The sequence below is a fragment of the Mobula birostris genome, chromosome 11, assembly GCF_030028105.1.
Source record: "Mobula birostris isolate sMobBir1 chromosome 11, sMobBir1.hap1, whole genome shotgun sequence".
Classification (NCBI taxonomy): domain Eukaryota; kingdom Metazoa; phylum Chordata; class Chondrichthyes; order Myliobatiformes; family Myliobatidae; genus Mobula; species Mobula birostris.
Genome location: NC_092380.1, coordinates 57,904,932 through 58,045,382, shown reverse-complemented (window position 1 = coordinate 58,045,382; position 140,451 = coordinate 57,904,932). Strand labels below are relative to the sequence as shown.

The window sequence follows — 140,451 nt, the reverse complement described above, 5'->3', positions numbered from 1 at the left end:
CTCCATTGGATCTGAATCTGGAGTAACTATCATTCTGTTCTTCTTTACATTCATGTACTGAAGGGTGACAATAAACAGCCTTGAGAAATATTTGCCTAAATTTAAATATGTAGCATTAAAGATAAAATAAACTCTGTTTAAACTACTTTGTTAGCTAGAAGTATCTCTTCCTTGCTAAGGGGTACCCACCACTCAAATATTGGGTATTGGCAGCTAGACCTCACCACACAGATTAGGTAGTCTTTGAAGAGTTGGTTAATAACCTTCCTATAGTGAGGGTACCCATAGATACCTGTATTAAAGTTTAGGGCTTTGCAGACAGTGAACCCAATGCCATCACGATCCCATTTATCCACATTTGGCCTATATCACTTCAAACCTTTCCTTTCCATATACTTGTCTAACTGTCTTTTAAAAGTTGTTATGGAACCTGCCTCAGCCTCTTTCTCTGGCAGCTTAATCATTTACATATCAAAAGTTGTCCTCAAGTTCCTGATAACTCTTGCCCCTCTCAGCATAAAGCTGTGCCTTGATTCCTCAGACCTTGGGGGAGAAGGGCGTCAGAAATACAAGACAATCTGCAGATGCTGGAGATCCAAGCAACACACACAAAACGCTGCAGGAACTCAGCAGGTCAGGCAGCATCTATGGAAATGAGTGAACAGTCAATACTTCAGGCCAAGACCCTTCATCAGGACTGGAAAGAAAGTGGAAAAGTCAGAGAAAAAAACTGGGGGCAGGAGAGGAAGAAGTACAAGATGGTAGGTGATAGGTAAACCCAAGAGAGGGGGAGGGAGTGAAGTAAAGAGCTGAGAAATTGATTGGTGAAAGGAATAAAGGGCTGCAGAAGGAGTGATCTGATAGGAGAGAATAGAAGACAATAGACAATAGGTGCAGGAGTAGGCCATTCAGCCCTTCAAGCCAGCACCACCATTCACTGTGACCATGGCTGATCATCCACAATCAGTACCCTTTTCCTGCCTTCTCCCCATATCCCTTCACTCCACTATCTTTAAGAGCTCTATCCAACTCTTTTTTGAAAGAATCCAGAGAATTGGCCTCCACTGCCTTCTGAGGCAGAACATTCCACAGAACCACAACCCTCTGTGTGAAAAAGTTTTTCCTCAACTCCGTTCTATATGGTCTACCCCTTATTCTTAAGCTGTGGGCTCTGATTCTGGACTCCCCCAGAAGAATGGGAAAGAGGAGTAGCACCAGAGGGAGGTGATTGGCAGGTAAGGTGAGAGAGAGAGAAACTGGAACGGAGGATACTGGTGGGGGAGGGTGGGGAATTACCAAGTTCAAGAAATCGATGTTCATGCCATCAGGTTGGAGGCTACCCAGACGGAATATAAAAGGTTGCTTCTGCAACCTGAGTGTGGCCTCATCACAGCAGTAGAGGAACCCATGGACTGACGTGTCAGAATGAGAATGGGAAGTGGAATTGAAATGTGTGGCTACTGGGAGATCCCGCATTTTCTGGCAGGTGGGGCGCAGGTGCTCGGTGAAGCGGTCTCCCAGTCTGCATTGGGTCTCACTGACATACAGGGGACCACATCACCGGCACCCAATACAGTACTCAAAAATAACGTGGTGCATTCGTCCTACCCGTGATTTTTTTTACAGATCAAAAAGGTCATCTTTTTGTTTCTAACACTCCAAGAAAAAGAGTTCAGCTCCTACCCATTACTCACTCCTCATAACACTGTCTCTGGCATCCTGGCAACATCTTTGTTCATCTTTTCAGCACATCTCATTAATGCAATCTTTAATTACTTCTATGAAAAGATCTAACATTCAAGGTCAGATACCCACAGTCTGTTGCTCCGTGTCAGCTTACCAAAATAGGAGTAAGCTGTTGCACTTGGTCTGGGCTGAAGAAGAGGCCCTACTCTCTGAGAGAGTGACTTCCATTGCAGTGAAGCTGATGGCATTGGCATTGACATTGCTGAGGGGAAACCAGCCTCCTTTTATGGTCTACTCCACCTATGTTCGTCTTCTAAGCTGGTGCGTCTGATCTCTTGGGAGTTTTGTGTTCAGTGCTACACTGCTCCTTGTCTCCCAGAGTCGTGCTGCACTGAACGCTGCCTTGCTCCCAGTCCCCTAGAGATGGGGAGTATTTGGTTCTTTCCCTTCGGGGCTACACTTCTTTCCTTCCCTTTCACCTTGATGTCAACACCATCAGCCAACCTGTAAGGCTTCATCCTCGGATGAGGAGGAGCTGGAGTGATGGTGCTGAGGATGGGGTAGTTGATTTACAAACAGAAGCAGTGTATAGCGAGACTGCTAGCAAGAAGAGGCTGATGATAGAAACATAGAAACTTAGAAAACCTACAGCACAATGCAGGCCCTTCTGCCCACAAAGCTGTGCCGAACATGTCCTTACCTTAGAACTACCTAGGCTTACCCATAGCCCTGTATCTTTCTAAGCTCCATGTACCTATCCAGGAGTCTCTTAAAAGACCCTATCGTTTCTGCCTCCACCACCACCGCTGGAAGTCCATTCCACACACTCACCAGTCTCTGCGTAAAAAAAACTTACCCCTGACATCTCCTCTGTACCTACTTCCAAGCACCCTAAAACTATGCCCTCTCATGCTAGTCATTTCAGCCCTGGGGAAAAAGCCTCTGACTATCCACACGATCAATGCCTCTCATTATTTTGTACACCTCTATCAGGTCACCTCTCATCCTCCGTCGCTCCAAGGAGAAAAGGCCAAATTCACTCAACCTATTCTCATTAAGGCATGCTCCCCAATCCAGGCAACATGCTTGTAAATCTCCTCTGCACCCTTTCTATAGTTTCCGTCTTCTTCCTGTAGTGAGAACCAGAACTGAGCACAGTACTCCAAGTTTCCACGTTCTTCCTGTAGTGAGGCGAGCAAAACTGAGCACAGTTTTTTTTAAAATCTACGGCTCTACCTTCATTAATGCGTTCAGTCACATCCTCAAAAAAATTCAGTCAGGCTCGTAAGGCACAACCTGCCATGCTGACTATTCCTAATCATATTATGCCTCTCCAAATGTTCATAAATCCTGCCTCTCAAGATCTTCTCCATCAACTTACCAACCACTGAAGTAACTTACTAACCACTGAAATATGGTATGGCAAAATTGCAGTCAAGAGGAAGAATTGCAATGTAAAAGCTGAACAGAATAGAAAAGGGTGAATAGAGGACTGAAGACATTATATTTCAATGCACACAGTATACAGAATAGGGTATGTGAACTTGCAGCACAGTTACAGATCTCCAGCTAAATGTTTGAAACATTCCAACAGTCACACACTGCCAAATTAAATTAATTTCCATGATATTTATCATCTGTCTCCGACCTTCCTTCAAATCAAATAGGTTGTCTAGGAGGTGCATATGATTAACCTGAATACCTTAAGTATCCGTATGCCCTACATTGTTTGCCTAAAATCTATAAAATTGATTTTGATTCCATTCCATTGCTTACATACTCAGTCATTCACCACAATTATATGTGGATACAACTGTAAGAAGTGTATGTAATATTTTCATGTCTTCTGCCACATAAAGAAATGTATCAGTGACATGTGAATGGAGCACATTCCCCACATTAAACAGGAAAGGCAAAGAAATCTTTCATAATTACTAATGTACACTTAAACTAGACATAAAAACCTTGGTTGCTGATACTGAAAAATTTGCATCCAAATGCAGTACATTTGAAGCTCAGGAGGTGCACATTAACTTTTCAAAGACAGACATTGTCTATTTAAATTAGGCTTATAAGACCAGCAATCAATGATACGTAATTATGCCATCATTTTACATGTGTATTTATGGAAGCTGTTATGTCATTAAAGTTGACTACTATGTATGATTGACTCTGTTTTACAAAGCAAATAAACATCTGAGTCATATCTTTATTTATTGGACACAGTGTGATTTATTGTCACAATTAGACACATTCAAGTAACAAAACATTGTATGATGTCACAGAATACAAGTTAAAATTATTTTTAATTTCAGAAATCCCTGTACGATATGTTTAAGATGATTTTTTAAAAGAAGCCTTTAAGGGATACTATTCTCCGGTAAAAGTATACACTGCGAAATACGAACAAGGCCAGACCTTGGAGTATACAACACACAAATCGTGTCCTTTGTGCATTTTATGTAAAAAAAATCATGTTTGTAGGAAACTTGTTTATTCTATTGTTACATATATTGCTATATTTAAGAGAAATTTGGATAGATGCATGAAAGAGAGACGTCTGGAGGGCTATGGTCTGAGTGCAGTTCATTGGGACTAGGCAGATTATGATTTGTCACAGACAAGATGCACCCAACAGTCTGTGATTCTATATTCTACCAAGAGAATCATCCTTCACTTGTCATTCCTCCACCCTTCCTCCAGTTCACATCTGCCCCTCACCAATGTCGTCAGCCTGCTATCATCAGTGATGACATTCACTGTGCATAAGTATCACCTGTGCTTAAGTTGATAGTATCCTTGGTTGTGGACCTGTCAATGACACATACAAGTCCCATGTTAGTAATGTTATACTGTCAAATAACAGTACCAGGTCGAATGACAATTAACTTAATAGGTTGTTAAAAGTAGACACATTCAAGTAATTTTGAATCTTATGTCGAGTGTAGCGCTGAAGATTTCCTGTATGCACCAAGTTTTGAAAGAGATAATAAACTGCCTTTTTCATGGTTGTAAAAGTTCATTTGGCACTCTTCATAACAAAACAAGGTAATTATCCTTGGTAAACTAAACAATATATAGTGTACTATCAACTTCATTAAAAGCAGCTCTAGTCTTCAGCTTGAGGGTACTTCTGTGCAAAGAGAGAAGCCCAGGGAGCTTACAAAGATTATGGGACAGAGAAATTTGGGGAGAACAACAGAAAGCGGTCCCTGTTAACTTAAAAGAAATAAACAAAGTCCTGAAGTTTGAATGATCATCACTACTGGATACAGACAGTGATGAGTGTGATGTACGTTCTACTGCAGGATGAATCATCGCGCACACACACCTGCCCCCATAACTCATACATACATGTTATATTCTGTGGAGTATCTTCTCCTGGTCCATACTGGCAAGAAATGTATCTACCATCTCCATCCTCTCCCTCACCCCTGTCCCATCTATAAGTAATACCATCCCTGACCAGTGCAAGTTGTCAGAGGTTTTCCTGCTGGGCACACTGCATGTCTGGTCTCCACAGTTCACTTGCTCCAGGGTATACTTGACGTAACTAGCAATGACCTGATGTCCTCCCTCTTCCTTCTTCTGCTCAGGGGTTATAATTCAGTTCCCCATGGATTCTGACATGCTGTCAACCGGAAACAAAGCACTGCATATTTCCTGGAAATCTGGGCTCCTTCAGTCCTTCTCAGCTAAATTCAACCTTGCCGGTAAGTCATCAGGATACTCCCTTTCCTCCAAGCAGTGGATGCAGCTTGTCAGCTTCTCCAGGGTCAGTGGGTGGCTCAGACTTCCACACTTGCTGGATTATCCAGAATAGAGACCAAGGCAGAGAGTTTTTGGAGCATCCGCATTAGAGAACAGGGAACAGGGAGGCTGTTCTGTCTCTAGCCTTTCCAGTGTAGAAACTGATTTAGAAGGATTTGCAGATCTACAACCTGTTTAACTGCAAGGACACTATTGAGATGCCTACTTGCTTCAGGTTGAGGATCACAAATCTCTCTTTGTGAACTTTTTGACAGCTGTAAATATTAACCTAGAAAGTTATTTAGTATAGTATCAAGGAAGAATGATGAAGGCAATGAAGCTGATGCTAATATGATCTTCTCAGGGGCATTTTCTAAATTAACACAAAATATAATGGCTCAGAAAATGAAACTTCTGATACAAAGATGATGATGGTAATTGAACATGTCACCAGTTATGACCCAGGAGGAAGAGAACAGTAGTATACCACAGGTGTTCTTCAGACTAGAGAGAAGTATGCAGAGGATTATTCCAGGGTTTGCTATTAGAACTATTGATTACTAAATATATCAGATCGGTGTCATGGTCCGGTCCGTGAAGACCGTATTCCAGTTCACGGTCTGGTCCATGGACCCTTGCTCCAGGTTTTCCTGTCTACCTTGTTTCGGTTCTTGTTGAGCTCTAATTGAGGCAGCTGATGCTTGTTGGGGCTGGCTGCATAAATACCTTCAAAGAACAGGGCGTGGAGGCTGGATTGTTCTTATCCTTACGCCTTGTATCCCTTCCTCTGCCTTCTGTTTCCTCGCCTGAAGCCTTGCCTTGTCTTGCCGGTAACTCTCGCCTCGCCTGAAGTTCTCCTTTCGCCTTGCATTGCCTGAAGCCTTGCTGATAACTGTCGCCTCGTCTTGCCTTTAGTCTTGTCCTGAAGCCACCCTATACCTAGCTCCATTCCTGTCCCTTGCCTCCGCCGGGTAAGTCAGGCTGTCTTGCCATTACCCTGCGGCTGGTTCTGTCCCTTCCTGTCCCTTGCCCCCGTTGGGTAAGCCAGGCCATCTTGTCGTTACCTGTGGTTGGTTCTGTCCCTTTCTGTCCCTTGCCACTGTCAGGTAAGCCAGGCTGCCTTGCCGTTACCTGAGGTTGGTTCTGCCCCTTCCTGTCCCTTGCCTCCGTTGGGTAAGCCAGGCCATCTTGCCGTTACCTGCGTTTGGTTCTGTCCCTTCCTGTCCCATGCCTCCATTGGGTGATGATCCACGCCCTGCCCAGGAGGAGCCTCTCTAGCCTCAAGCCTGAAGACTCCAGCCTCCTGCCTCCTGCCAAGCCTCGCCTCTGGTCTCTAGCCTCAAGCTTGAAGACTCCAGCCTCCTGCCTCCTATAAAGCCTCGCCTCTGGTCTCTGGCCTCTAGCCTCAAGCCTGAAGACTGAAGTCTTCTGCCTCCTGCAAAGCCTCGCCTCAAGTCTCTAAGACTCCAGCCTCATCCTGCCTGCCAGCGAGGTCAGGTACTGGGTCCTTGTCCAGTCTCTGGCTCGGAGTCCAAGCCCAGGCTCCTAGCTCTCTTGTCCAGTCCTGTTCCAGGTTCCTGGTTTTCATGTCCATGTCCTTGCCATCGCCCTGTATCCTAGTCCTGTCCCTTGTACTTCAGTGTCTGTGTCTTGCACTTGGGTCCATTCGCAGCCACTGCCCTATGACAATCAGGACAGGTTTAAGGAGCATAATTCAAAGTTTGCTGATGATTCAAAAACAATAAATACAAAATTAATAGAGTATAAGAACACCAGATAGACTGCAGTAAAGGTGCAACAGGTGATTGCCCAAATCATAATGGTAATTAAATTTTCACAGAAAATAGTCTGTAGTAGTTTCTCGACATATAATAGTCCTTAATTACCATACTCCAATGTTTTTAAATGGAAACATCCACCATTCCTAAACCAAAGAAGCTGTCAAAGATCTCAGTGCTGAATATGTCAACTGACCTTATCATAATCATCATCATAATCAGGTGCCGTGCCCAGTTTGAGTTTGACTGCCATAGTCCACACACTCCTGTTTCAGGTCAACTGGATCATAATAGATACTCCAAAGAGTGAATTCCCAATTTGTGCTTTCTTTTTTTTGTTGCAGGAGAACTGCTTTCAGCTTCAATCTTAAACCTGTCAGGTCTACTATTAAGATAATGATCTCTTATTATTATACTCACCACCACATGGAAATATGTTCTTTAAATCTATCCTCTTGAATGACTTTATTAGTTATACATTCAGTAGTCTTAAAAAAAAAGGAATTCAGAGCTTTTCTGAGATCAAAGGGAAAAGGGAAAAATGCTCAGTGGATCAAATTCTTTGTTGACAATCTTCAGTACAAAAATGTACAGGAGAATGAAATAAGCATTGCCCTGGATCCAATACAGCATATAAAAATAAGCATAAGGATACAATAAAACAATAAACATAAATGCATAAGGTTAGCTTACATACATAGGCTGGTTATGTGTACAAAAAGGAAAAGAGTATCCGTACATAAGGTGACTGGCACGAAGTGATGAAGTCATGGTAAGGTGGATTAGTGGGTGGAGGTGCTGATCACCTTATACTGTAGCTTGCTCACGTTACTGTTTTTTACACTGGTGGTCATGCATAGATGCTGCAAGGCCTCTTCCCTATTGGGAGTTCATGAGCAGCGTGGGTCAGATCCTTTGTGATATTACTGGCCTTTTTCCAGCACCTTTCTGCATATAGATTATGTCGTTGATGGTGGGTAGGTTGAAACCAGTGATGCATTAAGCAGACTTAAGTCCTCCTGTCTACCACAGTTTAGGCACCACACCGTGATAAATCCCTTATGGAGAGAGAAACAGAGTCAACATGTGCAGCTTTCATAGCAACTGTGAGACATTAGGGATAAAGCAAGATTTAAGACACAGAGAAGTAGGAAGAGGTGGAAAGAGTGAAAAAGGTGAGCGTTAGGGCAGTGAGATTGTATAACAAAGATAGAGCAGAATGGGCAAGGATAGGAAAAACATTAAAATGTGCGGTGGGATTTGGGAAATGTCTGAAATTCTTGGAAGATAAAGGAAACAGAGTAAGAAATCTTTCTAGTCTCGTGATGTGCAGAGCTGGCTGCTGGATCTCACATTGGCTCTTCCCACAGATGCTGCCTGACCTGATGAGTGTTTTCAACATTTTCTATCATTTTTATTGTTAGAAAATATACAATATTTCGAATAAAGTCAACATTGCCGCTTAGTTCTCGGAAAGCAGCACTGGAGGTTTAAGGTTTGATTCTGTGGTTTTCGTTTCATCAGACTGGCCATAAACGTACACACGAATTTGTGCTCACGTTAGTGGGGAAAAAAATACACCAGCGCTTCTGATCGCTGGAACGTCTGTCAAAATACAGCTGTTTTCTCTTTGATGTTGAACTCACAGAGCGAGTGCGTAATAGGTCCAAATCGTGCTGCATTGTTTGTACTACACATGTAATTTGTCAAAAATGACAAATTGCAAAGGGTGCTTAGGGGTGATCTGTGTGCAAATACTTGTTATCTTTTTGTGTGTGGACTTTCTGACTCATTCGGGGTGGTCGGTTCCTCGCCAATCTAAACGCCCTTTGTCTCCCCATTTTTCTTAGTTTTAATAGTGCTATTAAACACTACTGTTTCGAAAGCATTCTTTATGGAGAGAAAATTACACTTAAATACGGCTGCATCGATCGGGACAGGAAGTTTTTATGGAGTATTGTTTGTTCGCTGTATGTCAGCGCTTACCATCAATATGACATTTGTACTGGCTCCGAATGCAAAGCATTTTAAAGCTGAATCTTCTTCGTGGTATCTTCTCGACAGACTTGCCTTGCTGAGAGCTATATTGTTTCATCGTCCCCAAGATAGAGCAATTCTGCTGTCGTTCCAGTTTCAATAAACGCTGGCATTTGTTTGAAGTTTATGTAATTGTCGGCACTTCTCAGTTTTCGGAGTGATAATACCAAAATGACAATTCGGTATTGCTATACAGATCACGCAACTATATTTTAATACTTCACGTGAGCTCCTGAAACCAAACTTGGAAAGGTGCGGCTGAAATTATACAGGTTAATAAAACAGTGTTGTGTTAATATATCATTATCTAACATCTACGGGTAAAACTAACATAACATGTATAGTAATTGCAGGTTCAATGTACTATAAACTTTACCGTTTAATACTATGTATAAATATCGCCGTGGCAATTAATGCGATACAATATGCATTAACTGAGCTCTTGGATAGATATAACAGCCCGTTCAGTCTCTCATTGATATGCTTCTGCGGAAATGTCAATGAAAGACAGAGCTACTGTCCGCGAATTAGGTCGGATAAGTACTCTACAGACACACATCTGACATTTCCCTGCCTTGGCATACCAAGGATCTTGCTGATGCTGATATAGTGAACACAGATAGACCTTCATTTACTTACAATCTGATGAAGTGCTTGCGCTACAGAAACACCTATAACTCCTCCCGTAAAGAAACAGATTTGTTTTCCACATGTAGCCCCGACAGCAGCACTACTGATACTAAAGGTGTGTAAGGAGTTCAGCTCCAGTCGCAGGTGAAACTTGGATCGAAAAGGCGATAATGCTAGACACACACACACATATCCGACCCTGAACATTGAATACGACTGATAATAAACTGATCCGATTTTTAAAAGAGAAAATGTGAATGGATTTAAAAGTAAAACGTTATCTGGTCATTAGGGTTGGCTAGAGCTTTGGAGCTATTCTCCGTGCTAAAGCCAGGTTTGAGGGGATTGTACAACTAGGGGATAAATTCCGAGAGGCGGCCAAACTTTCTTTTCTGGAGGGAGAGAACCACAAATGTGTGAAGTCGCGGAAATTTCGGAAACATCTACGCACTGAGAGATCCTAGGTGGAGCAAGACGATAGTGGTCAGTGATGTTGGTTGAAAGGGGAATATTGCCAATTCATTTTACATCCACAGAAGATGTCGTCGAGGTGTAGTGACTTAATCCGTAAATAAGCGCTATAAATCACTGGAATAGGACTTGAAAAGCTGAGCACTAAATTAACCATGGGGATCTGATGAATAGTTTGCTGTATGCAGAAGAAAGTGTAAATCGAATTAAACGCATCCGTTTGTGTTCCAAGTGTCAAATCAGATTCTCTCTGCCGAGAGAATGTTCAATGCCCACCATGTAACTTGGAAAGCATTGAAGGCAGGGCGGAGGCGAACCTCTGAAGTTAAGTTACCTGTTTAATATGATCGGAAGACCCCATCAATTAATGTTTGTGTGCGTTGCTGCGGGAATGGATAGCAGCAGTTAGAAATGTTGGTGCATCACGGTGTATAATTATCTACTATTAAAATAATATTTATGAGTATTTATGATAGTTTCTTTTAGGAGGGGAATATTCAGCTGCGAAATAAACACTGATTTAATTGCAAAATGTGACACATAATAATTAGTGAAGTTGAAATCAAGTAATTACAGCTCAAAAAAATTGGCATTCCAAACAAGACAATTGAGGGACTTAGTTCTACCAAGACGCTCCAGAAACGAATGGTTTATTGTTTGTCTACTTGTGTACTTTCAGCCACAACATCTCATAAGAGAAAACAATTAGATAATGTGCAAATAAAAGTCAATTTGTTCATTTTAGGTTACTATCGAAGCAACGCATGTTTACCCCGAGGCAAATATCTATATCTGGATGAGGAGTATAAAAAAAAGGTCAGAAGTAATTCGGAGAGCGAATTCTTAAATATCCGTGGGGGTTTAACAAGAGGAAAATATCCTTGTCACATCATCTGCAGAACAGTATGAATTACTTCGCATCCGACCACAGACTATCAATGGGGAGAATCGCTCATCATCATAACACCATGCCTAAGTACATCCCTCTGTAGAAACAGGGAATTAATTCACTCTCAGAATGGCGTTGGTGTTTGCTTAGTATACAACGAGTTGTATGTTGTCTGGTGTCTCACTCTGTCGGTTACCTCTCTTTCTAAACTATAGTTGTCTTGACAGAACGGAGTCAAAATAGCAACGAATTAAAGCTGCATTCGGTTAACTGTTTTCCTGGTTTCTGTGTGTGCAAAAGCACTCCATAACCAATGAGTGCTGTAAAAGTGCTATAATGTTTATAAAGTAGAAAGTAATGAAATAATAATTAAATGGACATGTTAGTTAGTTGAATGGTGTAACCTGAGAGACCTTGGTTAAGATCTTGGGAGAACTTTTTACTTTTTGGAAGAATGTCAAGGAAAGTGAAATGGAACCTCAGTTCAATGCCTCATCCAAAATATTGCATTGCCTCAGAACTGCATCAGCTTACAATGACCATGGTCAATATGGCCACCTACTCTATCAATGGAAGATGCTAATTGTCTCTGAGTGACCCTGACTTCAAACCGTGAGACACACTTTAAAAAAATATATAAATTTGAGTTCCTGATGAAAGAGGTGCCCCATTTGAGCGAGGACTTTGAGCAGATGAACAGTCTGGAAATTTGAATAAGAATTTTGTATCATTAGAAAAGAACAAATGCACTGAATAATCAGATATTGGTAAAATAAAACTTGAAATTGACTGATAGAAAATATAGAATAATGTAACTTTGGGATCAAAAATTATATGCAAAGGACAAATATAGATTTGAGTTTATCCACAAATCTAATAGGGAAAACACAGGACTCAAATCAAACAATGTAGACAAGGAAGAAAGGAAATCAGAGAATAATTAGCAGAAGTAATGTAAATGTGGATATTTTGAGCCATCAGACGAGGTGAAAAGGGAAGATAATTCTGAGAATAGTAAGTGCAAGAGTGGGGACAGAAACATTACAGATTGAAAGGTTGAAAGAAAAAATAACATTTTGAGATTGATCATCATATCATCATTTGTAGTTTTTAATTCAGTTATCATTCATTAGGAAAGTACCAGTTTAAAATCAATCAGTACATGTGTTAATGAAAGGGATCTATCAATGTCCATGGGAACCATTAGGCTTAGTTCAGTCCCTGGTAAATGGTGAGGAAGGTTCAGTGTGTAATGGGGAAATATAGATGTTAACAAGTGGGAGATAGCAGAGAAGGTAGAATTTCAATTCAAACAGGGGTGCCAGTCAGGACAGATGAACTTTACATTGGTCAGTATAAACAATGGGAGAAAAATGTGCCTGAACTGTATTGCTACAGAGGTTAGAAAGTGAATTCACCTGCTACTCATTCCCAACTCATTGCCTGCAGCCTATTTAAACCCTGCACTCGGCCACAATTTTTGTTCACTCATATGAACAAGCCAGCCTCAACCAGTTGTTTCTAGCCTTCAGTTACCTGGTTGCTTTGTTGTGTTAAGTATCTGATCTCTCTGGTTTTGTGGCCCTTCATGGCTTGTTATTTTTGCAATTTATTATTAAAGTTACCACTCACCGCTAAATTGTCTCCACTACTGTTCAATTGGGTCAAGCCTCCTCTACATTTCCTGATAAGATGAATGAAAGAGCAAATGACCCAGCAGAGTTTGCATGCCTAAAGGAAGCCATTTGTTCTCAGGATGCAGAAGCAGCAGGAAACCATTAACCATCTATTCACCTCCCTCAACCAACACTTTATCCCACTGCAGCAACCTGGTGCCAGTCAACCTCCTCCCTCTGAGCCTTATATTTCAGCTCCCAAATGTCTCAACGGATCCCCAACACAATGCCACACCTTACTGTCCCAGTACATCTTACACTTCTTGCTCCAGCCATCTCTGTAAGTTACGGACCGAGCCAAGACGGCCTTCTTCACTTCTCTCTTCTCTGGCTGAGCTCTGACCTGGGCTGCCAATACCTGGGATAATAAAGCCTTCATTTGCAACCAATATGAAGATTCTACCACTGGGATGTGCTGAGTTTTCAACCATCCAGGAAGTGGAAGGGAAACAGTGAATCAGGTACTTCACTTATGTCAAGACTCATGCTCTGTGCTGGATTACACTGTGGAATTCAGGACACTCATGCTGGATTGTGATTGAAATGCAGAAAGATTCTCTAGATCATCCACCAGAACCCCAGATCCATTCCCAGAAACATTTCAGGCTGCAGAGCTTTATCATCAATGCTTCCGGAACCCATGCAGTTAGGAAGAGGTCCCTTAACTCCCAAAAGCGTGTAAGTGTGAGAAGAAAGAACTTGTGCTCTTACTGTGGAGCAGCCGATCATCCACACATCAAACATCCACAGCGCCTGGGATGGCACCTCCAGGTAGGGATGAGCAGTCTCCTATCTGGCAGGCTCATCCTTGTCCCTCATTCTAGCACCATAGTGCAACTCACTCTGTCTGTCTTCCTCCAGGCCCCGTTGGCGCTATATGCACAGGAAACTCTGGACCTGCAAAAAGTCCATGCTGTCATTGAATGGTCCTAGCCACGCTCCCTCAAACAGCGATAGGACTTCTTGGGATTCTCCATTTTCTACTGATGGTTCATTAGAAATTACAGCCAAATCACTGCTCCTCCCCCCTCCCTCACTGAGTCACCTACCTCATGGATAACCTGGCCTGCTGCCAAGCACCATGCTTTCAAGTAGCTCAGGTGATACTTCACCACTCCCATTCTCCACCATCTGAACCTCTCTGGCCTTTTTTGGTCCAGGTGGATGCATCTGATGTGTGCACCAGGGCCATCCACTCGCAGTGAGAAACAGATGGGAAGACACACCCTTGTACCTTCTTCTCACACAAGTTCAAGTCTACATGGCATTGTTGTGGAGTAGCAGACAGGGAGCTACTCACCATTAAATGGTGACATTTGCTGATAGGGATCACCGAACCTTTTTTGATCTGGACTGACCACCAGAGCCTCATACCAATTCCGCAGACCCGCCAACTTAACCTATGCCTGATGCTGGTCCCTCTTCATTGAGCAAATCAACTTCACCATCTCCTACCAAAAGGCTCTAAGAACACTAAGGTGGACATCCTGTCATAAGAGACCAACACAGATGATACAGAGATTGACCCTCAGGGCATCATTCCATCCTCGCAGATTCTCACCTTGCTTATGTGTGATCTTGGGAACCAGATTCACCAGGACCTACACCTGCTCCAGCCAACATATTTGACGGCTGTATATATGTGCCAGCAGGCCTAAACTCTGAGGCACCCCAGTGGCCTGCTCCTCATCTCTCTCCAGCTATCCAGGCACATGGCAGACCCTGAATTTTCTGCAATGCTGGTCCTGGTGGTCCACCATGATCGCAGATGTATGTCAGTTCAATGCCACCGGTCCTCAATATGCCCAGACCAATTCATCCAACTAGTGGCACTCTGGGCTGTTTACTAGTCCCTTGACACCTAAAGCCCCACAATGCCATGGATTTCATCATGGGTTAGCCACCTTGCGATGGGGCCGCAGTAATCATAACAGTGGTGGACCATTTCTCCAAGGCTGCCCACTTCATTGCTAACTTCTGTCAGCCTCTGAGACAGCAGACCTGGTTCTCCAATATGTAGTTTGCCTCCACAGCTTCCACTAGGGCAATGTGTCAAAGCAGAGTCCACAATTCATCGTCCACTTCTGGTGATTCTTCTGCTCCTTCCTCTGCCCCTCAGGGAGCTTGTCCTCTCGCTATCATCTGCAGACCAATGGACAGTCAGAAAGATTCAATCAGCAAGTGATATTTTGCCACCTCTAACCCTTCCACATGGAAGAAGTATCTGTTCTGGGCCGAGCTACACACAACCTACACACCTCCTCTGCCACAGATGTCTGCACCCTTTGAAGTGCTTCAAGGCTACTAACCCTCTGTTGTTCTCAGCAGAGCAGCCCATCCACCAGGATCCTGGTTTGCCGCTGCAAGTATGCTTGGAAGAATGCATGGAGAGCTATTGTAGCTGTCAATTGCAAATACTGTCACCAGGCTAACTGCCCTCAGTGCCCACACAGACTACTCCAACCTGTGGACCATGTATGGCTGTCCACCCAATATCTGCCTCTGTGTATAGGCTCCTGCAAGCTCTTGTCCTGGCTCATAGGTCCCTTCAAGATCACCCATCACATCATTCTAGTTAGTTGTCATCTCTGGCTGCCACTGTCACTCAGGATCACACCTATCTTCCACGTGTCTTGCCTCAAGCCCAATTGTCCATGGTCCACTCGACCCACCTGAGCCTGCACTTCCAGAAACCAGGATGGTGGAAGGTGGTCTGGTGTACATGGTTTACTGGTTTATGGATTTATCTTGTCATGGACTGACTGTGCAGTACCTTGTCAACTGGAAGAGTACAGCTTGGAAGAGAGGTACTTGTTGCCATCCAATTTCATCTTGAATCCATATCTCACTGAGTAGTCCTATCAGATCCATCCATATCATCCTGAGCCATCATGTTCTGGCAGTGTGAGGGGTGGGCGGGGTGGTGTTTCCCCTTAGGCCTGCACCAAGCAAGCACCTCCACTCAGGGGTCGCCTGCCACTCATTTCCAACTCATCACCTGCAGTCTATTTAAACTCAGCTCACATCTGTAATTCTTGTTTACCCCTACGAACCAGCCAACCACAAACAGTTAGTCCGAGTTCTCAGTTACCTGGTTGCCTTATCTGATCTCTTTTGTTTTGCAGGCCTCCTCATGGCTTGTTAATTTGCAGTTTATTATTGAAGATATCACTCACCATCAAATTGTCTCTACTGCTCTGCATTTGCAACAAGATCAAGGAGCTGACTATTAACTTCATGGGCAGGTCCATGAGCCTGTCCTCATCAGAGGTCAGAGGTGGACAGGCTCAGCAACTTTAAATTCCTCCATGTTATCATTTTGAAGGTCCTGGCCTGAACAAAGCATCTAAGTGCAATTACGAAGAAAGCACAGAAGCACCTCTACTTCTTTAGGAGTTTGTGAAGATTTGGCATTACACCTAAAACTTTGACAAACTTCTCTAGATGTGTGGTGGAGAGTATATTGAATGGCTACATCACAGCCTAGTATGGAAACACCAATGTCACTGAATGAAAAGTCCCATAGAAAGCCCATCCCACCATTGAGCACATCTACCTGGAGCACTATTGCAGGAAAACAACATCTATCATCAGGGACATCAACTAGCCAGGTCATGCTCTCATCTTGCTGCTGCCGTCAGGAAGAAGGTACAGAAGCCTCTGATCTCACACCACCAGAGTCAGGAACTGTTATTACCCCTCAGCCATCAGGTTCTTGAACCAAAGAGAATAATTTCACTCAACTTCACTTGCCCCATCACTGAGATGTTCCAACAACCTGGATTTATTGAGTATGCCCACAAGAAAATGAATCTCAGGACTGTATATAGTGACATATATAATAAATTTACTTTGAAATTTTTAAACTTTGAAGTTTCCTCTCCATTTCCTGACATCATGGACTAACTCTCCTAGCCTTTTCTCTGTCATGTGTTCGAAGTTTAACCTTTACCGATCTTTACCATCTCTAGATAAAGACATCCTCATTGGGCAGCAGCTACAATCATCGCCCAAGGCAAATTCAGCATTCGATTTTCTGTTGTTGCCAGTTCTCCCTCTCTTATCGCCCTTCCACGAATCTCACGTCTACTGAACTGAAGTAAAGACTGAAAAAAAACACACACACACATTTTAGCCAATTAACTTGACTTCAGCATGACTTGACCTGCCCCGACAGAACCCTAACAAATGTTATACTTTCATTAAGGAATACAACTGAGATTGAGCGATTTATTTCCATTCACAGAATGCCGGAGGAACTCAGCAGGCCAGCAACACCTATGGATTTATTTATATTGTTTTGTAAGGGTTCAGTATAAATGCTAAACATATAAATCGGAGCTTCAACTGTTGTATAACCATGTGGAGAAAGGCCATCCCGCCCCATCTTTACAATCTGCTGTAAATTTACCCTCGATTGATCAAGCCAATTAAGGAAAACTAAACCGGACAAATAATGTCGGCTTTTACTCGTTACCCAACTCTTTGTCATGTTCTCCTTAGTTATTGCTATTTACTTATATTTGCATTTGCACAGCTTGTTGTCTTCTGGGCTCTGGTTGATCTTTCATTGATCCTGTTATAGTTACTATTCTCAGAATTAGAATCAGAATCAGGTTTATTATCACCGGTATATATCTTCAAATTTGTTAACTCATACAGACTTGCTGAGTCACAGGAAAATGAATCTCAGAATTGTATATGGTGACATATTTGTACTTTGATAATAAATTTACTTTGAATTTTGACATAAAGAACATTTTTTTAAAATTCTGAATCAAGATAATCCTGTCACATTCGGACTTATGGGCCTAGAATTCTTGTCAGTATTAAAACTACCTGTATGTCGTTTTCGGATGAACTACCTATCGTTTTAACATCGTTCCCGACAATTTGGCCCGTAAGGTTTCATGGCGCATAATTGGGTGCCAAGGTGGCGTAGCTGTTAGCGCAAAGTTATTACAGCTTGGAGTTACGAGCTCAGTTCCAATGTCTTTTGCACGTCCTCCTCATGGCGTGAATGGCCAAGTGCTGTAGATTGCTTCGTGGGGAAACACGGCTTTAATAAAGGAGAGGTTGGAACCCGCGCAGAAAAAAAAGTTTAGTGCAGAAAGAAGTCATGAGAAGAAATTACTTCGCCCAGTTGGTGGGAAACGTTAGGATTCACGACCCCATAAGTGTAGTATATACAGTAGTAGAACTACTAGGACTTGATGTTAAGTTGGCACTCTCGATGTTGGCAGTGCGCTTGGAGTGGTGACAAGGAGGGAGGGTAGGTACGTCATCGGGGTCATCAGGTGGGCACCCTCCTTCTTTGACGTTTAGTTGATAAGCCCACGACGTCTCCAGAGGGCTCAATGGTGCTACCTGGCGTCCCAGATACACCCCCCTCCGTTCCATACTCTCCTGTCTTCATCTTGCAGCCCAGTTGTTGTCTTTCATTTTAATCCAAATCCAATTGCTGCTTTCTTCTGCTGCATTTGACAAGGACTTGGTTGCTTGTGGAGGGAATAACCCCTCACCCCCATCTTCTTCAATAGACTGGTCGTAGATGTAGCAACGAATCCCCTGCATCCCACTTCCACATGGAAAATCTTGATCTTCCAGCCATTCTGGGCAACTTCAGTTGCCAGTTCAGAGTACTTGGTCTTTTTCCTCCCATAAGCTTCTTCGATACCATCTTCCCATGGTACTGTCAATTCCACAACATATTGCCAGCTTGGCTGTTGTAGATCAGAGGACCATGTCTGGCCGGAGTGTTGTAGCTGCAATGTCTTTTTTTTTTCAAACTTTTTTTCCAAGTCCACGTCCATTTTCCAATCCCCAGCAACCTGCAGAATGCTTACATCTTTTGATGTTATATGGTGCTCTGGAGGTTGGCCTGCTGGTACAAATCGTGTAATGTGGACATTTCCTAGATAGATAACGTTTTAAATATTATGCTAATTAAATAATGTCGGGTTAGTTCAGAGAATAGGCTATTGAGATGAAATATCAATAGCGAGGGGCCAAAAAGTCTACCTTCTTAATGTGGTAGTCCCGTAGAAAGGGTCTCGGTCCGAAACGTCGACTCTATTCTTACTCATAGATACTGCCTGACTTGCTGAGTTCCTCCAGCATTGTGTGTGAGTGTGTGTGAGTGAGTGTGTGTGTGTGCGCGCGCGTGTGTGTGTGTGTGTGTGTGTGTGTGTGTGTGTGTGTGTGTGTGTTACTCTTGCTTCTGTATGTAGTTGATAACTGTACAGAGTAAGGAGAAACGATTTCCAGTGGGGCGGAGAACACCCATTCATACTAAACTACGGTAAACACTTCCTCAGTGCTAGGAAGGATTGTGGGAGCAGAATGAACGGCCACGTTCAGAAATTAAATTGTGTAAGGAAAGATTAACCAGAGAAAGAGTGTGAATAAATTGGGTAAACCCGCATGGGCACGATGGGGTGGACAACGTTCTTTACAGTTTATAATTCAATGATTCTATGAACTAATATATAGGACGAAAAAGAACAGAGTAATTTGCTTATATGGTTGAATACGTGATATAGGGTCATGCAAAGTAGAAGATCTGTAAAATCCCATGTAATTCACAGCGAGGAAATAAAACAACAAAATTCTTTCCTATTTTATTCATTATAAGAGGGCTATCTCTGATTTGTTATTTGCTTGACGTTCAGGAAGTCCAATAAATGGGCTCGATGGGGTGTCAGATAAGTAAATTAGAACACTTGACGCATGGGGGAAGATGCGTCTTGCTTATAAATAGGAGCGGCGGGAAGACAGACTCGGTCGCAAGTTGCACGAACTTGCACGAAGGCTCAATGATGCCCACGTCGAGTTCCTCGTCAGCCAAGGGGTTCCGCAGGACTGTCTCGGAGCTGGACTCCAAGCAAGCTGAGGCAGTAACGGTAAGATCTCAGTTTCTTTCCTACACTCTCCGTTAGAACAATCTGTCCGCTACTTTTATCTCAGCTGAGATTAACCTGTGCATACATTGGTTTTGCAGAAGCGAAATATTTTTGTCGGCAGATTATTTATACGTCCGTACTATTAATGCGTTCAATTAAAGCCCTTTACCAGTCGCTCCAATTGGTTAAGAACATCCGAAAATATAAAAACATGTAAATCGGCTATGAGACCTGCAGTCTAATTCAAGTTGGCTGTCATAATTATTGAGAAGAGATTTTAAAAAACACTTTTCCGGAAAGGAGAGTGAGGGTGAGGTGTAATGCTTATAACTGGGAGTGACGAAGAGTAAAGATGAATTGATTTATCCCGACTGTGTTTCAGAATGTCTCGGGGTAGTTAGCTGTCCGACAACTGCGCGCTCAGTCAAATCACAGGAAGTGCAAACTGAATAGGGATTTGGCTCCATTCGTCATGTAAAGATTTTGAGTTCTGATTTTTAAACGTCAATAGTATATTTAAAACCTGCACAGCTTAATCAATTCCCTAATGAGTAGTGGGAGAAAATATTTGAGAGCGATGCAGTCAAGTTAGTAAATGCACGGTAATCGGGAGATACGTTTGCGTTTTAGTCAGGGTCGCTTTCGGCACAATGCAATATTCACCTGAAAGTTGGACGTTTTGGATTGTAATTTTATTTTCTCCCCCTAACCCTGTATTTCAAGCTCCTAACCTCTGCTTAGAATAAACGTGCCAGCGATATTTGTCACTGAAAGCTAACACTAGTCCTGTGCCCGAGCCCTTACTTAGCTAGAAAACCGAATGAGATTTCCCTTTTGAGGAGGCATTTCCTGCCTTTTGTACTTTTCCTAGCGGTTTGGTAGCTGATCAAGTGGGGGCTGCCTTGATCCTGGTAACATACCACCTGACTCTCGCTCCCACCACCATCATCACAGCCCCTGACAGAAAGCCTCCCTGTTAGCAAAAAGTCCATCGCAGCGCCTGAAATACATAAACGCATTCCAAAACAAATAGTGAAGCAACAGATTTATTTCAAATGGAGACTTCAGCTCCTTCGCTGCTGCGAGTGTTTTCACATTTGTTTAGATGTATTTGCTGTTTTTTCCTTACCACGTGTGCTGTAGCCTTGTGTGTGTGTGTGTGTGTGTGTGTGATGTATATATTACTATTCCTCCAGAATATGAAACGAAAAGAAAGCAGTCTTCTTAGGCAGTCCCACCAGATGTAATGACTTGCTTTTGCTAGAATGCTCAGGGCTCTGGAGTAAATCATGAGTGCAATTGTGATCAGCCTGGCGTTGGGCAAAAGGAACTGGGACAAGGGGAGTCACCATCAGACAGGTGGGTAGTTTGAGAGGAAGTCCATTGTTGACCAATTTTGAATTAAAAGGATTCTCATTATTTCACTTTTGGCCATAAATCTGATGGGAAATTAAGCCGATCCATTCTCTCTGTGCAAAAGCTTCTCTCTAACCAAGACCAATTATGTTCCCTTTACTTAGTGTGACTGTCAGCAGTCTAAAACAAAGGCAGAAAATGCTAGAACAACTGTATGAGTCAGAGGCTGTGGGTACATTTGTAGATAAGCTGTGGTTTAATCTGTTGATTCAGTCATCATAACTATTCATTTCCCACTTCGTCCTAACATTTGCTCTGTCTAGCCTGATTTCTTTTTATGACTTCTTAGGTGGAATTACCTACCTGACCTTTACCTTACTCTACACCTCCCTTCTTTTTCAAGAATTCTTTGATTCTCTCTTTCTCATCTTTCTAATTTACTCTGATTTATCAACTTTACTTTTGCATACTTTCCTTTCCTTCTGTCGCTTTTTGACCTTTCTGAATGTACACTCTTTGATTCCCACCTTTCTAACTACCCACCATCCCTCCAGTTCCTCCCCCACCCTCTTTGATACTTTCCTCTTCAATCCGTGGCACTTCCCCTTCCGCCTTGTTTCAGTCACTTTTTGGTTATCCACCTTGGATTCTTTTTCTTTTTAATCCCTCTTCGGATCTAATATTTCTCACTTCAATTACTTACACCTTCTTTCGTACTGTTTCTCCTTTCTCTTTAATTTTTTTTTAAAAGATTTTCAGTCATGAATCTTGGGACCCGAGTCACATTCCCACCTCTTGGTTAGGCTGGAGGTTTAAGCTTTGGTCCAAGGATTTGTGCACACATTAGTGCATTACTGGAAGTACCACAGTATGGGAAGTTTTTCCTTCCAGGTGATTTCCCACTCAGATAGTATCATTTCCATCAAATGGCCATTGAAAGTTTCAAGTCAATAAGCATAGATGTTCTCGCCAACAATTAACACACAATTAATAATGCCAAAATGGTTTGTCTCATCTTAATTTTTTCCCCCAAACATTGTTCTCTTGCCAAAACCTCTTATCTCATCCCAGGCATCTGTAAAACTGAACAAACTTGTACATAATCAGATTTGAGATGGAGATTAGGCTCCACCACACCCACAGTATTACCAGTCTATTGTCATCTCATAGTTGCCTATTTCTGCCCCAGCATTTGTCATCCACTGCTAAAATTCTCTAAGTTGTTGCCACCCATTCAGCTTTTCTGGATGACATACCCCATTCTACCATCTGGAAGTTTGAGGTCATATTAAGCTCCTTGCTCTATTTCTTAACTTGCACCAAGTTCTGTTCACCATCAATCCTGATGTTTTTTCACCCCCTCTTCAGCTGTATGGTGCTTTGATTTCAAGAATCTCACCTTTTTTTTAGCATCCTTGATGTCCCTCTAACCGTTACTATCCCTAAATATATCTGGTCTTCTCCACGTTTCAATTCTTAATTATCTCTAAATATAAATTCTCATTAATAATTGTTATGTCTTCAATTGCCACAGCAAACAATGATTCAAAGATTCAAAGCACTTTTATCATCAAAGTATGTATAAATTATATAACCTTGAGATTTATCTGCTTACAGGCAGCGACCAAGCAAAAACCCGAAAGAATCCAATTTTTTAAAAAGGACAAACACCCAATGTGCAGTGAAAGAAAACACACACACACACACACACACACACACACACACACACACAAATCATGCAAAACATAGAAGCAAGTTAGTTCCCTCCATAAAAAATTCTTCCCCTTTCCTTTCCTTCCTTTCTTTAAACATTCCTTAATTCCACTTTGGCACTCTTTACAAATACCTCTTCTAATCATCTTCATTTGTGGCTCAACCTGGCTGGTAAGAATGTTATGAAGCCGACTGTGACATTTAAATATATTAACAAGATTATATAACTGCATTTTCCTTATGACAAGGGTTATTTAAAATGATGTTCTTCAGTGTGCTAATGTGTAAATGTACTGGCACATCTGCTGAGATTGTGCTAATCACATGCCAAAAGCAATCCATTAGGATTTGCACTTTGGGATGTGAGTGGTGCTATATAAATGTAAATTCCTTCCATCTCTGCAATTCTGCCTTGGATTGTTTGGTGCCTTTTTTTATCTTCACTTTTTCTCTGATTTTGACTTTCTTGCTACCTCTTTTAGTTCTGAGGTTTCATTCCTATCTCTGATCCTTTATTTCATTGCTGTCTTTCTCACTGTTGCTAATTCCTCTCTTTTATAACATTATGTTCTCTGATTTGTATTTAAACATTCCATTTCACTTTTGTCTTTTGTGTGTTTATCATTGGATCTGTTTTTTTTTATATACACTGTTTTCTTGCTTTGTCTGAACATTGTGTTTTTCTCTTGGAACATTTATGACACAGACCATGTAATTTTTTTTTTGTCTGAGCTGGTCAAAAAAAGTTGGTCAGTCCAGTCATTCCCCAGCATCGGTTCTATATGTCATGGCTTTTCAAGTAAATATGAATGGGCTGCTTAAATGTGATGAGGATATCTGCCCCAACCCACATTTCAGACATCAAAGTCCACCGTCAGCGTGAATCTTTATCGTATCCCCTCTGACCTTTGTGCCAATTATTTTAAACCCTGTGCTTTCTGAATCGCCTTTCAAAGGGAACAGATTCCCTTCATACTTAATCTAAACCCTTCACTATTTTATATATGTATAGTACTTAAATTAAGTCTCCCTTCTGTCGGCTCTGTTCCACAGAAAACAATCCTAGCCTATTCAATCTTACCTCCTAGTTAATTTTTCTTTCCAGTCAAAATTTTCCTCTGCACCTTGCCAGTGCAATCACATCATTCTTGCATTGCAGGGATCTGGGCCATGTACAATACCCAACTGTTTTGCATGCAATTGTACCATATCCTTTCTGCTCTTATATTCTATCTCCTGGCCAATCCATTATGCCTTTATCACTATTTTATTGATATCTCTTCTACCTTTACGAATACAGTATATGGATAACCTCCCTTTATGACGTGTTGATTTAGTTTATTGCATTTTTAAATAATTTACCTTATACTGGATTAAAAGCTATTTGCAATTTCTCTGTCCAAGACCATCAATAGCTTCCTGTGGTCCAAAAACCTTCTTCCTCGTCATCCACAAAATAGATGATTATTGTATAATCTGCAATTTCTTTACCATGAACACTGAACCTAAAAATAAATTAATTATTTATATAACACTATGTGCAAAATCCCATTTTCAATCCTTTCTGATCCTGTCTTTAACCTCTTCCTGTTCCTCATAAATTTTTCTTTATTCCCTCTCTTGATTCTCTGATATCACTGATCCTCTCCATTGTACTAAGTACTGTTGTTGTTAATTTGAATTTCACTATCCCCTTTTCAGCTTCTTATTGAACAATCCATCCTCTCCTATTTTCTGATCTCATTCATTTCTCTTTCCAATCTCACTGACCTGTTCATCAATCCTCTTTCACCTAATGCTCAGCTGTTCTCCTGTTCCAATCTTCATTGATTCTTCAATTCTTCTCCATGCAGTTTTATTTGAAAGATCCCTTTTCCTTCATGATTCCATATTTCTTTTTGATTCCATCTCTCTGATTTATTGGAGGTGTTTATGAAGGAAATTGCTGTGTGTGAGGAACACTGACAACAATATCCTTTCACTGTCTAATAATTGAATAGAGAAGGTTATACATTCAAAATCCTGAAAATGCCAACATATCTGTATTTGTTTTATAATTATTTTATTAGAATTCCTCTTTCATTGCAATTTCCAAGATGTTTGTTGTTTCCTCACACAAGTTTTGCCTTGATATCATTCTTTTCTTGATATCATTCTTTCCTTCTGAACTCTCATCCTACCTGCTTTGTTTTGCCCGTTAATCAATCATCAATTCTAATGTAATTCCACATATTCTCTTATATTATTTATCAACCTCTCTTCTGCTATATATGTTCTCCATTCCTTCTCAAATTACATCTTCAAATTTCTCTTCTTGTTGATTCTCTCAGTCCTTAATCTACCAACCATGTTTACCTTAAATCCTTTCTCTATAGGGTCTTCCTCCTTTTCATCTATGCGTTTGGCATTCCACTAATTGCTTCCAACTGACCTTTCTATTTCCTCTCTTCCTTATGCCTTCTTTCTCCAAAGCTCTGTTTTTCTCCTTTAAATTTTGGTGTTTCTCTATGATTTTCATATTCTATCTTTATATTAAAATTCATTCTTGTTCCCTTATTTTGCTTTATATCATTTGGTTCTATCCTTCATCTCTAAGGCTGATCTTCCCTCTTACTCTTCTAACTTTTCCTCCGTCTTTGGTAGATGCCAGTTTACCTTCTTCAGGCAGAACTTTACCTTCATGGCTTATTAGATGTCCTTTCTTGCATAACTCTGAATCTGACTGACATTTTTTTCTTTGTGATTTCAGTCCCCCCCTTTCATTGGACGGAGGCAGTCTCTGATTGAAGATGCTCGGAAGGAACGGGAAGCAGCTGCGGCTGCTGCAGAGTCTGGAGATTCTGGGGACCAGCTGGTATTTGAAGAAAAGGATGGCAGAGCTATGGTTAATCTGTTCTTCACTCTCCGCTACAGCAAGGGACCTGCGCTCTCCCGCACCCTTAAAGTGTTTGAGGTAATACCAAATATTCGCCATTGCAGAATAAATCATAATAGTTTGTCGATATGAGACATGGTTCAAGAGTTTAAAGTACCTGATTTGGAGGAATACAAGCTAATCCAATCCTTCAAGCAATTAGCCAGTAAACAGGATGAAAGTAATAACATTGGTCTGATTATAGCTTTGATTCCTGTATCTGCAGTTGAAGTGTAGCTAACCCTGAGATGCTTTGGTTTTCACATATCAAAGTTATACTGATAGCTGCTGCTATAGTGAATTCAGTGACTAAAAAGTATTCAAAGTCATACTGATGGCTGCTGCCATAGTGAATTCAGAGACTAAAGATGATTGCTCATTAATGCCTGGGTAAGTGACTTCAGACAGACCCAGAACTGAATGGTGCAGGAAAGGTATTGATTTGAAATCATTGTGTTGTGGTGACAGGAGTTTGTTGGTGTCAGTGTTCTGCTGAGATGCAGTTCCAAAATAGCTATGGATCTATATGAAATGCTAGAAAAACTCCAGTAAACTCTAGGAAGACCAAACACACTAGAAATGTATTTCATAAACATTTTCTGTATGTTCTTAATTGGGTGCCTTTAAAATGAATGCTTCTTGGCAAGGTATGTGGCCTGACATTTCAGTTCTTGAAATACACAGGTTGTTTGTGGTGATATGATAGCAGTTTGTGCACAGTGGTTTGGCGAGGCCTGAGGACTATATCTGACCCTCACAGGTGAACAGTGCACGGAGCCTGAGGCAAAAACAATGTCCCAAGTGATTTTTATCCTTTGGTTTATTCTGACTTTGCTTGGAGGGGACAAATAGCGCAAGCAACATATGTACTGTCAGTTTTTGCATTCAAAACAATTTGCTTTTTGGGACAATTCAGTAAAAATGTTTAGTTACAATGTATGTGTGAATGTATATGTATGTGTGTATGTATACATATATATGTGTGTGTGTATATATACACACACGCACACACCCACACACACACGTAAGTGTCAAGGAAGAAATGCAAAGCATCCATGAGTACATCAGGAAGATGGCCCCTGTAAGATGACCTTACGAGAAGGTAGTGGAGATTGACAGAGTTAAGATCCTGTGGGATTTCCAAATACAGACTGATAAGCAGATACCGGCCAACCAACCAGACATAGTAATATTGGACAACAAACAGAAGAAAGCCATAGTAATAGATGTGGCAATTCCAAATGACAGTGACATCAGGAAGAAAGAATATGAGAAGCTGGAGAAGTACCAAGGTTTGAAAGAGCAGACATAAGGGATGTGGAAGGTTAAAGCCAGAGTAACCCCAGTGGTGAAAGGAGCTCTTGGAGCTGTGACACTTGGACTGGGAGAGTGGATCCATCAAATCCCAGGATCATCGTCTGAGATCTCGGTCCAGAAGAACGCACCACTGGGCACAGCAAGGATACAGTCGAACCCTCAAGCTCCCAGGGCTCTGATAGAGGACCCAAGGTTGAGGGAAAAATATACATACACACCATCCATAAGAGGTGAGAAAATCAAATAAATTAAGTACTGCAAAAAGAGAGAAAAATAGTGCGTAAATAGTGGAGTGGAGTCATTGTTGAGAAATCTGATGGCAGAGGGGAAGAAGCTGTTCCTGAAATGTTGAGTGTGTGTTTTTAGGTGCCTTTATTTCCTCTTTAATGGTAACAATGTGGAGAGGCCATCTCCTGCATGTTGGGGGTCCTTGATGATCAATTTTGAGGCATCGCTTTTTGAAGATGTCCTCAGCACTCGGGAGGCGAGTGCCTTTGATAGATTTGGCTGAGTTAGCAACCCTCTGCAGCTTTTTCCAATCCGTACAGCAGCCCTTCCATAACAGATGGTGATGCAACTAGTTAGAATGTTTTCCACAGTATGTCTTGAGTGACATCCCAAATCTCCTCAAACTCTCAGTGAAATATCTTTTTGTAATTACATCAAAAGGTTGGGCCCAGGATAGATCCTCAGGGATGTTGACAACTAGGAACTTGAAACTGCTCACCCTTTCCACTGTTGATCCCTCAATGAGGACTGGTGATCGTTGCCTCGATTCCCCTTCCTGAAGTCCACAATCAATTCCTTGGTCTTACTGATATTGAGTACAAGGTTGTTGTTGTGATACCATTCAACCAGCTGATCTATCTCACTTCTGTATTCCTCCTGATCATCAGTTGAGAACAACAACAGTTGTTTCATCGGCATATTTATAGAGGGCAGTTGAGCTGTGCCTAGCCACACATTTCTGGGTGTAGAGAGAGTAGAACAGTGGGCTAAGCATGCATCCTTGAAGAGTGCCATGTTGATTGTCAGCGAGGAGATGTTATTTCCTATCCACACTGGCTATGGTCTCTCCTAATGTGGAATTCAAGGATCCAGTTGCAGAGGGAAGCCCAGAGCCCCATGTTTTGAAGTTTGTTGATTAGCACTGAGATTATGATGGTGTTGAACACTGAGCTGTAGCAGCCTGATATAGATATTGCTATTTTTCAGGTGATCCAAGGCTGCGTGGAGAGCCAGTGAGACTGCATCCACTGTAGACCTATTGTAGTGACAGAAAAATTGCAGCAGGTCCAGTTCCTTGCTTTGGCAGGAGTTAATTCTGACCATGACCAACCTCTTAAAGCACTTCATCACAGTCGATGTGAATGCAACTGGGTGATAGTTGTTGAGGAAACTCACCATGCTCTTCTTGGGCACTGGTATAATTAACACCATGTTCAAGCAGGTAGGAATGACTGACTGCTTCAGTGAGATATTGAAAATGTCCTTGAACTCTTCTGCCGAAGTTATCTGCAGAAGTTTTCAGTGCCCTGTTAGATACACCATCAGGGCCTGATACCGTGCAAGGGTTCACCTTCTTGAAAGATGTTCTTGCATCAACCTCTGAGACTGAGATCTCATGGTTGCCAGATGTTGCAGGGATTTGCACGGATGTAGTTTTATTCTCCCTTTCTAAAGGTGTAGAGTTCCTCTGGGAGTAAAGCATCATAGCCATTTGTAATGTTAGGTTTTGTATTGTAGGAAGTAATGCCTGTAAAGACTGCCAGAGCTGACATGCATCCGATCACATGAGACCATAAAACCATGAAACATGGGAACAGAGTTAGGCCATACGGTCCATCAAGTCAGCTCCATCATTTGATCGTGGCTGATCCATTTCCTTCTCAATTCCATTCTCCTACCTCTTCTCTGTAACATTTGACACCTGACTTATGAACCTATCAACTTCTGCTTTCAGTACACTGGCCTACACAGCTGCCTGTGCAATGAATTCCACAGACTCACCACCCCATGGCTAAAGAAATCCCTCCTCATCTTCATTGTAAATGGATGACCTTCTATTCTGAGGTTATTCTGTTTGGTCCTGGACTCCCCTACCATAAGAAACATCCTCTCCACATCTACTCTATCTAGGCCTTTTAATATTCAATAGGTTTTGATGAGATCCCTCCCCCAAACTCATTTTCTAAATTCCAGCAATAACAGTCGCAGAGCCATCAAAAGCTCCTCATACGATAAAGCCCCTCAATCCCTGACTCATTTCTGTGAACCTCCTTTGAACCTTTTCCAATGTCAGCACATATTTCCTTAGATTAGGGTCCAAAACTGCTCGCAATACTCCATGTGCAGTCTGACCAATGCCTTATAAAGCCTCAGCATTATATCCTTGCTTTATATTCTAGTCCCCTCACAAAGAATGCTAACATTGTATTTGCCACCCTCAACTTCAACTCAACCTGCAAGTTAACCTTTAGGGATCCTGTACGAGGACTCCCAAATCCCTTCGCACTTAGGATTTTTGAATTTTCTGCTCATTTAGAAAATAGACCGCACTTTTATCCTTCTACCAAAGTGCATGACCATATACTTCCTGAGACTCTATTCCAGCTGCCATTTCTTTGTCCTTTCTCCTAATCTGTCTCAGTCCTTCTGCAGCCTCCCTGCTTCCCAGCACCAGCGACCCCTCCACCTATCCTTCCCCAAATCTGGTCACACCGCCATCAATTCCATCATCCGAATCATTGACATACAACATAAAAACATAGAAACATAGAAACATAGAAAATAGGTGCAGGAGTAGGCCATTCGGCCCTTCGAGCCTGCACTGCCATTTATTATGATCATAGGCTGATCATCTAACTCAGAACCCCGCCCTAGCCTTCCCTCCATACCCCCTGATCCCCGTAGCCACAAGGGCCATATCTAACTCCCTCTTAAATATAGCCAATGAACTGGCCTCAACTGTTTTCTGTGGTAGAGAATTCCACAGATTCACCACTCTCTGTGTGAAGAAGTTTTTCCTAATCTCGGTCCTAAAAGGCTTCCCCTTTATCCTCAGACTGTGACCCTTCGTTCTGGACTTCCCCAACATCGGGAACAATCTTCCTGCATCTAGCCTGTCCAATCCCTTTAGGATTTTATACGTTTCAATCAGGTCCCCCCTCAATCTTCTAAATTCCAACGAGTACAAGCCCAGTTCATCCAGTCTTTCTTCATATGAAAGTCCTGCCATCCCAGGAATCAATCTGGTGAACCTTCTTTGTACTCCCTCTATGGCAAGGATGTCTTTCGTCAGATTAGGGGACCAAAACTGCACACAATACTCCAGGTGTGGTCTCACCAAGGCCTTGTACAACTGCTGTAGTACCTCCCTGCTCCTGTACTCGAATCCTCTCGCTATAAATGCCAGCATACCATTCGCCTTTTTCACCACCTGCTGTACCTGCATGCCCACTTTCAATGACTGGTGTATAATGACACCCAGGTCTCGTTGCACCTCCCCTTTTCCTAATCGGCCACCATTCAGATAATAATCTGTTTTCCTATTTTTGCCACCAAAGTGGATAACTTCACATTTATCCACATTAAATTGCATCTGCCATGAATTTGCCCACTCACCCAACCTATCCAAGTCACCCTGCATCCTCTTAGCATCCTCCTCACAGCTAACACTGCCACCCAGCTTCGTGTCATCCGCAAACTTGGAGATGCTGCATTTAATTCCCTCATCCAAGTCATTAATATATATTGTAAACAACTGGGGTCCCAGCACTGAGCCTTGCGGTACCCCACTAGTCACCGCCTGCCATTCTGAAAAGGTCCCGTTTATTCCCACTCTTTGCTTCCTGTCTGCTAACCAATTCTCCATCCACATCAATACCTTACCCCCAATGCTGTGTGCTTTAAATTTGCACACTAATATCCTGTGTGGGACCTTGTCGAAAGTCTTTTCAAAATCCAAATATACCACATCCACTGGTTCTCCCCTATCCACTCTACTAGTTACATCCTCAGAAAATTCTATGAGATTCGTCAGACATGATTTTCTTTTCACAAATCCATGCTGACTTTGTCCGATGATTTCACCGCTTTCCAAATGTGCTGTTATCACATCTTTGATAACTGACCCCAACAGTTTCCCCACCACCGATGTTAGGCTAACCGGTCTATAATTCCCCGGTTTCTCTCTCCCTCCTTTTTTGAAAAGTGGGGTTACATTAGCCACCCTCCAAGCCTCAGGAACTAGTCCAGAATCTAATGAGTTTTGAAAGATTATCACTAATGCATCCACTATTTCTTGGGCTACTTCCTTAAGCACTCTAGGATGCAGACCATCTGGTCCTGGGGATTTATCTGCCTTCCATCTCTTCAATTTACCTAACACCACTTCCCTACTAACATGTATTTCACTCAGTTCCTCCATCTCACTGGACCCTCTGTCCCCTACTATTTCTGGAAGATTATTTATGTCCTCCTTAGTGAAGGCAGAACCAAAGTAATTATTCAATTGGTCTGCCAATACCAATCTCTGCTGAACACCACTAGTCACCAGCAGCCAATCAGAAAAGACTCCCTTTATTCCCGATCTTTGCTCCCTGCTAATAAGGCAATGCTCTGTCTGTGGTAGTAGCCTTCCTGTAATACCATGGGCTCCTAACTTGTTAAGCAGCCCCATATTTGGCACCTTGTCAAAGGCCTTTTGAAAATCCAAATGCATAACATCCATCGATTCTCCTTTCTCAATCCTCCTTGTTAGTTCTTCAAAGATTTCCAACAGTTTTGTCATGCAAGATTTTCCCTTAAGGAAGGAAGGTATTAGGGAAAGTGAAGAGGTGATAGACAGGAGCGACAAGGAGGGAGTCATCCCTAGGCTACAGAGGACAGAAATCTGGGTGACTGTCAGGAGAGGGAAGGGAAATGCCCAGATAGTGGAGAGCACCCCTGTGTCTGCCCCCCTCAGCAACAAGTATCTCATTTTGGATGCTGTTGAGGGGGATGACCTGACAGGGGACACCCACTGTGACCGGGTCTCTGGCACTGAGCCTGGCGCTGTTGTACAGGAGGGAAGGAGGGAGAAGAAGAATGCGGGTCATAGGGGATTCCATAGTCAGCGGAACAGACAGGAGATTCTGTGAGCCTGATAGAGATACCCGCATGGTGTGTTGCCTCCCAGGTGCCAGGGTACGGGATGTCTCGGATCGGGTCCAAAATATTCTGAAGGGAGAGGGCGAGCAGTCAGTTGTCTTGGTACATGTTGGTAACAATGACATAGATAGGAGAAGGGAGGATGTCCTGAAGAGAGATTTCCGGGAGTTAGGAAAGAAGCTGAGAGGCAGGACTTCCCGGGTAGTAACCTCGGGATTGCTACCTGTGCCACATGCTAACACAGGCAAGAATAATAGGATCAGGCAGATGAATGCGTGGCTGAGAGACTGGTGCAGGGGGCAGGGCTTCAGATTCTTGGATAATTGGGATCTCTTCTGGGGGAAGTATGACCTGTTCAAAATGGACAGGTTACACCTGAACCCGAAGGGGACCAATATCCTGGCGGGAAGGTTTAATAGAGCTGTTAGGGAGAGTTTAAACTAATTTGGCAGGGGGATGGGAACCGGAATGATAGAGTGGAAGAAGGGGAAAACAGAAATAAATCTAAGATAGTGAGCAGTAACGATGTCAGGAAAGACAGGCAGGTGATGGGGCAAATTTGCAGCCATTGGGATGAGTTGCAGTGCAATCAAAGCAAAAAGTACCAAATATAGGTTTTCAGGTGTTATACTTAAATGCACGCAGCATAAGGAATAAGGTGGGTGATCTTGTCATACAGATACAGATTGGCAGGTTTATGATATTGTGACCATCACTGAGACGTGGCAAAAGGATGCATGTCTCTGGGAGCTGAATGTCCAAGGATACACGGTGTATTGGAAGGATAGGAAAGTAGGCAGAGGGGGTGGCGTGGCTTTATTGGTAAGAAATGATATTAAATCATTAGAAAGAGGTGATATAGGATCGGAAGGTGCAGAAACTTTATGGGTTGAACTAAGAAATCGCAGGGGTAAAAGGACCTTGACGGCAGATATATACAGGCCTCCAAATCATTGATGTGGACTACAAATTACAACAGGAAATAGAAAAGGCTTGTCAGAAGGGCAGTGTTATGATAATTGCAGGGGATTTTAACATGTGAGCGGATTGGGAAAATCAGGTCAGCACTGGATCTCAAGAGAGAGAATTTGTAGAATGTCTGCGAGATGGCTTTTTAGAACAGCTTGTTGTTGAGCCCACTAGGGGATCGGCTGTACTGGATTGGGTATTGTGTAATGAACCGGAGGTGATTAGAGAGATTGAGGTGAAGGAACCCTTAGGAGACAGTGATCATAACATGATTGAGCTCACTGTGAAATTTGAAAAAGAGAAGCTGAAATCTGATGTGTTGGTATTTCAGTGGAGTAAAGGAAATTACAGTGGCATGAGAGAGGAACTGGCCAAAGTTGACTGGAAAGGGACACTGGCAGGAAGGACAGCAGAGCAGCAGTGGCTGGAGTTTATGCGAGAAGTGAGGAAGATGCAAGACAGATATATTCCAAAAAAGAAGGAATTTTCAAATGGGAAAAGGATGCAACCGTGGCTGATGAGAAGTCAAAGCCAAAGTTAAAGCAAAGGAGAGGGCTGTGGAGATTGCGGAGGCATTAGCAATGATCTTTCAAAAGTCGAGAGATTCTGGCATGGTTCCGGAAGACTGGAAGATTGCAAATGTCACTCCGCTATTTAAGAAGGGGGCAAGGAAGCAAAAAGGAAATTATAGACCTGTTAGCTTGACATCGGTGGTTGGGAAGTTGTTGGAGTCGATTGTCAAGGATGAGGTTACGGTGTACCTGGAGGCATATGACAAGATAGGCAGAACTCAGCATGGTTTCCTTAAAGGAAAATCCTGTCTGACAAACCTATTACAATTCCTTAAGGAAATTACAAATAGGCTAGACAAGGGAGATACAGTGGATGTTGTATATTTGGATTTTCAGAAGGCCTTTGACAAGGTGCCACACATGAGGCTGCTTAACAAGATAAGAGCCCATGGAATTACGGGAAAGTTACATACGTGGATAGAGCGTTGGCTGATTGGCAGGAAACAGAGAGTGGAAATAAAGGGATCCTATTCTGGTCGGCTGCCGGTTACCAGTGGTGTTCCACAGGGATCAGTGTTGGGGCCGCTTCTTTTTACATTGTACATCAACGATTTGGATCATGGAATAGATGGATTTGTGGCTAAGTTTGCTGATGATACGAAGATAGGTGGAGGGGCCAGTAGTGCTGAAGAAACAGAGAGTCTACAGAGAGAATAGGATAGATTGGAAGAATGGGCAAAGAAGTGGCAAATGAAATACAATGTTGGAAAATGTATGGTTATGCACTTTGGCAGAAGAAATAAATGGGCAGACTATTATTTAAATGGGGAGAGAATTCAAAGTTCTGACATGCAACGGGACTTGGGGTCCTCATGCAAGATACCCTTAAGGTTAACCTCCAGGATGAGTCGGTGGTGAAGAAGGCAAATGCAATGTTGGTATTCATTTCTAGAAGAATAGAGAATAGGAACAGGGATGTGACGTTGAGGCTCTATAAGGCGCTGGTAAGACCTCACTTGAAATACTGTGGGCAGTTTTGGGCTCCTTATTTAAGAAAGGATGTGCTGACATTGGAGAGGGTACAGAGAAGATTCACTAGAATGATTCCGGGAATGAGCGGGTTAACATATGAGGAACGTTTGTCCACTCTTGGACTGTATTCCTTGGAGTTTAGAAGAATGAGGGGGGACCTCATAGAAACATTTCGAATGTTGAAAGGCATGGGCAGAGTGGATGTGGCAAAGTTGTTTCCCATGATGGGAGAGTCTAGTACAAGAGGGCATGAATTAAGGATTGAAGGGCGCCCATTCAGAACAGAGATGCGAAGAAATTTTTTTAGTCAGAGGGTGGTGAATCTATGGAATTTGTTGCCACGGACGGCAGTGGAGATCAAGTCATTGAGTGTATTTAAGGCAGAGATTGATAGGTATCTGAGTAGCCAGGGCATCAAGGGTTATGGTGAGAAGGCGGGGGAGTGGGACTAAATGGGAGAATGGATGAGCTCATGATAAAATGGCTGAGCAGACTCGATGGGCCGAATGGCCGACTTCTGCTGCTTTGTCTTATGGTATGCTCTCTTTGGCCCAAGAATCCCTTCTTGCAAAGTGCAATGACATTTGCAATTTTCCAGATTTCCGGAACCATGCCAGAATCTAGCGATTCTTGAAACCTCATTACTAATGTCTTGTCAATCTCTTTGGCTACCTCTTTCAGAACCCTCGGGTATAGTTCATCTGGTCTAGGTGACTTATCTACCTTCAGACTTTTCAGTTTCCCAAGCAACTTCTACGTAGTAATAGCAACTGCACTCCCTTCTGCTCCTAACTAGATTTCCATCTCTAACTTCCATCAGAATTTTTTTTTAGTCTTAAAATAACCTTCTACAGTTCATACCTGGACTTCTTGTGTTGTTATGGATCACTGGTGTAGGCCCCAGTAGACTGCAAATCACCCGATTCATCCACAGCTTCTGGTTTTGGTACATCTAAGATGTTCTCAAAGACACCTACTCTTCCACGCTGGCCCTGATGAAATTGGTGACAACTTGTGGCATAATCATTCAGATTCAAAGATGAACCCCTGAGTATTGTCCAGTTTATTGATTCACAGCAGACTTCTAATTGTACCTCGGCCTCCCTTGACCAAATCTTTGTGGTTCTCACCTCTGATGCTGTGGTCTTTAGTCTCTGGTTGTATCCTGGAGGTAGAAGTGCAGCCAGGTGATTGTACGTGCCAAAATGCAGGTGTGCGATAGCACGGCAAGCGTACTTGATGGTGGTGTAACAGGCATCAGGTGGTTGGTCTCCTCTCCTTCAATAGGTGATACGTTAGTGGTAGTTTGTCAAAGATTTCTTCAAACTTAACTTGCAGAATTGTAGTGAGAACAGCAAGTTGTGGAAACGTTTGTCAGACCAGGCAGCCTCTGTGGGGAGCTAATGTTTTAGATTGAAGACCCTTCATCCAGAAACTGAAATGTTAACTGTTTTCCACAGATGTTGTTTGACCCACTGAGTATTTCCAGCAGGTCCTGCTTTTAATTCAGAATTCCAGCATCTGCATATCTTTTTTATTTCCAGTGAAGAGACAGGTCATCTCACAGCACGGCTGGAAAGAATGGAAAAAGTTAAATTACAAACCACAAAAGGGGTTTTCAAATTCTGCAAAATATTGAAGGAATGACCGCAGAATGAAAGTAGCCTTCCATTTACACTGATGAAAACAGGATTTGCCACAGTTTGATACAGTGGGCACTCAAGGAAGAGAAAGGATATATTTGGTGCATTTAGCAGAATTAAATCTGAAAAAAAGTCGGATTTTTCTTTAGAGGCAGAGACACTAATGCACTATTTCAAATGGGAACTATTATCTTGAGGAAGGATTAGAGATCTGCAAACCACATGAGTGATATGTGAGATAACAACATTCATTTCTAGGTCCCTCCTGGCAAAACAAATAAATTGTTAAAACAGATTCACTTATAATAGTATTTGCATGCTAAGGAACAGCCTCTGGGCTGTGGCAAGAAACCAGCCATACATTATTATGGTCTCACAGAAGAGTAATTTAATATTCCATGTCTGTTTTTTTTTTGAGCATCCGAACTGATTGAACAAGTGGTTTTAGCAAGGGTGGCAGGCTGAATAATGATCAGACAGAAATTGAATTTACATTTAGCATTACTTTGTCTTTATTATATCAACCACATGAATTAACAACTCTTTTTCCTCATGCTGAAGTTAACCTGAGGGAATTGAAGGAATTGAAGTCACTTGCTCCAGTATTTTCTTTCCTGATTAGCGTATGTGCCCTATCAATTCAGTCAAGATAGGAATCAAGAAGGGGGTAACGCGATCAGCTGCTAGATTGAGAAGGAAAGCAATTCACTCACGCCTTGTCCTTCTGTGACTTTCTTTCTCCAATGGGCTTCTTCCCCAGCCCCTTACCTTTTCCACCTACTTGGCAAGTCCTCCTTCGCACCTCCCCCGTCTTTTATTCTGATGTCTTCGCCCTTCCTTTTCCGTCCTGAAGAAGGATCTTGGCTGAGACGTTGATAGCTGATTCATTTCCAGAGATGCTGCTGACTTGCTGAGTGCCTCCAGCATTTTGTGTGTGATGCTCTAGTGACTCCTATTGGCAAGTGAACAACTTCTGAGGACAAGGTTCACTTTATGGATCCCACCATCTGCATATTCAGGTCACGGATACCTGGTTCCCTCTAACTGAGGGTTATTTTGAATGGAGCCTGACCATTTGCATCTTCCAGCCCTGTTTACCTCTTTCAGGGCAGCATTCAAGTTTCCACCAGAGAATTGCACTGAAATTGCAGATAGACTTTAGGAAGACAAAAGGCAGGAAAAGCGCTGCAGTAGATACTGGGACATTACTTTACTGGTTTTATTTTGATGTGCATGTCATCTCACTGAGAATGTTCTCACAGATTCTGGATCCAAGTTCCTTAGCCCATGCAATAACACAGTTCTACAAGTCTGATCCCAGTGTAATTGACTGAGATTCGGAATTATATGCTTGCACTAATTTCAATGAGTATTTTCAGTCACCAGTTCCACCCAGCAAGAAGAGTGGATAAGGGAGGAGGGTGAACAGTGAAGTGAAGGATAGGTAGAGTGGCAATTGGGTGGTATGCCCATGACATAGATGAATCTATTTATACACATAAACAGAATATTTTGTGGGAGGATCAGAATGTTACTGGCATGAACATCCTATATGGCCCATCTCTATATTAGCCTTGTAATGAATGATTTGCTGAGCCATTTCATGGTCAACCACATTGGCCTGGAGTCACATGTAGACCAGACCTACTATACTGTACATAGCATATTTCCTGTCCTGAAACACATTTGTGAATTGGTTTGATTTTCATGAATATCCAAATATTTTGTGAGCATCATTACTAATACGTATTTACTTTGTAAAACAAATTCTGAATCTGTCATCTGAATTTAAATTCCACAAGTGCCATGGTAGAAATCTCTTTATTACTATTTCACTAACGTAATGATAGTCAGGCAGAGGGCAGCTTTGATTAAATGTACATATTGATAAGAAAATAATTGACCAGGATTATTCTGGCAGATTAATTTATAATTCTAATTTTGATTTATTTATTTACCACATGTACATTGAAGCATACAGTAAAATGTATCATTTGTGTTTAAAAACCAACACAATCTCAGGATAGAAACATAGACTAGAAAATAGGTGCGGGAGTAGGCCATTCGGCCCTTCAAGCCTGCATCGCCATTTATTATGATCATGGCTGATCATCCAACTCAGAACCCTGCACCAGCCTTCCCTCCATACCCCCTGATCCCCGTAGCCACAAGAGCCATATCTAACTCCCTCTTAAATATAGCCAATGAACTGGCCTCAACTGTTTCCTGTGGCAGAGAATTCCACAGATTCACCACTCTCTGTGTGAAGAAGTTTTTCCTAATCTCGGTCCTAAAAGGCTTCCCCTCTATCCTCAGACTGTGACCTCTTGTTCTGGACTTCCCCAACATCGGGAACAATCTTCCTGCATCTAGCCTGTCCAATCCCTTTAGGATTTTATACGTTTCAATCAGATTCCCCCTCAATCTTCTAAATTCCAACGAGTACAAGCTCAGTTCGTCCAGTCTTTCTTCATATGAAAGTCCTGCCACCCCAGGAATCAATCTAGTGAACCTTCTTTGTACTCCCTCTATGGCAAGGATGTCTTTCCTCAGATTAGGGGAACAAAACTGCACACAGTACTCCAGGTGTGGTCTCACCAAGGCCTTGTACAACTGCAGTAGTACTTCCCTGCTCCTGTACTCGAATCCTCTCGCTATAAATGCCAGCATACCATTCGCCTTTTTCACTGCCTGCTGTACCTGCATGCCCACTTTCAATGACTGGTGTATAATGACACCCAGGTCTCATTGCACCTCCCCTTTTCCTAATCGGCCACCATTCAGATAATAATCTGTTTTCCTATTTTTGCCACCAAAGTGGATAACTTCACATTTATCCACATTAAATTGCATCTGCCATGAATTTGCCCACTCACCCAACCTATCCAAGTCACCCTGCATCCTCTTAGCATCCTCCTCACAGCTAACACTGCCGCCCAGCTTCGTGTCATCCGCAAACTTGGAGATGCTGCATTTAATTCCCTCATCCAAGTCATTAATATATATTGTAAACAACTGGGGTCCCAGCACTGAGCCTTGCGCTACCCCACTAGTCACTGCCTGCCATTCTGAAAAGGTCCCGTTTATTCCCACTCTTGGCTTCCTGTCTGCTAACCAATTCTCTATCCACATCAATATCTTACCCCCAATACCGTGTGCTTTAAGTTTGCACACTAATCTCCTGTGTGGGACCTTGTCAAAAGCCTTTTGAAAATCCAAATATACCACATCCACTGGTTCTCCCCTATCCACTCTACTAGTTACATTCTCAAAAAATTCTATAAGATTCGTCAGACATGATTTTCCTTTCACAAATCCATGCTGACTTTGTCCGATAATTTCACCGCTTTCCAAATGTGCTGTTATCACATCTTTGATAACTGACTCCAGCAGTTTCCCCACCACCGACGTTAGGCTACCGGGTCTATAATTCCCCGGTTTCTCTCTCCCTCCTTTTTTAAAAAGTGGGGTTACATTAGCCACCCTCCAATCCTCAGGAACTAGTCCAGAATCTAACGAGTTTTGAAAAATTATCACTAATGCATCCACTATTTCTTGGGCTACTTCCTTAAACACTCTGGGATGCAGACCATCTGGCCCTGGGGATTTATCTGCCTTTAATCCCTTCAATTTACCCAACACCACTTCCCTACTAACATGTATTTCGCTCAGTTCCTCCATCTCACTGGACCCTCTGTCCCCTACTATTCCTGGAAGATTATTTATGTCCTCCTTAGTGAAGACAGAACCAAAGTAATTATTCAATTGGTCTGCCATGTCCTTGCTCCCCATAATCAATTCACCTGTTTCTGTCTGTAGGGGACCTACATTTGTCTTTACCAGTCTTTTCCTTTTTACATATCTATAAAAGCTTTTACAGTCAGTTTTTATGTTCCCTGCCAGTTTTCTCTCATAATCTTCTTTCCACTTCCTAATTAACCCTTTTGTCCTCCTCTGCTGAAATCTGAATTTCTCCCAGTCCTCAGGTGAGCCACTTTTTCTGGTTAATTTGTATGCTTCTTCTTTGGAATTGATACTATCCCTAATTTCTCTTGTCAGCCATGGGTGCACCACCTTCCTTGATTTATTCTTTTGCCAAACTGGGATGAACAATTGTTGTAGTTCATCCATGCAATCCTTCAGTGCTTGCCATTGCATATCCACCATCAATCCTTTAAGTATCATTTGCCAGTCTATCTTAGCTAATTCACGTCTCATACCTTCAAAGTTATCCCTCTTTAAGTTCAGAACCTTTGTTTCTGAATTAACTATGTCACTCTCCATCTTAATGAAGAATTCCACCATATTATGGTCGCTCTTACCCAAGGGGCCTCTCACGACAAGATTGCTAATTAACCCTTCCTCATTGCTCAAAACCCAGTCTAGAATAGCCTGCTCTCCAGTTGGTTCCTCGACATGTTGGTTCAAAAAACCATCCCGCATACATTCCAAGAAATCCTCTTCCTCAGCACCTTTACCAATTTGGTTCACCCAATCTACATGTAGATTGAAGTCACCCATTATAACTGCTGTTCCTTTATTGCACACATTTCTAATTTCCTGTTTAATACCATCTCCGTCCTCACTACTACTGTTAAGTGGCCTGTACACAACTCCCACCAGCGTTTTCTGCCCCTTAGTGTTATGCAGCTCTACCCATATCGATTCCACATCTTCCCAGCTTATGTCCTTCCTTTCTATTGCGTTAATCTCATCTTTAACCATTAATGCCACCCCACCTCCTTTTCTTTCATGTCTATCCCTCCTGAATATTGAATATCCCTGAACGTTGATCTCCCATCCTTGGTCACCCTGGAGCCATGTCTCTGTGATCCCAACTATATCATAATCATTAATAACAATCTGAACTTTCAATTCATCCACCTTGTTACAAATGCTCCTTGCATTGACGCACAAAGCCTTCAGGCGCTCTTTTACAACTTTCTTAGCCGTTATACAATTATGTTGAAAAGTGGCCCTTTTTGATGCTTGCCCTGGATTTGTCAGCCCGCCACTTTTACTTTTCTCCTTACTACTTTTTGCTTCTACCCTCACTTTACACCCCTCTGTCTCTCTGCACTGGTTCCCATCCCCCTGTTGTGAACTAACCTCCTCTCGCCTAGCCTCTTTAATTTGATTCCCACCCCCCAACCATTCTAGTTTAAAGTCACCTCAGTAGCCCTCGCTAATCTCCCTGCCAGGATATTGGTCCCCCTAGGATTCAAGTGTAACCCGTCCTTTTTGTACAGGTCACGCCTGCGCCAAAAGAGGTCCCAATGATCCAAAAACTTGAATCCCTGCCTCCTGCTCCAATCCCTCAGCCACGCATTCATCCTCCACCTCATCGCATTCCTACTCTCACTGTCACGTGGCACAGGCAGTAATCCCGAGATTACTACCTTTGCGGTCCTTTTTCTCAACTAAGGAACATGTGCTAAGGAAAGCCCACGAATGTCACCACGCATTCTGGTCCCAACATAGCATGCCCAACGTGTCCATCAGAATACCAACAACAAAACAAGCCCCTTTCCCACCCTTCCACACACCCACCCGCACAGACACATAGATGGGCCTCCAACTGCAGGACAGGCCTCCTCCTTGCTTCCATTCAATAGTCCTCGGCCCCAGACTCTCAGACTCACAGACATCATGCTTTCTGACCTCCAGACGGGGGCTTTGGTCTTCAAATTTCAGGATCTAGTCTGGATCCAGAGACATTGGGCCTTAACCATTCCCCTCCTCCCAGACTCATTGACTTCAGTCTTCAACCTTTAGTCTTCGAACTCTGTACTCACCAATCCCTGGGCTTTGACCTCCAGACCTTGCCAATCTCTGGGGAGCAACACCAGGACTCACTAATCATGGTACTTGACTTTGACCTCACGAGCCTCAACCTTCGAACTTGCATAGGCAGATGACTTGTCGACTTGAGAATGGGGGAGGGGTCATCACCAGCCCTCATTCCTGGGGCCCACCAACCTCAATCACTGACCACAGGGATTGCTGGCCTTTGTCCTTAGCACCTACCGACCCAACATCTGTCCACAGAAGTCACTGGCCTTTGACCGCAGAACACTCCCAACGATTTCTTCCTGCCCCTGATTCTTCATTTATTCCACCTAGCTTCTAACTTCCCCCTCATCCCCATCCCTAACCCCTAACCCGTCCCCTAACTCCCCATGCTGACCCCAAAACTATTCATGCGAACCTAAAAAAAATGAAGTCTGAACCACAAACTTTGAGTGGTGCCACTGTAATTTATATGAATGTATAAGCTTACTTAAGTCAATAACTGTAAACTTTAGACAGAACTTTTTGATTTTCACACCATAAATTCACAATTCAGCCTTAGAAGCAGCTACAAAGTCCTAGGATTAAGGCTATAGTCATCCACCCACTTCAAAATTTTTATTTGTACTTTGAATAACTTTATGAATAAAATTATAATTTCCTTTGTCTTGTATAGCAAAAATGGAGCCTGGTGATTATGTGAAGACAACATAAGAGAGAGTCTTGAAGAAGACTGTTATGCTTGCTCTCAAGTGCTGGAGTGATATAAGATTTCCAGTTGTAGTTTACTGGGTTGGCTGCTTAGTTGAACAGAATAAAAGGTGTCCTGTAATCCTTCACAAAACCTATATTTTTAAAGAACTCAAATGATTTTGCTGGTCACTAATATGTTTCATTATTGATATATTACTAGGACACAGAGAGTAAAATATTAACATTATTTGCTGAACTGAGTAGTCCTCTACTTGTAAGAACAGCTAAGCACTATAATTGTCCTTAGTGGCTCTGGGTTAGAGGAACGACTCAACCCCGTCATCGTTCCTGCTGGGAACTGGAGGAAAGCCAGTTGTTGTTTGGCAAAGGCAAGATGATGTTAGCCACAGTTCTCTTTGGAACCAAGCTATCTGCATGCCAAAGCCAACCATGTAAAGACATAAATACAAATTCTCTGCAGATAATTGAATATGGTGCTTAACCGAGACTCTCTTTTCTATGTAAGATGGTGGTAAATTATCCCTTTTTGAGACAAGCAGTCAAGCTCCTTGTGGGGACTTGGCCAGCATTCAACCTTCAGCCAACAACAATGAATAATATGGCCAAGACCTCATTGCTTTTTAATGGACCTCATTTTCTGCTTTGTAATAGTCCATATGCCCAATGATTCTAGACATCTATAACTTTCAAGGACAGGAATATCCATATACTTTTTGCCCACCACATTTCAGATTCTGCACATCATTCCATTTAAATTCATAAAAACATAAATAAAAGAGGAGGCTATTTGGCCCTCTCTGCCTGTTCTGACATTCAATGCAGTCATGGCAGATCCTGTGTTTTAGTTCAAAGATGAAGAAAGATACCATTGTTTTAAATTACAGAGGGAAAAAGAAAATCCTAAAAACAGAAATCAAAGAACTGTATTACTTCACCTATTCCCAGATGCAAAACCAAGTTTCTTGTCACCAATTTTAATAAAAATGGAAATTACTTATTCATTAGAACTTGCAGAATTAAAGAAGCACACATGTACTGTGCATGTGTATTGTTGTGCATAAGGAATTGACTATCAGCATTGTTACGTTCATTAACAGCTATTGGGAAACCATGGATACTTTGACTGTAGTGGGCCTTTGACAAGGTGCCAAACATGAGGCTCCTTTGCAAGATAAGAGCCCATGGAATTACAGGGAAGCTACTAGTATGGGTGAAGCATCGGCTGATTGGCAGAAAACGGAGTGGGAATAAAGAGATCCTATTCTGGCTGGCTGTCGGTTACCAGTGGAGTTCCACAGGGGTCGGTGTTGGGACCGCTGCTTTTTATGATGTATGTCAATGATTTGGACTAGGGAATTAATGGGTTTATGGCTAAATTTGCCAATGATACAAAGATAGGTGGAGGAGCGGGTTGTGTTGAGAAAACAGAGAGCCTGCAGAGAGACTTAGATAGTTTAGGGGAATGGGCAAAGAAGTGGTAAATGAAGTACAATGTTGGAAAGTGCATATATGGTCATGCACTTTGGTGGAAGAAATAAATAGGCAGACTATTATTTAGATGGGGAGAGAATTCAAAATACAGAGATGCAAAAGGACTTGGGAGTCCTTGTGCAGGATACCCTAAAGGTTAACCTTCAGGTTGAGTCAGTGGTAAAGAAGGTGAATGCAACGTTGGCATTCATTTCTAGAGGTATAGGATATAAAAGCAGGGATGTGATGTTGAGGCTCTATAAGGCACTTGTGAGACCACACTTGGAGTATTGTATGCAGTTTTGGGCTCCTTATTTTAGAAAGGATTTACTGACATTGGAGAGGATTCAGAGAAGATTCACAAGAATGATTCCAGGAATGACAGGTTTACCGTATGAGGAATGTCTGGCAGATCTTGGACTGTATTCCCTGGAATTCAGGAGAATGAGGGGGATCTCATAGAAACGTTCCAAATGTTAAAAGGCCTGAACAGATTAGATACGGCAAAGTTATTTCCCATGGTAGGGGAGTCTAGGACAAGAGGACACGACTTCAGGATTGATGGACTTCCATTTAGAACAGAGATGCGGAGAAATTACTTTAGTCAGAGAGTGGTAAATCTCTGGAATTTGTTGCCACGAGCAGCTGTGGAAGCCATGACATTGGGTGTATTTAAGGCAGTGATAGATAGGTTCTTGATTAGCCAGAGCATCAAGGAGTATGGGGAGAAGGCAGTGGAGTGGGGATGACTGGAAGAATTCGATCAAACCTTGATTGAATGGTGGAGCAGACTCAGTAGGCGAATGGCCTACTTCTGCTCCTGTAGCGTATGGTCTGATGGGTTACCATCAATGGGTTACTGAGGAGTGACAACCATATCCTTTCATAAGTCACTCTGTATTTAAAAAGCTCAAATTCAATTATGATTGCATCTTCATGACTAGCAATGACACAGGAGTGAAACCAATTGGAACAATTAAGATTTGTTGTGAAAAGTAGAGTAATGTAGTTTACAAACCAAACCAGAATTAATTTTGTATACTTTGATGAAAAGATGTCTGAATAATTTTGCTAGCATAATTCTAATAGAGAAAGGACTAGGTCTTCTATACATATAATTATCTGAATTACATATTTATGTATTTATACACATTTCTTTCCATGTATGTACTTTTAACTTTATTTAAAATAATTCTTTATTCTGTATAATTGTTGAATGTTGCTATTTTTTGTTGCATGTAGCACCATCATAATTTCCGAATACATGCAAATGTTTATGGTGAATAAAGTTGATCTCCCTTACCCAAGGCAATAAATAAGGCTCCTTACACAAAGCCTACAAACTTCAGACGAGATTAAACGTGTGTGAAAACAATAAATTCCTGGATATTGAATATGTTGAACTAGGACTTCCTTTAAAATAGAGCTGAACTGATTAAATGCCAAACTGACTGTGATGGATACATTACCTTTTATTCAGGGAAATATTGGAAAGGAGTACTAGGTAAGCTAGAGGAGAAAATAAATGTGTACCTGGATGTTATGACATTCCCTTGAAACTATAGAATTCTGCATTGTTTCAAAATGACATTTTTTTCTCACTTTGTTATAGACCTTTGAAACTAAGATACATCATATTGAAACAAGGCCACCTAAGAAATCTAAAGATAACCGAGATATATTAGAATTCTTCATCCGCTGTGAAACAAACAGCTCGGATATCAGCACCTTGGTCAGTTCCTTGAAAAGAGTTGCTGAAGAAGTGAAAACAACAAAAGAAGAGAAATGTAAGAGTGGAGTCCTATTGTTCTATCTGACCATCACATGTTTCTTGTTAGATCATGCAATCCCAAAGTGCTTAGTTTTCTGTGAATACCACTTATTTCTATCCAGTTTATTTATCTACATATACTGTATATAAATAATTACTGTATATATAAATAATACAAATATATATGTGTGTGTGTGTGTGTGTGTGTGTGTGTGTGTGTGTGTGTGTGTGTGTGTGTATGTGCCTGCCTATATTGTACATAATGGTAACCCAGACCACATGTTTCCATTTGTGCTGTTAATTGAAAGGAGATTCTATCTAAGCAACCAAGATTAAATAATGCCATTGGGTCTTTAATTTAATAAAGGCATGCTGGAGATCCATCTACAGATTGGAGCATTCATGTATTACATCAGAATGGTTAATGTTCTCAAATTCTGGTGCAGGCTTTGAGCTGATTCCCTTCTGACCCAGAAAGTATTATCAACTGAGACAAACTGCTTATATTTATTTCAGCTAGTTTTGTTTCTTTAACCTGTATGGAATATTCAGCTGAAGATTCTACTCATATACAATAAATAAAGTGCAGATGTCTTTAAGAATGTTATTTATATATGCATATATTCAATAAATATACTTATATAATACACGAGTTATAATCAGAGTATGCATTCACATAAATGATCCATATCCATAATTTCTGCTGAGTATTTGTGCAGATGATTGAAATGCCAGAAGATTGAGGCTTCAAGCAGTCTTTCACATCTTTCCTCAAGCCTTGCAGCAGAGTTCTGACTTGTAATGATTTTACAGTTGCAGCAAAGACTGATTAAATAACATAGAACAGCTGAACCTTGAACATCTCTGATGTTTACTTTCTTCTCGTGCTTTGTTTCATCTGCGTCCATCACACTCCTTGCAGGATTCACAGCCCTGCTGAGATATACTCAGCTGTTCTGCAGCGTTTCCTTCCTTCAATCAGGACTCCTATTTCTTACATTGATTTTTATTTGGAAACGCCACAGGGTTATTCTGTCCATCACGGCCCAGAACAAATGGATAATCATCAGTAGCTCTTTGGCTCATACATTTTGCACTTTGTCTTTATTTCTAGATCACTGGTTTCCAAAAAAGTTGTCAGATTTAGACAGATGCCATCAACTGGTTTCAAAATATGACCCTGACCTGGATTTTGATCATCCGGTAAGTTCTGAAAAATTTTACGACAAGGATTCTTGCTGATGAACTCAGGACAGACAAACACTTCCAATGTGAAGGGTAGAGTTAAAATGAAGTTGAAAGGAGAGGTTTTGCGAGAATCATTAACACCGACACAAAGTGGTTGGGTGTATCGTCTCTTCCTGTGTTGCAAAGAACATGTTACTTCCTTGCTATTTTAGACAAATTAGTGACGAATTACCAAACAGCTGCGACATTAATAAAAAGAAATTAATTTACCAGCTATTATTCATTCCATTCAACATATTCTAGATTTAATGATTACAAGTTGGGTTATACATTTTGTCTGCAATGTTTCTCAGCAGAACAAAGTTTGATTCAGCTCTGTCATTTCTGGTGAGTGATCTCTGCTCAGATACCTTTACCATTGTACCTTTAGAGCAGAACTAATGGGGAACCCTTCAATAAGAGCTGCACAGGACTGCAGAGGTGGTCCCACTCCCGAAGGATCATGAAAGTAGGGTGGGTTTCGAGGAGGTTATGTGTCATCAGCTGGCAAACTATAGGTAAAGATTGATAGTCACTTAAAACAGGTGTGGTGATAAGTATACTATTTTCAGGTTGACATGTTATAACCATTAAAGTTCGTCACGGATCACTTCTGGACCTCAGCTACTTACACCAATATTAATGACCTGAATGAAAGGACAAATTGTACCACAGCCATATTCGCTGATGGCTTAAAGATAGCTAGGAAACTAAGTTTTGTGGTAGAGGTAGGGGTAGGGGCAGAGGGCAGAAGGACATAATGAGTCTACAATGGGTGTACATAGGTTAAGTGAGAAGCAACGATTTGGTAGGTGGAGAATAGCCAATGTGAGGTTTTGGGGGAAAATAAAGCAAAAGCAGAATCCTGCTCAAATAGTGAATAATCCCTGCAAAGTGTTGCATAATATAACACAGAACAGTGCAGTAGTTGTGCCAGTCTTGGTACCAAGTTATCCTAAATGTCCTCCTGTTTATCATTCATATCTTTCCATTCATATCTTCACATTTATGTACCTACCTAAGAGCCTCTTAAAATTCACCAAATTACCTAATTCCACTACTACCCCCGGCAGCCTAATCCAGGCACCTGTCTCACTCGGCATAAAAAGGCTTGCCCTTCATTTTGCCTTTAAATTAACCCTCTCCCAAACTTCTCCACTTGTGTATCCACTTTCAGTGAACTATGCCTCAGGACGCCAGGTCCCTCTGAACCTCCATTAATGGGCCTTCCATCAACTGTATATACTCAGTGGCCACTTTATTAGGTAGCTCCATACCCAATAAAGTGGCCATTGTGTGCACGCTAATGGTCTTCTGCTGTTGTAACCCATCCACTTCAGGTTCAACATGTTGTGCACTCAGAGTTGCTCTTCTGCACACCACTGTTTAACACTGAGTTATTTGAGTTACTGTCAGTTTGAACCAGTCTGGGCATTCTCCTCTAACTTCTCCAATTAACAAGGAGTTTTGGTCACAGAACTGCCACTCATTGGACGTTTTTTTGTTTTTCATACCATTCTTTATCAACTCTAGAGATTATTATGTGTGAAAATCAATGAAGATCAGCCACTTCTGAGATAATCAAACCAGCCCTTCTGACACCAACAATCATTCCATGCTCAGTCACTTATATTACATTTCGTCCCCATTCTGATGTTTGGCTTGAACAACAACTGAAGCTCTTGACGATGTCTCCATGCTTTTATGCATTGAATTGCTGCCACGTGATTGGCTAATTGGATATTCGTATTCATAAGCAAGTGTACAGGTGTACCTAATAAAGTGGCCACTCAGTGTAGGTCCTTCTTCCATTTCACCTCCTAACTTGCAAGATCTCACAGTTGTTCAGATTAAATTCCATCTGCCACTTCTCTGTAACCAATTGACTGTCTATCCCACAGTATGTTCTGATAGTCCTTCACACTCTCTACAACTCTACCAGTCTTAGTTTCATCTGCAGAATTGCTAATTCTACCATCTACATTTTCATCCAAATGATTAATATGTATCACAAGCAAAGAGGTTCCAGCATTGATCCTTACAAAATACTGATCTCCATCATAATAATAGTCTCCCAACCCTAATCTGTGTTCATCGTGGAAAACAGTTCTGAATCCGAACTGCAATTTACCCTAGATCCCATGCATCTTTATGTTCTGAATCAAACTATGACGGATTTTATTAAGTGCCTTATTTAAATCCATGTGAGTTCTGTTCACTGCCTTACCCTCATCAATCAACCTTGTCACCTCCTGAAAAGACTCCATCAATAATGGCAAGTAATTAGGCAGGAATATGTAATGTTAGTATTTATTCCTCGGGAGATAGTCTTTTATTTATTCATTGAGATACAGCACACAGCAGGCCCTTCTGGCCCTCTGAGCAACACCACCCAGCAACCTTTGATTTAACTTCCCCCTAATTACAGGACAATTTACAATGACCAATTAACCTACCAACCAGGAGGAAACTGAAGCACCTGGAGGAAACCCAAACAGTCATGGGAAGAATGTACAAACTCCTTACAGACAGAAATCTTGTTACAAATGTACAAAACTCTCATGCTAGTGAGTCCACATTCTGAATACATAAGCAGTGTGGTTGCCTGACCCAAGGAGGGACAAATTTCTATTTAAACTTTACTTGGTTAATTCTTGAGATGAAAATAACTATTTCAAGAGGGAAGGTTGAACGGTCTGAGTCTGTAACCATTGGATGTACCCATCAGATATTTCCTTTCATGGAGCAATCTAGAACTGAGAACAAAAGAGTTCCATAATAATTGAAGACATCTATTTAAGATGGAGATGAGGAATTTCTTTTCTTGGAGGTTGTTAATTTAGGAGGTTGTTATTCACTGCTGTCCCAGAGAATTGTGGAGATTAATTATTGGATATCTTCAGGCCAGCTCCATTAAGCATCAAAGTGTCTGGGGCTGAGTCCATCTTTATTGAATAGACCCAACAGTCAGTCTACCCTACTCTAACTTAATGTTCTTAAAAATAAGATGTTAAATGTACTACCAGTTTTTCCAGTACCTGTACAGAAGATTCAAAATGTACAGATTTAAAAAATCAATAGATTACAAGTCAAAAGTAAATGAAACTAAAAAAGACTAAAGATGTGATGAAACCAACATGTTGATGGATGAAATAGTGATAGCGTAGATTACTACCAATGATGAGAAGGGTTTCTGTAAATAGTACTGTGGCCTAATTTCACAGAGCACAGCAGTGCAGACAGAGTCAACTCAAGGTGCACACCTGAACTCCTGAGAACATATGAAGATGATAATTTTATGAAAGATGAGAGTACTCAATAGTTTCCATTCATAAATGGTCCTATCATACATGCCACAATGTGTAACTTGTCTGTTCTCATTTACCACTAGCCCATGCTGAAGTCTCACAAGGCTTTTACATCTCTTTCAATCATTATCATGCATCCAGAAAAAGCACATTTTCAAGTTGCCACTTCCTGGTTAAACCTTGGAACCCAGGCACACTCAAAGAGCTGCAGCATCAAATCACAGTAATACAATTTACCTGCTTAATGGATGGACACACACCAACAACAGGATGAACCTCAAGCTACAACAGGTCTGCAGTCACGTGGGAAAGAGGAATTTTGCTATTATCTCTCTGATGTGATAAGTCAGCACATATTTTGTGAAAACATACCTAACCCTAGGAAGAACTTACACTCCGTCCTCCTGATTCTCCTGTAGAAAACTGCAGAGGACAGCATTATATAAAGGTAAACTATTGGATAAGAGGAAATTGAGGATTCAGACCTTCCTAGGTCCTCAGTGGATTCTATTCTGCTCTTCCTGTCCATCCTGATTTCCATCCATATGAATATATATCACATTTATTATATTAAAGTGAATACATGCAGTTAATTAAATATTCTAGCATTGATTCTTTAGCTGTCCCCGTGGCCTGGAGGGGAAGATCTGAGCCCTTGGACTACATGAAGAGAATATGTGAGGAAGAGGCCACATCAGTGCACATTGTTGAGAGGAAGCAAATGGCACTGGTGAGAGAGAAGGAGCAGAAGCCCACTGGGCAGTGGGCCATATGAGTGACATTATTATTATTCCCATGGCAACAGTGTGTTGGATAGTCTCATGATAACAAGACTGGCAATAGATTGAACTAAACATGAAACTTACTGAATTTGAGGATGAACTTTGGAATAGCAGGGGAAGAAAGAAAAACGTAGATTTACATTCCTATCATGACTTTCAGGACTTGCCATTGGACTTTACAACCGACGATGTATTTATGAATTGATGTAGGCACAGAATTCTCCCCAGAAGCAACAAAGCAGCATTTCCATTTGATTTTCAGTGGTGTTCATTGAGGGATGTCGGGGAGAGCACTCCGTTCAAATTAATGACCTGGATCTCATACACCTGCACGAGAAAGTAGATGTGCAAGAAACATTTCAACTGAAAGACAGGGTAGCACTCCCTCCATTCAGGACAACAGTAACATGGCATCCTTCAGTTTCTGCTCAAGTCTCTGGAGTAAGATTTAACCCAAGAACAAACGCAAAAGAGCTGCACCTAGGAGGGATGAATGAGTTCATTGCCACCACAGTCATGGTTGCTGATATTGTTTGCAGATTAAAGGCCAGCAGATGGCACCATTGTCTTTGCAAAACAGAGCCTGCAAAGGTAATTGTGCCTGGACATTCCCAAGACCTTGTATCCAGCTCAGTGCCCACTGCTACATCAATAGGGATAGGTGCAATCTGTCTGCCTCCAATGCATCAGACCTGTCTAGCGCTCACTCATCCTTTTTTTTTTGGTTTTAGGTTTCCAAAATGTGCACCATTTTTCCTGCTGTCTATTGGTGTAGTTCTTAACAGGGAGCATGGGATTATACATCCTTTGTCACCTGCTAATTCCTTCAACTGTGGTTGCACAGACCCCTGAATGAAAGCAAGCTTTATACCAATGATAGCCTACGGGTTCTTGACCTCCTCCCTCCACCCCCCAACCCCTCACCAGCTACTTCAGCTCCTTACCAGTTGTTGGGCTTTTCAAGTTAGAACTTAATGTTCAAGGCTGAAGGCATCCATTTGTCCGTGAGAGAATTAACACAACTTAAGGCTTATGCATCTTGAAGGGTTTTTTTTAGATTATGAGAACACTCAGTCCTCTTTTATTGTCATTTAGAAATGCATACATGCTACAATGCAGCAAACCCTCCTAACAGTCCCACCTTCAGTTCCACTAAAGGATAGTATGTTGTGATATGCCTAGCTTTATTGTTAATCAATGTGTCAATATTACTCAGGTACATTTCTTTGCATATTTTAGTAATGGCCAGGAGTGAAGTTATGGGATCTCTCTGTGCTGGCTCACCAGCATGGGATTGAGGTCATTCACCTGCAATTGTCCCCAGTCTCCCATAAAGCCAAAAGTAAACTTTGAGAGTTGCCTTTTCCTAGCAGCCATCTGCAGCAGTTCAAAAACATTTGGACCTGATGGGCTTGCCTGGATCGTGACCAGCAGATAATTCCCAGTCACGTGGAATTATGGAGAAAGAAAGAGAAAACAACATAGTGGAAGAGAAAGGAATATAAGGGAGTAGAGGAGGTTAAAGAATAGATAGATAGATAGATAGATATACTTTATTGATCCCGAGGGAAATTGGGTTTCATTACAGCCGCACCAACCCAGAATAGAGCATAAATATAGCAATACAAAAACCACAAACAATCAAACAACAAAATGCAAACTATGCCAGATGGAAAATAAGTCCAGGACCAGTCTATTGGCTCAGGGTGTCTGACCCTCCACGGGAGGAGCTGCAAGTTCGATAGCCACAGGCAGGAACAACCTCCCGTGCCGCCCAGTATTGTATCTCGGTGGAATATGGCCAAAGTCCAACAGTAAGAAGTTCAATATCTGGTCTACAAACACGTTCCTCGATCGTAATATGACCCGAAGTGAACTGTTGCCTAATTGCCCCTGTTAGACTGTATGGTATACACGCTGCTTTTTAACAACACTTTACTCTTGGTTTAATAGGCTACACTGCCTCATTCCATTGGCATAAATAAACATCTCAGACTAAGTGTGGATTAAATATTGACTCGTGTTATTAAGCAGATAATCAGGGGAAGGTTCTACAAATCTCTGCTCACTTTTACATTGGGTGCAGAAGACAAGTCACTGTGGTCCACAACAGATGACCTCCTCATGTAGTTACAGCTTCTGGCTTGTGCAAGGTTGCCTTCATTACAACCTGTTTATTTGATTTTATTGACCATTACACCACTGGCGTTTAGGGCAGTAATGAAGGGCCTCCACCTCTGGCCATGCTCAGGGCTTCCTTCGTCATGTTGGTAGCTTCCTCTTGGTTTTCAGTACTGTCAGTTATGCAAGTCCCAAGCGAGGACTCAGGAATACCACCATACTCAGATGTAGAAGGATTTTTCATTGTTGTTTCCATAACAATTTCGTTTTATCAGTCAGGTTTGTTAGCCCTGAGCTGAATCCCTAAACCTGTAGGACTGGTGAACCACTCTTAGTCTGGTCTCTACCCTTTGACCTGTTTGACGTGGGAGACCCTACCAAGAGCCAAAGCATAAAGCCCTGATTTCAGCCGACATAGATCTCCGGGTCGTTGAGGCACACAAGCCTCCAAACCCAACGACAAGGTTTTGGTCCTCTTGGAGGATTGCAACCTAACCTGACGTAAAATAATGCTTGATTTACACATATCTGACAGAAACAGAGCACAACCTTTAGCACTGTGAACATCTTCCTAATAACAATAGAGCTCAGCGTGATATAAACACCACTCAGAGCTTAAATGGTGGTTTATTTAAACTAAACGATGATTTGACAGTGTGCTGCAACTTACTCCAGATCCTTTTAGGTTCGTGGAATGTGCAGCCCAGCATCACTTGGTAGTTTATTTTATTTTGGTCACAGCTGGCCCCTATCGTATTTCTTGAATATAAGAACCCGCCAAAAAGATCAGTGTAACTTTTTATGATTTGTTTTCATTGAATAATAGACAGATTCTAAAATCTTATAAACTTTCAGCTACGTCCCAGCAGAGCTCAGGAAGTTTACAGAACTTAGCCCAGACTTAACATTCTACCAAAGCACATCGTGTACTTTACATCTGTTTCTGTGTAGCTTACCATGGCTACAGCCAACATCCCCATCCGCTTGTTTATTGTAAGTGTGCACATTGGCTTGTGGATTAGACTGCCATTTCTGGTTTTGTAACCACGTCTTGAATGCCCATAAAATCCTCAAATATATGCTGGGCTCCAAAGGGGATGAATTGTTACATGACAATTAGAAAGAAGGAAACTGCACATGCTTGGGGCATGGAAAATCCATTGGGTGCATTTAAATATTAAAAAGGAAGCACCACATAAGAGATTAGCAGTGAGTAACAAAGGTGGTACATAGAAATATAGAGAAGAGAAAATCTGCAGATGCTGCAAGTCCAAGAAACCCACATAAAATGCTGGAGGAACTCAGCAGGCCAGACAGCATCTATGGAAAAGAGTAAACAGCCAAAACCCTTCATGAGTCCTCCATCTCTGGCCGTGTTCAGGGCTTCCTTCATCATGTCAGTAGCTTTTTCTTCGTTTTTACTACCGCCAATCACGCAAGTCCCATGCCCTGATAGAGGGTCTCAGCCTGAAACGTCGACTGTTTACTCTTTTTCATAGATGCTGCCTGGTTTGCTGAGTTCCTCCAGCATTGTGTGCATGTCACATTGAATTATAGAAGTTTGTATGGATGTGCACAGGTCTGGTTCCCTGATTTCCAAATCCTACTTTAGGAGGCAGTCCAAAAACATTAACTAGGCTACTTCTTGGGAAAAGATGGTTCTTTTATCATGTGGCCAAAGAGCTTTGACTTTTTGCAATATTAGACAAATGAGAAGTGAAGTTATTAAAGCACAGAAGATCCCAAAGAGCATGAAAGCATTGAAATATTTCCATTAGTGGGAGGACCTCGAAGAAGGAGTCATACTTACAAGATAAGGATGCAATTATTTAAAGCTAAGATGTGTTGGAATCTGTTGCCACAGAGAAATGGATCTTTGGAATTCTTTACTTTGGGGTTGTAGAGGCTGCAGGTATCTGAAATCAGGTAGATAATTTTTTTTTAAAAATTGGAGAATTGCGAACTCCGGGGAATTGGCACAAAAACAGAGTTCAAGCCGAGGGCAAATCAGTAATGACCATCCCACCTCTCTTCTGGGAGATAATTGGTAGAGGATGTGCATTCTTAATAGATTGTTGAATGTAACACTATCGCCTTGTTTCATTCTCATTTTTGTTTGTTGATTAATTACAGGGATTTTCTGATGTTAAGTATAGAGAGCGACGGAAGCAGATTGCAGAAATTGCTTTAAACTACAAGTAGTAAGTTGCATGCACACTCCAAGTTTGTGTGAACCCACTTTGCATGTTGTTTGAATTTGCACTGTCTTTCATTGACATCTTAAGTGAGAATTATATTAAACCAAGAATATTAATTGCTCCTTGTTTCTGCAGTGGTGAGCCAATCCCCAGAGTAAAGTACACCGCAGAAGAAATTGCAACTTGGTTAGTCTACTGTATATTCTATTGAGTATTTTTTTCTGTTGGTTAAGTATATGATGTGATTATATGTGATAATCTTAAGAAATATAAAGCTAGTTGACCTAATTAAACTCACTAATCCAGCAACCCAACTCTCCTTTCTGGCATTGAAACAATGTAACAATAGTTTCCCCCTACTGCATATAGTAGCAGATTTTTATATTAAGGTATCGCCAGAAGAAATTTTATCCACTTTCTTCTCAGTCTGAACTATATATAAAAGCTGGAAGAAATTTTTAGTTGTAAGGAATTTTGGAATATATGAAAAATAACTTTGACTAATAATGTTTTGTTCATCAAACTGGTGGACAGGAGGAATGAGGTTGCTTCTAATTTGAAGAGACCGTATCAGTTTTAAGCGCTTCTTGCTCAGGTGGCAGTCAGACAGCTTCCCATCAAATTTCTATATCAACAGAAAATGGTGCTTTTCAGTCCCAGCAGTACCATCTCGTACTGTAGATTTTGTACTTCTCCTCCAACATGTTTTTGAGATCTCCCTATTGTTTTCCAACTTCATGTTGGAGCAACTAGGCAGCAGTCATAGGAGGAGATACATCAGATGCATTCAAGATGATGAATGGCAGACAGGAGGACAGAGGTGCACGGGGCCATGTAGTGGTCAAAAGTAGTCAACTTGCCTGATACAATCTAGTGCAATACATTAGTTTTAACTCTACACGCTTCCCTGCGTCTTGCAATGTCAGATATAGTTCAGTGTGTTGTGCTTCCCTCTGAGTGGGAAGGGTATCATTTCAAGCCCAGCTCTACTAACTTGAATACATAATTCCAGTTGACCTTCCAATGCTGAAATGAAGGAGTGCTGAATTGTCAGCTATGCCATCTATTGCATGAGACACTGAACTTTGCCTTCAGTCATGAGAAGCAAAGACAGAGAAACAGTGGATTTTGCCCAGTATCCTGGACAGTACTCACCCCTCCGAATCCATTAAAACTCATAATCTGTTCATTTATCTCCTGATGGGATCCTGCTGTGTTCATTTTCCGACATTGCAGCAACACCTCATTGGCTGCATGCTCCACAGCTTTGAAATCACAAATTAGGTATTAGAGTGAGGTGGCTCCAACGATGAATCACCAGAGGATTGGACCTCCTAGTTAGTTAATGAGCTGTTATAGGTCAGGAGAGTTCGAGCTACAGTTGTGCTAATCTCAGCCAATATATTGGTGAATGTGCTACAATTTTATGTTCATTTGATGATTCACAATTAAGTCTCCCTTCACTTTTTTTACTGTCTCTAGCATAGCTATCAACTTTCAAAGACCCAATGGAATTGGAGATAATGTACCTGTTTGCAATTTCTCATGTGTAACGATTGGCTTTATTTCCATAAGGAACAATGGTCAGAGAGAAAAATGCACTGGAGTCTCAGTTCTCCATGTGAACTCTACATTCCTGGGACAACACGCACTATTGATTGTTATCTTTATTACATCAGTAGCTTCATAACAGCAGAAGTTCAAAGTGACCTGTCAGACAGCCACTGTAGCTAAGAAATTTGGAACATTCCGCCGCTTGCCTGGTTAACTGTATGCACTGTTGACCTTTGTGCTGTGTTGCTGTACAACAGGAGAGAAGTGTACACAAACCTGAAAACTCTGTATCCTACACATGCTTGTTCAGAACATCTGGAGGCTTTCAGGCTACTGGAGAGGCAATGCTGTTACACTGAGGATAATATCCCTCAACTTGAGGATGTCTCCTGCTTTTTGAAAGGTTAGCACTGATTTAAATGTTAATAGTTTGTCAAAGAGACCTATTTGAAAATGTCAAGGTAGAGTATATTTTCATATGCACAAGTTCATGATGCACAGGTGGAATGAAAGAAAGACTTACTTGCAACACCATCATAAGCATCAGGGACACAACAATTAAAAGAAAAGCAGCAAACCAATCATAAATTATACACAATTGTTACAAGAAAATACAATCAGAACAAATAAAATGACGAAAGAGCAACAACTTTTATTCATACAGCAAATTCAACACAGTAAAGTGTCCCAGGAAATTAACAGAAGAATTGTCAAAAACAGACAAAGGAGAGCCAGGGTGTAGAGATTAGCTTTATTTGCCTTTCGTACATCAAAGCATACAGTGAGATGTATCATTTGCTTTGCGAATATGCTAGCGGCAGCCTACAAGTGTTGCCAGATTTCCAGAGCCAACATGGCATGCCCACAACATACTAAACCTAATCTGCGTGTCCTTGGAATGTGAGAGGAAACCAGAGTACTTGGAGGAAATCCACACAGTCATGGGGAGAATGTATAGACTCCTTACAGCCAGCGGTGGGAACTGAACAGCAATTGCCAATGGCAGATGCTGTAAAGCATCACACTAACCCCAGTGCTACCATCACCCCTGCTTTGCTACCGGAGGCAATTGGTCAAAAGGGATATATTTGAGCCGGCCCTTGAAGGATTTGGGGATGTGAAAAAAAGTTGAGAAAAACAATACCATTTCACGTCTGCAGTGTTGCACAAAATTGCTGTTCTTGAGTTATATTGCTCACCGCACTTCACAGTAGGTCAGACTGAGGTGAGCCACGTTGAACATAGTTACTGACACATGCTTCCAGCCTGTTAGAAGTCAGAGCTGAGTATTATTGGTTTTCCCATGAGTTAAAAAGAGCCCCATATAATGTTTTAAATGCTTTACTCAATTGCATATCAGCACTGGCTGGGAACCACGTACCATGAAATGGCACCTATAATGATCTCTACTAGAGTGATGCTGGAGCTGCTAACATTAATCCAGATTTTAGCAAGGGAAAGATGTGCTGATTTCTAATTCCTAACTTTCGATCTGTAAAGTTTTGGTTTAGCTGTAATGAGTAAGTTGCATCAAGTTCAGCAGGTGGTTGGCATAGTTACTGGTTGGAAAATACTTTCTCACCCAGAAAGAAATGTAAAGGACACAGCCTGAACTTGGATATCTAGGATCAGTTCACACTTAACATTGGGACTTGGAGCTCCCTATCATCACAATGGCAAGCTGCATGCACCAAATGGACAGCTTCAGGCAGCTCACTGGAGGAAGCTTCTTGAAGATTGGGACCATGCAGATAAATGTACGGGAGCAGCCAAAGAGATGTAACTTTCGAGGACAGGAGAGAGGGTGGCCAGTGGTGATGATTGAGGTAGGGTGAGCTGGGGAACCATGGTCGTTTTGCATGTTGGAGGGCAAATACTGGGAGTCAGTGGCCTGCGTGACAAGAAAATGGATCTATCCGACATGCAAACAAGGAGTGAAGTTATTGGTGTTACCCTGAAGCAAATGGCATCTTGGTTTTCCAGAAGCCACGTGAGGCATTTTCTTAGTCCAGGACAAGCTAATGTTACTGAGTAGGTCTCTTTAAAGGATATGTAGAAGGTCTCATCCTGAAACCTTTCATACCTGCATTAAATTAAGCATTGACTCACTGTCTTCTTTTTGGAAAGCTTAGTTTCCCACTTAGAAAATGAATATCTGCCCTTGAATATATTGGTCTCTTCTATCCTGTAACAAGTTGCATCCATAAGCACCTCAAATGTTTATATAACTAAAGAAAGGATGCTTCCACTTTTATGACCCGTTGAGATTTAGCATAACAAATATCCCTTGTTTCTTTGCTCAGAACACTCAGGATTTCAGCTCTGGCCTGTGGCTGGGTTGCTTTCGGCCCGGGACTTCCTGGCAAGCCTTGCTTTTCGAGTTTTCCAGTGCACGCAGTACGTCAGGCATGCCTCCTCGCCAATGCACACTCCTGAGCCGTAAGTCGAAGCAATAAACTAAACCGCGGTATCATGTTCTGGAAACAAATCGCTAAAAGTCTGTAATGAGAATGCAAATGCTGGAAATGAACAGCTTGTCTGTCAGCACCCGTTGGTTTAGTCAGAGTGCGGTTTGCTTCATCTAGGGATTGTGACAGAACTCTGTGAACTTCTGTTGTTGTTTACATTATGGTGTTGTTGCTGACGATACGAAGATAGGTGGAGGGGCCGGTAGTGCTGAGGAAACAGAGTCTGCAGAGAGACTTGGATAGATTGGAAGAATGGGCAAAGAAGTGGCAAATGAAATACAATGTTGGAAAGTGTATGGTTATGCACTTTGGCAGAAGAAATAAATGGGCAAACTATTATATAAATGGGGAGAGAATTCAAAGTTCTGAGATGCAACAGGACTTGGGAGTCTTCGTGCAGGATACCCTTAAGGTTAATCTCCAGGTTGAGTCAGTGGTGAAGAAGGTGAATGCAATGTTAGCATTCATTTCTAGAGGAATAGAGTATAGGAGCAGGGATGTGATGTTGAAGCTCTATAAGGCACTGGTGAGGCCTCACTTGGAGTACTGTGGGCAGTTTTGGTCTCCTTATTTAAGGAAGGATGTGCTGATATTGGAGAGGGTACAGAGAAGATTCACTAGAATGATTCCGGGAATGAGAGGGTTAACATATGAGGAACGTTTGTCCGCTCTTGGACTGTATTCCTTGGAGTTTAGAAGAACGAGGGGGGACCTCATAGAAACATTTCGATTGTTGAAAGGCATGGACAGAGTGGATGTGGCAAAGTTCTTTCCCATGATGGGGGAGTCTAGTACGAGGGGGCATGAATGAAGGATTGAAGGGCGCCCATTCAGAACGGAGATGCGAAGAAATTTTTTTAGCCAGAGGGTGGTGAATCTATGGAATTTGTTGCCACGGGCGGCAGTGGAGGCCAAGTCATTGGGTGTATTTAAGGCAGAGATTGATAGGTATCTGAGTAGCCAGGGCATCAAAGGTTATGGTGAGAAGGCGGGGGAGTGGGACTGAATGGGAGAATTGATCAGCTCATGATAAAATGGCGGAGCAGACTCGATGGGCCGAATGGCCGACTTCTGCTCCTTTGTCTTATGGTCTTATGGTCGTATTACTGTTGGACAAGGTGGTCTGATTGGATTTCTTTTTTCATACACAGCGTAGGGCACTTAATTACTGTCACGTTGGGAGAAAGCATGTTACTGTCACATAACTTTGCAACGGAATTGCTGTGTTTCACAAAAAGGCAGAGTAGATACAGTGCTAGTGGTATCTGTATGTGGGGTGGAGAATGCATAACTAGTCTCCATCCGAGTCAGATTTATTCTCATGTGCACTGGTTCAGCTAGAATAGAATTGGAATTGGTTTATTATTGTCACATGTACTGAGATACAGTGAAAAAAATGACTTGCATACTGTTCATACAGATCAAACCATTAATATAAACCATATGATATAGGAGCAGAATTAGACCATTTGGCCCATCGAGTCTGCTCTGCCATTTCATCACGGCTGATTCATATTTCCTCTCAGCCCCAATCTCCTGCCTTCTCCCCGTATCCAACCATGCGCTGACCAATCTAGAATCTATCAATTTCTGCCTTAAATATACATAAACACTTGGCTCCCACAAGTGCCTGCAGCAACAAATTCCATAGATTCACCACTGTCTGGCTAATGAAATTCCTCCTCATCTCTGTTCTAAAAGGTCACCCCTCTATTCTGAGGTTGTGTCCTCTGCTCTTAGGCTCTCCCACCTCAGGAAGCATCCTCTCCACATACACTCTATCAAGGCCTTTCATTATTCAGTAGGTTTCAATGAGATCACCCCACATTCTTCTGAATTCTAGTGAATACAGATCCACAGCCATGAAACACTCTTCATATGACAAACCATTTAATCCTGGAATCATTTTCGTGAACCTACTTTGAACCATCTCCAGTTTCAGCACACCTTATCTAAAATAAGGGAGCCAAACCTGCTCACAATACCCCAAGTGAGGCCTCACCAGTTCTTTATAAAGTTTCAACATTACACCCTTGCTTTTAAATTCTAGTCCTCTTGAAATTAATGCTGACATTGCATTTGCTTTCCTCATCACAGACTCAACCTGTAAATTAACCTTTAGGGTATTCTGACACAGGACTCCCAAGTCCCTTTGCACCTCAGTTTTTCTATATATTTTCTCTTCATTTAAAGAATAGTCAACTCTTTCATTTCTTCTACCAAAGTGCATGACCATACACTTCCCAACAGTGTATTCCATCTGCCATTTCTTTGCCCAATCTACTCATCTGTCTCAGTCCTACTGTACCACTCTAGTACCTCAAAACTACCTGCTCCTCCACCTATCTTCATATCATCTGCAAACTTTGCAGCAAAGCCATAAATTCCATCATCCAAATCATTGACATTTAACATTAAAAAAATCAGTTCCAACACAGACTCCTGTGGAACACCACTAGTCACTGGCAACCAACCAGAAGAGATTCCCTTTATTCCCACTCATTGCCTCCTGCCAATCAGTTACTGCGTTTTCCATGCTGGACCCTTTCCTGCAAAACCATGGGCTCGTAGCTTATTAAGCAGCCTCATGTGTGACACCTTGTCAAAGATCTTTCTAAACATCCAAGTACACAACATCAACCAACTCTCCTTTGTCTATCCTGTTTGTTATTTCTTCAAAGAATTCCAACAGATTTGTCAGGCAAGATTTTCCTTTGAGAAAACCATTCTGACTACAGCCTACTTCATCATGTGCCTCCAAGTACCCTGAGACCTCATCCTTAATAATCAACTCCAGCATCTTTCCAACCACAAAGGTCAGACTAACTGGCCTATAATTTCCTTTCTTCTGCCTCTCTCCTTTCTTGAAGAGTGGAGAGGCATTTGCAATTTTCAAGTCTTCCAGAATCATCTTAGAATCTGGAGATTCTCAAAAGATCAATACTAATGCCTCCACAACCTCATCAGCCACCTCCTTCAGAGCTCTGAGGTGTACCTGTACACCATCTGGTCCAGGTGAACTATTTACCCAAAGTCCTTTCAGTTTTCCCAAGAGCCTTCTCTCTAGTTATGGTAGCTTCATAGACTTCATGTTTCCTGACACCTAGAACTTCCACTATGCTGCTAGTGTCTTCCTCAGTGAGGACTGATGGAAAATACTTATTCAGTTTGTCCGTCATTTCATTGCCCCCCCCCCCTTTACTACCTCTCCAGCATCACTTTCCAATGGTCCGATATCCACTCTCGCCTCACTTTTACACTTTGCATTGAGGTAGAATATGGGACATGATGGACAGGGTAGTCCCCCCACCCCACCCCCTTCTGCAGTCTCTAGAATTCCTGTGTGTTGAAATTGCAGCCAGTCAGGATACTTTCTGTTGTAGCGTGGATGAAATCACTGGAGAGACAGAGTCACTGGTAGATACAAAGCAGCTTCTTTATTCGACACAACAAGGTACAGTACAGCAGGCATCATACGGACGAAGTCGCTTTCAGTAGAAAGATCTGCTAGATCAATGTGGGCTCGATATTTACACACTAAACAGAAAGGCAATCGCTACTTAAAAAGTTACAGACAATGCATAGACAATGCTTCCTCTTGAAGCTACATACAAAATATCACACCATCCTTTCCTTCCGACACCAGCATGTCTGGGTTGATATCCACAGCCTTTAGGAATGCAAGTTAAGTCCACAATACATTTATTTGGCATTTCCCATGCTAACATAGAAGACAATTAATATTTATAATGTATAGATAATACTGTCTTCAAAACTACAGCATCAGGTCAAACTACGGCGCCAGAAGCATCTGGTATTCACACCTTTTAGGAAGCACATTGTTGTGGACTCAATCCACAGTACTTTGTCAAATAGGAGTCTGGTGGCCAAAGTCATTTAAGTGTAAACAAATCATCTACCCAACAAAAAACTCACTCTAACAGTTTCTCCTCTTGGCCCTCCTGGACAAAACTTAAATTTGTATCAAGAAAGGCCAACCTAGGAGGATCTGCTCAAATAGGGCCGCAAAAATGCCGTATCTTGAAATTCCTCCCCCCACTTTTATGTACCTCTATCTATCCTAGCATTACCTAATTGCTACCTACCAAGTGTTAAGCAGAGAGGCTGTCCCAAGTCTTTAGAAGTGCGACTCCATTCACGTGCCTGTCGCTTTCCCTGCACGCTGACTGCAGCTTAATCGCATTCCTTTGTCTTCAGCCCTTCATCCTATGTTTGCCGAAAATCTCCTTCCAGGAGCACCCACAGGCTCTCTCATCGATGTACAGAAAGGGGTTGGGGTGGCCTCCAAGTAAATGTCTGCAAGGACCTCTCCCCGGTGGCACCCCCTTCCAAACTGTCTGGTCGATCACTGCTGAAAAGGGTCCAGTTCCTCAGACTGGGGGTGACTGCTTTCAGATGCCGTGCGCAGTCTGAAATGTAATCGAAGTGGTGGAACTTGCCGTCTCTGCTTGAACTCGAAAATCCCTCCCCGTCTATTTCCCAATAAATTTCTATACTATGCTATAAAATTAATCATCTACCTTCAGCAACCAGCCTTCTTTACAGAGAACCTTCATCATCACACTTTAGCAGGCTATTCATGGTTTTCCACCACGTTCTCAGTGTCTTCTGCCACGCTTTCAGCGTTTTCTGCCTTTGCGTGTTCTCCGGGTATGTTTTCATCAGCTGTGCTCAGGTCTGGCATGGCCGGCTGGTGTTCCTCTCTTAAGTTCTCTGAAATTACATGGTTACTGGGTACACTTGGTTCCCCACTCTGTCTGTGGGAGCAACAAGAGGGAGAGTCGTATGCTTTAACCTGAGTCCGCTGTTTCCACTGGCTGCCTCGCCGAGTCTGTACACAGACACATGTATCATTGGTTAAGAGTACCATCTGTGGTCCTATCCATTTGGGAACAAACCCCGGCCTTTCCAGCAGCACCCTCACCATAACATGGTCACCGGGCTGTGGAAGGACTATCCCCTTTCCCTCTGGCTCTCTCTGATCAGCGATTCGCTGTTGTTTCACTTGATCCTTTAATACTTTAAGTTGGTTATAAAGGTCTTTCACATATTGGGTCATTCTATCCCTGTAAGCCCCAGGCTCCCCACAACCTGTAATTACCCCATAAGGGAGTTGCATTTCTCACGCCATCAATAATTTGTAGGGGCTGAGACCCAAAGTGTGGTTCGGGGTTGCGCGTAATCTCATCAAGATTCCTGGTAATACATCCACCCATGTCTTTCCTGTCTCAGCTATAGCTTTGGCTAACGCATTCTTAATTGTTCAGTTCATCCTTTCTACCATCCCTGAACTCTGGGGGTGGTAGGGTACATGGAACCGTTGTCGAATCCCTAGCAGTCGGAACATTTCCTTCATCACTTTCCCCATGAAATGTGCTCCCTGATCTGAATCCACCTGAACTGGGGTTCCCCACCTTGGGAGGATTTCCTGAACTAGGATCCATGCAGCGGTGCGGGCGGTGCAGTCCCTTGTTGGGAAATCCTCTACCCACCGGGTGAAGTGATCCATAATTACTAGACAGTAACTTTTCCCCCTGCTTTCTGGCAGGGGCCCTGTGAAGTCTGTCTGGATGTTTTCCTAGGATCCCCTCGGCCGAGGCTGATTTGCTAGCTGTAGCTTTCTGCCCTTACCAGGGTTATGCTGGGCACAAGTGATACAACGGCGGCAGAATTTCTCAACATCCCTGCCCATCCCCGCCCACCACCAGACTGCCAGAGGGTTGTGATCATGCTCTGCCTTCCCTGATGCATCACCCCATGATATAACTTCAATAGTATCTACCTAATACATGGTGGAGCCACCGTGACCCTTTCCTCCCCATGTGTCCAGCACCCATCTGATCCCTCCTTTGATTCTTTTCTCCTCCATTTTTCCTTCTCTTCTGCTTCTACCTCTTCATATAATTTTACTAAGCTGGCTTCTGTTGTTTCCTCCTGCACACTTGCAATTTCAATTGCCTCTTGTTCCTCTGCTGCCTTATTGGCAGTAATGTCTGCTCTCGGAGTATCTGGGAAAACTTTATGTTCTGGAGTGGCCGCAGTCTCTCCGAGTACCCCCTGGTGTTCTTGTTCTTTCGCTATACCCTGAACAGCGGTCAGTGTGTCAGTTTGTATAGGGCCCTGCATAGGGAGTTTAGACAGACCCTCCTCTATTTTAACTGGGTCTATCTTTACCTGCCCACAATCTTGACTTGTGTGTAGCCCACACTGCTGGAAACTGCTGACAAGGTAACCCATAGACCCCATCCGGGCTGCAGTCTCTGGTGATCGGGGCAGCTGTGACTATGCTAGGCAGGTTGTGTATTCTGTTGGTTGTATGTGTTCACTGCCCCTGATTCATCCATATTATTTCTCCTTTTCCCGAATCTATAACAGCTCCTGCTTCCCTTAGGATGTCTATTCCAAGGATCGCACCCTCATTATTTGGACATACCCAGAAATACACTGGAAGCTGCACTCCCCTGATTCCTAGTACCTGCAATTCGCTTCTTTCTGATTTTACTGTTTTCCCTCCTACACCCCTGATATAACTGGCCTGTCCGGTTGTTGGTAAGGGTAAGTCTGTTATCGATACTGATGCCCCTGTGTCCACTAACATATTGCATTGCCGTCCCCCCAACAATGCCGTTGTGTACATCCGCAGGTCACCAGCGCTGGCAGTGGAGCCCGCTGCCACATCTTTTTCTGCCCTAAGAGGCGCTGTCACTAACTCTTTGATCTGATTGACAGACGGACTGATTGCTGATGGGGTAAGTGAGTGAGTGGGCTGTGACCTTTGCCTGGGTTTTCCCTCTCCCTTTTGGACACTGTCTCCAGCCATGTCCCGACAGGTCACAGCTGTAGCATATCAACTCCTTCATTGTCTTATACCTGGTCCTACAGTCCTTTGCTTGGTGCCTTGGCTGCTGGCAAGCAAAACAAACTCTCTGGGACATCACAGCAGCTGCATTCACTATACCCACTTTAGGATTTCTCTCGCCTTTCCTTTGGTCTATCTCACTGGCCCACAGAACTATCGCAGAGTAGGTGGACCCTACTGTTATGCCTAAATCTAAAACTTCCTGATGGGCTGAGCTCAGGCCTTCCTTCAGCATTTTTAGGAAGACTGGGTCATCCCTCCCTGGATTATCCAACCCTGAATACTCCTCATATGCTCGATATTTACGTTCTGCATAATCCATGGCTATCTCGTCAGCTTTTTGAATCACTGCCATTATCGTTCCCCAGCTACTCTTGCCTCGCCCCAGGCGCTGCCTCACTTCCCCTTTAAAATAGCGATATCTTTCTTCATTACTGGGGCTCCCGGTAGTTGCCCATGTACCATCCCGCACCCCCTGGGCCATCCTGTCCCACATATTCCTCAGGCACTTGCCTTTCACTAACACGTGTATATCTTTAGGGTGCATCTGGTGAATTTCAACCATTTCCTCGAGTTTGTGCCAGAATTCTGAATTCCCACAGGCGACTTTAAGTGAGGGCAATTCGGACAAAATGCTCTGTTTCTCCCCAGGGGTGAAGGGCTTATGAATAGTCGTAATCAAGGTCAAGGACTGGCTCGGATCATCAGGGTTCTCAACCTGACGTTGTCTGACTTCAATAGGTGCCACTCTGGTAGTTCTCTCTGGGTAAAACCTCTCCCTGAGATATCTCCACACTAATTCCCACACTATGCAAAATATCATAGACGGGTAGCAGTTAAACAACATATAGTTAAAACCGCAGAGTATGTATTCCACAATCTGCCACTTTTGAGTATCTGAACTCATGATGCCTGCTCTATTCCTTTGCATCACACTAGCACACACACACACTAAAATGCAGCTCCCTGAACGAGTATACACACTCCCACTCTGGCGTCTCGAACCGTACCGTTGGTTACCACCTTTCGCAATTGGTGGTCCAACTCTCACCAAGTTAACCAAGTCAACATGCAAAGATTCCTCACGTACATAAACACACATGCACGCGCACACACTACTTTAATATCTACCAGTTCGGCTCTCCACATTTGTGATACTTCGTGTTCCTGTGTACCACCGACCGAACAGATCCAAGTGTGAGTGTTGTTTTAGAAAAATACTCACCAACTTAGACCGCTAGGAATGCTGGCCTCACGACAGGTCACAAAGTATCCCACTCCTGACACCAAATGTTGTAGCGTGGATGAAATTACCGGAGAGACAGAGTCACTGGTAGATACAATGCAGCTTTTTTATTCGACACAACAAGATACAGCAGGCATCATACGGACGGAGACGCTTTCGGTAGAAAGAGTCTGCTAGCCCAATGTGGGCTCGATATTTATATGCTAAACACAAAGGCAATCGCTACTTAAAAAGTTATAGACAATGCATAGACTATGCTTCCTTTTGAAGCTACATACAAAATATCACACCATCCTTTCCTTCCAATGCCAACATGTCTGGGTTGGTATCCACAGCCTTTAGGAATGCAAGTTAAGTCCACGATACATTTATTTGGCATTTTACCTGCTAGCATAGAAGACAATTAATATTTATAAAGTATAGATAATACTGTCTTCGAAACTACAGCAGCTGGTCAAACTATGGCGCCAGAAGCATCTGGTATTCACACCTTTTTAGGAAGCGCATTGTTGTGGACTCAATCCACAGTACTTTGTCAAATAGAAGTCTGGTGGCCAAAGTCATTTAAGTGTAAACAAATCATCTACTCAAAAAAACTCAGGCTAACACTTTCTATAGTGATTTGTAGAAGTTGTTAGAGTATTTGGTGACATACAGAATCTCATTCAGCTTCTTAGAAAGTGGAGGCACAGGCATGCCTTCTTTATGGTTGCATCAATGTGCTAGGCACAGGACAAGTCATACAAAATGTTAACATTTGAAGTTATTAATTCTTTCTACCATCAACCCTTATGAGGCAGTGAATGAGTTGGCTATTTAGAAAGGGGAGAATGAGCCTTGGCTATGATGTCTTCTCAAGCAGACATGAGGTGATTGTGGCTTTGAGCAGGTAAAGTGAGTCGATAAAACAAACAAACAAATCTTTTTGCACTTGACTAGCTCATTCTGATAGTATCCTTAACATCAATATCGTGTTTCTTGTAACTTTGTCTTTCACAAAACCACACTGTTCTTTGCCTTTTTCAGCTTGTATCTTACTTTTAGCTCTTGTCATCAAAATTCTTAGAAGTATCTTGGTGATATGACTCATTAAACTTACGGTCCTATGTAATTCACATTCTATTGCTCCAGGTTTCTTAGGAAGAGTGATAAAAATTGATTTTTTCATTTCTTCTGGTATTATTCCAGTCTCATAAATGTCATTGATTAAGTCCGCAAATCTTCAAGGGCGATAATTTGTTCTATTACTAATTCATCAGGCCCTGCTGCCTTTCCTTTCTTCATCTTATTTATTGCATTACGAACTTCAGATTTTAAAATACTTGGACCTTCAATGTTCTTCTTAATTTCTTACTTTTCACCTCAATCGTCTGAAGAACAGAAGAGCTTTTTACCAGTGATCTTCTTGATTTGTTGATGTAACCTTTTTGGATCAGTAATAGGGATTTTTTCTATTTGCTCACATTCCTGGTTTAACCATTCTTCTTTGGCTTTTTGACATAAGCTTTTAACTTTTTTTATCTAAGGACTTATATCCTATAGGTTTTGCTTTCTTCAGTCTCCTTTCTTCCATTAGAATTATGATTTCATCTGTCATCCATTTATTCTTTGTGCTTTTTTATTTTTTAGGAATCATTGACTTCGCTGATTCTACCAAGGCATCCTTTAGAGAGTTAAACTTCATTTCTACATGATTGTTATCATCTTCAACAGATTCTATTTCTAGACTTTGAAATCTATTCCTTACTTCAATTGTAAATTTTTGTCTTAAGTTTCTTCTTTAATTAATTGCAAGTAGCCAAGGGATTTTTCAGGTTTTTGTTTCTTTAGTTTTTTAAGTTTTACTTTTACATGACATATTACTGGGTTATGGTCACTATTACAGTCTGCACCTGGATATGTTTTGCATTAAGTGAGTTTCTAAATCTTTGGTTTATAGTAATAAAGTCAATTTGATTTCTGGTGTTATCACCTGGAACCTTTCAAGTCCATAAGCGTCTTGAATGGTTTTTAAAGTAGGTATTCATAATGACCTGATTATTCATCTTGCACCATTCTACCTATTTCTCATCTTTTTCATTTCTTTCCCCAGTCCAAATTTTCCAATGGTATTTCCATCAGCACTTTGTCCTACTTTAGCATTTAGATCTCCCATGACAATAACAATTACTGAGCAAAGCATCTTCAGATTGTCTTGAAAATCGTCTTGACACTGTTGTTGTGTGATACATTTTGTGAGGTTGACCATGGTTTTCTTAACAAATAGATTCTAGGAAACCTAGTATCTAGCAACGGTGGTTTGCTATTGCCGTCCGTTGGGCGAACTGAAGAAATGGCCATTTCTCTTCCCAAATGTTCATCCGCCTGTACTATAGCCGTAGACATTTGAGGTTGTAGCTCATCTGCCTTCTCCGTCATAAGTTCAGTTACTGAATCTGCCGGATCTGCCGGATCTGCCATTGGTCTTCGCTCGTATCCTGAGCGGATGACACTGTGTTAATTGCAAATACGGAGGAAGAACTACAAAACTTAATTGATATAGTTGTTGAAGAAATTGCAAAAATAGATCTATCTATCAACTGCAAAAAGACAGAATATTTTAGTGATACCCAAAATGAAGGAAAATCCTACCTGCAGGCTGAGAATAAACGGGGAAGACATACCATAAAACAAGTACAGAACTTGTGCTACTTAGGAAGCTGGGTGACATCAGATGGCAGGTGCTACATGGACATCAAAAGAAGAACAGGGATGGCAAAAGACACTTTTACGAGAATGAAGAGCATACTGACCAAAACTAAACTAGGCACGACAACCCGCCTCAGAGCACTGAAATGGTATGTTCATCCATTTATGTTATATGGCTCAGAATGTTGGACAATATCTAGTAACATGAGGAAACGAATTGAAACAGCAGAGATATGGTTTTTGAGGAGGGTGCAAAGAATATCATGGCCGAAACGAATATCTAACGAGGATGTCATGAACAGAGCAAGCACAAGAAGAGAAATAATGTATGAGATCATGAAAAAGCAATGTGACTTCATTGGACATGTAATTAGGAAAGAGGAGTTAGAATGCACGGTAATTATTTGAAAGATTGAAGGGAAGAAAGCAAGAGGAAGGCAAAGACAAATGATGATGGAGACAGCAGCCAGAGAACTGGAAATCAATACCAATGAATTGATCCACTTCACCCAAAAGAAGAGTGTGTGGGCCGTGGCAGTCAAAGCTCAAACTGGGCATGGCACCGGATGATGATGATGATGATGATGATCAGAAATTTTTTGACAATTGTAGATTGGGAAAGGCTGTTTTCTGGCAAAGGTGTACTTGGAAAGTGGGAGGCCTTCAAAAGTGAAATTTTGAGAGTACAAAGCTCGTATGTGTCTGTCAGAATAAAAGGTAAAGATAGCAAGTTGTATGGAACTTTGGTTTTCAAGAGATATTAAGGCCCTGGTTAAGAGGGAAAAAGAGATGCATAGCAGTTAGAGGCAAGTAAGAACAAATGAGGTGCAAGAAATGCAACAGAACACTTATGAAAGAAATCAGGAAGGCTAAAAGAAGACATGAAGTTGCTCTAGCAGACAAGGTAAAAGAGAATCTTAAGGGATCCTACAGATATATTAAGAGCACAAGGATTGTAAGGGACAAAATTGGTCCTCTGGAAGACAAGAATGGTAACCTATGTGTGGAGGCAAAACAGATGGATGCATTCTTTGCATCTGTATTTACTCAGGAGGTGGATATGGAGTCTATAGAAGGAAGGCAAAGCAGCATCAACTTCATGGACCCTGCAGAGATTACGGAGGAGGATGTGTTTGCTACCCTGAGGCAAATCAGGGTGGATTAGTCCCCAGAACCTGACAAGGTGTTCCCTCAGACCCTACAGGAGGCAAGTGCAGAAATTGCCTGGGTACTAGCAAAGGTACTTAAAGCATTCTTAGTGATAGGAGAGGTACCAGAGGATTGGAGGAGAGCCAGTGTTGTTCTACTGTTTTAAGAAAGGCTCTAAACAGAAACCAGTAAATCACAGGCCGGTGAGTCTGACAGCAATTGTGGGAAGGTTATTGGAAGGTATTCCAAGGGGCCAGATATATCAGTGTCTGGATAGACATAGCGTGATTAAGGATAGACAGCATGGTTTTGTACATGGTAGGTCTCATCTAGCCAATCATATAGAGTTTTTTGAGGAAGTTATCAGAAAAATGGATGAAGGTAAGGCAGTGGATGCTGTCTAAATGGACTTTAGTAAGGCATTTCATGAGGTTTTGTATGGGAGGCTGGTCAAGAAGGTTCTATCACTCAGCATTCAGGATGAGGTAGTCAATTGGATTAGAAATTGGTTTTGTTGGAGGGTAGTCGAATATGGTTGCCTCTCCTACTGGAGGCCTGTGACTTGTGGTGCGTCGCAGGGATTGGTGCTGGGTCCCTTGTTGTTTGTCATCTATATCAATGATTTGGATGATAATGTGGTTAACTGGATCAGCAAATTTGCAGATAACACCAAGGCTGTGGTGTAGAGGGCAGTAGGGAAAGCTATCATGGTTTGCAGAAGGATCTGTATCAGCTTGAAAAATGGGCTGAAAAATGGTAGATAGAACTTATTGCAGACGTTCAAGGTCTTGTACTTCAGTAGGACCAACCAAGATAGGTCTCACGCAGTGAACGGTTGGGCCATGAGGAGCATGATAGAACAAAGGGATCCGGGAATACAGGTCGATAATTCATTGGAAGAGGTGTTCTAGGTGGGCAGGGTCGTAAAGAGTGTTTTTGACACATAGGCCTTCATAAATCAAAATACTGTGTACAGAAAAGGAGATGTTATGTTGAAATTGGAGTTTGGAGTATTGCGTGCAGTCTTGGTCACCTATCTACAGGAAAGATGTAAACAAAGTTGAAGAAGTGCAGAGGAAATTTACAAGAATGTTGCTGGGTCCTCAGGACCTGAATTATAAGGAAAAATTGAATAGTTAGGACTTTATTCTTTAGAATGCGGAAGACTGAGAGGAGATTTGATAAACTTGTACAATATTATAAGGGGTATAGTTAGGATAAATGTAAGTAGGTTTTTTCCACTGAGGATGGGTGGGACTACAACTGGCGGTCATGGGTTAAGGGTGAAAGGTGAAAAGTTTAAGGGGAGCATGAGAGGAAACTTCTTCATTAAGAGGGTCATGAGTGTATGAAATGAGCTGGCTGCCAAAACAAGTGGTGCATGTGAGCTCGATTTCAATGTTTAAGAATAGTTAGGATAGGTACATTGATAGTAGGGATATGAAGATCTATGGTCGGTGGTGCAGGTCGTTGGGAGTTGGCAGATTCAATGGTTTCGGCATGGATCTGCTTCTATGCTGTACTTCTTTATAACTCAATGTCTTTAACTGCTCATCTCGTACTTCTGACTGAATGAGATATCATGGAAAATGCATGCCCAAATTGGAAGAAAAGCAGAGAAAAATGTCACTTGCATTGACTCAGCAAGAGATGAACTGCTAAAATCATAGCTGTCAGAATTTAGAACAGGCAGAATGTAACAAAGTGGAAAGGTATGTAGTTTCATGTGGATCTGAATTTGCTTCTTATTACATTTAGTGTATGACCACGGTATGTGAACCTATCTGGAAGATGTTTTCCTGCAGTCCTGTAACCACCCTAACCACCTTAGCCTAAACATTAATTCCCTTCACCTTTGGCACGCAATGGCTGCAGTACGTACCATCTTCAACATGCACTGCAGTTACTTGCCCAGGCTATTCCGACAGCACTTCCCAAAACTCTGACATCTTCCACCAAAAGGGACTTGAGCTGCTGAAGCATGGAAACACCAGAACGTGCATGGTCCCCACCATCCTGACTTGGAAATATACCTCTGTTGCTTCCTCGCTGATGGACCTACCTGAGCACTGCAGAAGTAACTTTTTCTCACACTAGTTTGGCAATAAGCAGAAGAAAACAGAAGGCATTGAAGGAGGCTGATGAGTTATTTACCCCTGAGGTTTTGATGTCAGCTTTGATCAATGATGCAGAGACTGATAAGGACACATCACTAAATTAAATATGACATTGAGGTGGATGCAGTCTAAGGTGGACAGTCAGTGCCCTGAATGTTGTGCTTTGCGTTGTTTAGATTCTGTGTGTCTGTCTCTTTGAAGGTCAGGGAGTGGAAGAGCCTCAGGGCATGACGAAAATTCAAGACTGGACTATTAACATTGTGACCCAAAGCAGACATTTGGCGGACATCATTCCTGCCCAATACAGATAATGGACTTTGACAATCACAGCCCTGCTAAATTCTTTTACTAGGGCTTGGTGCAGGTATCCTGTCAGTCCGAATGACTGTTAATTTCATGATTTCTTGAGCGGACCATATTTTTATCTTTGTATTTGCTTCTTCCTTTATCATAAAAAGAGCAGGATGTCTGATGATGAGCCAAGTACAAAAATCTATTACATTTGACTTGATAACCAGAATTAAAAGCTGAATTATCTTTACAATATCAGGAAGTGAAGGTCACTATTGTCCATCTGGGACTAATAAACTGATAATATCCTGATGCTTGTTTCTTAAATATGTTCTGTTAACCATGTAAAAACAATGAGTTTTTGAGTTAAGGTATGTTTTTTGTAGTTAAGTAAATGACTCTTCAGGACCACAAAAGGAGAAAATCTGGTTGGGTATCTGGAGTAGGATGGCAGAATTTTATTGAAACTGATTGAAGAGCTCTCTCAAATCACCATCATTCGAAGCCAGCACTGGCCTTCAACGCACTGAGTCTATTTTAGAACTAGAAATAAAGGAGCTTAGCTGTGACTCAGTTGAACTAGTACTTCCCTTTAATTCAGAGAATGGTGACTAAGTCTCACTCAAGAAATTCAAGCTTGAAACTTAAGATTGATACATTAATGCAGTGATGATGGAGTTGTGGCATAAATGGAAGTGCTGCCATTTTAGTGACATGCTAATCTGGGATTCCCCTCCCCATTCCCTCTTAAATAGACACTAAAGGTCTGTCTCAGTGCATTAGAAGAGTCCATGGCTAATATTTATTCCACCATAAAAGCAGAATGAATGGTCACTATCATGTACTTTATTGCATTCAAGCTCGTTGCTATATCTCCAATAATATTGCATTTAAAAATTAACTCATTGGGTGATTTGGGGTGTCCTGAAGGAATGTGAAAAGCGTGCTGTAGATGCTATCTTGTCTTTAACTTGATATAAAGGGTAGTTACACATGATAAACTGAACACTAGATGGCCTCTGATAACTGAGCATTTTGCAGCGATCACACTTGCATGAGTTTTATTCCACTTTAAGTGGATTGTTTCTTCTAAAATATCTTGAAAATAAAAACAATTTGTTATTCCCACGCAAAAGCCAGGATTGATTCATGTAATATAACTGAAATAACTTAACATCTGATGTTTACAATAGAGAGAAAACGGAGCGCCACGGTAGAGTAGTGGTTAGCACATCACTTTCAAAGTTCGGGGTGTCCGAAGTTGGAGCTCATTTCTGGTGTTGCCTGTAAGGAAACTCTGTACATCTTACCCGTGAAATGCATGAGATTACCCTGGTTGCTCCAGTTTCCTCCCACAGTCCAAATATGTACCGGGTAGGGTAATTGGTCGTTGTAAATTGTCCCAGGATTAGGTAGGGTTAATCAGGTTTGTCATGGCTTGAAGGGCCAGAAGGGACAGAAGGGCCTACTCCTCTCTGTATTTCTAAATAAATAAGATTAATGCAGAAATATAATATGGAAACAGATATAATGTAAATTCCAATATCCTACCATCATCTCCTCCCCTGTCCAAGCTACTGGTCTGTAGTTCATCCAAGCGCCGATTACAGATTCAAAACTCCTTTCAGTTATGTTTGTAGTCCATTCGACTGAGCTGATAATCACAAGACACGTTTCGTCTTTACTTGACAGCATGGGAGAGTTGAATAGAATAGGACTGTCCACACTGGCTGTGAGCAGACTAGCCTCTCCCACAAAATCCAGTGGCTTACAATGTTTAGGCCTTGAAAGTCCAGGGGATCCAGAACAGACTAAGTGTTGGCCCCATGCTGGCTAATGACAGATCTTCTTCCACCAAGCTACACCACTTTAAACATTAGTGATATTTATCCCTTTGACTTCCCAACACTGCCCAGTTGCAAACACGTCTTCATTTAAATCAGAATTCAAATCTACCTGGTTCATGCACACAGCACCCATTTTTGATTCCCCCCACCACCACCTCCTGGAGTCCTGATCCAACTCTTCAGGTCCTGATTTCATTGCCTCCTTGCATCAATATTCCACCAGACTATGGCCCCAACATCTGACTGATGCCCACTGGCATTTCCTCCCTGTATCCACCCTCCATGACTATAACTCATATACACCATTTACTCACCTGTCACTACGAGTAAAACCAACCCTGTGTATGTGATCACGTGTGCAGTCTTGTGTTAAACATACAATCTTAGGCCTAGTTCATGGCCATGCTATCTATTTGAAATACCTTTCCTGAGAACTCTAGGCCCCAGTCTGTTCCAATGAGTACAAGACTTTCCAACTAATGTCAGTTCCCAGCTGCTCAGAGTCCTGACCTATCGACCGGGGTCAAAAAACCAGAAACTAGATGCCTTATCCCACCAGTTTGATGAAACTGAAGGAAAAGAGCAGCCAATCACTATTTTGCTCCAAGCCAAGGTGATAGTGCTAATTAGTTGAAGAATCAATGCTCTTGCTCGCAAGGCCCAGGCGCAAGGGGAAATTCCTAAGAACGGTCCTCCAGGTTGGCTGTTCTTCCCAAGTTCCAACCGGTCTCAGATTCATCAATGGGAACATGCATTGATAATGACCACTCACCCAGTGATTGCCAAGGCCCTTGAGTTCATCAAGAGAAGACACTGGTGGCCTGGAATGGTGAGAGAGGTCTGACAATACATCCAGGCATACAAAGTGTCCACCCAGAGCAAGGACCCAACCTCAAGGGCTTCTTCAACCCCTGCTTGTACCATGGCGCACATCTCTATGCACTTTGTCACAGAGCTTCCTACTTCCAAGGGGAAGACTGTCATCCTGGTAATTGTTGATCATTTTTCAAAGGCCTGCAAATTCATCGTCTTGGGCATAATACCTTCTGTGATGGAGACAACCGAAATTATTCTGCACCAGGTCTTCAGGATCCCTGGTTTTCTGATGGACATTATCGGATTGTGGTCTACAATTCACGTCATGTTTTTAGAGGGCATTCTGTAAGCTGACTGAGGCAACAGCAAGTCTTTCTTCTGGGTTTCACCGACAGTCCAGTTGCCAGATGGAGCAGGTGAACCAGGATTTGGAACGAACCCTTGAAATGCTTGGCCTCAGAAAGACCAGATAGGTGGTAGAACTATTTGATGTGGGCAGAGGTCACTCACAGCACTTTACAGCGTTCGGCACATGGGATATCTCTGTTCGAATGCCAATTTGGGTATTCTCCGTCACTCTTCTCTGAGTGGGAGGCCAGGGTTGGGGTTCCTGTGGCAGAATATCTTGTCCGATGCTACAAGAAGAAATGGACTAGGGCAAGGGAGATTACCTGGAAGACTGAAGTAAAAGCTAACCACAAGAGAAGGCAGGGAATCAGGTTTGCAGTTCGTGCAACAGGTCTGGCTTTCTTCTCAGGATTTGCCTCACCTGGTGGAGTTTAAGAAAGTTCATTGGACCTTTCAAGGTCCCCTAAAAAGTAAACCCAGTGACTTACACCTTGCAGCTCCTCAAAACCCTCAATATCAATCGCACTTTCCACATTTCCAAATTAAAACCTGTGAAGACCAGCCCTTTAGCCCCACCACCATCAGTCTCACCACCACCACCCAGGGTTATTGATGGGGAGCAGGTCTTCACCGTGAGAAGAATTTTGAATTCACAAATGATTTGGGGTGATCAGCAGTTCCACATGGACTGGGAAAAATTCAGACCAAGGAATGGTGCTGAGTTCCTGAAAGAGACATATTGGATCTGGCTTTCATCCATGACTACCATCACCATCTCTCTGAGCAACCAGGGCCATCAGAAGTCGGACATAGGGGAGGGGGTCCTGTTACCAAAGGCATCCAACTGCGCCAGCTTCTTGGATTTAGATGCTCCATCTTTCCGGAATATAGATAGCTGGCATCCATATTGTCAGCTGTACTTGGACTATTGTCTGGCATCTTGTTTAGTATTCTTTTCCCGTTTCAGTATCATATCATGTCTGAATTCCAGCCTCTGATACTCCAGCACTTGGGTTTAACCAGCCTCGCCTAGGTATCTCGTCACAGAAGATGCATGCAGCAGGATGCTTTTTATTGACTATAGTTTGGCATTCAGTACCATTATTCCCTCAAAGCTAATCAATAAGCTCAAAGACCTAGACCTTAATACCTCCTTGTGCAATTGGATCCTTGATTTCCTCACTTGCAGACTTCAGTAAATTCTCCTCCACAATCACCGACAGCACAGGTGCACCACAAGGCTGTGTGCTCAGCACCCTACTCTACTGGTTTTACATTTATGACTGTGAAGCTAATCACAGGTCCAATGGCGTATTTAAAGTTGATGACAACACCACTGCCATAGGCTGAATCAGAGGAGGTGACAGATCAGCGTATAGGAGGGAGTTTGAAAATCTGGCCGAGTGGTGCCAAAACAACAACCTCCCGCTTAATGTCAGCAAAACCATGGAGCTGATTATTGACCACAGGAGGAGAAAACCTACGTCCATGATCCAGTCCTCATTGGAAGATTAAGGGTGGAGAGGGTTAGCATCTTTAAGTTCCTCACTGTTATCATTTCAGAGGATCCATACTGGGCCCATCACCTAAGTGCCATTACAAAAAAAGCATAGCAGCACTTCTATTTTCTCAGGAGTTTGCAAAGATTTGCCATGTCGTCTAAAACTTTAACAAACTTCTATAGATGTGCAGTGGAGAATATATTGACTGGTTGCATCATGGCCTGGTATGGAAACACCAATCCGTTGAACTGAAAAGCCAACAGAAAGTTGTGGATACAGTTTAGTCAATCACAGCAAAAGCCCTCTCCACCATTGAGTGCTGTCACTGGAAAGCAACACCCATCAACATGGACCGCCAGTATCACCATCCAGGCCGTGCTCTCTTCTCACTGCTGCATCAGGAAGGAGGTACCACCAGACCTCAGGTCTCACACTACCAGGTTCTGGAACAGTTATTACCCCATCAGGCTCTTGAACCAGAGGGGATAACTTCACTCAACGTCAATTACCCCATCACTGAACTGTTCCCATAACCTTTCAAGCGCTCATCATCTTATGTTCTTGATATTTATTGCTTATTTATTATTATTATGTTTTTTTTCTTTTTGTATTTACACAGTTTTTGACTTTTGCACATTGACTGTTTATCCGTCCTGTTGGAGTGTTCTTTCATTGTTTCTATTGTAACTCTTTGTATTTACTGTGAATGCCTGCAAGAAAATGAATCTCAGGGCTGTATATGGGGACATATATATACTTTTAATAATAAATAAATTTACTTACTTTACTTTGTTGTATTTTAGGGAATTGATTCCAGTGTAGCTGGAAACTCTTGCTGGCTCACTACACCCTCTTGTTCCCTCCAGCTCAGTCATGGGATGACCAGTCAATGAGATCAGAAATGTAGGGATTTATTTTCTGGATGGACATCTGATAAATAGTGCCTTGTTTCAGCGAATGAAGCACATGAGAAACCAATGGCATTGGTCATGAAAAACTGTCCTTTATAAATAAATTAGTCAAGAGAGAAGTGTAATGGATTTCTCTTATTTTATCACAGAATCCATCTATTGCTGGAATGGCCATTTGGAATTAAATTGATTCTCTTCCTCTTCATATTTAGGGACTGTTGCCATGAGCTGCTGGGCCATGTGCCCATCCTGGCTGACAAGACATTTGCACAATTTTCTCAGGTAATTCCATCTTCCTTTCTTATAAATTCTTATGCCACAAAACAACCAGCGCACAGCATGAAGAGAATGCAAGCACTGGTCTTGCTAGAGCACAGGAAGCTAAAAGAATCATACGAGGTTTACAAAATGAACCTGAGTTTTGATAGGGGAACAAAGAGAAAGATATTTCCATTTGCAAAATACTCATTAATTATTGGATGCAAAATTAATTGCTGAATGATTTAAAGCTGATTTTCTTTTTGTAACACAGTGAATTGCTATAACTTGCATCCTCTATCTGAAGGGGTAGTGCAAGCAAATTCAATAACTCCCAAAAAGGAATCAAATTAGTTTCAGAAGCAAGGAGGTTTACAAGGGCAATGAGGAATAGGTGGGGGAGAGGGGGCCGCCAAATGGATCAATCTGTCAAACTGCTGGAACACTGTAATAGCAATATTGCTTCTTTCTGTGCTGTGTAACCGTATAATGATTGGCATGATACTGCTCTAAAGTAAATTGTGTGGGTGCTTCATAAGACATTGACTTCCTGCTGCCTCCGGGTGCTGGGTTACTGACCTTGTAGAAAGATCGGCCTGGATTCTGCAGAACTGATAGTCTCAGTGTTTTCAGATAGAAAGCTGATCAGCACTGTAAAGAACAAAAGTTACTGGAAACTATTATTCACTCGAGTAATAAATAGAATCATAATCAATTACAGACTTTAGATTTGACATAAAAGATATATTTTGCAGTTGCTGACATCAAACCTTGTGGCTAAAGGTAAAGTATTACAGGAATGTGAGATACTCCATCAGCTGCATTGTGACCATTACTAGTCATGCCTTTCAATCTTTTTTCCTTTATTGTTATCTTTAGCAGTGCATGAGGAAATCCCTTGATTTGCTTCTGTCTAGGGACTATTATTTAAAGGATAATGAATAGAAAATACTCATATCCCTGGGATGTCAAATGATGATAAAATGAGTGCAGAGGGAGGTAAATGGGGAAGGTTATTTGAACATGAAATGAAAACAAAGAATGCTGGAAACACTCAGCAGGTCAGGGAACATTTGTGGAAAGAGAAACAGTTAATGCTTCAGGCTGAAGTTCCTTCAACAGAACCTCATTTCACCCTTATACCAAATCGGGAAAAGAAGGATAATTAATTATTCTTTGGAGTCTGCCTCTCGCACTATACTGGTACTTGTCTCTCCACAGACCTGCCTGACCTGTCAGGGTTTATATTTTCTGTTTATATTTCAGATTTACAGCACCTGAACTATCTGATTCTTTGTTTTACAATGGCGAATGCTGTAACACAGGAATTGAAGGCGAACATGCATAAAAAAGGGTAGTTATATATAGTCATATGATAACCTATATAAAACAGAATGGGGTACAGGACTGTCGGAAAATAGCAGGACAATGGGATTCATTCTAGTTTTGCTGGAACTTCAGGAATTTGATGAACTTTGGAGGTTTGAGGAGGCTATCAAAGTGCAGGTGAAATATGATTTGTAAGGGAATGATGGTCTTCCGGTGTATTCCTGCCTCTGTCCTTATGAGGGGTGGAATTTGGATTTGAGGGAAGTGTAGGCTAGAAGAAGGGCTAGATATGTTGAACTAGATCTTGCAGAATAAAGAAAAAAAAGGCATTACTTTGTGAACTGTGTCTGCGCTGCCAATTAAATTATTTTGTTAGTCATTATTGTTTAACCCTCTATCACCTCAGAATATTGGCCTCGCCTCCCTCGGAGCCACAGAAGAGGAAATTGAAAAGCTTTCCACCGTGAGTTTAATGCATTTGTGCTGCTTGGAAACCATATTACTCCTGATTTTTGTTCTAAAAGAATAAGTAATTTAAAAAGAACATCTAAACTTCCATTAATTACCACCCCAAGTATGGATGAGCGGGGTAATTATTCTCTGGAATCTCCCTCTTGCAGCTCTACTGGTTTACTGTGGAATTTGGGTTGTGCAAGCAAAATGGAGAAGTTAGAGCCTATGGCGCCGGACTGCTCTCTTCCTATGGTGAACTCATTGTAAGTGCAGTCAGAAAAAGGTGGTATAAGCATATCTTTATTCATTCTGGATTATTCGCTTCAATTTACAAAGAGATTTTTTACTTAAAAGTAGTTTTTCAGGTTCTGAATTCTTCCTGCTTTTTCATCCCCCTCCCCCCACCCCCCCCCCTCCCCCACCACCTTACGCCCTACAACTCCATCTCAACTACAGAATAACACGATTTTTAGGGACAGACAGATAGTCCTCTGGTATCGGGACTGACTTAGCATCTCAAATGCCACCCTGAATGTTATTTTTTCTTGTCATTATAAAATTATCTTTGATGAGATTGTGAATGAAGGGAAGGTTGTGAGTGAGGGAGGAATAGTATGTTAACTTCCACGTTTTAGAAACATAGAAACATAGAAAATAGGTGCAGGAGTAGGCCATTCGGCCCTTCGAGCCTGCACCGCCATTTATTATGATCATGGCTGATCATCCAACTCAGAACCCCGCCCCAGCCTTCCCTCCATACCCCCTGATCCCCGTAGCCACAAGGGCCATATCTAACTCCCTCTTAAATATAGCCAATGAACTGGCCTCAACTGTTTCCTGTGGCAGAGAATTCCACAGATTCACCACTCTCTGTGTGAAGAAGTTTTTCCTAATCTCGGTCCTAAAAGGCTTCCCCTTTATCCTCAAACTGCGACCCCTCGTTCTGGACTTCCCCAACATCGGGAACAATCTTCCTGCATCTAGCCTGTCCAATCCCTTTAGGATTTTATACATTTCAATCAGATCCCCCCTCAATCTTCTAAATTCCAACGAGTACAAGCCCAGTTCATCCAGTCTTTCTTCGTATGAAAGTCCTGCCATCCCAGGAATCAATCTGGTGAACCTTCTTTGTACTTCCTCTATGGCAAGGATGTCTTTCCTCAGATTAGGGGACCAAAACTGCACACAATACTCCAGGTGTGGTCTCACCAAGGCCTTGTACAACTGCAGTAGTACCTCCCTGCTCCTGTACTCAAATCCTCTCGCTATAAATGCCAGCATACCATTCGCCTTTTTCACTGCCTGCTGTACCTGCATGCCCACTTTCAATGACTGGTGTATAATGACACCCAGGTCTCGTTGCATCTCCCCTTTTCCTACTCGGCCACCATTCAGATAATAATCTGTTTTCCTATTTTTGCCACCAAAATGGATAACTTCACATTTATCCACATTAAATTGCATCTGCCATGAATTTGCCCACTCACCCAACCTATCCAAGTCACTCTGCATCCTCTTAGCATCCTCCTCACAGCTAACACTGCCACCCAGCTTCATGTCATCCGCAAACTTGGAGATGCTGCATTCAGTTCCCTCATCCAAGTCATTAATATATATTGTAAACAACTGGAGTCCCAGCACTGAGCCTTGCGGTACCCCACTAGTCACCGCCTGCCATTCTGAAAAGGTCCCGTTTATTCCCATTCTTTGCTTCCTGTTTTTAGCTCTTTCACTTGGCACAGCGCCTGTGCTAACTGTTTCAGGTTCATTCATGATCTCCTTGGGCATTAGGACATGTGGGAATTTATTTCTCATGCTATGAGGCAGAGTTGCAGGCTTCCCCAGAACTGAACGTATAGTGCATTAAGGCTAAAGCTGATCATGGTTGACTATCTGCCAATGCGTTCAAACAATGATGTTTGTGGCATTCTAAGTGGGTAAGAGTGTGATGGAGTGCAGGATTATTTAACTGGAGCAGTAATGGACAGAGATCCTTGGTAGGTGAGTGATGGAAGATGAAGCAGAATGGTAATTGTTTTATTCTCGTCACGTGTACAAAGATACAGTGAAACGCTTGCCTTGCGTTCTGTTCATTTGGATGAAAGAGCCGTCTGTGAGGCTACAGTGCAATAGAAAAGATGTGGCCACACACCAGAGCTGACCGAACTCTCTACTGCATTGAAACCTGGCATTGATCTCTTAACAATGCTATCTCAAGTGGCCACCAGTGGAATGAACATGTACCTCTTACTCTGCAACTCCTGCAGAAATGCTTCTAGCACTACATCCAGTAGTTATAGTCCACTATCATCTATCTTGTGCTATGAATCTCTTCGCAATAATATCCACAGTAACCTTCACTACTGCCCTGCAGCCACAATGAAACTTTCTCTTATGAAGGAGAGGTGGGCTGGAAGCAGGACAAGCAAGCCACTCAGGAAGTTGGCTACTGTTGCGGCTTGAAGCCTCTCTATGTTCAGTGCTTGATTCATGCTGAAATTGTGAGTGAGCGGGCAGCGCACATTTTGTGCATTTCCTTTAACAGGTCAAACAGCCACAGAGTAATTGTGTGTCGTGATTCCCCAGTCCTGCTTCAGGAGTTTTCCAAAACAATCCTTAACAAGTTGGCACATGGCAAAAATGTTTTTTTTAGGTATTCCAGCTTTGTGGAAGCTGGTGAAGAGGGAGAAATAGTTGATTTTTTAAACATATGGTAGCCATAATCCCTTGAAATAATTGGAAAATAAAACAAGTCTTTCTATTCCAGAATGGATGAAGCAAAATTTAAAGCTGACATGGAAAGTTGGGTTGACAGATTTTCACCAAGCACTGACACTGAATGATTTGTACACAGCATGCCCTGTCTGGTGAACCTGAGTTGAGGGATTTTGACCCTTCAGAAGCTGCGATCCAGCCGTATCAGGATCAGACGTACCAGCCAGTGTATTTTGTATCTGAAAGTTTCAGTGATGCTAAAGACAAACTGAGGTAAGACATTATTGTCAAATGCAACATAGCCAAAACATACACACTTCTACCTCTTTGATTCACAAACATGTCTCCCTGCTCACTCACCATCCCCCTGTTTCCGGTCAAGGTAGGCAATTAAGAACAGGGGAGAACTAAGAAGGTAAGAAAATCCAAAGGTTACCACGCTAATTTAAAAATACTTGGAAACACACAGCTGTTGTTGGTAAATGAAATGGCTATGAAACTTCAGAATATACAGCCATGCCAAAGAAACTTCAAAAACTTAAAGATCCAAAAGAAACTTCAAAAACTTAAAGATACAACTGGTTCACCAATGAGGAGGGAAATTTGGCTCACCTGGTGGTCCTCAGTAAGAAATGGCCATCTTGGTATTTTTCTCTGAATTTACCCAGAAAGCTATTCATTTGATTCAATTATCAAGACAGCTTCCCTTTTAGGATTAAGGAGCAAGAAGTTGAATTGAAGCCTCCATCGGTCAGAGTTGACTGTAGATATTGCTTCTTAGCTGGCTAGAAACACAAGCCTGGACAGTACGATATAGAGAGCAAGCTGTTGCCCATGTAGCAAGCTCCCTCTCTCCAGGCATCTGATGAACCCAAAGGAGTGGCAGGTTGGTACCAGAAGCATCACAGGAACATTGAACTCAATGTAGGACTGCCTTAGGGACTCCACCTTCAGCTATTTCCCTCGGGGTTTACTCCCATGAGTGGGTATAGCCACAAGGTAACAGAGGTTTGAGATAAGAATTTTCCTTCTCCTTGATGAGCTGCCTACCATGGTTGATGAGCCCCATCAACCCAAAGCAACTGGTTTAAGGCACCAGTAACCCCCCTTTACCCCTTCTTCTGTCAGTAGAAATGGATCCACAAGCTTAGTAGCTAAGCCACAAGTGAAGGGCAGAGCTAGACTTGGTTGTCAGAGGCTATTTGAGGCTCACACCATTGGGAGCATTTAATAGGTAGTGGGAGCATGTCCTCATCACCACCCCGCCCCCGGCTATAACAAAATTAACAACCTGCAAGAAGCACTTGTGGGTTAATTAGCCTCAGCATTTTTGGATGACAGACCAAGACTCAGATTTCTGTTCCTCATTGCTATTAAATGAAAGATGGATTTGGGGAGGTAATGAGTTATGATGGATCTTGAATGAATGGTAATTTTTTTTTTATAAAATGTAATTTTATTGGCAAGGTCAATATTCACTCCCCATCCATAAATGTGGTAGTGGTAAGCCATCTTCTACAGCAGCTTCAGTCTTGCTGACATTAACATCTGTAGGGAGTCTAGATCCAGTGACAATGAAGGAACGGTGATGTATTTCGACGTCAGGCTCATGCATGACATGGAGTGGTATTAGTAGATAATGATATTTCCACGTCTCCCTTTTCTTCCTCCCATGGGGTACAATTGTGAAGGGATTGGGAAATACTACCAAAACATTCAAGACAAATTTTTGCAGTCTACCTCATAGTTGGTAAACTCAAGCATCACTGTGCTCCAGTGGTGGAGGGAGTGAATGATTGAGATAATGAATGGGGCACCAGTTAAGTAGTCTGCTTCACCCCAGGTGATGTTGAACTATTTGAGTGTGACTGTGGAGCCAAACATCCAGAAGAATATTTTAACATAGTCCCAACCTGTACCTTGAAGGTTATTGACAAGTGAGATACCATTGGGTCACTAAATCACTCGGTCTCATACTGCTCCTGTGGACACAGTATTAACGTGTTTGGACCAGTTTAGTTTTCAGACAATAGTAATCTTGTGGGAGTCAATGATGGGAAATTCAGGGCTGGTAAAACCATCTACAGGCTAGCTGTATAGAATCTTTCTTGCTGTAGACAATCACTGCGCTGAACTTTCTTGCTCTCCAACTAACACAACCATTATCCTCAGGCTAAGTTTGATCTCCTGCAGAAAATTTCTCTCTAATATCAACTGACTCTACTACCTAGCCTCTATGACTGCTTAATAGATATGGAACCAAGTGATCTGAGCAGAAATGAGCAACGCAATTCGTAACCACAATCAATGATGAGACAATAATTGGATTTATCCAGCCAGGACATAGCCAGGCAGTTTTCCACATTGTCAAGGAAATGTACTAGACTAGTTTCGCACAGCAAGTTCCAAAGCTAAAACCAGGATATTGCCAACAATACTTCTGCTAGTACTCGGAAATGTTTTGCAATATCACGTGAAGTGGCTGAAAACTGCTTTTACTCATTGTAAAGATTTAAGGAGGAGGCCAAGTTAAATCATCTAACTTGTGCTTTTAGGAAGAGATAGTTGCTTTTTCAGCTTCAAAGATATTTATTATCCATCTCTATTATGCACTCAACTGAAAGATATTTTAGGTCCAATGTCACATCGCAGCTGCATCAAGTAAGGATGGCAGATTTATTTTCCTGATGCATGGGTGTTTTATTTAAGATTATCCAATACTTTCGTGCCTACTGTTAATGAAGTAATCTCTTTTTACACTCCATTTTATTTGGTTGAATCCAGACTCTCTGGCAACTGTAATAAAAATAGAAAATTCTAGAGCACTCAGCAAGTCAGGCAGCATCTGTGGAAAAGAGAATCAGTTAGTGTTTCGGGTCCACAGTCTTTCAGTAGAACAAGGAAAGAGAGGAAACAAGTTAGTTTTCAGTAACAGAGAAGGAGGGGAAGGGATGGGTGGGACAAAAGGAATATGTCAGCAAGGGGAGAATCTAAGACCATAAGACTTGGGAGCAGAATTAGGCTATTCAGCCCATCTAGTCTGCTCTCCATTCCATCAGAGCTAATTTATTATCCCTCTCAAACCCATTCTCCTGTCTTTTCCTCACAACCATTGATGCTCTTATTAATCAAGAACATATCAGCCTTCACTTTAAACATAGCCGATGGCTTGGCCTCCACAGCTGCCTGTGGCAATAATTCCCACAGATTCAGTACCCTCTGGCAAAAGAAATTCCTCCTCATCTGTGCTTAAAGGGACTTCTGAGTCCAAGAGACCAGGAGTCTTAAGTAGCAGTCTCAGACAAAGAGGCATAATCTGATTTTAACTGTCAATTAATGACTATGTTAAGTTATTTGGCCTCCCCTACAGAGAAATTCCCTTTTTTCTGCCTGTCCTTTTCTCATCTTCTCTATTTCTGAAAATTAACTTGTTTTTATATTTTCCTGTTCTAATGAGGAATCCTGGACCAGAAGTATTAACTACTCCTCTTGTAACAGGATTTGCCTGACCTGCTGAGTGGTTCCAACATCTTCTGCTTTTATTTCAGATTTCCATCATCTGCAATTTTATTTTTTATTTCCCTACTATCATAATGGTTAAATTCAGATCGATAGTTCAGGTGCCTGGCTGCCAGCCAGTAATCTAACCCCCGCACCTTCATATGCACTTGTACACTGGACCATGCCATTATGTAGGGCAAGCTTATGATGTGATCTCATTTTACGAGTAGGGTAGAAACCATGCATCTGTTTTCTACCTGCATTGTGTTCTGTGTTGTGCATTTATCGTGTTTATTATGGTAACTAGTCACATGGGTGGGGGTGTGGTAAAAGCAAAGGGAATAAGTTTCATATTCATGCTTTATTTAGTTTAGAGCTGGGGACCAGTGGGTGTCATATCTTTTGTTGTTTGCTTAAGTCTGCTTAAGTACATTTAATATTGCAGGTTTTAATTTCGTAAGTTTCATCGCTTCAAGATTGTGTGTTTTGCTGGTTGCTAATAAAGGATCAAATTCATTTCATTGAATTTTTGGATTAATCAGAGGGTGCATCATACAGGATCACAATCCATGTTAGATCTCCAGCAGCAGCATTCTTTTGTTCAAGTTGCCATTATAAGTCTTTACGAACAAATATACCATACCTATGGATCTTTAATCAAAGAATTCAGCTCATTTCATAGTCTAATATTTTAAATTAGATGATACCTCACCTTCAGGTACACTTACGCTGCCTTTTATGTAACAGGACCTTTTGCATTCCTCAATGAAGCTGGGTTCATTCCTGCACTTCATTGTAATAGCAAAGGAAAAAACGTGCGTGATGGGATGCAATTGCACTGTTAATGGCGCACAATAGATCTTAGATGATTAGTTGTGAATCTGTCCTAGTCAGCATGGTGGGCAGTGCAATGCAATATGATAGCAATTGATCTCATTGGCATAGTCAAAGATTTCTATACAGATCGTTAACATCAATTCATATCTGAGAAAGGTAATTTTTTGACCAAATGATGGAAATGCATATTCAATATGTCATTTTATAGAAATCTTGTAACGAACATTTATATGTATGATATTAGAAGAAATGTAGCACCAATGACAATATGATAACAAAAGTAAACTAAGTTTTGACATATGTATTAAAAGGGTTAAACAGTTTCTAGAATATAGATACATAGAAAACCTACAGCACAATACAGGCCCTTCGGCCCACAAAGCTGTACCGAACATGTCTATTCCCAATGTATATATGTAGAACAACACCTACTTTTAAACACAATTAATCACACCTTCAACACTCAGACACCAATTCCCCCACAATTTTATCCTGAGTTTGCCGCACAAATTTTATGTATCTTCTTTGCTGCAGGATTTTGAGTGATTGGTGAACTGCACCTGGTAGGTACAATGCTGAATCAAAAACAGTTATGCTGATCACTATTTCTGATGGAATTGTGGCTTATATTTATAGAAAGTACGCTGCAAGTATTAAGCGGCCATTTTCAGTGAAATATGACCCATTTACCAAGACCATAGAAGTATTGGACAATCCTCAGAAAATCAGGAAGTCGTTGGACAATCTGAAGGATGAACTGAAGATGCTGGCTGATGCATTAGATATATTATCCTAACCTCCAGTTGCACATCCACCATAGAATGATCCTGTGCTTTCTATACTGCTGCAGCATTGTAAGCTTCAATTGTGAGTCAAGATTTTTAGCTTTCACTTCGGTGTGACATTGTATGTTGTACTAATATATAGATAAAACAAATAGAGACCGTGTTTCACAGCTACTGCTGGGTGGATTTATTTATTTTTGGATTTTCAAGAGCGCAATACTAGAAACAATATGTGAGTAAAGGTGTGTGTGCATGCGTGCGTGTGTGTGTGCGCGCGTGCGTGCGTGTGTGCGTGTGCCCGGTTGGTCGATGAGTAGTTGGGGAATGAGAGCGGCGTTGGGTCTTTATAGTTCAATGCTAAAATAGATTTGTGGAATGGGAGTGGGTGATAATGGCCAATGGTAGTATGAACTTGGTCATTATGACTTTACGAATTGGACTTAGATAATGTCTGAAACTTGTTTAATATGTGCACAATGTAAAATAAGGCGTAGATGCTCGTTTGGCCTGTTTTGCTCCAATGAACAAGACTGATTTCATCCCCAATCTGGTTTCTACTCATGAAGGAACTTTGCTTGAATGAATATGGTTCTATTTTTGTTTGTGCTCTATATTCTTTCCTTCCAAAGTCATTGATAGAAACCACCACTCTTGAAGATGGTAGATATTGATATGACTATTAAATGTGGAACACACTTCGTAGTCAAGATGGTCAGCTGCAAAGAGATAATATTGAAGATTTTATTACAATGTTATGTTTATTGACATTCAGACAATTTGAAAATTAAGATCCACATGCTTCTTCTAACTGCTCCAATAAAACTACAAGAGCATGTAGGAAACTGCACAGGGATGTTGTGATGCCTGTTTGTGTATTGTTGGAATGTGCGGTGGGGTGAAGAGAGAAGGAACCTGGAGCAGAAAATGCTTCCAAGCAGAAAGATTAGGCATTGGGAATAGGGAAAATGCAATAATATAGAAAATGTGGCACACGTTTCCCTCAATGGAGAATAAAGGTTTGAAATCTTGTCCAAATCAGAGATCCTTGCAGCTTAGCAGAGACCATTCAGCCTGTTGATCTTACAATTATTCTTTGAGAAAGCATTTCAGTTCATCCCACACTCTATTCACTTGCCCTAATTCTGTAAATTAATCATCTTCAAATAATACATAATTTGATTTTTGGAAGCTCTCATGGAATCTATTTGTATCCATTGTTCTGCTTCAGGTCTCCATATGGAAACCTCTCTCCTTGCTCCTGATGACAATTAATTTAAACATCAGCCCCTGTTTGAAGAAAGAATTTCTTTCCTTTCTGAACTGACAAATCACTTAGCATTTTGAATAACTTGATTAGCCTTTCCCTCGATCTTCTTCATATATTGGAAAGTAATTTCTGTTTCTCTAATCTATTTGCAAGCAAATCCCTTCAGTCTGGTATCATCCTGGTAAATCACAACACTCTCCTTGAAATGTAGTGCCCGGAGTTGCACACTTTACTTCAGCAGAAGCCTAACCAATAGATTATGAAAGTTTAGAAAGCATAGACCACCCAGGCAGTCCAAGCTAATCTTTGTGCTCCATTTTAACATAACATCCTTGTTTTTGTATTCAGTTCCCTTATTTACAAAGCCAAATATTTAAACCCTTTCTTAATTGCCTTATCAACTTATGCTCCAGCATACAGATATTTATAACATGTGCCTCAACCTTCCCTTGCACTCACATCTCCTTAATAAAGCATCATTTGGATTGTGCCACCGCTCCATTCTGTTCTTCGGAGGTGTACATCTAATATGTCTTTGTCCCTTGTGTTGTCTTTGTTTTATAGCTGCATCATTCGCAATTCTGCCTGTGCACAGCCAAACTCCCTTTCGATCCAGCTTATAGTTGTCTATGTCACCAAGTTCAGTATCAAGTGTAAACCTCAATCTGAACTCCTTAAACAAAAGTCCATATTGTTTATCCATAACAAGAAATGCAAGAGCCTTAACACTAGTTTGCATCTGATAATGACCCTTGGGGAACACTAGTTCATACTTTTCCCCAGTCAGAGAAATGTTTAGTCACCACAACCCTCTGCTACACACCCCTGGGCCAATTGTACACCTAAGTTATCAATGTCCCTTTAATACCATACGTATCTATTTTCTGAACAAGCATACACTACCTTCATCAATCCTCCGTTATTTCAACAAATGATCAAACATGGTTTTCTTTTAACATATCCAGCTGCCTCTGATTACCTCGTACTTCTCCAGGTGGTAGTTCATTTTGTCATTTAGAAAGCATTAGTTTCTGTGTACGTAGTTTAAACAAAGCTTCCTTCGTTAATTTTGGAAATCATTGTAAAATAAACTTACTTCCTCTGCTCTGCCCTCACAGCCAAGCATTCTTCAGTCTGTGCATTCTCACCATCAAGCTGGTCATCTGTCAAATTGACCTTTACTGTACTCTTCCATGTATTATGTGGCAATGGTCAAAGTCCTTGTCTAACCCAGAACTCATCAACAATTGAAATGGAATGTTGTCTTTGCGCTGTTAATGTAATAAACACCATCTTGAATGGAAAAAAAAGCATTTTGTACTGTATTGCCTCTATGGGTGTGTTGAAGTAGGCTCACACGAAAGTATTTCCAAAGTATTCATGTGAGCACCTTAGGAGATAGCTTGGGTATAAAACCTGTTCATCCTCTTAGATGCAGGTTGCATGCAAGAGACTTTACATATATTTTTCAAATTTTGGCTTCATGGTCTGACACCAAACTCTCACTGTCTCCCAAACTCACAAAGTGCAATCTTCAAGGACGCAAGGGTGGTGCCAAGTTTGGACCAAGCCCATATTTTTACTGACGAGCTTTCGCAGAAATAAAAACAGAAAGTGAACAAAGGCACGTAATGGACTGGATTATTTAACATTTATTTAAGGCCATATTTCATCAGAGTAGAAATTTCCAATTGATGACAAGTCATTCATTTGAAATGTTTACACATTATCTCTCTCCATAGATGCCGCTGACCTGCCAAGTATTTCCAGCATTTTCTGCTGCATTTCAAATCTGCAGAAGATGTTTGTTTATCCTGAATCAGCTTCACTCGAAATAAACTTCAAAGGCTACTGCATCATATTACATCAATAACCATCCCAAATTTCTCCGATGTGCTAGAAGCCACAGAATCAGGAAATATTTTCAAGGAAGTTGTGATAAGTTTCTACAGTCCACCCAGTAATTGGTGTACACAAAGAATTCTACAGCAGGCATATACAAAAATGAATCTAAGTTCATATGAAATGGATCAAGTCACATCAATGTGCGGCATAGATGGCTTTTTTTTTGCCAGGCAGAACACTTAACACATACACGGTAAAGAACAGGTTCTGTTTGTACAGACATCCACAAGTTGATTTTCTCCAAAAGATGATATGATATGGTAACCACAGTATTACAGTATAAAGAATGGTATGACGATATGAAAAGAACATAAGACTGATAAGAAAGAACAAGTGAAGAAGGAGCCAGAGGAAACTAGTTTTGCTAATTATTGGAAGAAAGTATGAGCATGCATTGGAATTATGAATTTAATAATATTTTAGGAGCTTGTGCATTGTCTGTAATTGGGGGATAGCCTGCACAACGTCTTCAAACTCCTGCTGCAGACTGCCGTTTTCCAGTTCATTTCAGTGTCATAGAGATACACCACGTGATTTCTAGTGCAACAGGGTCACAACTTTTATTTATGAGGAGACTGGAGGCTGGATTTTGCACACTTTTGGTCAGCTAAATGTCACAGAGGGTTCAGCTTTAAAACTCAATTGGGGATCTACAAAAACATTTGCTGACTTGGTGAAATAGAGCATTCTTTCCCATCCTCGCTTTAGACACAAAGAATGATTTGCATGCCTCCCAACAGCAGCTGCCAGAAGGGATTACAGCTGCTGCATTATTGGGGATCGTAAAAAGTGTGTCAGGGCCTTAAAGTACACATTGCATGGTGAAGGGAGGATGTGTCTTCACTTGCCTGGCCACACCTTGCGGTCACTCCCTCACATTCACAAGTCTCTGGGGGTGGGTGGGGATGTTGATTCAGGAGAAAGCACAGTGGTTACTGTGCTGTGAAAGGCTACTTCACACACCACCACACCCCGCCCCCCCCCGCCTTACACACACACACACACACACACACACACACACACACGCACACACACACACACACACACACACGCACACACACACACACACAGAACCAATCCAGTACATGGGAAAATCAGTGATCAACAAGATTGATCGAATCCATGTATAAAATATCATGTCTCAGGGAGTACTCTTTAATCGATGTAGGCTTGGCAACACGATGCATGAACTGTTAGTTTTTGATGTTCAGTGAGAAATGCAAGTCACAAGTTGTGGTAACTTAATTTATTAATAAAGGAGTGGGCATCATCGATGTTCATGACATCATCATGTGTGTGAATAATATAGCAGTGTTAGCTCTTGCACTATCTAGAACTGCCTGGTCCAATTTCCCAATTTCCTAATCAAGTGAATGTCATTGAGTTAAAACATACACAAAGTAATTTCTATCTGCATACTACTGGGTACAAATCAGTCTAATTTCTTGGCAAGGTATGTCTTAACATACAGTATAGCTAAACTACAAATAATCAGTTATAACATCCAGTACATAAACCTCTCAAAACCAGAAAATAACATGGAAGTTTGCCAAAAGTATAGGAATAAGATGAGGGTGTTTCTATGAATTAGAAAGATGTTGATCTCTACAGAAAGTGATGATCTTTTAGTTACTCCTGTTTAAATAATAATACTAAATGAGGAAAGATCCCAAATGACTTTAATATAATTCCTGCCATTATTATCAGCCTTAATATGACAAATCCAATTAAACTTGCAAACAGCAAATTCCAGTGACCCAAAATCAGAAAATGAAACCTGTAGGAACACCCCCAGCCAGAGCTGATAGTTCCTTTCATTACTGCCTCCTTGAACCCCAGCCCATTCCTACAGCATGCCGAGAACAGTGATTATAAAAAGGAGTGGCAGTACTAAGATATCAGATGCTGTCAGACCAATCAGCTGTCACGCGATTGCCTGTGAGTTTTGCAATACCAAGCAATGAGGTCATCATTGCTACGAGATGTGAGGCTTTTAAGCAGCTTTCTATTGTGTTAAAGCAGTTGCTTCAAACACTTAGCTTACTGAATGGAGACTGTTTGGGATCTTCAACCCTCATCCCTTGGGGCATGGAGAACATCCAAATGAATTACACCTGGGCAAGTATCCCATTGTCAAGCAACATAATGCACAATACACCATTACCACAATATTATTTGGGACAGTACATCACAGCTAGACCACAGGCTGGTACCACAGTCCATCATTACAAACACCTTGTGCTATGGGACGCTATGTCAGTTGATCTAATGCAGGGGTCCCAACCTTTTTCACACCGCGGACCGGTTTAATATTGACAATATTCTTGCGGACCGGCTGACCCGGGCGGGGGGTGGTGTTCAAGTAGGGTTAAACTCACCTCAACATGTTTTTTACAGTTAGGGTTGCCAACTTTCTCACTCCCAAATAAGGGATAAATGTAGCAGTCAAATACGGGACACTTGGGTTTACCCTGAGAAAGACTACCATGACCATGAAGCCTTGCGTGGGCACCTTTGTGACGTATGGCATATGTGCCGTGCGCATCCGCGTACGTACCGATTTTTTTCCCCACAAATCGGTTTCGGTTTAATCTTCCCGACTACACTGTACATACATTATCTCTACTTTATATAGGCTGCGTATTTATTATATCATTCCTGCTTTTACTATATGTTAGTCTTATTTTAAGTTTTATGTGTTATTTGGTATGATTCAGTGGGTTATTTTTTGGGTCTGGGAACGCTGAAAAATTTTTCCCATATAAATGAATGGTAATTGCTTCTTCACTTTACGCCATTTCGGCACAATAGGTTTCATAGGAACGTTCTACATTAGCGGGGGAAATATGGGACACGGGCGGTCCCATATGGGACAAATCAATTTAACCCAATATACGGGACGTCCCGGCTAATACGGGACAGTTGGCAACCCTATGTTCAAGTTCAACAGTGTGGGACAGGGAACGAGGAAAAGTGCAGCTGACTCATATCGTTTCCACACGGCCCGGTAGCACATGCTTTGCGGCCGGGTACCGGTCCGCGACCTGGTGGTTGGGGCCCACTGATCTAATGGAACAATACTTTGACAATTCTGGCATAGTCATACAATCACAAAGTATGGAAGTAGATCCTTTGGCCCAAACAAAATGCCGATATTCCCATGTTTGCCCAATATTCTTTTTAATCCTTCCTATCCATGCTCTTGTCTAAATGTCTTTTAAGCGTTGTTATTTACCTGCATGAACTACTTCCTCTGGCAGCTTTTGCCATACACACAACACCCTCAGTGTGAAGAAGTTCCCCCCTCAGGCCCCTTCTAAATCTTTCCCCTCTCTCGATGAAAGTGATTGATGCTGGCATCCAAGATAGAGTTTCACAACTGGATCTCTATTAAGATTGGCATCAATCTCTGGCAGATTACATCACTGCATATGGCACAACACCACTGGCATCTCAGAGTGCACTACGGCTGGGTCTGCAAGGTGTAACACCTACCCTTCGCTCCAGTTCTTCGGGCTCCAAGGTTCCCGATTTGGCCAAGAAGAACATGGGCAGGCTCTGCTGAAGGTGGAGATGTAGGTGCTCAATAAGTTTGTGAAATGATGTGTTCCTTCCATCATTTATGCTGGGATTCCATGTGCTCCTTCTCTATGGAGTTGAAGTTCTTTGTGCCATCCCAAGGAGTCCCTCTTCATCTTGAGTATAGGAGGCGTGGAATACTTGCCAGTCAGTGGGATATTACAATTTTCCAAGTAAGTGCTGAAAAGGTCCTTGAATTGTTTACTTCAGTTTCTGAATAGAATGTCTGTTTCAGGATCCAGTGTTGGATGTGGCATTGAACTTAATAAGGGCTCAATGGTCCAGTAGAGGATATTGACATTGGTTAGGTTACCCTGCCAATGGAAAAGTTTGTAGAGACAGTATTGACAGTTTTTCTCTCATGCTTGTAGTAGGTAGTCCACATCTCAGAAACACCCATGAGTGGTGTCAGGCACCGATGCCATACTTCCTCATCACTTCATTTTCACCCCTCTTTCCTTTGGTTCTCCCTACTCCTGAATCTCTTTGCTTCATGATTCTCATAACATCTGACGATTTCCAATCAATCCTTCAAACCCTTCATTGCTCCCTTCTTCTTCTGCCACTGCTTCTTTCACTGCACCATGCACCACTTCAGTAACCCCCCCCCCCACCATTTTTGCAAGCCTCTATCATCTCCTTCCACCTCATCTTTCTCCTTCTTCCAAACCTTTCGACAACCCCTTTATCCCAACACGCCCTGGTAAGGTCATCCATGCACCCTCATTGGCCAGTGTTTCCTTTGTAAAGGGCCATGCAGTAAGCAGAGGAACTGTTGGCAGAGGCCTCAGATGGGTAGGTGAATGTGGCCAGCAGAGTGGGAGAGCAAGATGCTGGGAGTGAACCATACCCATAACTCTCTCCACCTTCACAGCCCAGTTACACTTTACCCCTACCTTTCCAATTCTGCTCTCTGACTCCCAAAACCATATCGATCCGCTTCACTTTTCAACTGTTCAGTCTACAATCTGTCCGAAACTTCTCCCTGAAAACCCAGTATGTAAAATTGCCCCCTTGTGCCAGCACATGTCAGCCTCTCAGTGATAACACTGTCAACCCATTTGTTCCCTCATTAATTACCAAAAGGGCCCCTCCACCCGCCCCTAATCTCATGGGACCACTTCCCACTCATTGTGAGATGAATAGCATAATATTAGAAAAGTGGGAGAAAGAGACCAAATGCTGAAAATTTAATTCCAATCAAAGATAAAATAGAAAACTGCAGTAGAGATTTCGGATGAAAAAAATATCAAACATGGACTCATGTTGGAATTATATATCTACATTTATCTGAATGTTGTCTACATGGATCTTAGTAAGGCATTTGACAAAGTCCCTCATGGGAAGCTCATCCGGAAGGTTAAGATGCATGGGATCCATGCTGAACAGGTCGTTTGGATTCAGAACTAGCTTGGCCATAGAAGACAGGGGGTAGTGGTCAAAGGCATTTACTCTAGCTGGAGGTTTGTGATTAGTGGCGTTCCGCAGGGATCTGTACCGGGACCTGTAGTGTTTGTGATGTACATATATATATATATATATATATAAGAATGACCTGGATGAAAATGTAGATGGATGAGTTTGTAAGTCTTCAGATAATTTGAAGTTTGTGGTGTTGTGGATAGCGTAGATGATTGGCAAAGAATACAGCGGGATATAGATCAATTGCAGATATGAGCAGAGAAATAACAGATGGAGTTTAACCTGGCCAAGTGTGAAGCATTGCACCTTGGTAGGTCAAAATGTGAAGTGAGGGTATGCCACGAAGGGCAAGACCTTTAACAGTGCTGATGAGCAGGGGGATCCTGGGTGTCCAAGTTCACAGCTCCCTGAAAGAGGCTACACTGGTTGGTAGGATAGTTAAGAAAGCATATGGCATTCTTGCCATTGTTAGTCGAGGCACTGAGTTCAAAAGTCAGGAAGTTATGTTGCGGCTTTATGAAACTCTACTTTCGCCACATCTGGAGTACTGCATGCAATTTGGGTCGCCCCCTTATAGGAAGAACGCCGGGGCTTTGGAGAGGGTGCAGAGGAGGTTTATCGGGAGGGCATGTGCTACAACAAGAAGATAGACAAACTTGAGATGTTTCCTCTCGAACAGCAGAGGCTGAGGGGAGTTCTGATAGAGGTTTATAAGATTATGAGAGCCACAGCGAAGGGGTTGACTCTGTGCTGTAATCACTCTATGTTCTATGTTATACTTCCTCCCATACCTCCACGTTAAACACTGAGAGAAAAGTTCCACCTGACAGATTCCCACAACAGTGTGTAACACATTCTGGCATGGCTAAAGTTCTTATTGAGACTAGAAAACCAATTATTAATTAAGTCTACGTTGTGTCTGTATCAAAGAGTTAAGGGGCTGACTATAGACCAAATGGAATGAGGTATTAAAGCAGCCAGTCAGAAGAAAAGTGAAGTTGTACTGGTGGGTAGGACCCAAATGTTCCACTAAGCAAGTCAACTTTGCCCTGAAAGTTGCATAATGAACAGTGGGAATGTTATTGGAGAATACATTACAGATTTGAGGAGCTTAAATTCTTACATTAATAGAGCATCTTTTGCATCCCCCCCAATTGCCAAAAAGTGTCACAACTAGTGGAGTACTTATGAAGTGTGGTTGTTGCTAGAATTTGCAACTGTTAGGTCCCACAAACTTATTTGGAGATTTTATTTGGAGGTAAATATTGGCAAGGACACCAAAAGAATTCATTGTCCTTTCTCTGGTTTTGGATCTTGAGAGTTTAGAAAGTGACTTTTATGTCACTTCTAAAAGACATGGCAAAACATGGCTTGTTGCTCAGAAATGAGGAAGCAGTCAGTGAAGGCTGGCAGTGGAAGAAAACAACCTAACTGATGGCCAGTGGTGGAGAGAATATGAGTGAACTTTGCAACCTGCTAGCTCCATCCAGCTTTTTCTGTTACATGTCATGAATCATACCGGAAAGGAGGCAGGGGAGGGTCCGCTGAAAAGTAGGGCAGTAGAAAAACAAATTGGACCATCCCAGAAGGAGATAAGGGGACAAGGAAATATGTTAGTAAGCTGAAAGAAAAATATTTCCTGGTCAGAATACTGAGAAATGGAATGTTGAGCTCCAAAAATAACCAGAAAACTAACATGGCATAACATTGATTAGTTTAGCACAACTTTGTGGGCTGGATATCCTACTTCTGCATTGTACTGTTCCATTTTCTATGATCTAAACCCTTCGTCAAATTACAAGGGTTCTCATTTGAGATGCTAAATTGCACTTCTGATGTGCAGATACTGGGGACGCCTAATCTGAAGATACTCTGGCACTTGGTTCACAATACATTCTCATATCAACTGAAAAAGACAGCAGGCTAAATGCATCCGTGCATTGTAAAGCCCAATGGACCAAGAATGCTTAAATCCTTTGTGAAAAAAGGGTGTAAATGTTCATCCTTACCTACGTTTTTGCTTTCAGCAGCTGACAGGGTTGTAATTGAATTTCAAATTTTTCCTGTTGCCTTCTGGTTAGGAATACACGTTTGCGCCAGTAGAGGGAGCTATCAGCAAGGGTTAGCTTTAGCCAATTGCAGAAAAATGAATTATTGCATCCAGAGGAGATTCTGTTACATAGCACAATATGCACACCCTTCATTTTAACTGTTATACCTCTTCCAAAACAATGTGGTACAAGTTCATAAAAATACTTTGACTAATATTGTCAATAGTAACCAAGGGTAAACCAATGCTTAAATATTATAATATCAATGTTTAATTATATATTAAATATAAATGCTTAAATCGACTGTACCTCTTCCTAGAGATGCTGCCTGGCCTGCTGCGTTCACCAGCAACTTTTATGTGTGTTGCTTGAATTTCCAGCATCTGCAGAATTCCTGTTGTTTGCGTATACCAATGCTTGCTCATTGTAGTTACCAAGTGGTAAAAATACACTTTGTTCATCAGGCTGGACTTGCAAAAATATTAAAAACTCTTGATAGGAATTCTCTCCTGGTCAGTAGCACTTCGTGTGTTGCAGAGTGGTGACGCATCATGTACTCACCCTCCAGAATTCATTCCATTGAAATCACCAGACCAAGGCCGAAAATATATCCATTTCTTAACCTGCTGTTATGACGCTGTTGCCTGGCAATGTTGATGAAATACATTGAGGAAAGGATCCAAGTCTGTGAGTACTGTCAAAGTTCTTGCTAGATATCCCATGTTGGAATTTTGTCTGCTCCATTAGGCGTTTATCCAGCATGGTTTCTGTATCCTTCCTGACAGAATTCTGGAAGATATGAAGATATCAACATCTTGGGAAAACACCAACTATCAAGTCATTCTCATTTGGCGGTTAAAGATACTTGACGTGTGTGGTCACTTCTACTGTACCATATTTCCTATATTGCAGCAATGAATGCAGGTTAAAAGCATTTGACAGAATCACCAAATAATTACTGGATGTAATTATGCCATTCCATATTATCTCCATTCAAGAGCAACAGATCTCATTGCATTGCCTTGCCCATTCCCCACAGCTCTGCAAGTTATATCCTTTCAGATATGTGTCCTTCTCCTTTCTGGAGGTTAGAATTAAATCTGCCTGCACAACTATCCCTGGCTATGTGTTGTAGATCCCAAACCACTCACTGAGTAATGCATATTTTCTTCATATTTCTTTCAGTTCTTTTGCCAGTCATCTTCATTCCATGTCCCCCTGTTTCTTGGCCTTTCTGGCAATGGAAACAGATATTTTCTACCTATTCTCTCTATATCCTCCATGATTGTAAATACCTTTATCAAATCCCTTTACAATCTGTTCTTTGCCAAGGAGAATAAGTCCATCTTCTCTTAGCTGTCGGCATAAATGAAGTCATTCATAAATGGAATAATTTCAAGTTCAAGTTTATTGTCATCTGATTACACATATGTACAACCAAACAAAACAATGTTCCTCTAGATCACAGTGTGCTCACAAAACGTATATCATACACAGCGCAAAATACTACCACTAATTAGTTAATAAAATATAATTCAAAGTGCATGTGCACAACACTGTTGCAATGAGTGAAGGAAGCAAACCCAAGTGCAGGACACAGGCACAGAGATTGAGTTTGGATGCTTACATGGGCGTAAACGCTGAACAGCAAACATGGAGTCTCATAGGTAAACCTTGAAACTGCAGCTAAACTTAGAACAAACGGTTCCAAGCGGTCAGGAAACGTAGTTATCTCACAGGAAAAAGACCAATGAACTGGCGACTGGTGGTTGTGACGCCGGGGTTCTTATACTGCAGCTCTTGATGGAAACCAGGTGTGCCGTCATCAAAGCGAATTAGAAGCAATTGGAAAATTAACGGTCGGAACAGTGGCAAAGTCGAAGGAAATTAGGAGCAAGATAGGGAATTAACGATAGGGACCATGGCAAGCACAGGGAAATAACAAGGAATAAACAGTACAGTAAACGGCTTGCTGTCCTAGAATCAAGACCTCGGTGGTGGCAGGGTATTCATTAGTCTCTCAGCCTGAGGGAAGAAGTTGTGACCTAGTCTGTTAGTTCTATTCCTGATGCTCCTGTACCTTCATCCTGATGGTACTGAGTCAAAGAGATTGTGGGATAGGTGGTAGAGATGCTCAACAATGCTTTGAGCCCTTCATATACAAAGCTCTCAGCAAATGTCACGAATGGGGGGAGAGAGACCCCAGTGATCTTCTTGGTGGTTTTTACCGTCCTCTGTAGGGTATTGTGGTCCAGTGCCTTGCAGCTTCCACATGGCACAATGAGGCAGACAGACAGGACACTTTTGATGGATGCTCTCAATGTGTTGCGAGTCCAGATTAGATCATCTGTTATGTGCATACCAAGGAACTTTGTGCTCTTCACTTTCTCCATGGCAGGGCCATTGATATGCAATGGAGAGTGGTCATCCCATGCCTTCCTGAAGTCCACAATCATCTCTTTTGTTCTGTCCATGTTGAGACTCAGGTTGTTGTTCTCGTGCCATCTGACAAACCTCTCTACCGCCTCTCTGTATGCCAAATCATCACTGTTGCTGATGAGACCAACCATTATTGTATCATCAGCAAACTTGATGATGGGGTTTGAGTTGGATCTGGCAGTTCAGTGTGGACAGCACAAAGAGCAGCGGGCTGAACACGCAGCCCTGGGGGGCACCAGTGCTCAGTGTGACAGAGTTTAAGGTGTTGCCACCAACTCAGACTGACTGAAGTCTTTCCGTCAAGAAGTCCAAGAACCAGTTACAGAGAGGGATGTTGAGTCCTACTGAGGACAGTTTAGTCACCTGCCTTTGAGGGATGATTTTGTTAAGCACAGAGCTAAAATTGATGAACACTAACTTAGTGTATGAGGCATCTGTTTCTAAGTAAGAAAGTATAGAGTGGAGGGCTGAGGCTATGGCATCACCAGTGGACTGGTTTGAGTGGTAGGCAAGCTGGAAAGGGTCAAATATAGCTGGAAGGTGGGATTTTATATGATCCACTACCAATCATTCAAAACCCCCCCTGATTGTTGAGGTCTGTTCCACTGGGAGATAATAGTTTAGGTCAGTAATCATCACTCTCTTAGGCACCAGAGTGATGGTAGCAGCCTTGAAGCTTGCAGGGACAGAGAACTATTGCAAAGAGATATTAAAAATTAAAGACCTCTGTCAGCTGTGCTGCACAATCCCCCAGCACCCAACAACCTAAAATGTCCGGCCCCGCAGCTTTGCCCTGGCATGAATCCTCCTCACCTTGGCCCTGACCAGACAGAGTGCATGCTCCTCAGGGGAAGAGGAGGCTTTCTTCAATGTCACATCATGAATTTGGAAAAATGCCTTCTGTGTCCTTACTTAAGCTTCAACTTTTTTTCCTAACGTCTGATGCTGAGATCTTCAGAAACTATGAAGTGTGCTGGGAATTTTGAAAGATGCTAAATAAATGCTCTTTACAAGGAAAGTACATTTAGGTCCTTTGACCATTGAATTTTTTTTTATTCATCGTCCAGATTGTCTGAATTCCCTGGTAAGGTATTAAGGTAGGTTAAGAATACTTTCCCAGCATCATCTGTCTCCTTGAATTTGTCAAGATCCTGTCTTTCTAACCATGTAGATGAGCACATAACGTACAAAACCACAGAATATTTTGCCTTTCCTTACACAAAAGCATTGCTGACTAGGGTCTGCTCCAGCACTCTAGATGCCATTATGCAGGCAGATGTTTTAACTGACACATTGATTTGACAGCCATTATAGTTTTACAACTACTATAGCCCTACTATTTCAAATCATACAACGCTAAAATATCCTGTCATTCCCTTTAGACTCACTCATGCATGTTGTAGAACCTCCTATCTTCTCCTGATAAAGTAATTCCTCTTTATCCAGTGCTCTTCTAACACACCTACTCTAATTCATGTAAATTGCTTTCTGGTCCACCAATACTTCAAAATTCAAATCTCCTGTTGTTCTCTCGTTGTCCACTTTCACTCCCCTCTTGATCGCTCTCACTCTCTAATCTGTATTACACTACAGCATCTTAGCACCTGCCCTTGTTGCCCATACACTCAACCAATCATCTTTTGCTCTGATTGGCATTAGCAGTTCCCCTGCTTTTACCTCACCAATCCCAGCTATACTTTCTCATTGTTTGGAATTAACTTCCTAAGCTCTTCCATATCATTCCCTTCTCACTTTTACAGAACTGTGCAAAGCCCACTTCTTTTATCAAGCTTAACGTCAATCTTCCTCATCACTCCTTCTGTTTGCACGGTTCATGCATTCTTGCTGGGAAGCGACATTGAATACTTCCCAACTATATGAAAGAGGCTTTTGCTGCATTGTAACATGATCCCAATGTATAGACTGACAATGGCATTTGCCTATACAGCTGCAGTCAATATGTTCCAAAACAGTTCAGATTGTGAAACAATTTGAAGGAAAAGCCCTTTGATGGTAAGCTCCAGCACCTGAAATATAGCCTTTCCCAGACATGCATATATAATAGAGATGAATTTAAAAGTGTATGCATAAAGGTTTACAGAGTCAAAAAGTTGTACAGCACAGAAACGGTTCCTTCAGCCCATCACCTCCATGTCGGTCTTTTGTCCATCATCACTAATCCCACTGATCCATATTAGGACAAAGTCCTTTTATGAATTACCTATTTAATTGCCTGCCTACATGCCTCTTAAACATAAGGATTCTATCAGACTCTCCTGCCTCTGGCGACAGTGTGTTTCAGATGTTAACCACTCTCTGTGTTAAAAACATAACAATTCAAATCCCTTTTAGAACTTCTACATCCTCCCTTAAACCTATTCCTGCTTATTTATGATATCCCTAAAATGGGTAAAATTTTGACCACCTACCCTGCCAATGCCTCTCATAATCTTGAATACTTCCATCCAACCACCTTTTAGCATCCGTGCTCCAGGGAGAACAAGCCCAGGGTATCCAAACTCTCCCCTTAACAGGAGTCCTCCATTCCAATCAACATCCTAGTGAATCTACACCTTCTATTTGAGCAGTTCATGCATTCTTGCTGGGAAGCAGTATTAAATACGTCCCAACTATATAAAAGAGACTTTTGCTGCATTGTACATGATCCCAATGTACAGAACTCCCCCTGGTGCAACCACATCCTTTCTATAGTGTAGTGGCCAGAACTGACAATAGATAATAGACAATAGGTGCAGGAGTAGGCCATTTGGCCCTTCGAGCCAGCACCACCATTCACTGTGATCATGGCTGATCATCTACAGTCAGTACCCCATTCCTGGTTTCTCCCTGTATCCCTTGACTCCGCTATCATTAAGAGCTCTATCTAACTCTTTCTTGAAAGCATCCAGAGAATTGGCCTCCACTGCCTTCTGAGGCAGAGCATTCCACTGATCCACAGCTCTCTGAGTGAAAAAGTTTTTCCTTAACTCCGTTCTAAATGGCCTACCCCTTATTCTCAAATTGTGGCCTCTGGTTCTGGACTCCCCCAACATCGGGAACATGTTTCCTACCTCTAGCGTGTCCAATCCCTTAATAATCTTATATGTTTCAATAAGATCCCCTCTCATCCTTCTAAATTCCAGTGTATACAAGCCCAGTTGCTCCAACCTTTCAACATATGACAGTCCCGCCATCCCAGGAATTAACCTCGTGAACCTCCGCTACACTCTCTCAATAGCAGGAATGTCCTTCCTCAAATTTGGAGACCAAAACTGTACACAATACTCCCGGTATGGTCTCACCAGGGCCCTGTACAACTGCAGAAGGACCTCTTTGCTCCTATACTCAACTCTCCTTGTTATGAAGGCCAACATGTCATTAGCTTTCTTCACTGCCTGCTGTACCTGCATGCTTACTTTCAGCGACTGATGTACAAGAACACCTAGATCTTGTTGTACTTCCCCTTTTCCTAACTTGACACCATTCAGATAGTAATCTCCCTTCCTGTTCTTGCCACCAAAGTGGATAACCTCACATTTATTCACATTAAACTGCATCTGCCCACTCACACAAACTGTCCAAGTCACCCTGCATTCTCATAACATCCTCTGCACATTTCACATAGCCACCCAGCTTTGTGTCATCTGCAAATTTGCTAATATTATTTTTAATCCCTTAAGGTATATTGTGAATAGCTGCGGTCCCAGCACCTGAGCCTTGTGGTACCCCACTAGTCACCGCCTGCCATTCTGAAAGGGACCCGTTAATCCCTACTGTTTGTTTCCTGTCTGCCAACCAATTTTCTATCCATGTCAGTACCCTACCCCCATTACCATGTGCTCTAATTTTGCCCACTAATCTCCTATGTGGGACCTTATCAAAGGCTTTCTGAAAGGCCAGGTACACTACATCCACTGGCTCTCCCTTGTCCATTTTCGTAGTTACATCCTCAAAAAATTCCAGAAGATTAGTCCAGCATTATTTCCCCTTCATAAATCCATGTTGACTTGGACCAATCCTGCTACTGCAATCCAAATATGCCGCTATTTCATCCTTTATAATTGACTCCAGCATCTTCCCCACCACTGATGTCAGGCTAACTGGTCTATAATTCCCTGTTTTCTCTCTCCCTCCTTTTTTAAAAAGTGGGATAACATTAGCTACCCTCCAGTCCTCAGGAACTGATCCTGAATCTATAGAACATTGGAAAATAATTACCAATGCGTCCACAATTTCTAGAGCCACCTCCTTAAGTACCCCGGGGTGCAGACCATCTGGCCCTGGGGATTTATCAGCCTTCAATCTCATCAGTCTCTCCAACACTATTTTCTGCCTAATGTGAATCTCCTTCAGTTCCTCTGTGTCCTCCGGCTGCTATTACATCTGCGAGATTGTTTGTGTCTTCCCTAGTGAAGACAGATCCAAAGTACCTGTTCAACTCGTCTGCCATTTCCTTGTTCCCCATAATAAATTCACCCGTTTCTGTCTTCAAGGGCCCAACTTTGGTCTCAATTTTTTTTTCCTCTTCACATACCTAAAGAAGCTTTTACTATCCTCCTTTATATTCTTGTCTAGCTTGCCTTCGTATCTCATCTTTTCTTCGTATTGCCTTTTTAGTTATCCTCTGTTGCTCTTTAAAGGTTTCCCAATCCTCTGGCTTCCTGCTCATCTTTGCTCTGTTATACTTCTTCTCTTTTATTTTTATACTGTCCTTGACTTCCCTTGTCAGCCATGGTCGCCTCTTACTACCCTTAGAATCTTTCTTCCTCTTTGGAATGAACTGATCCTGCACCTTCTGTATTATTCCCAGAAATACCTGTCAGTGTTGTTCCACTGTCATCCCTGCTATCTTTCCAGTCAACTTTGGCCAGCTCCTCCCTCATGGCTCCACAATAACCCATGTACAGTCTAAACAGTGTTTAGTAAAGTTGATGTATAGTGTCCCAATGCTTATATTCTTTATATTGTACACCTCATATTACCACCTATACTGAAACACATATGTGTATGGCTAAAACAGTGACATTACAATTAGGGCCCCTTATTGAAGCTAATATCTGACCTCTTCCACTGCCAATGCGAGATGTTCATGCAGTTCACCAATGGAGAGATGTGTATAAAATTATACAATTACCTCTCAGTGAAGTTTAAATGGCAAAGGTTTTGATCTCCCATTTACTTTGTTTCCCAATTGACGGCACATGTCTGCCATTGTTGGAGTGGGCTAGGGTGAGAGTGGGAGGCTTTGGCTCAACAAGCTTCGGCAAGAACAGGTTTCGGTAAACACAGGCTGAGGTTCTAAGGTTTTAATAAGTTTTTTTATCCTTCTTCGTACATAGCTATTTCACTGAGAATGGGTCCCAAGTTAGTGGTATGTTGTTTGCGTGAGATGTGGGGACTCTGGGAGACCTCCAGTCTCCCTGATAACTACACCTGCATGAAATGCATCATGTTGCAGCTCCTTAGGGACCAGGTTAAGGAACTCGATCTGCAGCTCGACGACTTTCTGCTCATATGGGAGAATGAGGAGGTGATAGTTAGGAACTAAGGGAGGTAGTCACCGCTGGGTAACAGGAAGCAGGTGCCTGGGTGACTGTCAAGAGAGGGAAAGTGAATGGTCAAGCAGTGTAAAGTAGTCCTGTGGCCATTCCCCTCAATAATAAAAATACCACTTTGGATAAAGTTGGGGGGGGGTGTTGACCTACTGGGGTAGCCATAGCAACCAGGTCTCTGGCATTGAGTTTGGTTCTGTGGCTCAGAAGAGAAGGGGGGAAAAGAAGAGTTCATTAGTGATAGGGGATTCCATAGTTAGTGGGTCATAGTAGAAAGAATTAGATATATGATCTTGCAGCACAGTTAGCAATTGGCAGGTATGATGTTCTGGGCATCATTGAGTCATGGCTGAATGAAGATCATAGGTGGGAGCTATCTAAGGATACATATTGTATTGAAAGGACAGGCAGGTAGGTAGAGGGGGTGGGGTGGCTCTGTAAGTAAAAACTGAAATCAAATCCTTAGGGAGAGGTGACATAGCATCAGAAGATGTAATATCCTTGAGGCTAGAATTAAGAAACTGCAAGGGTAAAAACTGATGGGAGTTATAGTCAGGCCTCTAAACAGTAGGCAGAATGTGGAATACAAACCGGGAAAATCAGATTAGTGCTGGATTCCAAGAGGAGGCGTTAGTAATATGCCTATGAGATGCCTTTTTAGAGCAGATTGTGTTTGAGCCCGCTAGGGGAACAGTAATTCTGGATTGGGTATTGTGTAATGAAACAGATTTGATTAGGGAGCTTAAGGTAAAGGAACCCTTGGGAGACAGTAATTATAATATGATAGAATTCACTCTGAGAGGGAGAAGATAAATTCAGAGGTAACAGTATTACAGTGAAGTAAAGGGAGCTACAGAAGCATGAGTGATGTGCAAGCCAAAGTCTATTGGAAGGGGAAACCAGCAGGGATGACAGCAGAGCAGCACTGACTAGAGATTCTGGGGGAAATTTGGAAGGCACAGGATAGATACACCCTAAAGATGAAGGATTATTTTAAAGGAAGGATGGGGCAACTGTGGCTGACAAATGGAGGGAGGAGAAGATGGCAATGCGACGCAACGCGCGCGGCCTCTCCAGTGAAATGATATCGTATTTGTTAAATAGGGGGCCGTGCACAATCCTGATTTGATGGAGACAGACATGAGAAGCACAGAGGAACACCTGGAGAAACTTCTGAAATGCCCGGTTCGCTGCCGCTGCTGCTGTGCGATCAAGAATCTCTGGAGGGGAAGGCCCCAAATCCTCGACTTTGCCTGTTGTTGGCGGCCGGAGCTGGGGTCGAATCGCTCGGCAGAGATGGTGCTCAGTGCTTGGTGTCGGAGGCTTGAAGTTTTCGGACGGACTCAAGAGTCGGCTGTGGTCAGGTGCTTCCAGGGTGCTGCATCAGCAAGTTTGCGACACTGGAAGCTCATGGCAGGGAGAGTTTTTCTCCCTTCTACCGTCTGTGTGAGATGTTGGGACTTCTGAGAGACTTTGAGACTTTTTTTTACCATGCCCATGGTCTGCTCTTCTATCAAATTATGGTATTGCTTGCACTGTTGTAACTATATGTTAAAATGATGTGGTTTTTGTCAGTTTCTCAGTCTTGGTCTATCTTGTGTTTCTGTGATATCATACTGGAGGAACATTGTATCATTTCTTAATGCATGCATTACTAAATGACAATAAAAGAGGACTGCGTGTCCTCATAATCTAATCTAATTTTTAAAAAAATCAAAGAGATCTTAAAAGGAAAAGAGAGGGCAGAAATATAGCAATAATTAGAAGGAAGTTAAAGGATTGTGAAGCTTTTATTTTAAAAAGCTATAAGGAAAGAAAAGAGGAAATATGAAGATAAGCTAGCCAATAATAGAAAAGAGAATACAAAAAAATTTCAGATGAATAAAGACTGAAAGAGAGATGAGAGTGGAATTCACTGGAAAATGATGCTGGAAAGGTAGTAATGGTGGACAAAGAAATGGCAGAAAAACTTAGTAAGTATTTTGCAACAATCTTCTCTGTGGAAGACATTAGCAGTATGCCAGAATTTCAAAAGTGTCAGAGGGCAAAAATAAAGTGCAGTCACTATTGTTAAGGAGAAGATGCTTGGGAAGCTGAAAGATGTGCAGGTACTGTAGATAAGTCATCTGGACCAGATGAAGTCCGCCAGGGGAATCCTTTGGTTCTGAAAGAAGTAGCTGAAGAGATTGTGGAGGCACTATTAATGATACTTCAAGAATCACTAGATTCTGGAATGATTCTGGAGGACTGGAAAATTGCATATTGCACTCCACTCTTTATGAAAGAAGGGAGGCAGAAGAAAGGAAATCATGAGCCAATTAGCCTGACTTCAGTAATTGGGAAGGTTTTAGAGTCCATTCTTAAGGATAAGATTTTGAGCTACTTGGAGGCATGTGATAAAATAGGCCAAAGTCAGTATGGTTTCCTTCAGAGGAAATCTTCCTTGACAAATCTGTTGGAATTCTTTGAGGAAATAACAGGCAGGATAGACAAAGGAGAGTCAGAGGATTTTGTTCAATTGGATTTTTGGAAGGCCTTTGACAAACTGCCATACATGAAGCTGCTTAACAAAATAAGAATCCATGGTGTTATAGGAAAGGTACTAGCATGGATTGAAGACTGGTTGTTGGCAGGAGGCAAAGAGTGGGAAAGGAAGAGAGGCAAAGGAAGACAAGCTGTTGGGATCTGGGGCAAGAGTCGATTTCACTCACTCTCCACGATGATCACTCCCCTCTCCAGGGAGCTGAGGTTATGAGGACTGCCCCGACTGCTGTGCTCCATGCTCTCTAATATGATGAACTGATAGGCGAGGCTTTGGGCCTATTCCAGGCTGTTCAAAGGATTGGATCTGAGGACTCAATTTTGGTTCAGAATATCGTTGCTCACTTCAATTGTTTGCATGATTTGTGTTTTTTCTTTCTCTTGCACATCGGGTGTTGGTCTTTTTCTTCTTCTTCTTCTTCTTCTTCTTTAATGGGGTTCTTTCATGTTTATTGCTTTATGGCTTCCTGTGAGCAAACAAATCCCAAGGTTGTATAATTTATGCATTCTTTGATAATAAGTATACTTGAATCTTGAATCTTGATTATTGAATCTTTTCTGGTTAGCTGCCAGTGTTGGTGTTGCAACCATTTTTATTATATGTTATTGAGTTGGATGATAGAGTTGATGGCTTTGTGGCTAAGTTTGCATGCATTGGTGTAGGGGACAGAGTGTGTTGAGGAAGCAGGGGGTCTGCAGAAGACTTAGATAAGGAGAATGGGCAAAGGAGTGGCAGATGGAATATAGTGAAGGGAAGTGTAAGATCATGTACTTTGGCTGAAGGAATAAAACCAGAGACTATTTTCTAAATAGGGAGATAATTCAAAAATCAGAGGTGCAAATGGACTTTGGAGTTCTTATGCAGAATTCCCTAAAGGTTACCTTGCAAGTTGAGTTGGAGGTAAGGAAGGCAAATGCAATGTTAGCATTCATTTCAAGAAGACTAGAATATAAGGGCAAGGATGTAATGCTGAGCATTTATAAAGTGTTGGTCAGATTGCACTTAGAGTATTGTGAGCAGTTTCAGGCCCCATATCTTAGAAAGGCATCGGAGAGTGTGCAGAGGAGTTTCACGAGAATGATTCCAGGAATGAAAGGTTTAACGTATGAGAAGCGTTTGATAGCTCTAGGCCTGTACTCACTGGAGTTTAGAAGAATGAAAGGGTTCTCATTGAAACCTATCAATTTTAAAGTGGATGTGAAGAGAATGCTTCCTTTAATGGGGCAGTATAGGTCCGGAGAGCACAGCCTCAGAATAGATGGACATCCATTTAGAACAGAGATGAGGAGGAATTTCTTTAGCCAGAGGGTGGTGAATCTGCGGAACTCATTGCAGCAGACAGCTGTGCAGGCCAAGACATTGAGCATACTTAAAGCGGTGATTGATAGGTTCTTGATTAGTCAGGGCATCAAAGATTATGGGGAGAAGGAGGGAGAATGATGTTGAGAGTGATAATAACTCAGCCATGGTGGAATTGTGGAGCAGGCTCGATAGCCTAATTCTGCTCCTATGTCTTATGGTCTTATGGACAGATTCAGTCTGAGGAAGTTGAGTTTCATCCTGAAATGGCTGAATGGGACCAGAACATTATGAGAGAGGAATATGAGTGACGTTTAAAAGTTAAATTTATAATTGCCTTACTTAAAAATAGATTTGAATTAATGTATTGAAGTTAAAATGTTGAGAAGTTCAGCATGAAAAGTTTTACCCAGTAAATTCTTGCAGAAGGCTCAGCATGTACAATATCTGAGGATAGAAATGGATTTGGGTGGGTCATCCTCCATGTTGTAAGTCAGAACCCACACTCAGAGACGTGTAACATGGTTGACGTAAAGAATGGCTGTTGATGTTCAATGACTTCAGGATTCAAGGACTAGACTATTGTACAAAACAGATTATGAATAGACAGTTCCATTTATATTCCACCAATCTATGTCATTGGAAATAAAAACTGGGTGAGATTTTTGGACAAAGCCAGAACTCCCACAACAGAATATTTAGAGATGGAGAGAATTCAGAAGAGAATAAACATTTAAAAATGTACTTGTGTATCTTAATCATTTAAAAGCATAAGCTGAAGAAGCAGGACTTGGCCATTCAGCCCCTCGTGTGTATAACTGCACAAGATTGTGGCTGAACTTTTACCTCAGTAGCATTTTTCTGTACTGATGTCATGTCATGCCTAATATCAAACACTTTCTAAAATATTCTGAACCTCAACAGCTGTCCTGGATAGTGAATTCCAATGAACCATCTTCCATTGGGCAAAAATTAATCCTCCTCATTGCTGCCTTGAATGGCTGATCCTTTATTTTGAGCCAATGACCATGGTTCTAGGGGAAATATTCAACTTGGCATCTACATTGTCAAGACCTGCGAGAATTTTAGATGCTCTAATGAAATCATTTCTCAGTATTTTAAACTCAGGAGTACACACCAGTCTGCTTAACCACCACTTACACAAAAATAAACACACCATTCATGCCAACGACCAAAAGAGAAACATAAGAAGGTGCTGCAAGTAACAATAGCTTAGAGATGGGCATGGGCCAGAAGGAGATAGGAGAAAGCTGGAAGTAAGGGGAAAAACAGAAATAGCTGAACAGAGGGAAAAATAAAGTGAGCCATTAATCTCCCAAAGCTGGAAAAACCAAAGGTTTCATCTGTAATGGAACCAGTGATGGCAAGCTCATTGTTTGCCACATGTCAATATAGTTCAGTTCCATTCCGAGAAAACTGCTGTATCAAAGAATCAACAGGTTCATTAGGGGGGCAATTCAGCATTTTAAGTGGTAAAATGTGTCCCTTTTTTGTCACAAACTCTGACAAACAAAACAAAGAAATGCATTTAATACACCAACAATGTCTACCAGTAGGCTCCAGTTGTTACTAATTGACCATTAGTTCAGCTGCTCAGAAAGGTTTAACAGCACTTGAAAGTGAAATGACCATGCTTTATGAATGACTTCTGATGCAGGGCATATACGAATGGTAGTGATAGAAAGTACCAGTGCAAACAATTACAGCATGTAAGTTAAATGAGTTGCAAAATGTGATGATTACTTGATGCGCAGCCAGCACATTTTACTTGAGAATTAAGGTGGGAGATGCCTAAAGTGCTTAATATAGAAATTAAAAAGAACAAACACATGAACCACTGTGCTCTATAAATTAACTGGCTTCCTAAAGACTTCCACACATTGAACAGATTCAGAGACAAGTTACAGCAGTCTGATCAGGTAAGCTTACGACTAAATGCTTTGAATGCTATTGAGATTTGAACAAGATATGGCATTTGATTAAATTGTATTTGTTACGTTGGAGAAACTGTTCTTTTCACCCTTTTACGTGTTGCATCTTTGGCTCAGGGGCTAAACATGTGCCTTTGAGTTGAAAGTCTACTCCAAAACATTAACCTATAACTGAAGTTAACATCTCAGTTTTGTGTGAGGGGTAAACCAAGAAGCTCAGCTAGCCCACCCAAGGTGGAAGTGAAAGAAGATCAAGGAAGCGGCCTGGTCAGTATTTAACACCTCAGCAAACAGTACTGAAATGGGCTATCCTGCTCTACATAATATTCCCGCTTTTGGAATATTGTTATACAACAATTAGCTAATATACTTGCTTGCAAATACAATGATTTCTAAAGCTATCTTAGAAATTGTTCATGATGAAGTTGAAGTCTGCAGATGTAAGTGGCAGTATTTGAATTCAATGTCTATTTCTTTTCTCTCCAAAAGGAAGATCCACCATTTTCATTGAAATGGTGTTTTGGAGCCAAATTGTGCTGGTGTCTGCGTTGATCATCTTTTCTTGCCCTAAAGGATTAGAGACACTGTCTTCACAGCACCTGTGTGGTTCTCACCTAGTAGAGACTCTGTACTTTGTGTGTGGACGAAAGGGATTTTACTATGTACCTAAAGTGAAAAGAGGAGTAGAGCAGTTTCTAGGTATGTAGCCTTCTTGTTAAAAATAACCTCTAGCACAGTAATCAATTGGTTGTCGTAAACGTTGTGTGGTATTGAAAATCATAATTCAACATCACCTGAAATGTCTCATGAAGGGTGATATCCTCCTAAGATGGATTTTGAGTTAATGGCAGAGTAACATGTAGGAGATATCCAATTTTCCCACCCCCCTGGTATTTTTTTGCAGCAAGTTGGCATTGAATTTATTATTCCATTGAAATTATAGGAACTAAGTGTCCCTCCACCCAATATGCTTCTTCTCACCACCATCAGCTTCTTCTTTCTGCCTCATGAACATCTAGCATCCTGTAAAGTGTGTCTAATCTGTGCTATTCCTTGTGGTAACAATTTCCATATCTATTTCCACTCTCAGCATATCCTCCTGAATTCTTCATAACACCCATTAGAGACTGTCTTATATTTGTGGCTCACAAGTGGAAAAAACTTTCCCTGTCTACAGTCAAGCTCCTTCATAATTTAAAGGCCTTGATAACAGCATATCTCTCTTGTTAAAAAAATACTTCATTCTGTTTCATATTATATCTAACCTCCCATTTCTTACTATCTTTGTAAAGCATTTTTCCTCTATGTCTCTAGATACTTTTCTTAACATGGAACCAGTCATGAACTCAAAGCGCAAAATTTTGAAATATTTTTCCTGCTTTTCAGTGCTCCACAGTATTTGGTTTCATGTTTCCAGCCTAATCAGCTTGTTCTGTAATTTCCTTTTTCATTTGTACTTCCAGATTCCACTGCTCTTTTGATTGATTTAAATTCTTATTTTCCTTGGAGTGTGTGCTCTTATTCCCTGTCAAAAGGCCCCTTCTTACAATAATGCATGTTCAGATTCATTTGCCATTCATGCGCTTAGTACTGGAGGAACTCAGGGGGTTGAGCAGCATGTGTGAGGGGAATGGAATTTTTGATTCTTGGAGTAAAAGCCCTGCTTCAGGACCAGTGCAGGGTTTCAACTCAAATTGCCAACAAATACTTTTTCCCCACAGATTCTGCCTGAGCCCCTGAGTTCCTCCAAAAGATTGCCTGTCATTTTTACTTTGCTGTATTTGTTCTCTCGTGCACCCTTCCCACCTAACTTACCCCCTCCCCCCAATTTTTGTGTCACCCACCCTGTTGGTACTCCCAAATCCAGTTGACCAAACGAGAAACAACATCGATCACTGTGGAATACCCCTTCACACTTTTTTGCCAGTTTGTGTAGCTACCATTTAAACTTTGCTTAGCTTAACTATTTGCAGCTTGCTGACAATTCTGCCACTTGTCACCTGACTTCATACACTCTAACCTTATTCATTTATTTACAATGTTGACCTTCTTAAAGGACTTTGGAAATTCCGTATCAAAACTACCATATTACCCTCTTTGAAGGAAACTTCTTCCATGTTTTCATTCCATGCTTTATGGTTTCGGTTTTCAATTTATATGCAATTTTCTTAGGCAAGCTACTACATTTGAAATCCAACACCTGGCATCCTTGCCAATCTTTTGGACAACTGAGTGTTACTCCAGTTCAATATAAATTCACTTTATAGCACTCTTCTAACATGTTGCACTAATTTTTACAGTGAACATCGTGAGTTTAAAGGGAGCTGTAAATACACAAGTAATCTGGAGCAAACCTCTGGATGTAAACATGCCACTGTTCCTGCCCCCTATTATTCTGGACCTCAGCCCCCAACTCCAGCACATGGCCCAGGCCCGAACTCTGGCCACTCGCTGGGCTCCCGCGACTTGCCTTATCCTCTGGCTGGAACCTGACTCTCGTTTCAGACGAATGAGTGAGCCAGAAGCCAGGCCATCAGGATTCATGAGCACATGCGTGCCAATGATCAGAGGTTGTCTCCCTATCTACCTATTAGACATTGCATTCCAAATCTCTTCAGTCTAACAATCGTATGAGCTTTAGAAATTGAAGCAGCTATTGGCCATTTGGCACCTGTTCCTGCTCCATCCTTTAATTATGTCATGATTCACCACTGTCACTGCTCTTTTGAGAAGTGAAACCCAAAAATTCACCACCTTCTGGGTGAAGCAATCTCTTATTAGTGCTTTTGTCAATGGCTGACATAGTATTTTGGGATTGTGGCCCCTTATCCCTAACATCCAAGTTTGGAAAAACATTATTTCTGAACAGGACATTTCATCACTATAAAAACCTCTGATACTTTTGAATTCCCCCACCAAATCTCAACATAGCCTTCTGCCCCGTAAGAAAAGTAATGGAAAGAAAATGCTACCATAATCTAGGTGTGCTCAGTTTGAGGTTGTTATCAAACATTGCTTTAAAAAAGTGATATCATGAATCAGACGCTGAAACTCATGTTAAGTTTTTTGTAAAACATGGAAGTTTATGAACATTAGAAAATGTGGTGAAGGGTGGGGGAGGAGAATGTGATTAAATGCCAAACCCAAGACTAGCCTTCATACAATCATTTGCACATCCTCATATTCATTGCAGTATGAATGTTTCTTGAGGGATTTTCCAAAAAAAATTGGATTTATAGGTAGAAATTAATGAACACATAAAAACATTTTTTCTTCCATTCCTTCAAAAATACAGGTCTCAGATAACTGTTCCTGTATTCATATCTGGTACCAAGATGCTATGAATGGAGTGAGAGAGGAGTGTTTAGATAGTTAACAGTTTTGTTGCTTTATGAAGAAAAATATGAGGTAAAAATTGATTCTTTTGGAAAATTTAAAAATAAAAACAAAAAAGTAATGGAAACTTAGCAATATTTGTGGAGAGAGAAACAGATGAACATTTCTGACCGAGCTGAAAAATCCTTCCTCTTTTTGAGTTGAAGTTACACTTGCAGAGCATGTCTACACTTTACTGTTTCAACTTTCTTGTAAACTGAATGATTAGTATTGGCAAGAAAGTAGAAAAATGTGAAATGCTGCACAGGATGAAACTGGAGGGGAGTGGAAAAAAAACTGATTTGCTGTAGAAACATTCTCTTTCAGCATTACGAGGGGAAGAATCTATTCAAGAAAATGAGATTGAACATCATGTTCCATTCAATAAACTGCTGGACCGGATGATGAAGAGGGGGATTGTGGAAAACTGCTGTCATAATACCTGTTCACTTTTTGATCTGGAAGGCTACTGTAACCAGTAAATGATGTAAATGCTCTGAATGTCACAGTGTCCTGAAGATGGAGCATACAACCTTTGGGAAAGAAGCAAGTTCAATGTCCCATCAGAGATAAATGTAAAAAAAGTCACCTCTAAGTATGTTAAAGTTTCAAAGATACCTTTATCGAAATTTGAATAAAAATTACAATAAATATAATACCTTCATTGCGAAAATTCAGGAATTTTTAAGTGTCTTCTCTCGACTATCTACTCAGTTTTATTAATATGATTTGATCTGCCTCCTTTATCTAATGAAGCAAAACAGACTGTCTTGAAAGGGATAAACTCACACGTTCGATGCACTTTCACAGACTGAATCAGTCTGTAGCTTTTAACTGATATTTGAACTTAAAAATATAGAGCGTCTTCTGGTGCCTTGATTTTCCTAACTCGACCTTAGAGTGTTACCTACAATACAAGCTGTATCTGGACACTGTTGGAGCCCCAATAAATGTATGCTTTGCTTCAAAGTTTCACAGAAAATTTAATATGCATCCAGTACACAGCCTGAAATTCATCCTCTTCACAGACATCCATAGAAAACCCATAGAACGATAGAAACATCGAAGTCCCGAAGCCTTTCTCCCGTTGCACAGGCAGCAGCAAATGTATCAACCCCCGCTAGCGAAAGCACCAACTCCCCCATTCCTTCCCACCCCACCCTACCCTGCAAGCAACCAAGGACTCCACTGATCCAGAGTCTGTCAAACTACAGTTGGCAAACCAGTCCTTCAGTATCTCAGGCAGGCTCTTTCTCTCTCCAGAGAGAGAGTAATTTGGTGTAGGGAATCAAGGGAATTACGATTACTGGTGGTCGATAACTTAACTGCCTAACGTGTAACTAAGCTACATCGTGTGGCTATATAGTGTGGTGTAGGCGTAATTTTACTTCAATGTTTGTGGTTGAATAAACTCCTTGCAAGATTCAGACAGAATCTGTGGAGTTTTCCTATAGCATCCAATACAGGGAAAGGGAAATTACTTACCACTGTCCCATGAATTCTGCTGCTTCTTAGTGTAAACAGGATTGGGTTCAGCTGTGGTGGCCGAACAATAGTCTACATTCTGAGCCTTGTTTCTACGTATTTCCATTCAATTGAGGTATTGATGGTATGAGCTGGAAAGAGTGAGTAGACCATTGTTTTTAGTCTATCGGGTCAATGGGTATCAATTTAAAGGTGAAATTTACCATGACAAATACATCACAGCCTTTTATTTGTTATGCTAGTCAGATCTTCAAAAAAACACTTGAAAAGATTTGTCAAACATAATTTTCATTTCATAAACCCCTATTAGTTCTGCTCAGTTCCATAATTTTTTTCATGGTATCTTGTTGTGGTTAATTTTAAATTCCAGCATCTTGCCAGCCACTGACGTCAGATGTAAAAGTCAATCTGTTTTCTCTTTCCCTTCTTTCTTAAATAGCTGGGTCAGACTTTCAATCCACAGGAACAATTGCAGAAACTATCTGATTTTAGATGTTGACAATGAAAGTTTCTACTATCTCAGAATTAACATCTTTCATAACCCAGGGATGTACTATATCAGGCCATCATGATTTAAGCTTACCAACTTCTCCAGAACTATTGTTTATGGTTATTTAGTTCCTTTGTTTCTTCTTTCACAGTAAACCCTTAATTCTGCAATATACCATGTACATTTGTGCTCTCCTATGAAGGCACTGTCAAATAATTGTTTAATCGCCCTTATAACTTCTCCTGTTTCTGGTCTGTAAGAGGCCCACACTTTCCTTTGTTAATTTTTTCCCTTATTACCTGGAGTAAAGAGGCAGCTGCAGTGATAGTAACCGTTGAAAATACTACTGGTTGTAAAAACCCAACTGGTTCACTACTGCCTTTAAGGAAATGAAGTTTCATCTATAACTACTGTGGTCTTATATTTGCCTCCAGACCCAAGAAATGGATTTGCAGGAGAAATTGAGATTGTACAATACATTCCTTGCAGTGACATCCACATTGCCTAAAGAAAAATTCAGTGAAATGACAAAACAAAAGTCTCATATATTTGGAGCACAATACGTATCTAGAAGCTGCACTTCTAACTGGTTTCTTAGCTCTACCTTATCCAATTCTAGACAGTGTCCCAGACCACAAGGAGTAGCGATGGTGTCCTCCAGTGGTCCATGACTAACCTAAAGAGATCAGAAAGAGTTAAAGTGAAAAATTCCTCTACAATATCAGTATAGCATTAATTTCAACATAAGTTACTTCTTGCCTTTATTCCAGACAGCAGCATGTGCATAGATATACATGTAAGTCACATTGTGGTAACTGGCCATTTGGTCCATCTAGTGTGCATCGTCTTTTAGCTTCCATAACAACATTTAAGTCTACAACCCTGTGTCAATGCTTTCCATGGGTCTGTAGTAAAAGACTAACAGGTTGGGATGTTGCAAACTCAGGAGTAGTTACAGCGGAAGGATCACCTTCTTGTGGCCTGTCTGAGTGTCTCAATATATATATTGACAGATGACAGAGATCTGGGATGGCAAAGTTACAGAGTCATTGTTGCCATCCACCTAGCATACTTCTGATGCTACACCAGGATCGGGAGCAGAGCTGTTGTACCTACTGAATCGTGCTGCAAGCTGTTTGCCCTGTTAACTTTGACTCTAGCACCCTCCGTTCATCAACACCTGCTAATGTACCTGCTGATTCATCAGATGTCCTTACAGTTTATGTTCCAAGTTTCATTTCTCCTTATATTACACAAGAAGGCCTTTTCAGCCCATAAAGTCTATGCTTGTTTCTGGAGCAATGACATTCCCCCACTTATTTCCCCTGTAAGTTGTCAAATATTTCAGTCTTTCCCAACCAGAAACCCTGGGTGAAACAAGAGATTCAACATCTGTTGAACGCTATTATAGGCATCTATTAGTCTCATGAGACCATGGATTTGCACCTTGGAAGGTTTCCAGGACACAGGCCTGGGCAAGGTTGTGTGGTAGACCAGCAGTTGCCCATGCTGGAAGTCTCCCCTCTCCACGCCACTGAGGTTGTCCAAAGGAAGGGCATTAGGACCCATACAGCTTGACACCGGTATCATCGCAAAGCAATGTGTGGTTAAGTGCCTTGCTCAAGGACACACACGCTGCCTCAGCCAAGGCTTGAACTAGCGACCATCAAATCACTAGATGAATGCCTTAACCACTTGGCCACTTGCCCAACATGTGAGGGCTAGATCAGTGGCATTTAGGGCTGGCAATCCATGAAAGTACATGGAAGACCTTCTGGCATGCCAAGTGGCAATTCCAGGCTAAACTTCAATCACAAGGGGATGAATTAGAAGCAGATTTGCCCAACAACTGTGGAAGGGCTTCAATGGCATCACCTCCTACAAAGCAAAATCAAGCAATGTAAATAACAGCAAGGGTTCACTCCCGGGTGAGCTCAATGTCTTTTATGCTCACTTTCACAGAATGAACATGGAGGCACTTTCACAATTCGCCATAGTCCTCGATGACCCTGTGATCTCAGTCTCTGAGGCTGACACTTACTTTACTCACTTCATACCTATGATTTTGAGGCTATGTACAGCTCAATGCCGCATTTAAGCTTGCTGATGTCATTGGTCGAATCGAAGAAGGTGATGAATTGGGATACAGCAGGGAGATTGAAAATGGTGTTGAGTGGTGCCAAAACACCAAGCTCACACTCAGTGTTAGCAAAACCAAAGAGCTGAATATGGATTACAGGAGGAAGAAGCTGGAGGTCAGTGAGCCATTCCTCTTGAGGGGGATCAGAAATGGAGAGGTCAATATCTTGGAATTCCTTAGCATTAACATATCAGAGGATCTGTCCTCAGACCAGCACGTTAATGCTGTCACATAGAAGTGTTATCAACTTTCTTAGAAGTTTGTGTAGATTCAGCAATTCACTGAAAACTCTCATAAAGTTCTGTCCACCACAGGTAAAGCACTCCCCAAGCCACTGAGTAGAAGAAAGCAGCATCCATCATCAAAGGCACTCACTAACCAGGCCATGGTCTTTTCTTGCTGCTCCTATTGGGCAGGGGGTACAGAAGCCTTAGATCCCACACAACCAGTTTCAAGAACGGTTACTACCATACTGCTATCAGGTCTTGAACAATCATGGATAACTTCACTCACCACAGCTCAGAACTGATTCTATGACACACAGACTCCATTTCAAAAGACTTTTAAGACTCATTTTATCTGCATTATTTTTATTTGAACATTTTGTCCTCTTTTGCACAATTTATCACATTTTGCTTATGTGTGTGTGTTCATAGATTCTATTCTATGTCTTTATTTTTCCTGTAAATACCTGCAAGAAAATGAATCTCTAGGTAGTGCTGTATATAGTAACATTTGCATAGCTTGATAATAAATTTACTCTGATCTTTGAATTTTGAATTACTCACGAGCCAACATGACTTGTTTCAGCTAAAATGTGAATGGCTCGCCCCATCAGTGAACCGTTCCCACAACCTATGTATATTAGGTTATGAGGACACGCAGTCCTCTTTTATTATCATTTAGTAATGCATGCATTAAAAAATGATACAATGTTTCTCCAGTATGATATCACAGAAACACAAGACAAAATAAGACTAAAAAAAACTGACAAAAACCACATAATTATAACATATAGTTACAACAGTGCAAAACAATACGGTAATTTGATGAAGAACAGACCATGGGCACGGTAAAAAAAAGTCTCAAAGTCTCTCGAAAGCCCCATCATCTCACGCAGAAGGTAGAAGGAAGAGAAACTCTCTTCCTACCATGAGCTTCCAGCACCACAAACTTGCCGATGCAGCACCCTGGAAGCACCCAATCACAGCTGATTCTTGAGTCTGTCCGAAAAATTCGAGCCTCCGACCAGCCCTCTGACACCAAGCACCAAGCACCATCTCTGCTGAGCACTTTGACCCCAGCCCTGGCAACAGGGAATAGGCAAAGCCGAGGATTTGGGGCCTTCCCCTCCAGAGATTCTTGATCGCACAACAGCAGCAGCAGCAAAGCGGGTATTTCAGAAGTTTCTCCAGATGTTCCTCCGTGCTTCTCGCAGCTGTCTCCATCAAATCAGGATTGCGGACGGCATCCTACTTCACAAATACAATATCATTTCGGAGCAGCTGCGCACGCTGCGATGCGCCGCCATCTTCTCCTCCCCCTGATATATTATATATGCACTCACTTTCAAGGACTCTTCATCTCAAGTCCTCGTTATTAATTAATTAATTACTTTATTTATTTATTATTGTGTGCTTCCACAGCTAGTTGTCGCTTGCACATTGGTTGTTTGTCGGTCCTGTTGGGTGCTGTCTTTCACTGCTTCTATTGTGTTTCTCGGATTTACAGTGTATGCCCACAAGAAAGTGAATCTCAGAATTGTATATGATGACATATATGTACTTCAGTAATAAATTTAGTTTGAACTTTGAACTTTGAAAGTGTAGGGTGTGAAGTTATGATGCTTTAAAATTCTTTGATGCCAGATCAAGATATTTTTGGACTCATGGAGCACCGATAGTTTATAAGAGTAACGGCAGACTCAATCAATGAGTCATGTGAATGAGGGAGATTGGGAAACCAAAAAAAATACAGAATTAGTGTAACTCAAGACACATGAAGATCTTACTGTGTCAGGAAGCATCTAAGGATTCCATTTCCCTCCACCTAACCTCTTGAATTCCTCCTGCATCTTGAGTGTTGCTAGAGATTCTAGTATTTGCAGTCTCTTGTGCTATGTCTGGATCAGTATAGGAGGGCGATTGATGTTCAGTAGAGAAATGGTGGGATACGGGAGAAGAGAAACGCACCCTGAAGAAACCCATGTTATCACCGGGAAAGTATGCAACCTCCACACTGACAGTGGCGCATTGTGTGAAAGATGTGATTGTAGATCAAAAGGTGTAAATTAGATTTACAATTATGTCATTAAGAATATAAACTGGTACCCACCATATGAGGAAAAATTGGACAAGCTGCTGTGATTTCCTCTGGAGTGTGTCGGAGTATAGGGATTTAAGTAAGGTGCATATAATTATGAAAGGTTTATATCGAATAAATAGGAAGGGCCTCCCTCACTTGAAAAACTAGAGGGCATAGAATTGGAAGAAGGTGAGAAAACTTTATCGCCTACTGTGTCTTGGAGGCATGGAAAGATGTTGCGGTAATGAGACGTATCACATTTAAGAAACACTTGTCCAAATGCTTGAAGAGCTGTGACTCATTTATAGAAGTTGAAATTAAACTGTGTAGCTTTTCCCCCCCAAATGGAACACACATGATCAGCTGAATGGCCTCTTTCTGCACCCTAAATTTTATATTATTCTCTGACCTTCCAATTCTCAGAAATCTCATCTTGAACCTTATTTTTATCATCTAAGCTCTTTTGTGAACCTGGCCTCTACACTGTCAGCTCAGCTAATTTTGCACATATGACCCATTTCACCACCCACTAACACCCATCTCCTTCTCAAACCACCCACATCCCCACCCCCCCAACATCCACCTCCTCCTCCTCCTCACACCACTCATTTCCCCACCCCCTCAACACCCACCTCCTCCTGCTCACACTACCCATATCACTACCCTCCCCATGAAATATCCTCTTTTCCTTGACTTTCCCTTTTCCTTTTGGTGGCATTTTACTGCCTAAGCCTCACACTCTGTAAGTTCCACTTTATACAGCTCCTGCAGTTACAGTATTTGCCATCTTCTCCTTTAGGATTCTCCTTAAGGTCCAACACCTGGGTAGTGCTGACCATTTCTTTCTTTGATTCAATCCTCCCCAAATGTCATGTCTAGTTCACTCAATGACACTCCATAATACAGGAGACTGCTCCTCTCAACAACATGCAAAGCTGTGACGGATTCATGAACTGCAAGGGCTCTGGTATTTTCGAATTGTTAGACTTACACAATTTTCATCCAACAGTGAACTAAGCCAAAGTAATGACAGGATTTTCTATCATTTTCAACAAAATCCACTATTTTGACCCAGCAATGAGGGAGGTGTGGTGACTTATTCCACGTCAGGGTAGTACTGTTCATGACTTGCCGTCGTGGTATTCCTGCTCTCCCTGTCAATTTTAGTAGGGAGAGGTGCTGTCAGAGCAGTCTAGGTGAGTAACTGCAGCACATTTTGTAGATGGCATTACTGTAGCAACAGCCTACTGATAGGGATGGAATGAATATTTAGGTCCGCAAATGGTGCAGATTATATTCGAGCATGGACTAATAAGTAACAAAAAAAACATACACTCTACAAAATATGCCAATCTCCAACAAAAGAGCGGCTGAAGACCTTTCTTCAATGCTCAGTGGCAGTGTTATCTTCTGGTTCTCCATTAGTAACAGCCCAAGGCTTACCACTGACCAAAAACGCAACGGAAACAGATCAAGATCAAAATCAGGTTTATTATCACCAGCCTGTGTCATGTCATTAACTTAGCAGCAGCAGTTCAATGCAATACATAACATATAGGGGGAAAAAATAATAAATAAATAAATAAATAAATAAATTACAGTATACACATTTTGAATAGATAAAAAATTGTGCAAATAACAGAAATAATATGTATTTAAAAAGTGAGGTAGTGTTCAAGGGTTCAATGTCTACTTAGGAATCAGATGGCAGAGGGGAAGCCGTTCTTGAATCACTGAGTGTGTGCTTCAGGCTTCTGTATCTCCTACCTGATGGTAACAGTGAGAAAAGGGCACGCCCTGGGTGCTGGCGGTCCTTAATAACGGACGATGCTTTTCTCAGACACCGCTCCCTGAAGATGTCCTAGATACTTTGTAGACTAGTACCCAAGATGGAGCTGACTAAGTTTATGACCCTCTCAGCTTCTTTCAGTCCTATGCAATAGCACACCCACCCCCCCACCCCCCACTATACCAGTGATGCTGCCTCTCAGAATTCTCTCCACGGTACACCTATAGATGCTTTTGATTATTTTGTTGACATACCAAATCTCTTCAAACCTCTAATGAGGTATAGTCAGTGTCTTGCCTTCTTTATAGATATATTCATGCCAATTAGAGGTCAGAAGCCCTTCAAGTAAGTGACTCACCTCCAGACACATCAAAACTTTTCTGTCATCTACAAATCACAGGTCAGGAGTGTGAGTAAATTATCTCCACTTCACAGGATGAGTGTATCCCCTGCAACTTTCAAGAACCTTGAAGCCATCAAGGACAAAGCAGCCCTTTTGTTCTTACCCCATTTGCTGTCCTAAATATTTATTCCATCCAAACCAGCATGCTATTGCTACAGTAATATCCTGAGATGGAGAGATTACATACATGTTGCGCATGGTGGGAGTAATGTTCTGAGCTGTGTACTGTATATTTAAACACAAGGAATATTATAAGAAAGGCAGAAGAGTTTAGGGCATAGATCAGCATGTGGAAATATGATGGTGTTCTGTTGTTTTAAACGTGATAGAGCAGGAAGAATTAAAGAGAGAGCCATGGCATCACTAGTCAGGGAAAATGTCACAGCAGTGCTCAGACAGGACAGGCTAGAGAGCTCATCTACTGAGGCTATATGGGTGGAACTGAGGAATATGAAAGGGATGGCCACGTTAATGGGATTATATTGTAGAACACCCACTAGTCAATGGGATTAGAAGAACACATTTTTTGAGAGATTGCAGACTTTTGTGATAATAGGTGATTTTAACTTTCCATATATTGACTGAGATTCCTGTATGATAAGGACTGTTTGGGATATAGTTTGTTAATAGTGTTAATCAACACATAGAAGTCCCAACTAGAGAAAGTGAGATACTAAATCTTCTTTTAGAGAAAGAGACATGGCAAGTGACAGAAGTTTGTGTAGGGGAACACTTTGATCTAGGGACCACAATGCCATTAGCTTCCAGATAATTATGGACAAGGATAGGTCTGGTCCTTGCGTTGAGATTCTAAAATGGAGAAAGGCCAATTTTCCTGGTACAGGTCGACCTTCACTAATCTGGGGCTATTGGGACCTGAGGATTAGTGAAAATGCTGAATTACAGAAAGATCACATTAAGCATAATCAGTGCCAGATTATCGAAGGAACCAGATTACAGGTAGACGGATTAGTGAAGGTCGTCTGTATCAGAAAGGATCTAGTGTGGATTGGGACAGGCTATTTTCTAGCAGAAAGGAAATCAGGAGAGCTGAAAGAAAACATGAGGTTGCTCAATCAGACAATGTGAAGAAGAATCCCTAGGGCTTCTACAGGTATATTAAGAGCAAAAGGGTAGGAAGGGACAAAATTGGTCTTCTTCAAGATCAGAATGGTCACCTACACATGGAGCCAAAAGAGATGGGGGAGATCTTAAATGACCTTTTTTAACCGATTTGCCTGGGAGATAGACACAGAGTCCATAGAAGTGAGGCAAAACAGCAGCAATACCGTGGACTGTAGACAGATTACAGATGAGGAGATGTTTGATGTCTTGAGGCAAATTAAGGGAGATAAGTTCGCAGGATCTGACAAAGTGTTCTCTTGGACCCTGTGGGAGGCAAGGACAGTATTTGTAGGGGCCATAGCAGAGATATTTAAGATATCTCTTCACTAATCCGTCTACCTGTAATCTGGTTCCTTCGATAATCTGGCACTGATTATGCTTAAGGTAAGGTGCCGTAGGAGTGAAGGACAGCTACTGTTGTTCTGTTGTTTAAGAAATGCTCTAAGAATAAGTTAGAAACTTATAGGCTGGTGAGCTTGATGTCATTAGTTGGCAAGTTTTTGGAAGGTATTCGAAGGAACCAGATATATAAATATTTGGATAAAGATAGTAAACATGGTTTTGTATGTGGAAAGTTGTGTCTAACTGATGTTATAAAATTTTTTGAGGAAGTTACCAGGAGGGTTGATGAAGGCAAGGCAGTAGATGTTGTCTACATGGATATTAGCAAGGCCTTTCTAAAATTTAGAAGGATGTTGCGGGGACTTGAGGACCTGAGTGACAGGGAAAGTTTGAATAGGTTTGAACATTTTTCCCTGGATCGTAGGAGAATGAGGGGAAATTTCATAGAGATATACAAAATTATGAGGGGTACAGATAGGTTAAATGCAAATAGGCTTTTTCCACTGAGGTTGGGTGAGACCAGAATTACAGGTCATGGGTTAAGGGTGAGAGGTGACATTTTTAAGGGGAACACGAGAGGGAACTTCTACAGCCAGAGAGTGAGAGTGTGGAGTGAGCTGCCAACGCAATGGTGGACGTGGTTTTGATTTCAAGGTTTAAGAAAAAATTGGATGGGAGAGGAATGGGGGCCTATGGTCTGACTGTAGGTCAATGGGACTATGTAGATTAATAGTTCAACAGGGACTAGATTAGATTAGATCAGATTATGAGGACACGCAGTCCTCTTTTATTGTCATTTAGTAATGCATGCATGAAGAAACGATACAATGTTCCTCCAGTATGATATTCACAGAAACACAAGACAAACCAAGACTGAAAAACTGACACAAACCACATAATTATAACATATAGTTACAACAGTGCAAAGCAATACCGTAATTTGATAAAGAACAGACCATGGGCACAGTAAAAAAAAAGTCTCAAGGTCTCTCGAAAGTCCCACCATCTCACGCAGACGGTAGAAGGAAGAAAAACTCTCCCTGTCATGAGCTTCCAGCGCCGCAAACTTCCGATGCAGCACCCTGGAAGCATCCGACCACAGCCGACTCTTGAGTCCGTCCGAAAACTTTGAGCCTCCGACCAGCCCTCCGACACCGAGCACCATCTCTGCCGAGCATTTCGATCACGGCTCCAGCCGCCAAGCAATAGGCAAAACCAAGGATTTGGGGCCTTCCCCTCCGGAGATTCTCGACTGCACAGTAGCAGCGGCAGCGAAGGGGGCATTCCAGAAATTTCTCCAGATGTTCCCCACATCTCACGTCTGTCTCCATAAAATCAGGATTGCGCACGGTACCTACTTAACAAATACCGATATCATTCCGGAGCAGCTGCGCGCGCTGCGTCGCACCGCCATCTTCTCCTCCCCCCGGATGGGTTGAAAGGCCTCTTTCTGTGCTATGTCTGTATGTCCATGAGTTGTGCGTAGACTAATTTGGAGTTAGATATGAATGAAGTAGTTCAGTTTAAGGCTTTGGTTCTGATGAAGCTTTTCTGTACTGAACTGTTAACTTTGTTTCTCTCTCCACAGATACTGACTGTTCTGTTGTGTGTTTACAGCAGTTTTTGTTTTGGCAACAGATTAGACACATCATGCATTTTAGACTAGTCAACAGTTTAGATCAGCAAATGAAAATGGTAGTTTTCAATCTCAGTAAGTCTGCCTGCTACATTTCCTGACATTAAATAACCACACTGCAAATTATTTCAATGGCTATAAAATCCTTTCTTTCCCTTTCCTTAGGAAATTATACTGTGACCAACCACCCTCTCACCCCCCATGCATTACTTCTATATTATATCAGCATGGTAGCAGAAGTCACTGCAGAATGGATGGACAGTGTTATGGATTGCAAGATGGATTGATGTATTTGATGTATGTAGTTCATGTTGGTGATGATATTTTCAGAGTATTTACAGCAAAATGATTCTGCCAGGATTGTAGAAGATAAAGGCAGATAAAGGTTAATTTAATTGTCAAGGAGGATTTTGGATATAACCTTCAATCTGTAATCAATCACTTGCATTGGCACTGTTTCTAAAAGGCGTTGAATGAGGAATGAGATATAACTTGGCACAGTTCAGTGATCAAACCTGAGCTGTTAATGGTGTGTGCTTTCAGATCACATTGTGCAAAGTCTCCTATCCACTGAGCCAGAAAGAGAGCCTACATCACTAATTTATACTTTCCTCTCAATGACAATTCACTTTGCATACAAGGGTGCCTCAAGTCATCACGGATATAACATAGAAGAGCCTTCAGAGAAATTATTACAAGATGGATTGTTCCCGTTACAGATTGTTCTCAGAGACCCTTTGTTGTTTGCAATATCTGTATTTATATAAACTTAATATAATATCTACTGTATATATTTGTATATCAATATTTATATTAGTAGACTGCACTTATAAGTACAGCTAATAGAGTCATTGTCTCATAGCTCTTGTGACCCTGAGTTCAATCCTGCTGTCTGTTTGGAATATGCACGTTCTCCCAATGACAGTGGGTTTTCTCCAGGTATTCCAGTTTCCTCCCACATCTCAGAGATTTAGGAGTTGGTGGATTAACTGATGGCTGCAAATTATTGCTAGCATGTAGGTGTGGGTGAATTTGGAGAAAGTTGTTGGAATTGTGAGGGTGACACACTTGTCCTCACAAAACAGATTTTCTCACAAAATCCATGACATATATGGTGTATTCATTCAGGTCATCTGATGAGTCCCTGAATGTGGCCCAGTCTACTGATTTGAAGCACATTCACAGCCATGCCTCTGCCACCCATGATCACCTCTTTGTTGTGCTTACCTCTGGTCCTTTGCTTTTTAGTCTTTGTCTTTGTGGACAGCCAGATGGTCAGATTTCCTGAAATGTGGTTGAGGGATTGAATGGGAAGTAGTCTTGATGGTGGTGTAGTAATTTTCGAATGTGTTGGGTCCTCTGGTACTGCAGGTTATGTGCTGATGGTAATTAGGCAGAGATTTCTTCAAGCTAACCTGATTGAAGTCCCCGGCAAGGATGTGAAAGGTGTCATGTAAGGCTGTCTCTTGTTTGTTAACTATAGCACTCCTTCTATTTGTTTGTTCTATTTGATTGTTTGTTACCGAGTAATTAACCCCATGCATAGTGAAAAAAAATTAAATAAAGTTACTTCATGGTTTTGTTAAATTAGCAATTAACACAAAAAAGAACATAGCAATTCTCACTTACAATGGACTAAAATCTCACTGATACCTGTCCTGGTTTTTCACTTTGAGGATCAGTGTTTACCACTAATAGGGGAGGGGTCACAATGTTTGGAACTAGGTATTGGCTCATCCTTTGTTCAGTTGCTGGGATTCCCACAATAGCTCACTGACAGAAGTAAAGAAACAAAATAAAGTTGCCATTGGAGGCTAATTGAAAGCTGACTATCTTATATAGCTTGTTGGAATTACCAACTTCTATAAACATCTTTTGAGTCTGAGATTGTGGACAGCACTTTTTGCCCTACCTGGCATTTCTCTTTTATCTTCAAAGTGGAGGCAGTTTAAATCAGGGACAATGCATTATTTATATCCACAAAGACTTGGGTCTGGTACAAAGGTCAAGCCTTGAAAGCCCTAGTATTTGAAGTTGGCTTGATCTCTGAGTTATCCAAAGCAGCTTTGTTAGAAAGCACTATAATAGTGTTTAGAATGTGCTGTTGATTAGTGCATCCCTTTGTAACAATGCTTCAGATCCTGCACACATTCAGACAAGAGAATGCTGCGGGCCACCCACCACTTTTAGTTCAATACTGGCAGCCTAAATAAGATAATGCTATTGTCCTGCTGAATCTTTTAATCACTGCTCAAATCACCTGGAGAATACAACTCTTCAATCACTTCTTTGCCTCTTGCACTCTTCCAATTCTGTCACTGACCCTCCCAATTGTTCCTTGCCCCTATCTGAATTCAGCTTATGCAGTCCTTTCTTTTCACATGACAGCACACACCAACAAAACATAGAATCTCTTGTTGACAAGCAGATGCATGAGGGAAAAAAGTGCCCTTACATGATGCACCACTAAAGCACGATTTGCCCCCCAATCGAAGGCAACCCCGGCCTGTGGAAGTCAGCTGTCACTGGGGCTGCGACAACCTTCTGTCGTTTCAGAAGACAGTGACATCCCTAGGAGCTGCAGACACTGAATACAAGAAGGCAGAATGGTCAAAGACAGTGCTTTGTATGCAGGAAATCATAGACTCCAGATATTCTGCGAATGCTGGAAAACTTGAGCAACACACACAAAACGCTAGTGGAACTCAGCAAGGCAGTAGCATCTGTGGAGGGGAGAAGGCAATCTATATTTCAGGCTGAGAATGGTGAAGGGTCTCAGCTTGAAATGTCGACTGTCTATACTCCTCCATAGATGCTGCCTGACTTGTTGAGTTCCTCCAGCATTAGTGTGCTGGACTGAGCAGAGCAGTCACGTCTTAGGTGCACGATGCAGTCACTGTTCGCTTATACTCCTTTAAGCAGAGTCCATAATGCTTTAGAAAGCATCAACTTGCATTAGACCAGTCGTTTGTAAACATTCTGCAGCGTCCAGCAGGTGTATTGTCAAGTTAAACTACATAAGGAGAAATGAAGTCCTTTGCTTGGTTTAAGATTAAAGAGGTGTTTATAAGCAGGTTTTAAAGAGTGTAGAAGGTTTGGAGCATTAGGCCAGTGAGAGGGGGTTGGCTAGGTGGTTCATTACAAGAAGGATGTCAGTTTCTGAGTGTTCCATCCTTTGAAACAAAGGCTCTTGCCTGTTCAATTTAGGGTAGCAGGCGAAAGCTGAGCTGGGCTGAATGGTAAATTTTTACACTCTGGACTATGACGCTCAAGCCAGCATTTCTACATAAAGAAGCATTATGTAAGTGTAAGTCCTCTTGTTTCTTTTATGCCTGTTAGAGAATTTTAAAAAAACACCTCCAATGATCATTACTGGCTACAGGAGAAATTTTTCAGGGAGTTTTCCAGCCAGACAGAGTGTCTCTGCAGCGAAGAATGTGTGGAATACTTTACACATGATTATTACAACCAATATGTTTTATTCAGCTACTGACTCACGAATAGTAAATAATTTTCTCTTCTGTTCAATGATTCAGCTGGGCAAGGCAAGCTGACTCCATGATCTTATCTGAATAACTTTCCTTTTCTGTGTGTGGTGGCTCCTTGTTGAAAGAGATTCTGGTAAACAGCATTACACAAATGACAAATTGGGTTGCTTCTTTAATCCTGCTCCCATTCAGTATCAAATCAGCATGAAATGATAAAGCCAAATCCATCCTGAATAATCACTGGATTGGGAAACACTGACCTGGAAGATCTAATCCATATTTTCATTATCTTATTCTGCAGTGGCATTCAGCACAAATCAAGGAACTTCAGGCTATAGAGTGTGGACCAAACTATTCAGCCTCTCCATTTGGACTGTAACCATTCCACAGCTTAACTCTATTTTATCTACATTAAATGTTTGTATCTTTGGTTAGGAAAAGACTACCTCAGAGTTACTTGCTGCCAGTTATGCCACTGGCATTTAGGGCAGCAATGATGGTCCTCCCTCTCTGGCGGTGCTCAGAGCTTCCCTCATTGTGTCAGTAGCTTCCTCTAGGTTTTCACTACTGCCAGTCATGCAAGTCCTGCGGGGAGACTCAAGAATACCATCACCCTCAGTTGTAGAAGAATTCTTCATTGCTGTTTCTGTAACAATTTTATTTTACCAGTCAGGGTTGTTAGCCCTGAGCTGAACCCCCAAACCTGGAGGACCGGTGGACCACATTTAGTCTGGCCACTACTCTTTGACCTGTTTGGCATGGGTGACTCTACCAAGAGCCAAAGCATAAAGCCCTGACTCCAGCCAAAATATCTCTCTGGGTCATTGAGGCACGCAAACCTCCAAACCACGACAAGTTTGTGGTTCTTCATGGAGGATCAATCAGAGGTACCAGTACAGGAGCACATTTTTCAAATTAGTGGAGAAATATATTTCAGAGTTCAAATAATGTTTAAGTGATTCTCTTGATGACAGAAATTTGAATGTGAATATGTCAATGAACTTGGATTTTTTATCCTTGAAAGAAGCAAACTGACCACTGAGATTTTTTTTATATATGTACAGAGCTCATGTATGTTAGCTGTGGTTCAGTGGATGGCTCTCCTTTTTCTAGGTTAGAAAGTTATGGTTTCCTATCCCACACGGAGATATTAGGTAAAAATGCCAGCCTGATTCTGATTCTTACTCCATTATTGAGTAGGGGTTACATTATTGAGGTTGCCACTATTTTGCTGCGATGATGAAAGTAAGTCCAGTCTACGTCTCAGATGTGGAAGGATAGCAGACCCCAACTCACTAATTCATAGTAAATCAACTCAAGTCAAGTTTATTGTCATTTAACTATATACATGTATCTAACATATATAACCATATAATATATATAGAAATGAGACACCGTTTCTCTGAACCAGGATGTAAAGCACAGTAATACACATATCATACATTATACACAATAACTTATGAAGGTAAGGATAAAACTTACAGATCAATCATGTATAAGTAACAAAGTAAAGTGCATAAATTAAATATTGTAAGATAGACAACAGATTATCCAGTGACACTTCAAATACGATGCAGCAGGGAGTTCAGAAGCCTAATGGCCTGAGGGAAGAAACTGTTTCCCATTCTGACCCTTCTTCTTATGCAGCAGAGTCTACTGCCTGATGGTAGAAAGTCAAAAAGGGTGCTGGATGGATGGCTGGGATCATTGATAATATGAAGGGCTCTGCGTATGCAGTGCTCCTGATAAATGTCCACAATGGATGTTAAGGAGACCCCTATGATCCTCTTGGCCATTCTCGCAGTCCTTTGTAGGGACTTCCGGTCCATTGCTCGGCTGCTCTCATGCCAGATGGAGATGTAACTTGTCAGGATGCTCTCAGTGGTGCTCCTGTAAAACGCATTTCAGATGGGGTGGGATGCCTTGCTTGCCTCAATCTTCTTAGGAAGTGGAGGCACTGCTATGCCTTCTTGTTCAGAGAATAATTTTTCAGGCTTATTGACTGAAGAATGAGCTAAATTAGATATCTCCTTTAAAGGATTCACATAAGCACAATGTATTATTCTATGACTTTTTGTGAGGGGTCTGTAAAGATTAAATGTAGTTTTCCTGAAGCAAGCGGAGGGGAGAAATAATCAAAATTATGTGCTTGAGGAGGGAAAGAGATGTAGATTGCTTCTACAGGCAGCCAGAGCAGATTTAACCTACTTCATAGGAAGAGGTACAGTTGACGTTTCAGGTCGGGACCCTTCATCAGGACTAACTGAAAGAAGAGATAGTAAGAGATTTGAAAGTAGGAGGGGGAGGGGAAGATCCGAAATGATAGGAGAAGACAGGAGGGGGAGGGATAGAGCTAAGAGCTGGAGAAGGGAGAGGATCATGGCACGGGAAGCCTGGGGAGAAAGAGAAGGGGGGAGGGAAGCCCGGAGGGTGGAGAGCAGGCAAGGAGTTATAGTGAGAGGGACAGAGGGAGAAAAAAGAGAGAGAGAAAAAAAGGGGGGGGAATTAAAAATATATAAAAAATATATCAAATAAATAAATAAGGGATTGGATATGAAGGGGAGGGGGGGCATTAACGGAAGTTAGGGAAGTCAATATTCATGCCATCACGTTGGAGGCTACTCAAATCCTCTCCCTTCTCCAGCTCTTAGATTCACCCCTGCCCTCCTGTCTTCTCCTATCATTTCGGATCTCCCCCTCCCCCTCCCACTTTCAAATCTCTTACTATCTCTTCTTTCAGTTAGTCCTGACAAAGGGTTCCGGCCCGAAACGTCGACTGTTCCTCTTCCTATAGATGCTGCCTGGCCTGCTGCGTTCACCAGCAGTTTTTGTGTGTGTTGCTTGAATTTCAGCATTTGCAGATTTCCTCCTGTCTGCGTTAATCTACTTCATACAAGGACAAGAGATCCTTTCATCTCTACCTGAAGTTGGGGACTTGATTTATCTTCTCACTCGATGGACAACTTCTCTGCTGTAGCTAAGATTCTGTGATCTTAGGATGGATCTCATTAAACAGAGAAGTCATTAATGATGACTGATGGCAGCATAGATTGATAAATACCAAATTAAATCATTATGCGGATGAAGGGAAACATTTCCACAGAGCAAGCTGCGGACCTTGCCAAGAAAATCAGTAGGTAGGAATCTGACCCTCCATCCTGAGCTTTGCCATGGAAGAGATTACCAGGTGAACAGAGTTGATGATTTAAGGTCTCCTTGAGGAAATTCAGCACCTCCACTGGTAATTTCCTCCCATATCCCAAAAGTGTGTAGGTTGGTAGACCAATTGGTGAGTGATAGGAGCTGGTGGAATTGATGAGAATGTAGGAAAAATAACTCATGAAATTAATATAGGATTAGAGTAAATGAGAGATTGATGTCCAGTGCAGACTTGGTGGGCTGAGGGGCTGTGTCCCTAGTGTATCTCTCCTGGATCCTGTGATGAGGTAGAAGTGTGAAAGAGCCAAGGAATTGGATTATTTTAGTGTGTCAACACAGACGAAGATTTCCCCTCAAGAAAGGGTACCCCAACATGAATTGCATGGTATATTTTAATTTTTGATGTGAGTATTTTTAAAATGTATTCATTTTTTGTGGGGTTTTGGGTCACTAGTATAGCTATTAACTGTCTGATTGTCCTCGAGAAGGTGGTGGTGGCCTTCCATATTGGACAGCTTTGCCCTTTGCTTGAATGTAGCAGTGGGAAGCTCAAAGTCAACCATATTGCTGGAGTCACATTAAAATGTGATTCCTCCTTGGTGGACTGTAATAACTTCAATAGTAAGTTTGGTGGTCATGGTTACTAAGAGTTATTGTTTTGTTTTAGAAAAACATGTAGATTGTTTAAACAAATCGAATTCCACTGTTTCCAGGATGGGAAAATGAACTCATCCCAGACTGTTAGCCCAGGCATCCTACGTGGGGTATTTACTAATTTAACCACTACACTACATCTAAGCAATCATTACTCAGTTTCAATAAACCAAATTATTTCATCCTAAGCTAGTAAAAATGGAAAAATTAGATAGGGCAGGCAACATTTTAGTGGTTTTGATTCAAAGGTAATTGCTGCCAGGAAACTCAAATTCCACTCCACCTTCACACAGGGGCAAGGGGACTAGGCTTAATTTCTCATTTAATAAACAACACCTCTAAAAGTGTAATTTTACACAAAGAGGATTACTTCTGCTTTGGACAACAGTATAAATGGCAGTATAGCTAGAAGACTATCTGTTTTTGTATCTCCTTCAGTCCTAACTTTGTGGTAGTGCAAGTGTTGTAATCGGGATAAACTGAAATAAAAATAGTATGTATATCCAAACTTTAAAGGCAGAAAGAGTCAATGTGCGTAATTAATCCAATTTTCAGCATCTTGGCCTTGTAATATTGACTGTACTGATTATTCAATAACATGGGAGGAGTCACATGCAGATTCCCTGAACTCATTCATTTCAAGGAATGAATCCAGGAATTCTGTCCTGCTGAAGGATTTCGGCCCGAGACATCGACAATACTCTTTTCCATTGATACTGCCTGGTTGTCTGAGTCCTTCCATCATTTTGTGCGTTTTGCTTGGATTTCCTGCATCTGCATTTTCTCTCTTGTTTGAACAAGACAATGGCAGTAACTACTTTACAATTACGTCCACAAGGAGGCCAAAGGTCAGAAATCAGCTTGAGATCAGCAGATCTTTACTCTTCACTGCATTCTGCACAGTAGTTGCATTGGATTCTCGAAAAATAGTCTGCTAAAGTCCTGTTAATAATGCAGTCACATCATGATTCTAGACATCACATATTAAGGTGTTTTTCTGTGCAAGATAAACATAACAGAAAGAAAGGAAACACAAGAGATTCCGTAGATTTTGGAAATTTTGAGCAACATACACAAAATGGTGGAAGAACTCAACAAGTCAGGCAGTGGAGAAGAATATGCAGTTGACGTTTTTGGCCGAGATCCCTCATCAAGACTGGAAATGAATGAGGCAGAAGCCAGAATAAGAAGGTAGGGGAAGGGGAAGGAGTACAATCTGGCAGATGATAGGTGAAACCAGGTGAGGGAAAAGGTGGGTGAGGGGAATGAAGTGAGAAGTTGGGAGGTAATAGGTAGAAGAGGTAAGTGGCTAAAGAAAGACGCTGGTAGGAGAAGACAGTGGACTATTTCATTGGTTCTTCATTCAACTCTGGAACATCTGGACAACGAAGATGCATACATCAGGATGCTATTAATTGACTACAGCTCTGCATTCAGCATTATCATCTCCTCGAAGCTAATGATTAAGCTCCAAGACCTAATCCTTGATATCTCTCTGTACAACTGGATCGACAATTTCCTCACTTGAGGACCCCAGTCATTTTGGATTGACAACAAAATCTCTTCCATCAGCACAGGTACAACACAAGGCCATGTGCTTAGCCCCCTGCTCTACTCTCTTTATACTCTGCGGCTACGCACAACTCTAATGCTATATTTAAGCAACACACATAAAATTTCCAGCATCTGCAGATTTCCTCGTGTTTGCTATATTTAAGTTTGCTAATAACACCACAGTTGTTTTTTTTATTTCAAAATATACTTTATTCAGAAATAAATTATATACAATAAACCATTCAATAACATTCCATCCTTTACACACTTTCCCTTATAGTCTGTACATATCCATACTTACGGCCACCCACGTGGTACTCCAGTTGTTCACCTTACCACATCATTGTTGAGGGGTATACTCCCCGCCACCCGACCCCTCCCACTCCCACACGTGAAGAGACCTACACTGTGGTCCTTCCCCACCGGGCCCTTGCGGTGGCTGCACCATGTTTCAGTGCGTCCCTCAGCACGTGCTCCTACAGCCGAGTATGTGCCAGTTGGCAGCATTCTCCCACGGACATCTCCATGTGCTGGTAGATCATCAAGTTTCGGGCCAACCAAAGAGCGTCTTTCACCGAGTTGATGATCTGCCAGCAGCACCGGATAGAACCATAGAACCATAGAAACTACAGCACAGAAGCAGGCCTTTTGGCCCTTCTTGGCTGTGCCGAACCATTTTCTGCCTAGTCCCACTGCCCTGCACACGGACCATATCCCTCCATACACCTCCCATCCATGTATCTGTCCAATTTATTCTTAAATGTTAAAAAGGAACCCGCATTTACCACCTCGTCTGGCAGCTCATTCCATACTCCAACCACTCTCTGTGTGAAAAAGCCCCACCTAATCTTTAAACTTTTCCCCCCTCACCCTTAACCCATGTCCTCTGCTTTTTTTCTCCCCTTGCCTCAGTGGAAAAAGCCTGCTTACATTCACTCTATCTATACCCATCATAATTTTATATACCTCTATCAAATCTCCCCTCATTCTTCTATGCTCCAGGGAATAAAGTCCTAACCTATTCAACCTTTCTCTGCAACTGAGTTTCTCAAGTCCCGGCAACATCCTTGTAAATCTTCTCTGCACTCTTTCAACCTTATTTATATCCTTCCTGTAATTTGGTGACCAAAACTGAACACAATACTCCAGATTCAGCCTCACCAATGCCTTATACAACCTCATCATAACATTCCAGCTCTTATACTCAATATTTTGATTAATAAAAGCCAATGCACCAAAAGCTCTCTTTACGACCCTATCTACCTGTGACGCCCCTTTTAGGGAATTTTGTATCTGTATTCCCAGATCCCTCTGTTCCACTGCACTCCTCAGTGCCTTACCATTAACTCTGTATGTTCTACCTTGGTTTGTCCTTCCAACATGCAATACCTCACAGTTGTCTGTATTAAACTCCATCTGCCATTTTTCAGCCCATTTTTCCAGCTGGTCCAAATCCCTCTGCAGGCTCTGAAAACCTTCCTCACTGTCTACTACACCTCCAATCTTTGTATCATCAGCAAATTTGCTGATCCAATTTACCACATTATCATCCAGATCATTGATATAGATGACAAATAACAATGGACCCAGCACTGATCCCTGTGGCACACCACTAGTCACAGGCCTCCACTCGGAGAAGCAATTCTCTACTACCACTCTTTGGCTTCTTCCATTGAGCCAATGTCTAATCCAATTTACCACCTCTCCATGTATACCCAGTGACTGAATTTTCCTAACTAACCTCCCATGCAGGACCTTGTCAAAGGCCTTACTGAAGTCCATGTAGACAATATCCACTGCCTTCCCTTCATCCACTTTCCTGATAACCTCCTCGAAAAACTCCAATAGATTGGTCAAACATGACCTACCACACACAAAGCCATGTTGACTCTCCCTAATAAGTCCCTGTCTATCCAAATGCTTGTAGATTCTGTCTCTTAGTACTCCCTCCAATAACTTACCTACTACCGACATTAAACTTACTGGCCTATAATTTCCCGGATTACTTTTCGATCCTTTTTTAAGCAACGGAACAACATGAGCCACTCTCCAATCCTCCAGCACCTCACCTGTAGACAGCGACATTTTAAATATTTCTGCCAGGGCCCCTGCAATTTCAACACTAGTCTCCTTCAAGGTCCAAGGGAACACCCTGTCAGGTCCCTGGGATTTATCAACTTTAATTTTCCTGAAGACAGCAAGGACCTCCTCCTTTTCCATCTGTACAGTTTCCATGATCTCACTACTTGTTTCCCTTAATTCCATGGACTTCATGCCAGTTTCCTTAGTAAATACAGACGCAAAAAACCTATTTAAGATCTCCCCCATTTCCTTTGGTTCCGCACATAGTCGACCACTCTGATCTTCAAGAGGACCAATTTTATCCCTTACAATCCTTTTGCTCTTAATATACCTGTAAAAGCTCTTTGGATTATCCTTCACTTTGACTGCCAAGGCAACCTCATGTCTTCTTTTAGCCCTCCTGATTTCTTTCTTAAGTATTTTTTTGCACTTCTTATACTCCTCAAGCACCTTATTTACTCCCTGTTTCCTATAAATGTTGGTCTCCGTGTGTGTTCCCGGGAACAGTCCGTAGATCAGAGAGTCCTCTGTTACGCAGCTGCTGGGGATGAAACATGACACTAGCCCGTCCATCCTCCTCCACACCCTCTCTGCAAACTGACAGTGTGCAAAGAGATGGGTCCCAGACTCCTCCTCACTGCAGTCCTCCTGTGGGCAGTGAGGTGCGGAGACGAGGTTCCGGGCGTACGGAGGGATCTGACTGGGAGGGCCCCTCTCACTGCCAGCCAGGCGAGGACTTTGTGCCTGTTGGTGAGATCTGGCGATGAGACATTTTGCCAGATGAACTGGACGGTCTGTTCGGGGAACCACCCCACTGTGTCCATCTCGTCCTTCTCCAGCAGTGCCTGCAGGACATTACGTGCCAACAACTGCCTGATAGCCCTGTGATCAAAGGCGTTCTCCTGGAAGAACTCT

The 140,451-nt window shown here is 41.8% G+C and overlaps 2 protein-coding genes across 2 annotated transcripts; both read left to right on the top strand.

Annotated features, from left to right (window-relative positions):
* Positions 1-19,735: 19,735 nt before the first annotated feature.
* Positions 19,736-89,513, top strand: th (tyrosine hydroxylase). Its single transcript, XM_072273120.1, has 13 exons — positions 19,736-19,819; positions 25,638-25,841; positions 46,013-46,187; positions 47,286-47,374; positions 55,743-55,810; positions 55,943-55,993; positions 57,619-57,764; positions 59,665-59,800; positions 79,837-79,906; positions 81,618-81,674; positions 81,832-81,927; positions 84,519-84,652; positions 89,354-89,513. Exons 1-13 carry the CDS (start codon positions 19,736-19,738, stop codon positions 89,511-89,513), a joined length of 1,470 nt encoding a protein of 489 aa, XP_072129221.1.
* A 24,509-nt stretch (positions 89,514-114,022) lies between these two features.
* On the top strand, positions 114,023-117,367 carry ins (preproinsulin). The gene is made up of 2 exons (XM_072271365.1): positions 114,023-114,209; positions 117,213-117,367. The coding sequence occupies exons 1-2, from the start codon at positions 114,023-114,025 to the stop codon at positions 117,365-117,367; spliced, it is 342 nt and encodes a 113-aa protein (XP_072127466.1).
* Positions 117,368-140,451: the final 23,084 nt, after the last annotated feature.

What these genes read in the sequence shown, in the direction of transcription:
- th (XM_072273120.1), top strand. Translation starts at nt 19,736, where the DNA reads ATGCCCACGTCGAGTTCCTCGTCAGCCAAGGGGTTCCGCAGGACTGTC. An exon ending in ATTGCTTTAAACTACAAGTA is followed by an intron (nt 55,811 to 55,942) that starts GTAAGTTGCATG and finishes TTGTTTCTGCAG; the next exon opens with TGGTGAGCCAATCCCCAGAG. An exon ending in GCAGAAGAAATTGCAACTTG is followed by an intron (nt 55,994 to 57,618) that starts GTTAGTCTACTG and finishes GCTGTACAACAG; the next exon opens with GAGAGAAGTGTACACAAACC.
- ins (XM_072271365.1), top strand. Translation starts at nt 114,023, where the DNA reads ATGGTGTTTTGGAGCCAAATTGTGCTGGTGTCTGCGTTGATCATCTTT. An exon ending in AGGAGTAGAGCAGTTTCTAG is followed by an intron (nt 114,210 to 117,212) that starts GTATGTAGCCTT and finishes ATTCTCTTTCAG; the next exon opens with CATTACGAGGGGAAGAATCT.